Source organism: Hyperolius riggenbachi, chromosome 7, assembly GCF_040937935.1.
Source record: "Hyperolius riggenbachi isolate aHypRig1 chromosome 7, aHypRig1.pri, whole genome shotgun sequence".
Lineage (NCBI taxonomy): Eukaryota > Metazoa > Chordata > Amphibia > Anura > Hyperoliidae > Hyperolius > Hyperolius riggenbachi.
In genome coordinates, this window is record NC_090652.1 from 124,928,279 (window position 1) to 125,072,457 (window position 144,179).

The window sequence follows — 144,179 nt, forward strand, 5'->3', positions numbered from 1 at the left end:
GTTGTGAAATCTAGTCTGATCTTCAGCAGCTGAAATGAAAGAGCAGAGCTGAATACTATTTTTATGCTCTACATACGATGCCTTTTGTCAAATTAGAAGTCAATGGAGGTTCATATTGTGACAGTCAATTACTGTATGTTTATATCTCCATTTTCATTGTATTACTCACAGCATACTCCGCAGGTTTTGATTAAGTAGCAAGACAAGCTTAGTTGATCTTACATATAGACATAGAACGTACATAACCTCAAATAGGAACAGTGTTTGTGGATCCTGTGAAATCATACACTTCATTTGGCTGAAGCCTGATCATTCGTTACATTACATAAGGGCTTCATTTGAACAGGGGTTGAAGGAAAACCCTATCTGTAACATCTTTTGAACACCTACAAGTAGAATTACTAGGTTTCATGCCATCGCTTTCAGTACAAATAAGTGTAAAAACAAGTGCGTAAGTTTCACGATTCTTATGTTTGATGATCATGCCAACAGAGACAGCATCAAATGAAATGAAAACATTTTACTATTAACGTGTCTGTCTAGATGAAAAAAACATGAAAGCACACTTATAATAGTATTCAGATTTTAGCATTGAGTGGTGATGGCTTAGAACTAGGGATGGTCAGAAATGCCCATTTCTGATTCCGTGGAAACTCCAATTTTCCCCAGTACCCCAATTTCCAATTTTCCGGTTTCTGAATTTCCATTTTTCTGATTTCCAATTTTCGAGGAGTATTTTATTTTTCATTTATTACATCAAAGAATGCAAAAATGACAACAACAACAAAAAACAGAAATATGAAAATCAGAAAAATGGAATCTTGTGATTAGTCTAAAATGACAGCGGTAGTCCAACGTTTGCAGAAAAAGTCTGCATTCTCTGATTGGTCCAATGTGCCTGATTTTTGTGATTGGGCTAAAATTATCGAGTTGCAATAAATCGGATTTTAGTGGAATTCCAATTCCCATTTTTAAAGTTCTGATAGGAAATGCAGATTTCCCATCAGAAATGTGGAAATTTCACTTCTGCAGAATCAGATGAGCATCCCTAATTAGAGAAGCATTATAAACATAAAGTACAACACTACCTCGCTAAACTTCATGCACTGTTGAAAATTTCTGGTAAGTGACTGTATCAAATTCAGCCTTCCACCATCTTAAAAAATGTAAACAACCTCAAAAAAATGCAAAACGCACATGAAGACCAAGGGTGCTCAAATGTACCCAAATTTGATTCGAGTACATTCCAATTCGGGTCCAGGTCAAATTCGGATTCGGCCGTGAATTCAATGCAAATTCGAATTTGAGGTGTGATCGGTAATAGAATTCGGGTAATAGTCGTGATCACGAATTCAGATGGCCTTAAAGCATTTTTTTTAAAGGGAAATCACAATTAAATAGGTGTAATTTAAAAAAAATGTTTTGATGGAAAAGTTTTTTCTGCATTTCTTCTTCACCATCTTCACCTTCTTCTTTTTCTTCTTTCCATCTTTTTCTTCACCGTCTTCTTTTTCTGTTTGACCATCTTCTTTCTCATCACCATCATCATCTTCATCATCTTCTTCTTCACTGGCACCTGGTTCTTCTTCTTCTTCTTTTTCTGGTTCATCCTCACTTGTTTTTTCATCTTCTTCTTCACCTGGTTCTTCTTCTTCTTTTTGTCCTGGTTATTCTTATTCTTCTTCTTTGCCACCATTTTTTTTGTGTTCATATTCTTCCTCTTGTACCCAACTTAACGTTTTTTCCCTTACAGAACTCAACTGTTGTAAAATGTTTACTTCAACAGCATAGCTAAATTTGTGGCATAATAGCTAGTGGCGCATGGCAGCAGCGCAAAATTCTGTGGACCCTGATGGTGGGAACACAGACAGCAGGAGGTTAAATACAGCAGCAGCAGGAGGAGGAGTGACGCTTGGCAGCAGGCAATGTAACGGGCCATGGTCCCTAGTGTTGGTACCAGTGCATAATTGTGTTGGCAGCAGTGCATAATTCTGTGGACCCTGGCGGCGGGAACAGCGAGAGGTTAAATGCAGCGGCAGGAGGAGGAGTGACGTGTGGCAGCAGGCAATGTAACAGGCCATGGCACCTAGCGTTGGTACCACGGCTGTAATAATAAACATCATACAACAGGAGGTTCCGGACAGCAGTCGTGATCCCTCATTGTGTTCAATACACAAGTGATACAGCACAGTTTTCAACCCAGACACCTCAGAAATATATATATATTTTTACAACAAAATGTAGCTATTATAGTGGCGTAATACCTAGTGGCGCATGGCAGCAGTGCATAATTCTCACAGTATGTAAGAACACAGACAGCAGGAGGTTAACTACAGCAGCAGCAGCAGGAGGAGGAGTGACGTGTGGCAGCAGACAATGTAACGGGCCATAGCACCTAGCGTTGCTACCACAGCTGTAAATAAACACCAACAGCAGGAGGTTCCAAACAACAGTCGTTAAGCCCACATTATGTCCAATACACAACTAGGACAGCACAGTTTTCAACCCAGACACATCAGAAATATATATATATATTTTTTAACATAAAATGTAGCTATTGTAGTGGCGTAATAGCTAGTGGCGCATGGCAGCAGCGCAAAATTCTGTGGACCCTGATGGTGGGAACACAGACAGCAGGAGGTTAAATACAGCAGCAGCAGGAGGAGGAGTGACGCTTGGCAGCAGGCAATGTAATGGGCCATGGTCCCTAGTGTTGGTACCACGGCTGTAATAATAAATGCCAACAGCAGGAGGTTCCGGAGAGCAGTAGTAAAGCCCACTTTGTATCCAATACACAACTGGGACAGCACAGTTTTCAACCCAGACACCTCAGAAATATATATATTTTTTACAACAAAATATAGCTATTGGGCTGGTGAGGGTCCATGGAGTAGAGACATAGGCTGGTGGGCTGGTGAGGGTCCAGGGAGTTGAGACAGAGGCCGGTGGGCTGGTGAGGGTCCAAGGAGTAGAGACAGAAGCTGGTGGGCTGGTGAGGGTCCAGGGGTAGAGACGGAGGCTAGTGGGCTGGTGAGGGTCCAGGGGGTGGAGACCGAGGCTAGTGGGCTGGTGAGGGTCCAGGGAGTAGAGAGAGGCTAGTGGGCTGGTGAGGGTCCAGGGGGTAGAGACTAGGGATGAGCAGAAACTACGCCAGTGCGAATTAATGCATCGTAGTTCGCATCTACTTATCGTAGTTCGTACGCGAAGTTTCAAAACTACGCTTATGAATTTACGAGTAGCGAAGTACGCCCGCTACGCATAGTTAACGTGTATTGCAAAGTAAACTACGAATGCGATATTCGCATCTATTTTTCCACGTACGATTGTATGCTTACAAAATTACGCATTGGAAAGGGAAATGTACGCATGGAAGAGTGCCTGTTAAAAGCATTTAAAGATGAATTAATGTGGACATTTTTCCGCATAAGGGCATAAGCGTTTGCCTACACTACGCTTCGCACTACGCGTAATTGCATATTTGAACACATAATCTATGAAAAGCATACGAAACGAATATTTAATTTTGAAGCAGTAGTTTGGCAAAGCGTAGTTGTGTAAAACTACACGTAGTTCCAGCGTAGTGAAGTTGGCTGACTATGACCATCCCTGGTAGAGACGGAGGCTAGTAGGCTGGTGAGGGTCCAGGGGGTAGAGACAGAGGCTGGTGGGCTGGTGAGGGTCCAGTGGGTAGAGACGGAGCCTAGTGGGCTGGTGAGGGTCCATGGAGTAGAGACAGGGGCTGGTGGGCTGGTGAGGGGTCAGGGGGTAGAGACGGAGGCTGGTGGGCTGGTGAGGGTCCAGGGGGTAGAGCCGAGGCTAGTGGGCTGGTTAGGGTCCAGGGAGTAGAGACATAGGCTGGTGGGCTGATGAGGGTCCAGGGGGTAGAGACGGAGGCTATTGGGCTGGTGAAGGTCCAGGGGGTAGAGACGGAGGCTGGTGGGCTGGTGAGGGTCCCGTGGGTAGAGACAGAGACTAATGGGCTGGGGAGGGTCCAGGGAGTATAGACGGAGGCTGGTGGGCTGGTGAGAGTCCAGGGGGTAGAGACGGATGCTAGTGGGCTGGTGAGGGTCCAGGCAGGGGGGTACATACAGAGGCTAGTGGGCTGGTGAGGGTCCAGGCAGGGGGGTACATACAGAGGCTAGTGGGCTGGTGAGGGTGCAGGGAAGGACAAGTGTACATCTAGGTTGCAAGGCAGGGAGAAAGTGAGAGCACAATAAACACCCCGTGTTGCAGTCCAGGGGGACGTGCCACCACCTTATAGGGATCAGGTGTTACCCCCCTTCCTTAGAGTGCACTCACCAGACAATTACTTGTCATCTAGCATATCACAAGTGTTACTATAAGTTCATCAGATGACTCCTGGCTCATAGAGAATAAAAGGATTGTTTATTACCACAATAGGCAGCTTCACATAGACTCTTCTCCCTGGCCGCGGAACTCAGGGAAACACGTCCACTCTCAGCTCGCCTTTACCTCCCACAGCGTCAGCGTGTACTCCGGCTCCGCCCAACGCGTTTCGTCATATGCGACTCATTCAGGGGCTCCGCAGATGCAGAGGCAGAAAATGGCGGTGGATGTTCGGCGGGTGTGCGCATGTGTGGGGAGCGAGGGCGTGGTGCTGAAGGACAGCACCACAGAGTTTTTTTAACACCCTGCCTAGAGCTAAATGCAATTGGATCAGACAACTTTATCGTCACCTGATTATCGGACTCAAAAGCGTTTAACTCTGGCGAGCCTGACAATTGCATCAGGCCCTATGACACTTATCTGTATGACTACAATATGTGTTGGTTAAGCACTGGATAGAAACATATTGTAAGTAATATGGGATTTGGAGAGTTCTCTTCTCTCTTCCCCTTCTACCTTATCCCTATTTTTGTACTGAGTATTTCATAATTGTAACTTGTTAAAAACTTTTCAATAAAATGTACCTGTTAAAGGATACCACAACTGACATGTGGCATAATGAGATAGACATGGGTATGTACAGTGCCTAGCACACAAATAACTATGCTGTGTTCCTTTTTTTCTTTCTCTGCCTGAAAGAGGTAAATATCAGGTATGTAAGCGGCTGACTCAGTCCTGACTCAGACAGTAGGTGACTACAGTGTGACCCTCACTGATAAGAATTTCCCCCTTTTTTATCTCTTTCTTGCTCTCAGAAGCCATTTTCTTCTAGGAAAGTGTTTTATAGTTGGAATTTCTTATCAGTGAAGGTCACACTGTAGTCACTTCCTGTCGGAGTCAGGACTGAGTCAGCCACTTACATACCTGATATTTACCTATTTCAGGCAGAGAAAGAAAAAAAGGAACACAGCATAGTTATTTGTGTGCTAGGCACTGTACATACACATGTCTATCTCATTATGCCACATGTCAGTTGTGGTATCCTTTAAAAAAAGGCAAGCCATGCTGTGCTGGGTCTGGTCATTGTAATTTCATTGGTATTCTAGCCAACAACAAAAAGCCTTCACAAACAATTGTAATTTACTACTTTAAAAGTTTTACTCATCCATGTTAAAAAGTTTAGATACCCAGTAAGGCTGTTGCCACAAGGACTCACAGGGACTGGTATTTGACAGCTGTTGTCTGGGTGCACATATAATGGGTTTTGTGGGAGGGAGTTAAGGTTTCTACAAAGTAAAGAGCAATATTTTTGCTGTTTAGATTTAGGGTAAACTCAATTTTTTTTTTACAAATATTGGTCCAAGACGGTGGGTTGATATAGTGACATCATCATGCTCTTCTTGCCTACATAAATAAATAAGGAGCAATATGACACTTGACTTCACTTGAAGTGCATAACAGCAGTGAAATCAACAAAAGTCGTAAGCGAGTTTTTCCAGCACTGTATCCTGCACTCACTTTTACAATATTACAGCTATACCCGGTGTAAAATCATACATCATACTACAGAAATGGAAGTTTTGTTTAAAATGTGATTCATTATGAGATTCATTATTCCTGCCTAGAGTTCCACATAAAAGAGGAAAAAAACACTGCACTCCAGCCTGATATATATATATATATATATATATATATATATATATATATATATATATATATATACACAGTATGTGTGTGTACAGTATATTTTTTCCTTATTTGAAATATAGCTTAGATCCATCACAAAGCAATATATTCCACTAGACATTTTTATACCTTGCATTATTGCTTTTTTGTCATCCACTGTAATTCTGGAAAGTAGTGATTTTGGAATCACAATAATTACTAGTTATCATGGCAGATATAAGTGAGAGTTTGAAGACATAAGTACAGTATTTAGGAGGCAGTTACATAACTTCACTAAAGTGCAAATTTACTCTCAGTGACAGGAAACAGGCAGATCTGACACACTTTGCAGTAGAAAAAAAATACTCAAATATAGAAGATAAGTTAAAGCTGTGTAACATTACCAGGATTATATAAATTTCTTGACACGTAAATTGTCAGTCATCTGTTTATTATATGCATAGGGTGGGTGTCTTTAAAATCGAAAAGTAAAAATATGCTTCTTCTACATCTTTCTAAAGAGAATCTGCTTTATTTTTTTCCACCTGTAAATACTACTCTGGAATCTGTATGTTTCCATTACATGTTTTTATTGTTTCTAACAATGATCAAGGTTGATAGTGTAATAAATCAATCAAAAGTTAGGGCTTTGGTAACCATACACTATTACGTCTGATCCTTTCCCCTTTGACTTGATCCCCATGTGCTGATTTACACATATCAGCCGAAATATTAATTTGAGAGTGATTTGGAGGGATGGTCGGAAATGCCCATTACCTATTCCACAGGAATTCTGATTTCTGCCAATGCCAATTTCTGTTTAACTGTTTTCCGATTTTTCATTTTCAGAGTGTTTTATTAGTCATTTTTTTCCATCAGAGAATGAAAATAAAATTGGAGAATCAGTAAAAAACGTAATTCAGAAAAACAGAAATTGAAAAAAATGGAAAATATGATTTTTGCTGAAAAATTCTACATTCTCTACTGCTTCAGAGTTTTGTGGTTAGGCTAAAAATACAGTTGTATTAAATTGGATTTCTGCGGAATTCCAATTCCCGTTATCCGATCGGAAATTAAGATTTCCAACTGTAATTGTAATTTCAATTCCGCAGAATCTGGATGAGCACCCCTAGTGAGTAACTGTTTTAATTATTGTTTAGAATATAGCCAACTTTTAACACTTTTAATAGACACCATATTAGTTTCAGGTTGGGACCATAGTTGCATCTGGGTAAAATGGCCGCTGTTTTTACCGGAGATGTTTTTGCGCATTTAGTTCGTGTTTTAATGCTTGCTCACCCATCATAGACCTCTAGCACTTTTCATCAGTCTGAACATCATGAATTATAGCAGAAATATTGCAAAGTCCAAACTAACACACGCCTCACCATTGAATAGCATTACATGTGATTTTGCATTAAACTGTTAAATAAATTATGTTAGATTCAGCCTGGGATCACACTTACATCCGCTGAAAATGGCTGCGTTTTTTCTCGCGGATGGTTTTGTGCATTTAGTGCATGTTTTAATGCACGCTCACCCATCATAGGGGTTGATTCACTAAGAACAGCATTCGTAATTAAGTTTGTTTAGAGGAGCACTTACTATGCTGTGCATATTGAGCGCTAGTAACTTATGTCGGCTACATCCCAATAACAGGCACTCTGCTCGTCCTGCCCTGAGCCCCTTCGGGTACAGTGGTTTTAAAGGATGAGATTGCTGCCTTCTGATTGGCCCAATAGGTTGCCTGTCAAGCTACAAGCAGCCTATTGGGCCAATCTGAGTGCAGGGATCTTGTCCAGAGTGCAGCGATATAGCCAACGTAAGTTACTAGCGTTTGCTATTCAAAGCATAGCGAGCATTACTCTAACCAAACTTAACTACACTCGTTATGCTGTCATTAGCTCACGTAGCATGCAGAGAGGCAGAATTAAGGCACACAGAATGAACCTTCTGTTACTCGCGCTATTGTTCTTAGTGAATCAACCCCATAGACCTCCGTCACTTTCTGGCAGTCTATGGAAGTCGCCCATGATTTTATGTGGTGGGACCTTGTTTTTTAAATGAATGCAAATTGTGCTAGAAAAATCACAAAGTTCTGTATGAACACACTCATCACCATTGGAAAGCATTACATGCAAAATTGAACTTGATTTTAAACAAGTGTGTTCCTAGCATCAATTAAAAAAAACACTGACTAACACAAACCCATTAAAAATGAAGACCTTCTTGATCAATGTTTATGAATTCAGAGTGCTGAAAGGCTGCATGTGGAGAAGATTGCAAACTGGGCTGCTGCGTACAAAGCAAGATCAGACCTCTTCCTAAATCTGATGTAAAGTCTAGAGTACTGGGACAATAAATGATTAACATTAGGTTGTTGTCATCGATCGCTTCATCTGAAAATGTATGCCTACTTTAACCATTTCAGCCCGCAGGGATTTTTCACCTTATGCATCAGAGCAATTTTCACCTCCCATTCATTCGCTAATAACTTCATCACTACTTATCACAAGTTATTGATCTATATCTTGTTTTTTTTGCCACTAATTAAGCTGTCTTTGGGTGGTACATTTTGCTAAGAATTATTTTTTTATAAATGCATTTTAACAGGATTAATAAGAAAAAAATGGAAAAAAATCATTATTTCTCAATTTTCGTCCATTATAGCTTTAAAATAATCCATGCTACGTTAATTAAAACCTATGTATTTTATTTGCCCGTTTGTCTCGGTTATTACACTATTTAAATTTTGTCCCTATCACAATGTATGGCGCCAATATTTTATTTGGAAATAAAGGTGCATTTTTTCTGTTTTGCATCCATCACTATTTACAAGCTTATAATTTAAAAAATGTTCATAGTATACCCCCTTCACATGCATATTTAAAAAGTTCAGACCCTTAGGTAACTATTTATGTTTTTTTTTTTTTTTTTATTGTAATTTTTTTTTCCATTAAAAATTGTATTTGGTTGGGAAATAAACTGTTAATTTTAAATGTGTGTGAATTCACTTCAAAAATGTTTGCAGAGGTAGTTTTACTATCTGGCCACAAGATGGCCACCTTGAGTTTTTTCTTTTATCTTGTGCTTCTCGCTAACCGGAAGCACAAGGAGGATGGGGAAACTTTTTTTTTTTGCAGAAAGACTGCGGCCTCTGGTAAGAGACCATCGTTTTTTCTGCTGGGGATTTTGATCGGTGATCGGGAACCATGTTCCCGTTCACTGATCACAGGGCTACCGAAGAACAGCACAGGGGCATGGGGGCGCAATCGCGCGCGGGTGCGAGCCAAAGCACGGCACCGCAACAGAGCAGCCGCCTGGACGTGAGGATCACGTCTGGGCAGCTGAAATGGTTAAGCAGATTTTCATTAAATGTACTGTATTCAATTTACAAAACATCTCTTTTCCCACTCTATTTATTAACTAAGATTTATTAATTAAGATGTATTTCTTCTTATCTGTTTTAACTTACAATTCATTTTTCCTTTGAGTTGATGCACTAACTGCCAGTAATATTGCTGTGCACAGGCTGCACATTGGAATATACCATTACTACTGCCAGGCTGCCAGCAATGTACTGTGTGTTATGCAACATGCATGATTAGCATGTGTGTTACTATAGCAATGGGCATTACACAAATAGTGTAACATATGTTACCGTGGTAATGCTCACGTTAATCATCTACCACGGGTTAGGCAGTACACTGCTGATGGGATTCACGGTAATATTGACAGGTGCTTACTGCACACAGCAATATTACCGGTGGTTAGTGCATCAACCCCTTGACCCATATGCAAATCAGGAATTAACTTTGCCTGAGCCTCATAGGAGTTATAGCGCTTTATTTTTCTGGACCACATAATTACTGGAACCATTTGTTGTGATTAAGAATTCTTAATGTTTGAATCATATTGGATTGCCATTCCTCCAATATGGTTGTCATACCGACTTATCGCATGTTGGCCAAATAAATCCTAAAAATAGTTTTGTTGACTGTAGCATACTGTTTTTTACCAACAATTAGCAACTAATACATGAGTCTACAGAAGATCTTATATATAACATATGATTGTAATGCATATGGTAGATCTTAAAATACAATCTTGTGATTGTAATGTTTTGGTTTCAAGCCAATATTTATGAGCACAGGTGTTTTCTTTCTGTCTGTACAGTGATTTTAAGTAGGTATTACACAGGTATTACACAGTATTTTTATATGAAAAATATGATGATAAATACAATGTTAATGATTTAAAATTATATGGACTGTTTCTAGTGCATTCTAATCAGGCTTGTACACACCTAATATTGAATTATTTTTCCCATTTGTGTGTGTAATTTCATATCACAATGGTGTATGTTATCTACAGCTTAATCTGAGCATTGCAGTGAGTTGTTACCACCACCTATACTGGCTGCATAACTAAGGATGGTACTGAATGCCAGCATGAGACTAATGCCAGTATTTCAGTCATGCAGGTTCCTAGATTGCTATAGTGATTTCGATGACTTGAGTGTGGATGCCAACTGTTGGACAACAGTTTGCTTCTATTGCAATAATAGTTATTTTTGCTACCTGTATCCTTAAAGAGAAACTCCGACCAAGAATTGAACTTAATCCCAATCAGTAGCTGATACCTCCTTTTACATGAGAAATCTATTCCTTTTCACAAACAGGCCATCAGGGGGCACTGTATGGCTGATATTGTGGTGAAACCCTTCCCATAAAGAAATTCTAAGTACGTACTCTTGGCAGTTTCCTGTCTGTGAACCTTGCTGCATTGTGGGAAATAGCTGTTTACAGCTGTTTCTAACTGCCAAAAAAGCATACAGCAGCTACATCACCTGCCAACAGTAAAAATGGCACCATTTAATAAATGTCAGAATGTAAATCAGGCATTTAAAAGATTTTACAATGGGCAAACACTGACTAAATCCTTTATACATAATTATTGTAAAAATGAAGCACTTTTTTTTATTACATTATTCTCACTGGATTTTCTCTTTAAAGCATACCTGAAGTGACATGTGACATGATGAGTCATAAACATAAACACATACTACCACTACTAATAAATTACTAATAAATTACCAGAAGTTGCTTTCTATTTTCCAGCATAGTAAGAGTTAAAAGTTGTTATCTATGCAAAAGAGCTTGTCAACAGCTTATTGAATTCAGTTCAGTCTGGGTTCCAGGACAGTGCATAGAAGACAAATCATCTGAGAAACAGTGACATGAGGATTATAATAAGGTTTTACTGCAGGAAAAATCAAAGGGTTAAAAAAAATCAATGCAGAGTGTATTCTGAATAGCAGCAGTGACAGTCTGATGCAATCTTAAAGAGAATCTGTACTGTCCAATTTGTACAATAAAAAACATACCAATCGAGTCACTGTGATCTCCTGGGTCCCTCTTTGCCATTTCCGGCGCTCCTCACCGTGATCCTGGCTTTTAATCACCAGTTTTAGGAAGTGTGTGTGTGTGTGTATATATATATATATATATATATATATATATATATATATATATATATATATATATATATATATATATATATATATATATATATATCATGTTACAGTATACTACAAGTTTTTTATTACATAGTGAACTCCAGTCAGGGAATCTAAGTTTCGCTGCATGGGAATCTCCCTTCCCCCTCAGGCAAGCTGAAATTGAGAGCAGAGAGCTGTCTGTGACTAATAAGCAAAGCACATACACAGAGCCTTCAGGGGCGTGGAGGGGGTGTGCATAACCTCTCCCTATCACAGCAGAGGCAATGCATTCCTCTCTGCCTCGACAAAGCTTGACAAAGAAAAGAAGATTAGATATATTACAGAGTCAGTTCAACTAGAAAAGGCTGCAGTAACCCAGACCACATTAGAACAGGTATAGGAACTTATAGGATAAAATAAATAAGGATGAGGATTGGGTTACAGAGTCTCTTTAAAAATAAAAATAAAGTTAATAAAAAATGTTCTATTTATCATCCATTGTACACATCCGATTCATTATATCAAGTTTATTTTTATTCCAGGTTAACTTTAAACATATGTATCTAATTAAAGAGTAACACAAGCATATTTTTTTCATTCACCCCTCCCTTGATGTATGCATAGTTTAATTAGTGGCCACAGGCCTTGGGGGAATATTTGCATTTTTTTTTCTTATATGATTTTGTGGCCTGTTGATATTCAATATTCATTAAAAAATGCTTTATTCCAATAGCACTTTAAAATGTACACACACAGCCTCACTAAACTGGCGACAGCCACCACTTGTTCACAATAGTCTGACACAAGTTTCTAGCATTGCATAAATTTCAAATTAGTTAAATCTAGCATAACTATGCCAGATGTTCATGAGGACAGATTCCAGCCTCGAGGGTCCGCCCTGGTGTGTTTCATGGTCAATGATACACTTCATCAGAGGACAAGGGAACTGTATTATTGAATCAGATGAGAAAAATGCAAGGCAAAGGACATCATCCAAGTCTCATAATTATGAAGGCTGCAATAAAAAAAAGAAGGAAAATGGTTTCAATAGAATAGATGAATATGACTGTATATGAAGATACATTTTTTTGTAGGAACAAGGTTCCCCATTGATGTGCTCACTCAGTCATCACTGCTCAAACTGGGCAAATATCTGATATCTGTTTGGGTATTCTCAGTTCAGTACTCTTGGTCCAAAGCTGACCATGCACGTGTTGATTATGGTTCAATTAAAGGTATCTATGTTCTGAAATTCAGAATCTGAATCTGTCATCCAAAATAAAGGTCCATGTAGTTCTACAATTTAAATAGGATGGACCCATTTGGACTAAATTTAGATCTAGGTTTTAGTCTGGGATCACCATGAGCTTGCTGGTTAGTCTGTTAGTCTGGGATAGGGATGGTAAATGTAATTAACCACTTGAGGACCGTGGGCTTTAACCCCCTTAAGGACCAGGCACTTTTTTCCATTCAGACCACTGCAGCTTTCACGGTTTATTGCTCGCTAATACAACCTACCACCTAAATGAATTTTGGCTCCTTTTCTTGTCACTAATAAAGCTTTCTTTTGGTGCTATTTGATTGCTGCTGCGATTTTTACTTTTTATTATATTCATCAAAAAAGACATGAATTTTGGCAAAAAAATGTTTTTTTTTACTTTCTGTGCTGACATTTTTCAAATAAAGTAAAATTTCTGTATACATGCAGCGCGAAAAATGTGGACAAACATGTTTTTGATTAAAAAAAACCATTCAGCATATATTTATTGGTTTAGGTAAAAGTTATAGCGTTTACAAACTATGGTGCAAAAAGTGAATTTTCCCATTTTCAAGCATCTCTGACTTTTCTGCCCACCTGACATGTTTCATGAGGGGCTAGAATTCCAGGATAGTATAAATACCCCCCAAATGACCCCATTTTGGAAAGAAGACATCCCAAAGTATTCACTGAGAGGCATAGTGAGTTCATAGAAGATATTATTTTTTGTCACAAGTAAGCGGAAAATGACACTTTGTGACAAAAGAAAAAAAAAATTCCATTTCTTCTAACTTGCGACAAAAAAAAATGAAATCTGCCACGGACTTACCATGCCCCTCTCTGAATACCCTGAAGTGTATTCTTTCCAAAATGGGGTCATTTGTGGGGTGTGTTTACTGTCATTTTGGGGGGTGCTAAATTGTAAGCACCCCTGTAAAGCCTAAAGGTGCTCATTGGACCCCTTAGCACAGTTAGGCTGCAAAAAAGTGCCACACATGTGGTATTGCCGTACTCAGTAGAAGTAGTATAATGTGTTTTGGGGTGTATTTTTACACATACCCATGCTGGGTGGGAGAAATATCTCTGTAAATGACAATTTTTTCATTTTTGTACACACAATTGTCCATTTACAGAGTTATCTCTCCCACCCAGCATGGGTATGTGTAAAAATACACCCCAAAACACATTATACTACTTCTCCTGAGTACGGCAATACCACATGTGTGGCACTTTTTTGCACCCTAACTGCGCTAAGGGGCCCAAAGTCCAATGAGTACCTTTAGGATTTCACAGGTCATTTTGAGATATTTTGTTTCAAGACTACTCCTTACGGTTTAGGGCCCCTAAAATGCCAGGACAGTATAGGAACCCCACAAATGACCCCATTTTAGAAAGGAGACACCCCAAGGTATTCCGTTAGGAGTATGGTGAGTTCATAGATGATTTTATTTTTTGTCACAAGTTAGCGGAAAATGACACTTTGGGAAAAAAAACAATAAAAATAAATTTCCGCTAACTTGTGACAAAAAATAAAATCTTCTATGTACTCACCGTACTACTAACGGAATACCTTGGGGTGTCTTCTTTCTAAAATGGAGTCATTTGTGGGGTTCCTATACTGTCCTGGCATTTTAGGGGCCCTAAACCGTGAGTAGTCTTGAAACAAAATTTCTCAAAATGACCTGTGAAATCCTAAAGGTACTCATTGGACTTTGGGCCCCTTAGCGCAGTTAGGGTGCAAAAAAGTGCCACACATGTGGTATTGCCGTACTCGGGAGAAGTAGTACAATGTATTTTGGGGTGTATTTTTACACATACCCGTCAGTACGCAAGGCGGCCCTCTGCCCCCGTTCAAGTCTGGTGGTAACGAGCCGTTGGGGGAAGCCCTGGCGACTAGGCCGCGCAGTGCCACAGCATCGGATTCCTTCTAACTTTAAGTGCTTAAAGAGGGCCAAACTTGTGTAATAATTGTCCACAAAAAGATGGTACCCCTTCTGGAACAAGGGTGACACCAAGTCCCACACAACCTTTCCACTGCTCCCCATCCGACCGGCTCCAATTTGGAGTCTTTTCCCTCATAGACCCTAAAACGACATGTATAGCCTGTGGCCCTTTCACAGAGCTTATACAGTTTCACCCCATACCGGGCGCGCTTGCTTGGGATGTACTGTTTGATGCCAAGGCGCCCGGTAAAGCGTAAGAGGGACTCGTCTACGCAGATGTTCTGTTCAGGGATATAAGCATCTGCAAATGTTGATGACAGGTGGTCTATGAGGGGCTGAATTTTGTGGAGCCGGTCATAAGCAGGATGGCCCTTTTCATGACAGATTTCGTCGTCGTTGAAGTGCAGGAAGCGCAGGATGGACTCAAATCGTGTCCTGGACATGGCAGCAGGGTACAAGGGAACATGATGTACTGGGTTTGTAGACCAATACGACCGCAATACATTCTGTTTCATTAGTCCCAAGTGAAGGATAAGGGCCAAAAAGATTTTAATGTCGGAAACTTGGACTGGTTTCCATCGGAAAGGCTGGGCATAGATGCTCTCCGGGTGCTCGGTTATGAATTGTGTGGCTTTACGGTTGGTCTCAACCACAATTAAGTCCAAGAGAACCTGGGTGATGAACAGCTGCAAAAAGTCTAGTGCCGTTCCTAGATGAGATGTCGCCACCTGGACTCCAGACTGGGCGGTGAAAGGGGGCACTACGGGTGCGGCGGGAATCAGGGGATTGCCAATCTGGATGTGCCAGCACCTCTGGGAGTCTATGGGTACTACGGGCCCATCTTCTTCTTGGTGGCTGCGACGGGGGTACTACTGCACTTGCCACCATACCAGTTTCAACTTCCATGCTGGCGCTCACCACTTCACCAGGGTCTACAGAAGTACTGGTACCAAGTCCAGGAGATGCTGCGCTGCTGGTGCCTGCCTCACCAAGAAAACTATCAGCGCTAGCACCACCCTGCTGCCCTTGAGGCGGATCCTGCGCCACCTGCGGTCTAACGACATGGGGTCTGGTACGCCTGGCTCTAGCCGGGACCAAAGCCTCGTCATCACTTTCGGTCAGGGAACCACTGCTTTCCACAGGTTCAAATTCGGACCCGGATGATTCGACAGATGATTCTTCCCAAAATAACTCATCCGACTGGTCCATATACCTGTATACCTCCTCATCGGAAAGCCCCCTTCTTGCCATTGTGGACTGCTAAATTTATGGGGTTTTCCTCCGAGACTACCCAGAAAAAAAGAGCACCTACCTAGCAAAAGGGAGTATTTGAGAGGTATTGGGGTTGGTGGGAAGTGAGGTCTCAGAGGCAATCAAACAATCACGGGACAATCAAATACAATTACAGCACAATCGACTCCAATCACAGCACAAGCAAATCTGATGCACTCGGAAGGTGGTGGTTGGAGGTGGTGGGGGGGAGGGTGGGGTTGGGTGTGGTTTTGGGTGTGGCGGGAAGTGGGGTCTCAGAGGCAATCAAACAATCACGGGACAATCGAAGCAGATCACGGGACAATCAAATACAATTACAGCACAATCGAATCCAATCACCGCACAATCAAATCTGATGCACTCGGAAGGTGATGGGGGGTGGGGGTGGTGGTGGGGTGGGGGTTGTTGGGAAGTGGGGTCTCAGAGGCAATCAAACAATCACGGGACAATCGAAGCCGATCACGGGACAATCAAATACAATTACAGCACAATCGAATACAATCGCAGCACAAGCAAATCTGATGCACTCGGAAGGTGGTGGTTGGAGGTGGTGGGGGGGTGGGTGGGGTTGGGTGTGGCGGGAAGTGGGGTCTTAGAGGCAATCAAACAATCACGGGGCAATCGAAGCCGATCACGGGACAATCAAATACAATTACAGTACAATCGAATCCAATCACCGCACAATCAACTCTGATGCACTCGGAAGGTGATGGGGGGTGGGGGTGGTGGTGGGGTGGGGGTTGTTGGGAAGTGGGGTCTCAGAGGCAATCAAAAAATCACGGGACAATCGAAGCAGATCACGGGACAATCAAATACAATCGCAGCACAATCGAATACAATCTCAGCACAATCGAATACAATCGCAGCACAGTCAAATACAATGCACTCGGATGGTGATTAGGGGGGGTCTGAGGGCGATTTGAGGGGGTGGGGGGTTGATCAGGAGCCCGCACGGGGCAGACTGAGTCCTGATCTGATGAGAGGCAGACACAGGGGGGTACTGATCGCAGATCAGTTAGTGATTGCTGGGGAGGACAGATGTAAACAAAGAGCAGGGGATGTAATCAGGAGGGGGGTCTGAGGGCAATCGAGGGTCTGGGCAGGTGATCGGTTACCCCCGCGGGGCAGTTAGGGTCTGCTCTGATGGGTGGGGGTGCTGAGGGATGATGGACAGGTGATAGACAGGTGATCAGAGAGGGATCAGAGGGGGATCAGGGGGTAAGGTAGCTGTATACAGATGTATACAGTATACAGGGGGGTAGTCTGGGATGGGGTCTGGGGGTGATCTAAAGGTAGGGGGGGGATCAGGGGTGACTAGGAGGCAGTTAGGGACCTAAACTAAGGGACAGCGTCGCTAGTTAGTGGCAGGTGGGGGGGGGGGGGTGGGGGTTTTATAGGGGTGCAAGGGTGCTGGGCAGTGGTCTGCTGGGGTGATCAGGGGGGGTATGAAGCCTGGGGTGGGAGATCAGGGGGGCTGTGGGCAAAATAAAACTGCGTGCAATGAAACTTACAAGTGCTTCCTCCTCGCTGGTGGTCTCTGGAACAATAAGACCACGAGGCGAGGAGGAAGCACGTATAAGGCACTTTGTTTACCTAACAAAGTGCCTTATACTCTTTGATTGGCTGCTTCTGCGGATTCCTCCGCTCGCCGACGGTGCTAAGTGGCCGGCGAGCAGAGACTAAATGCCGGGCCATCGATCCCGGGCGGAGGATCGCGTCACGGATGACGCGATCGCTCCGCCCATGCTCTTACAAGGACCGCCGCCTCTGTGGGTGAGCTGGTCCTTGCGGGCTCCACTTCCCGGCCGCCGCTGTGCATTAGGCGGTCGGGAAGTGGTTAATGTGTACTGTCTGCACAATAAGAGGTCCCCATAGAAATATGGTATAGAGATGCCATTATAATGTATCACTCTGAGATGTGTTTGTTATAATTGCTCACTACTATGTGGTACCTAATGATTTTATTATTTAATTGGCTATTGTAAATAACAGCCTACCTTAATGACATAAAGAAGCTCTTTTCCCTGTCCTCTCCTTTCTGAGAAGATTATATATAAAGACTAGTAGACCCAAGCCCGTTTAAAAACGGGCTCTAGGTCTTTTTCCGGCCGCCGCCGTCAGTGTGCATGCGCGTGCCTGTTACGCACGCAACCGCCGCGTGTGCGTCCACACCCACCCACCTCGCTCGCCCGCACCCGCCCACCTCGCTCCCTGGTCCCGCCCAGCTGTCCGTTACTGCGCACATGCGCAGTAACAAAAAACCTGGGACACAGGGACAGCTGCTGGATGCAGCGACAGTTAGGGTTTTATTATAGAGGTTTAGGGCCTTACTCTGAGACATATCCAAGGACTTCCCCCTTTATATGCAAATGTGGACAGAGGTCAGCAACCATAGAGCCTGTCTTAAAGAGAATCTGTACTGTGTAAATCGTACATAAATAAAAGTACCAGCCTGTTTATTGTCTTCTCCCCTCTGTGACATATTGGGCGCTCCCCGCTGCTTTCCTGGTGATAAAATCACTGTTTTATTCATTGTTTTTGTAAACAATGAAAATGGACGCCAAACAGGAAATACATCATCAGAGCAGGTGCCCATTTGCAGAGGCTCCTCTCAAACGTGACTTGACTGCTGGAATGTTTATCTCACTTGTTGTCTTAGCTGCTTGTCTGAGCTTTGAACTGATCTTTCTGCATTCACAGCTGTTCACAAGGTCACAGAAAGGCTGGCTGTGAGCAGAGACCTTGCTTGTGACTCATACATACAGCACACACACAGAGCCTGCAGGGGGCGTGGAGGGGGTGTGCATAACCTCTCCCTATCACAGCAGAGGCAGTGCATTCCTCCCTGGCTCCACAAGGCTTGACAAAGAAAAGAAGATTAGATATATTACAGAGACAGTGCAACTAGAAAAGGCTGCAGTAATCCAGACCACATTAGAACAGGTATAAGAACTTATAGGATACAAGAAATAAGGCTGAAAAATTGGTTACAGAGTCTCTTTAACCTCCCTGGCGGTGAATTTCTGTCAGGAATTATGAGTCAAAAGCTGTACATTTTTTCAAGAATTTTAGCCCTCCAAGTCATAGCTCACCAAAATATATCAGAATAAAAGCCTGGTAGACATTCTGCACATAGATGAAAGACTAGAACCCACATTTTTTGAAATAATAAAATTTATGAAAAAACTTAAAAAAATATGAAACTGTGTAAATAAGGCAGGCAGAGAGTAGTTAAAATCCAGGCAGAGGTCTGTGCAGGCGGCAGGTAAAGAGTAGTCAAAATTCAGACAGACGTCGGTGCAGGCGGCAGGCAGAGAGCAGTCAAAATTCTGGCAGAGGTCGGTGCATATGGTGGGCAGTGAGTAGTCAAAGTCCAGGCAAAAATTGGTAACAGTAAGGCAGAAGCACTTAGCTCAAAAGCAGTTGGGAACCAAATGGCTACATTGTTAACAGCCTGTGCTTTTGAATAAGCGTATCTGCCATCTATGCCATGGCAGTCATCTGCCATCTATGCCATGCGTAATTATTCAGCCCCCTGAGTCAATACTTTGTAGAACCACCTTTTGCTGCAATTGCAGCTGCCAGTCTTTTAGGGTATGTCTCTACCAGCTTTGCACATCTAGAGACGGAAATCCATGCCCATTCTTCTTTGCAAAACAGCTCCAGCTCAGTCAGATTAGATGGACAGCGTTTGTGAACAGCAGTTTTCGGATCTTGCCACAGATTCTCGATTGGATTTAGATCTGGACTTTGACTGGGCCATTCTAACACATGGATATGTTTTTTTTTAAAAACATTCCATTGTTGCCCTGGCTTTATGTTTAGGGTCGTTGTCCTGCTGGAAGGTGAACCTCCGCCCCAGTCTCAAGTCTTTTGCAGACTCCAAGAGGTTTTCTTCCAAGATTGCCCTGTATTTGGCTGCATCCATCTTCCCATCAACTCTGACCAGCTTCCCTGTCCCTGCTGAAGAGATGCACCCCCAGAGCATGATGCTGCCACCACCATATTTGACAGTGGGGTTGGTGTGTTCAGAGTGATTTGCACTTGTGCAGTATTAGTTTTCCGCAACGCATAGCATTTTGCATTTTGGCCAAAAAGTTCCATTTTAGTCTCATCTGACTAGAGCATCTTCTTCCACATGTTTGCTGTGTCCCCCACATGGCTTTTGGCAAACTGCAAACGGGACTTCTTATGCTTTTCTGGTAACAATGGCTTTCTTCTTGCCACTCTTCTATAAAGGCCAACTTTATGCAGTGCACAACTAATAGTTGTCCTATGGACAGATTCCCCCATCTGAGCTGTAGATCTCTGCAGCTCATCCAGAGTTGCCATGGGCCTCTTGACTGCATTTCTGATCAGCGCTCTCCTTGTTCGGCCTGTGAGTTTAGGTGGACGGCCTTGTCTTGGTAGGTTTACCGTTGTGCCATACTCCTTCCATTTCTAAATGATCGCTTGAACAGTGCTTTGTGGGATGTTCAAGGCTTTGGAAATCTTTTTGTAGCCTAAGCCTGGTTTAGATTTCTCAATAACTTTATCCCTGACCTATCTGGTGTGTTCTTTGGACTTCATGGTGTTATTGCTCCCACTATTCTCTTAGACAACCTCTGAGGCCGTCACAGAGCAGCTGTATGTGTACTGACATTAGATTACACACAGGTGCACTCTATTTAGTCATTAGCACTCATCAGGCAATGCCTATGGGCAACTGACTGCACTCAGACCAAAGGGGGCTGAATAATTACACACACCCCACTTTGCAGTTATTTATTTGTAAAAAAATGTTTGGAATCATGTATGATTTTCGTTCCACTTTTCACGTGTACACCACTTTGCATTGGTCTTTCACGTGGAATTCCAATAAAATTGATTCATGTTTGTGGCAGTAATATGACAAAATGTGGAGGACTTCAAGGGGCCGATACTTTTGCAAACCACTGTAATATATATATATATATATATATATATATATATATATATATATTATACATACTGTATATCAGTAGCTTGCCCCCTTTCTGTAGATTTGAAGGAGTGGCTGTAGTCTTTATATATGTGATCCACTGTCAAGAAAGCCACACTCTGATGAAGTGGCATTTGCCACAAAACATGTTGGTGGGTGAAGCTTTGCGTACTGAGTTCTGTGGGTGTATGGAGAAGGGTCTTGTGACCTCCTAGTGGTGATTTAGTGGTTTCAATCCTTTGCAGTGACTGACAGTCTTTCTAGCATGGTCTGCACTTGTAGTGGATGACCCAGTGCAGGGGCGTAGCTAGGGGTGGGCGGGGTAGGACATGTGCCCCCGGGCGCTGGGGCCCTAGGGGCGCCCAGCTGTGACCTGAGGTGTTTGTTTTATATATATTTATTTATTTAATTATAGCGGAAGTACAGAGAAGAGGGAGAGCAGTGGGCACAGCGGTGGGGAAGGGCAGACCCCCCCCCCTTACCTCACCTTGGGGCTCCCCTCTCTCTTGCTCCCCCCTCCAGATATGAGTGGCGGGCGACAGAACACTTACCCTATTCACGGCGCATAGAAACATCTGTGCTCCGCTACTCTGGTCTAGTCTAGATCAGAGTAGCGGAGCACAGATCGGTCTACTCCTCCGGGAATAGGGTAAGTGTTCTGTCGCCCACCGCACATACCTAGAGGGGGAACCGAGAGAGAGGGGGAGCCCCAAGGTGAGGTAAGGGGGGGGGGGGCGTCCGCCCTTCCCCAACGCTGTGCCCACTGCTCTCCCTCTTCTCTGCGTACCCACTGGGGGGGACACCTGGCTACCTATTCTGGGGATTACTATACCCCTGGCTACATATACTGGGCACATATACCCCTGGCTACATATACTGGGCACATATACCCCTGGCTTCATATACTGGGCACATATACCCCTGGATACATATACTGGGGATTACTATACCCCTGGCTACATATACTGGGACATATACCCCTGGCTACATATACTGGGACATATACCTCTGGCTACATATACTGGGGATTACTATACCCCTGGCTACATATACTGGGACATATACCCCTGGCTACATATACTGGGCACATATACCCCTGGCTACATATACTGAGCACATATACCCCTGGCTACATATACTGGGCACATATACCCCTGGCTACATATACTGGGCACATATACCCCTGGCTACATATACTGGGCACATATACCCCTGGCTACATATACTGGGACATATACCCCTGGCTACATATACTGGACACATATACCCCTAGCTACATATACTGGGCATGTATACCCCTGGCTACATATACTGGGCTACATATACTGGGCACGTATACCCCTGGCTACATATACTGGGCACACTCGTAAGACTATTCAACCTCATCCTGAGTGCTGGCTCCTTTCCTCAGGCCTGGAGCGAAGGCCTCATAACACCCATCTACAAGAATGGGGACAGATATTATCCAGCAAACTACATAGGAATCTGTGTCAGCAGCACACTGGGGAAACTGTTTAACAGCATCATCAATAAAAGGATCCTCTCCTTCCTCACACAGCAGGACGTACTCAGCAAAAGCCAAGCTGGGTTCATGCTGGGCACATATACCCCTGCCTACATATACTGGGCACATATACCCCTGGCTACATATACTGGGGACATATACCCCGGCTACATATACTGGGGTTATATACACCTGGCTACATATACTGGGGGAACATATACACCTGGTTACCTATTCCGAGGACACCTATAGGCCTGGTTACTTCCACTGGGGACACCTATAGACCTGGTTACCTATACTGGGGGGCACCTATTTTGGGGGAACTGCTGCCAGATTAATTGTATTTTTGGGGAACCGCTGCTGCCAGATTAAGTGTATTTTGGGGAACAGCTGCCAGTTTATATGTATGTTGGGGTAACCACTGCTGCCAGATTATGTCTATTTTGGGGGAACCATTGCCATATTATCTGTATTCTGGAGGAACCTCTGCCTAATTACATGTATTTTTGGTGAATGCTGTCAGATTACATGTATTTTGGGGAGAAACACTATGGCAGAGCTTAAACTTCCCTGGCAGACCTTTTACACCACTGCTAAGGTCATGTATATTTGGCTCCACCCATTACCACACCTACATTCTGTTGCGTGGTCACGCCCCTTTTTTGGCGCGGTAGTTCCCCCCTTAGAGGGCGCATTAATAGTCTTTGTCACCGGGCGCTGAAAGATCTAGCTACGCCTCTGACCCAGTGTCCAAAAGGGGGAGGTTATGTACGGGAAATCCGCTAGGCCAAAGTGTAACTACTCTAACATTCGCATACTACTCTACCATCATTGGGCCTGGACTGGCGTTTTCCAAGTAAGTAGATGGACTTCAGATTGATTACATCCATTGATGTGCAGCATCATATCATGATTAAAAGATTAACTTGTTCATCTCTTTAAGTAATGCAGCGTCCTCATTACCCAATCAACTATAGTATAATGGAACTCCAGGAGTCAGGACCCGCTATAGCCAAATTTTACCCACTGTCCAAATTTCCTCTCCGCCAGTGCAGTAGCTGTAATTGCTACAGTGACCTTTGTTAACTGATTTGATTATGCAGAAAGCAAGTGAGGAACTTTCATTTCATTGGAGACTTAACCTCCCTGGCAGTAAGCCCGAGCTGAGCTCGGGCTATGCCGCGCAGGAGGATTTCTCAGGCTCTGTTGGGGCGATTCGCCCCATTCAAAGTGCTGTGCGCGCAGCCAGCACTTTGCTAGCCGCGCGCACAGCTCGATCGCCGCCGCTCTGCGGCGATCGCCCGCATGCAGCGGCGGAAGAGGGCCCCAGCCAGAGCCCTGCGCTGCCAGGACCAATGAGTTCCGGGCAGCGCTATGGGCTGGATCGAGTGCCCCTGACATCAGGACGTCGGCTGACGTCCATGACGTCATGCCGATCGTCGCCATGGCGACAGGAGAAGCCAAACAGGGGAACGCGTTATATACGCGCTCCCCTGTTTGCTATTGATGCTGGCGACGATCGCACTAGAGGGCCACATGCGCCTCTAGTGGTGTTTCATGTAGCTACCACTCTGGTAGCTTTACATGAAACAAAAACAAAAAATTAAAAAAAAAAAGGATTTTTGCCCATTTGGCAAAATAAATTAACCGCCAGGGAGGTTAAGCAACTAGGGGTGCTAATTTGAATTCTGCAGAAATGAAATTTCCGCATTTCCGATCGGAAATCTGACTTACTGCAACTTGGTAATTTTATCCCAATCATAGAACTTGGAAGCATTGCACCTATCAGAGAATGCAGAATTTTTCTGTGAAAGTCGGATTACTGAGGTAATTTTAGACCAATTTTAAAATCTCTGTGGTACTCCAATTACGTAACTTCACACATGCACCATGTGCTACATGCCCGTTGGTGTGTGTAGCGCAAATGGCAGAGCAGAATTCCGAAGACAGATGGGCACAGATTGGTGGGCAACATAGGACAGGATGTGTATACATTCACACACAGTGTACATTATCAAATGGTCAGTCGGCTTCAGGGACGGATTTGTACTTTCCAGTGCCCTAGGCCTGCTGTCACCAACCACCCCCCCCCTCCCCCACCACCACCACCACCAAAAAACATTCTGTTCAACTCTATGACTAGCGATCACTGGTTTCAATGTGCTCATTTCAGTGCTACTCTGCCCCCCATTCAACAAATAATTCCTGTAATTTGCGCTCCTGCACCGAATGTGCACAGCAGCCGACAGTGTTCTGGGCATGCATACTTGAGAAATGACGCTGATGTATGACCGGTACTTGTCAAGTATGCATAACACTGTAATGGCCTTGGTTGCTGTGCACATCTGGGCAGGAGCGAGAAATTGCAGGGAGCGTGAGTGACCAGACCTTGCGCTGCTTCTTTGTCCTCTGTGTGACTGGCTGCATTCAGAGCCACAAACAGGTGGCAGGGCAGTGCAATGGAGAGAAGCCCATCCAAAACAAAGAACAGGTAAGCAGTAAACATCCTGTCAGGACCCACTTTGGATGTTCTGTTATAATTGGAGTGGACCTGAACTCAAAACTAACTCTCTGCTCTAAAATATATGCAACAACATAACCTTTAAAGAAAAAACATTTCTTTGTTACAGCTGATATAAATCCTGCAATAAATCTGCAGTTTGTCTACTTCCGGCTTTCATGGAAGCAGATATATTGTTAACATCCTGTGCTTTCAAATAAGCTTTCTAATGAGCTTAGATGTTGTGGCAGTCAGGTGACACAGTGTAGAGATACATTACAACTTGTGATTAGACACAGAGGAGGGGTATTAGACAGGCTCTCTAAATACATACATGGTACATTTCTCTGTTTTCCTTCTGTCCTGTGCAAGAGTTCAGCTCCACTTTAAAGCATCTGAATGACATTTATTTATATTTGCCGAAAAATCTATGTATCTCTTTTGAATGCTGAATGTACATATGGTGGTGTGCTCTAACATATTGACAGTATACAGGGACAAAGTCTGAAGAAGGCTTATTAGCAGAAAGATTACTCTTTTTCTTTTAAGCTAATCAATGGTATCATCCTGATTCAAAACTTTCTGCTTTCGCTGATGACTAAGATGGTACAATGCTCTGCTGCTACAGGAAAGTAGGATGCCAAACCATACACACTAGCATAGAGGTAGTAACAGCTCAGGTGACAGTGACAGTGTAGCAATGAAAGGGAAGCAAACAGCATTTTTATTCCTGCAGTTCTCAAAGATGGTAGGAGCTGGAGGACAGAAAATGAGTCGGAAAAGAGTTAACTGAGACCACTGCTGGCTAGGAAGAAAAAAACAAAAGAGAAACAGTCATAAATTAGGGTTAGAAGATAAGAGTGTAATTAACTGCTGCTGGGGTCAGTGTCACAGCTGTAAAAGAGAAAGTAAATAAACTAGCAGATCTCACTGATGTTTGTGAATGCCTGCATTAAAACTCAGCGGAACTTAGTTCTATCTGCTTTGTAATATAAATCCCTTTTATTTCTCACATCCACTTGTATGTCCATCACCAGGAATAGATCATCAGGTGGCAGTTATGATTGATCCTGATTATTATAACACATCAAGAAGTGTGAGAGAGAGAGATACAGGGATTGGGGAACTCTGGAATTCAGCTATTAGAGCAGAGAAGGGCGCTGGCTGGCTGCGCTGCAGGACCAGAAGAGATGATTTACTTTGGCATATAACCTCTTCTCTCTCCAAGTTCTGATCCTATCTGATGCTCGCCCTAGGCTGTGGCCTCTGCGGCCTTCCCAGAAATCCGGCCCTGGTCAGCTTCCAAATGGAGTAGCGTATGGCCACCCTTAGCTCCTCTTAAACTGTCAGGTTTGATTAGCCTCCTTAGTGGTAATCCCGAGTCAAGCTCGGGATGGAAATCCACAGCTATGAGTGGTAAGCCTGTGCCTGAATGAGTTATATGCAGGAGGTGCTGCAGATCTCTCTGTGGTATGTTTTTTTGCTTGTTCTTAGGGTCTTATGCTAGGTACACACTATAAGATTTTCTGGCAGATTTACTGTCAAATCGATTATTTACAACATGTACGATCTGATTTCCGGTTGATTTCCGATCATTTTCCAGTTGATTTCTGACTGTTTTCTGTTCACTTCCATCAGAAATCAATCAGAAATCAGATCGGACATGTTGGAAATAATCGATCTGACCGTAAATCTGCCAGAAAATCACATAGTGTGTACCTAGTATAAAAGCTTGTGAAAAAAATTGCATGGCTTTTAAACCCTAAATCTGAAAATAATCAAATCGCCAGGGAGGTTAGAGAAGCAGGATGTGGGGGGTTAATGGATTCTTTGGTCTAACCTCTGAGTGAGCCTATCCTGGAGGTTTAGATTTCGTGTAATTTCACAATGGATTTATTCGCAAAGCTGAATTATATGACCATTGTTAATCTTAATCTCAACATGTAACACATATTATACTAGGCACACGCTGATTAACTTTTGCTTTATAAACTGCCCAAAATAAACCAAAAGTTGACTGATTGGGTGTTTTAAACCTCGTATACTAAAATTAAGACTAGACTAAAGTCGGCCGAGACGGCAGATAACGACCGCCTCAGTCGATAGTCAGGACCCTGACCAGCGACAGCCAACTTTTTTGAAAGTGCCTAAACAGCTGACACCCGTCCTGTATAGGCCAGTCCAGCGATGACGCCCAAGGGGATCGGCTCCTGATTGCCAAGGGGCGACATCAGTTAAGTGTGTGCGCACCTTTAGAGTCAATAGATTTCTGGCAGATTTGATCAAGGTAATTAAATGGCCAGAAGAATAAATAATTGTATGGCCAACTTAACTCAAATCTGACAATACCAATACCTTAAAGCGTAAAACCAAGCTCTCCTCCCTTCACCATTCTAGAACTTCCTAACCTCATACATCAATGCTTGTCTATTAGAATTGAAAGTCAAGTCACAACAATTACTTCAGGTGTTCTTTATGTGCAACCTTCAAGGCGGCATAATTGTTTTGTTGTAAAGTGTCTCCTCAGATGAAAGTTCTGTTTGTGTTCAGAACTCATTATTTCCACCTTGTTCAGCACCAAAGTGTGGAACTATTGACCATGTCATGAATGCTGATTGTATTTCACAGTACTCACTAGTTTGAGTCATGCTTGCTCAACAGACCATGTACTGTCCTGAGGGCTTGATCCAATTGATCTGTGTCAGTCAATATATCAATCAGATTTGCCAATCTGTCAGTAGCATTGACATAACAGGTTAGAGTGTAGAAAAGGTAAATGCAGCTGGTCATGAGCGGGTGAGTTGGTTGACCACACAATACAGGGGAAGTTAGCTGTGATTAGATAAAATTCACTTTCACTTGAAAACCTTTCATAAATAGCCTTGGGCATGCGATGGTTATAATATTCTAAGTATTCGACCATAAATAACGAAATGACAGCTTAAACTTAAATGTATTGGTGTCCAGAATAGATAATGTAAAATAAGTGTCAAATGCATTGTAAAGAAGCATTTCAAGGCCCTGGTGTTCCAAGGGTCATACAGCATGCCTACTAATGTTATTATTCTTTTTGTAGAGGCTTTCTGACAAGTCCTAGGTTGACATTTTAAATATTGTGAGCATTAACTATTCATCTCAGTGTTATATTAACAAAAGGTAATTCCTATTGAAGTGTGTCAGGCTTGGGGGGGCGGGGAGACAATTCAATTATATCTTGTACTCTCCTGCTTGTTCTTTATCTGCTCATTCTTCATATTTCAGATGAAGGCCCTTTGGCAGCTTGAGTCCACATCATAGAAAATGGAGTGTCCCATTGAACTTTATGAGTGGTCAGATCCCTCCCAAAGACATACCACCATAGAAACACATTAACCCATTCAGGTTCCGTGGTTTTCACGAGAGAAATGTTCACCTCCCATTCATTAGCCTATAACTTTATCACTACTTATCACAATGAACTGATCTATATCTTGTTTTTTCCGCCACCAATTAGGCTTTCTTTGGGGGGTACATTTTGCTAAGAGCCACTTTACTGTAAACGCATTTTAACAGGAAGAATAAGAAAAAAATGGAAAAATTCATTATTTCTCAGTGTTCAGTCATTATAGTTTTAAAATAATACATGCCTCCATAATTAAAACTCACGTATTGTATATGCCCATATGTCCCGGTTATTACACCATTAAAATTATGTCCCTATCACAATGTATGGCGACAATATTTTATTTGGAAATAAAGGTGCATTTTTTCCATTTTGCATCCATCACTATTAACAAGTTTAAAATAAAAAAAATATAGAAATATTTCATCTTTACATTGATATTTAAAAAGTTTAGACCCTTAGGTAAATATTTACATGTTTTTTTTTTTTTAATTGTAATGGTTTTTTTTTATTTATAGTAAACATTTTATTTGGGTAGTTTTGGGAGGGTGGGGGGTAAACAATAGATTTATAATGTAAATGTGTGTTGATTTTAATTCATTTTTATTTTCAGGTGTAATATTACTTTTTGGCCACAAGATGGCGGCCATGAGTTTGTTTACATGACGTCACTCTAAGCGTAACACACGCTTAGAGTGGCGCATCAGGAAGTGAATGGCCAGAAAAGGCGCAGCTTCCGAGAGAAGCTGTCGCTTTTTCAGCGGGGGAGAGGAATCAGTGATCGGACTTCATAGTCCGATACATTGATTCCCTGACTACCGAATCCGCAGCCGGGAGTGCGCGTGCACACGCGCGATCGGCCGCGGGGGCGCGCGGTAGCGCACATGGTTTCTGGACGTAGTTTCTACGTCCAGAAACCAAAACACGTTAATGTGAGGTGCTGCAAGGTTGGAACTTTTCAGCATCAGCAATGTCTGCATCAAAATGTTATAGCCCAAGATGCCAGTTCTGATTGAACTGTTTTGTGTCACCACTATGGAGACATAGAACTTACTTATCATAAAGTATAGATCTGTAAAGTGAAAAGCATTCTCTTATACATTTCCACTGTCCCTGAGAAGGATTCCCATTGGTCTGCTAAGGGACCAATGGGGAGCCCTGGCGGCACATTTAAAAATGCTGTGCTGGGGCACATTATTTCCAAATAAAATAATGCTGACATACATTGTACTATTACAAGGGACATATTTTAAATGTTGTAATAACCGGGACAATTGGGCAAATAAAATGTCTAGGTTTTATCCACAGTACAACATTTTATTTTAAGACTATAATCGCCCAAAACTGAGAAATAATGATTTTTTTCCCATTTTTTCTTATTATTCCCATTAAAATGCAGTTAGAAGAAACTAATTCTTAGCAAAATGTATAACCCAAAGAACGCCTTATTGGTGGCATAAAAACAAGATTGTTGTGATTTTGTTGTGACAAGTAGTGATAAAGTTATTGGCAAATGAAAGGGAGGAGCGCTGAAATGTGAAAATTGTTCTGGTCCATAAAAGGAAAAACCCCTCAGTGGTGAAGTGATTAAAAGGAAATAAATATGTAAGCATCCATATCCTAACTTCAGGAATTCAGGTGTCCTTTAAAATTCTACAGTTGACAATGTTTGAAGGCATTTTTTTTCTAATGTCCTAATCCTAAATAGGACCTTGCAGAAATCCCATAGTCTTATATTGATTTTATAGGTGAAAATCTAGGTTTACATTTTTCGAGTGAATTTCAACAGTTTGTTATATGTTTTTCAGCTCTTGCACAGATACATCTTGAACTTTTTCATTTGTTTCCTGTTCTCAGATGTATCTCTCAACAATGCAGGAAAGACTCAAATTCAACCCCATCATTTATGCCAGGTTAGACATGGGCACTTGTTTTATAGATCCAAGCTGCTTCATACTGTAATAAACTTTGATCCCAATTTCCTGCACTTGGGTCAGGATGGACACGGTCAAGGGCACAGAAAAAGATCCCCTCATGTGGCCCATTGTGGGCACCCCAGAAATATTGAGCAACTGGAGACTTGGGTTCATCATTTTTAATATTATTCACATGTTCATACATGCCTGTCTTGTCAACATAATACGCCCCACATGGGCATGTAAGAAGCTAAATATTATCCCCTTAATATCACAGTTGGTGACACGTTTTAATCGTATGCACAAATTTAGATGCGGGAACATAACCAAAGATGTACATTTAATATAAATACTGTAAATTGATTGCATGATGTGCATGAAAATGTACCCCTGGGTCAACATTCACAGGTAGAGGCTCCTCCTCCCATCCCACTGTAATGACTCCTAGTAAGTTTGTTGCCCAAGGTTGGGGCATGATTGAAAGTCAGTTGGGGTAATGTTGGCACATTAGTAGAGCACATTTGATCTAATGCACTTTTGGACATAATTTGGAATTTATTGAATTTATGACATCCAGAGTTTAAACCTTGTAACTTTCTATAGCAAAATTAAGAGCTAACCTGAATAGTATCAATATATCTTTAGTGTAATGTACACATAGAACTGGATAGCAACATCGACTAGCAGATCGACTAGCCAATTAGGTCCCAACTCGCCACCTCGGCTTCTTATAATGCACTTAACATTAGTTGTGTAATTACCCATATTTTTTGGACCATAAGTAGCTCCAGTACATAAGATGCACCTAGGTTTAGAGCGGGGGTCCCCAACCTGTGGTCCGCGGCCCACTGGTGGGCCGCGGGATGTTCCCAGTTGGGCCGCAGGACTGTCCTCTAACCCCCCTCCCCCCGCGCCCCTCCCCGCAGCCGCCGCTATTATTACCTTAGCAGCGGCCACTTCCTTATACTCCTGTACTTTACTTATTCCAGCAGCGTATCTCCTGGCTGTTGTGTGTGATGCGGCAGGAAGCAGGGCTCGGTTCCCATAGTAACGGCGATACAGGAAGCCACTGCCCTGCTTCCTGCCGCATCACAGACAGCACCTGGGAGATAAGCTGCTGGAATAAGTACACGCGCCGGAGAGGGGAGAGCGGACGCTGTTAAGGTAACGGGCGGGCGGGGGGCACCACCTACCCATATTAGGTCACTATACTGGCTTACTGGCTATACTGGGGCAACTAAACTCCCTATACTGGGGCAACTATGCTAGCTATGCCACTGCACCTTAGCGCCCCCCCCCCCCCCCCCCCGTAACCCACTCCACTGTCCACTAGGACGCACACCCAACGTCCACCCACCCTCTTCCCCCTCTTCCCCGGAAAAAAAATTGGTCAGAAAGTGGTCCCCGGGCCGGAAAAGGTTGTGGACCCCTGGTTTAGAGGACAAAAACCAGGAAAGAAAAATAAAATAAACCTGTTTCATCCATAGTGCAGGGGCATCTTGTGGAGCTTTTTCCCTCAATCTTCATGTCTCCCTTGTGCCTCTGGGTGTCCCCCTTGTGCCTCTGTGAACAGATCAGAGTTCAAAAAAATGTGAATTTACTGAAACAAATCAAAAACTGACACTGACTTATGGTCCGGTAAATACAGTAAGTTAAGTATATCAGAGTGCCTGGATAGGACAGCAACCATTTCAACTGATTGGACAGACATGACTAAGTACTTTGGAAAGCCCTGTGAAAAATGTTAGCACTATATAATTATATATAAATACATAATAATAACAGTAATTTTATTTCTGATCCATGTGACTTGTCTGAGATACCATATATATTTCTGTTGCTATATCTTACTACGTAAAAAAATTGCCTTCTGATCTAAGAGGTCTTGTTCAAAAATAATGTATATCCTAGAATGGCAAAGTCTGCGTAAATTCAACCACACTATCTACAAATGATGGATAGATGAGACAGCAGCGGAATGTTGCATTTTAAATGACTGAAGATGCTGCTAAGAGAGAAGCAATTCTCAAGGCACCGTCAGAAAACAAAAGAAGAGCGTTGCACTTAAAGGCTTTTAGAGAAATCATGCCATAAACTGTAAGCCTGCCCCGAGGCTAGGGGAATAATGTCTTGGCCTTAAGCCTAATGTTCCAATGCGAGCTTGAAAAAGACAGATCATAATAAAGCATTCTTCAGATATAGTAAGAGTGAATCGCTGGAGAGAATTTCAAGAGAAACTGCAATATGTAAATGGTGAACTCCTTTCATAAGCAATATAAATGACAAATCCTCACAAATCAATCAAGAGGAGATAGGTTGACCATGGGAGGAGTATAATATGTAAATTACACTAAGTTCTGGGCTCCTGAACTTCAAATAGACAATTTCCGTTCTGGCTGGTTTCACACATGGGGCTTGATTCACTAAACCGTGATAAGACAAATATCACACCTTATCAAAGTTATCACACATTATTAAAAGATATCATACCTTATCAAAGATATCACACCTTATCAAAGTAGCATAGCGAGCACTACGAATTTATGCCTTCTAATTGGCAATGGCACTCGTCCTGCCCTGAGCCCCTGCGGGTTCGTAACGCTCGCTATGCTACTCTGATAAGGCGTGTTAACTTTAATAAAGTGTGATATCTTTGATAAGTTGTGATATCTTTTCATAAGGTGTGATATCTTTTAATAAGGTGTGATATTTGAGTTGTTGTGGTTTAGTGAATCAAGCCCATGGTATGGTGTAATTGTCCTGTGGTAGGCGAGCCCGCCCTAGGACAATCGCACCGCATAATTTCAGGTTTAAATCCCCCTGTGGCAGAGTGCACTGAAAGAGTGATTTTCTTAGCTCCCCCCCCCCCCCCCCCCACTTAGTGATGTATTTTGACCGATTGGTGCATGTGCGCCGCACTGCTATTGCAACAATCTAAATAGAATGTTGTGGTGCCATTAACTCCAGTGCAATTGCATGTCAAGCAGTACCGCTTGTACTGCTTGCCAGCACACTGCCGAGTTTGCATCACCTCGCCTCACACTGTGGGAAGTTTGGCCAGTCTCATAGAGGCTAATGTCCACTGTGATGGGGGAGCGACGGGGAAGCGTACCACAATGTGGTGGCAACGCAACATGTGTGAATGAGGCCTTAGGGTTTGAACTTCCATATCTTTCCACAAAATAACTCACTGAACAGGTGTCTACCTGATTCAAAATTCTGTAATTTACATTACCTGCAAGCTCATCAAAATAGTCCTGTCTGCAAGCCTCTTCTTTTGCTGCACAAGTTAACAGTGTTCACAGGGGGTACCAAAGGCAAAGCAGAAAGCACCAATCAGTGCTGAGTATTACCCTTTAATAGAAGCATTTCCCACTGGTGGGAATTTTCAGCAGGCCCTGAGCTCAAAGGGAACCTGAAGTGAGAGTGATATGGAGGCTGCCGTATTTTTTCCTTTTAAACAATACTAGTTGCCTGCCAATCTATTTGGCTGCAGCAGTGTCTGGATCAAACCGGAAACAAGCATGCACCTAATTTTGTCAGATTTTGAAAGAAATGTCAGAAATGCTTGATCTGCAGCATGCTTGTTCAGGGTCTATGGCTAAAAGTATTAGCGGCAGAGGACCATCAGGATAGCCAGGTAACTGGTATTGCTTAAAAGGAAATAAACATGACAGCTACTAATACTTTTCCATCCATGGAATCCCTTACCTGGTAAATTTGGCTAGGAAAGCTTAGCACCTCGCACTTTTGGTACAAGATGGCACATTACTTTTCGACCTGCAGTTGAATTACAGAAGCGAAAGCTGAAAATGTAAGTTTAGCATTACCTGCCCACTGTTTTATTTACTCGGTACCCCAAATTCCCCACCCACACACACACACAACCACATGCCTCCATCACCCTAGCAACCCCCCTTCCCCCCCCCCCGCCCCTCCGCCCTCCGTGCCCTCTATCCCATACAAACTACCACACATTTGTTTGACATCTAACAAGCAGGGATGACTTTAATTCTATTGTGAGACTGGGGATAGGCTCAGATGCTACAGCTCATAGAGCAGTGCTGACCTGTCACTCCATCGGGTATGAAGCTATTGCTGCTCTACTCTCTTCCACAGGACCCCCTCAGCCCCTTTCCTCTTCCTTCCCACAGCAGAGAGGGCATTAATACACTGTTATCTTGGGGCAGGGGTAGTTAGGTTAAGGGAGGGGTTAAACAGTGGGGCTCCGTCAGCAATTTTTTTCCGGGAAGCTCGACGGGATCACGGTATGCCCCTGACAGTTGTGTGTGTAATGTGTGTCTTCTTGGCATATGTAAAGAATATACTGGCCGTGCTGCCACATGGGAAAATTTGGAGTGACAACTTGGCATTGAGTAGGTTCAGAAAGGTTGGCTCATTAGATAAGCTATATAAGAAAAGCTGTTTAAAATGCAAGCTCCAATGCTTGCTCCTCTTGTAGGCATATGTGTTAGTACTACATCGGTGAGCTGGGCGCAGGGTGAGCCGAATGACAGCTCTCTCTGCTGTGGCTAAACTCCCCGGCAACGTTAAATATTATTCCCCTCCCGACTCGTCTTAACTCGGAGGGAGGAGTAATTTGGGGTCAGGCAATGGGCAGAGCCCCAAATTATTCTTACGCACCTCACGCAGCACAATATTACTGCTATGGGGCGCCTGGTTTCGGCACCCGGCGCTGAGCACCGCTTGCCAAAACCACCTGCTTCTTTCTTGCATCATAATATTATCTTTAGATGACCTTACCCTTTAAAAATACAACTGATTCACGACTGCAGGAAAAAATTAGTTGAACATTCTAAACTATAATTTGAGCTGACCGTGAGTGTGAAGGTTTCTGACATATTTCTGCAGCATCAGTGACCTTTGAAAACAACACAAAGCACAAAAATTACATTAAAGGAAAAAAAAAACATGCCTACCCCAGACATTCAATGAAAGATTAATTGAGCTGCCCTCATACAGTTAAAAATCACATTGTCACTTGTAATTTGCATGCGACTTTAAATTCTTTAATAATTGCTTGTTAAATTGCCATCAGCAAGGAGATGTTAATTTGAAGTAGATTCACTTGTCATATCTTCAAATTGTAATAAAGTGAAGGCAGAAAAGAGATTCTTCTGCTCTTTTTGTAATAGTTGGGAATAGGCACAGCAAGATGAGAACCATAATGTGAATTTTATCAGAAATCAAATGAGACAATGACAAATGAGGAGCAGCGCAGAGAAAATAAGATGTAGTATTTATTATACACTGTAATTTCCTATCATTTTCATTCTTCTCGTGTCTGCTTTAGACTTGGCTTGGTGTAAGAATATATACCATCATAGAATAACACAATCCATCAGTGGTGTGACTAGATCGCCACGGGCAGGGGCATAAGAAAAGGGCCTTGTGGCTCCTGCCATCACGGAGAGGGCTAAGGGGCAGAGCAGGTGGTTTTGGCACACGGCGCTCAGCACCGGAACTGTACATCCTTTACCTAACCTTCTATCTATGCCTTATATGCTATGCCTCGTGTATGCACTGTACCTTCTGCAGGCAAGGCCGTTTCTTGGGCAGTGGGGGCAGGGTGACCACCCTGGGCGCAGAGTCAGACCAGCAATTAGAAGAATAAGGGGGGGTGCAGGCAGAAGGACATAACCGTTAGGGAGCTGGTAACACACGGTGCAGCCAAATAGAAGAAGAAAGAACATTACCAGCGTGATTACCTTCCTTTACTCCTCCTGGGCTGCCTGCATCAGAAGTCAAGTCATCATCACGTCCCCACCGCATGATGACATCTGATGTCCTGTAGTGGTATTGCAGGCTGTCAGTGCGCGGCACCCGATTTTTACACTATCGCCCTGGGTGCAATTAGGCCTAGAAACTGCCTTGACTGTAGCTATCCACTGTATACATCTGTTTGCACTGTATATATCTATTGTGCAGCTACTGAATCTTCTGTATGCTTAATGCACCATTCTGCTACTGTACCGACACCGACCTGTTGTGCCAAAAACAATTCCGGGTACAACCCCTCTTGTACTTGGCGAAATACGGGGTCAGTGAATTTGGGCCGGTAAGATGTACCTTTGCGTACACTTTACAAACTTATTTTGAGAAACAGCACTTCTATGTAAACTATCAATTTCTTATTGGTACCGACAAAACTAATTGATGTAGTTTCTTATCTTTATGTTTATTAGATTGAGGTAGAGAGATAAAAGGTGCCTCGCTTGGGGGCGCCAAAATAGCTGGAAACAGCCCTGTTTCCTATTGAAGGATTGAGAGGGTGGAGATGTGCTCAAGGCAAGAGGCCTCTCCTAAAGTTAAACCTTGAGGGCTGGAACCCACTAGAGCGATATCACTAGCGCTTTCCCTAAACGTTCTGCCAATGTAAATCAATGTAACAAATTCCACAGTAGCAATTGAGATTAGCAAAATCGCAATCGCAGAACATGCAGCATTCTGGGAGCATTTGCGCTTCACTGTAAAGTATACCAGCGCTGGCAAATCGCTCATGAATCGCTACACATAGAGATTTGAGTGCGATTTTAAATTACTGTAAGCTGTAAAAAAAAAATATGATTCATTGAAAGGACCAATCAGAATTGAATTCGCTAATCGCAAATCACTACACAATCGCTGGAAAAAAGCTTACACTCTTTAAAATTGCTCCCAAAAGCGTTGGAAAACGCTCATGAAATAGTTTACAAAACGCTAATTAAAAACCCTAGAGATTGCGCTAGCGATTTGCGATTTGTAGTGGGTTCCAGCCTTAATGCATGAATTTAAAGGGATTTTTGAAGTTATAGGTGCCTTCAGTAATGGACAAGCAAGAAACTGAGCAGCATCGCACCGCAGGTGTCCTGAAACACATGCACAGCAATGGAAGAGTTTCCACTGCGTGCATGTTATGCGGAACGGTCGCATCTGCCCGCAGCCGCGTCCCATCTCTTCAATACAATACATGCGGAAGTGACGCGGGCGGTGGCGGAAGTGATGCGATGCGGCTAGGTAGCCGCATTCGCATCACTTTGCAGTGGAAACGTGCCCTAAATAAGGCACACTTGACACTCCCTATAAAAACTAGTAAACTGTGAAACCATATTTGGTATGCAACAGACTACTGATTAATGCAGATGGCACTTCAGTTTAAAACATACAGCCATTGAACTTAAAAATGTAGGGACATCCATGTGAAACACCATCCTTTTTAAAGAGGAACTGTAGTGCAAATAAAATAATTGGTTGGTTGCTTTTTTACAAAATTCATTTTAAAATTTAGCCATTGTAAATTCTTTCCTCTCCCTCATTTACATTCTAAAATTGATCATAGGTGGAAACATTTCTAGTTCTGCCAGGTGATCTCAGGGGAATGTGTTTACTGAGAGCTCTATGAACAGATTGACATATGCCTTGCTTTGCAGTTGGAAACAGCCGTTATTTCCCACAATGCAATGAGGTTTACAGACAAACTGTAAGGACCATGGTCCTGACATCATGCAGTAGGAGGGATTTCAGCACAATATCAGCCATATAGACTCCTCTGATGATCTATGTGAGAAAAGGTAAAGATTTCTTGTGGGTAGAGTAAAGTTCAATCCTTGGTTACATTTCCTCTTTAAAATAGGCCTGTGGAGAGAGGTTATGGATCCAGATTGGCAATTGGACAGCTAGGTTTCCAGCAGTTTGGCATAGGGTTAAATGTAGTTTTAAAGGAAACCTGAGATGCCAAGAGAAAGATTTGATACTTACCCGGGGCTTCCTCCAGCCCCATAAGCACGTGGGAATCAGCCCCGGTAACTGGCTCAGTCACGTCAGTCGGGGTCTTCTGTGGATGCAAAGACTTCTGCACATGCGCAGAAGACTCCGACTGACGCAACTGAGCCAGTTATCAGGGCTGATTGCAACTGAACGGATGCCCGTAGGAGGATGGCGAGAGACTCAGCGGTGCTTATAGGGCTGGAAGAAGCCCCAGGTAAGTATCAAATAATTCTTTCTTCAGGTATACTTTAAGTAGTGTTTGGAGGCAAGGATCCCAATTATCAGTGAGACAGGACAGTAGGGGGGGGGGGGTGGAAGCAACAGTAGCAGCTACAAGAAAAGGCTCCAGTCCTAAAAAAGATTTTACAGAATTCAGTGAAGAGAAAGAAGAAACCGGAAGAAGCCTAAGCGGCTATATCTACTCTTAGAACATCTCTAAGCTGAATAGTTTTCATTCACAGTAAGCAGCATCTCTTCATACCTAGAACAGCATCTAATTGTGAATGAAATACTTTTATAATTTCATGCACATTAAAGCCCATTTAATTTAGACTGTATACCACTATAATTGAAATTGCATATCATGGTGAGAGTGTATAATCTAGTAAGGAGTAATGATTAAACCATAGAAGCTTTATAGACTGGCTGAGACAATTAGCACACATGATTTTAATGAATGTATATATCAATCATATATTTGAAGACTACCAGGAGAGTCTAAATGTATCTGATGTGCAGTAAGCAATTCCCTCTTCAAAGCAATTAAAAATATATATGAAAAAGTGTTTTTTTGTTTTTGTTTTGTTTGTTTCTTTCACTGCTAATGTCTTTTAAGGAAAATGTTAGAGTGGAACTCCAGGCAATCAGAAGAAGTATATACATATTTAGTTTTACCTTTGAAAATATTCAGAATTCTTTCAAACCTTCGAACCTTAACCATTTGAGGACCTAGGGCTTTACCCCCCTTAAGGACCGGCCACTTTTTTTCCATTCAGACCACTGCAGCTTTCACGGTTTATTGCTCGCTCATACAACCTACCACCTAAATGAATTTTGGCTGCTTTTCTTGTCACTAATAAAGCTTTCTTTTTCTGCTATTTGATTGCTCCTGCGATTTTTACTTTTTATTATATTAATCAAAAAAGACATGAATTTTGGCAAAAAAAATTATTTTTTTTAACTTTCTGTGCTGACATTTTTCAAATAAAGTAAAATTTCTGTATACATGCAGCGCGAAAAATGTGGAAAAACATGTTTTTGATTACAAAAAACCCATTCAGTGTATATTTATTGGTTTGGGTAAAAGTTATAGCGTTTACAAACTATGGTGCAAAAAGTGAATTTTCCCATTTTCAAGCATCTATGACTTTTCTGACCACCTGACATGTTTCATGAGGGGCTAGAATTCCAGGATAGTATAAATACCCCCCAAATGACCCCATTTTGGAAAGAAGACATACCAAAGTATTCACTGAGAGGCATAGTGAGTTCATAGAAGCTATTAATTTTTGTCACAAGTAAGCGGAAAATGACACTTTGTGACAAAAAAAAAAGTTTCCATTTCTTCTAACTTGCGACAAAAAATAAATGAAATCTGCCACGGAATCACCATGCCCCTCTCTGAATAGCTTGAAGTGTCTACTTTCCAAAATGGGGTCATTTGTGGGGTGTGTTTACTGTCCTCGCGTTTTGGGGGGTGCTAATTGTAAGCACCCCTGTAAAGCCTAAAGGTGCTCATTGGACTTTGGGCCCCTTAGCGCAGTTAGGCTGCAAAAAAGTGCCACACATGTGGTATTTCCGTACTCAGGAGAAGTAGTATAATGTGTTTTGGGGTGTATTTTTACACATACCGATGCTGGGTGGGAGAAATATCTCTGTAAATGACAATTTTTTAATTTTTTTTACACACAATTGTCCATTTACAGAGATCTTTCTCCCACTCAGCATGGGTATGTGTAAAAATACACCCCAAAACACATTGTACTACTTCTCCGGAGTACGGCGATACCACATGTGTGGCACTTTTTTGCACCCTAACTGCGCTAAGGGGCCCAAAGTCCAATGAGTACCTTTAGGATTTCACAGGTCATTTTGAGAAAATTCGTTTCAAGACTACTCCTCACGGTTTAGGGCCCCTAAAATGCCAGGACAGTATAGGAACACCACAAATGACTCCATTTTAGAAAGAAGACACCCCAATGTATTCTGTTAGTAGTACGGTGAGTTCATAGAAGATTTTATTTTTAATCACAAGTTAGCGGAAATTGATTTTTATTGTTTTTTTTCACAAAGTGTCATTTTCCGCTAACTTGTGACAAAAAATAAAATCTTCTATGAACTCACTGTACTACTAACAGAATACCTTGGGGTGTCTTCTTTCTAAAATGGAGTCATTTGTGGTGTTCCTATACTGTCCTGGCATTTTAGGGGCCCTAAACCGTGAGGAGTAGTCTTGAAACAAAATTTCTCAAAATGACCTGTGAAATCCTAAAGGTACTCATTGGACTTTGGGCCCCTTAGCGCAGTTAGGGTGCAAAAAAGTGCCACACATGTAGTATCTCCGTACTCGGGAGAAGTAGTATAATGTGTTTTGGGGTGTATTTTTACACATACCCATGCTGGGTGGGAGAAATATCTCTGTAAATGACAATTTTTTAATTTTTTTTACACACAATTGTCCATTTACAGAGATCTTTCTCCCACTCAGCATGGGCATGTGTACAAATACAACCCAAAACACATTATACTACTTCTCCTGAGTACGGCGATACCCCATGTGTGGCACTTTTTTGCACCCTAACTGCGCTAAGGGGCCCAAAGTCCAATGAGTACCTTTAGGATTTCACAGGTCATTTTGAGAAATTTCGTTTCAAGACTACTCCTCACGGTTTAGGGCCCCTAAAATGCCAGGACAGTATAGGAACCCCACAAATGACCCCATTTTAGAAAGAAGACACCCCAAGGTATTCCGTTAGTAGTACGGTGAGTTCATAGAAGATTTTATTTTTTGTCACAAGTTAGCGGAAAATGACACTTTGTGAAAAAAAACAATAAAAATCAATTTCCGCTAACTTGTGACAAAAAATAAAATCTTCTATGAACTCACCGTACTACTAACAGAATACCTTGGGGTGTCTTCTTTCTAAAATGGAGTCATTTGTGGGGTTCCTATACTGTCCTGGCATTTTAGGGGCCCTAAACCGTGAGGAGTAGTCTTGAAACAAAATTTCTCAAAATTACCTGTGAAATTCTAAAGGTACTCATTGGACTTTGGGTCCCCTAGCGCAGTTAGGGTGCAAAAAAGTGCCACACATGTGGTATCGCCGTACTCAGGAGAAGTAGTACAATGTGTTTTGGGGTATATTTTTACACATACCCATGCTGGGTGGGAGAAATAACTCGGTAAATGGACAATTGTGTGTAAAAAAATCAAAAGATTGTCATTTACAGAGGTATTTCTCCCACCCAGCATGGGTATGTGTAAAAATATACCCCAAAACACATTATACTACTTCTCCCGAGTACGGCGATACCACATGTGTGGCACTTTTTTGCACCCTAACTGCGCTAAGGGGCCCAATGTCCAATGAGTACCTTTAGGATTTCACAGGTCATTTTTGTTTCAAGACTACTCCTCACGGTTTAGGGCCCCTAAAATGCCAGGGCAGTATAGGAACCCCACTAATGACCCCATTTTAGAAAGAAGACACCCCAAGGTATTCCGTTAGGAGTATGGTGAGTTCATAGACGTTTTTATTTTTTTGTCACAAGTTAGCGGAAATTGATTTTAATTGTTTTTTTCACAAAGTGTCATTTTCCGCTAACTTGTGACAAAAAATAAAATCTTCTATGAACTCACCGTACTCCTAACGGAATACCTTTGGGTGTCTTCTTTCTAGAATGAGGTCATTTGTGGGGTTCCTATACTGCCCTGGCATTTTAGGGTCCCTAAACCGTCAGGAGTAGTCTTGAAACCAACAATGTCGCAAAATGACCTGTGAAATCCTAAAGGTACTCATTGGACTTTGGGCCCCTTAGCGTACTTAGGGTGTAAAAAAGTGCCACATATGTGGTACCGCCGTACTCAGGAGAAGTAGTATAATGTGTTTTGGGGTGTATTTTTACACATACCCATGCTGGGTGGGAGAAATATCTCTGTAAATGACAATTGTTTGATTTTTTTTACACACAATTGTCCATTTACAGAGAGATTTCTCCCACCCAGCATGGGTATGTGTAAAAATACACCCCAAAACACATTATACTACTTCTCCTGAGTACGGCGATACCACATGTGTGACACTTTTTTGCAGCCTAGGTGCGCTAAGGGGCCCAACGTCCTAATCACAGGTCATTTTGAGGCATTTGGTTTCTAGACTACTCCTCACGGTTTAGGGCCTCTAAAATGCCAGGGCAGTATAGGAACCCCACAAGTGACCCCATTTTAGAAAGAAGACACCCCAAGGTATTCCGTTAGGTGTATGGCGAGTTCATAGAAGATTTTATTTTTTGTCACAAGTTAGTGAAAAATGACACTTTGTGAAAAAAAAATAAAAAATCAATTTCCGCTAACTTTTGACAAAAAATAAAATCTTCTATGAACTCGTCATACACCTAACAGAATACATTGGGGTGTCTTTTTTCTAAAATGGGGTCAGTTTGTGGGGTTCCTATACCACCCTGGCATTTTACGGGCCCAAAACCGTAAGTAGTCTGGAAACCAAATGTCTCAAAATGACTGTTCAGGGGTATAAGCATCTGCAAATTTTGATGACAGGTGGTCTATGAGGGGGCGAAGTTTGTGGAACCGGTCATAAGCAGGGTGGCCTTTTAGATGACAGGTTGTATTGGGCCTGATCTGATGGATAGGAGTGCTAGGGGGTGACAGGAGGTGATTGATGGGTGTCTCAGGGGGTGGTTAGAGGGGAAAATAGATGCAATCAATGCACTGGGGAGGTGATCGAAAGGGGGTCTGAGGGGGATCTGAGGGTTTGGCCGAGTGATCAGGAGCCCACACGGGGCAAATTAGGGCCTGATCTGATGGGTAGGTGTGCTAGGGGGTGACAGGAGGTGATTGATGGGTGTCTCAAGGTGTGATTAGAGGGGGGAATAGATGCAAGCAATGCACTGGCGAGGTGATCAGGGCTGGGGCCTGAGGGCATTCTGAGGGTGTGGGCGGGTGATTGAGTGCCCTAGGGGCAGATAGGGGTCTAATCTGATAGGTAGCAGTGATAGGGGGTGATTGATGGGTAATTAGTGGGTGTTTAGGGTAGAGAACAGATATAAACACTGCACTTGGGAGGTGATCTGACGTCGGATCTGCGGGCGAACTATTGGTGTGGGTGGGTGATCAGATTGCCCGCAAGGGGCAGGTTAGGGGCTGATTGATGAGTGGCAGTGACAGGGGGTGATTGATGGGTGGCAGTGACAGGGGGTGATTGATGGGTTATCAGTGGTTTATTACAGGGAAGGACAGATGTAAATAATGCCCTGGCGAATTGATAAGGGTCTAATCTGATAGGTAGCAGTGATAGGGGGTGATTGATGGGTAATTAGTGGGTGTTTAGAGGAGACAATAGATGTAAACACTGCGCTTGGGTGGTGATCTGATGTCGGATCTGCGGGCGATCTATTGGTGTGGGTGGGTGATCAGATTGCCCGCAAGGGGCAGGTTAGCGGCTGATTGATGGGTGGCAGTGACAGGGGGTGATTGATGGGTGGCAGTGACAGGGGGTGATTGATGGGTGATTGACAGGTGATTGACAGGTGATCAGTGGGTTATTACAGGGAAGCACAGATGTAAATATTGCACTGGCGAATTGATAAGGGGGGGGTCTGAGGGCAATCTGAGCGTGTAGGCGGGTGATTGGGTGCCCGCAAGGGGCAGATTAGGGTCTGATCTGATGGGTAACAGTGACAGGTGGTGATAGGGGATGATTGATGGGTGATTGATGGGTAATTAGTGGGTGTTTAGAGGAGAGAATAGATGTAAACACTGCGCTTGGGTGGTGATCTGATGTCGGATCTGCGGGCGATCTATTGGTGTGGGTGGGTGATCAGATTGCCCGCAAGGGGCAGGTTAGGGGCTGATTGATGGGTGGCAGTGACAGGGGGTGATTGATGGGTGGCAGTGACAGGGGGTGCATGATGGGTGATTGACAGGTGATCAGTGGGTTATTACAGGGAAGGACAGATGTAAATAATGCCCTGGCGAATTGATAAGGGGGGGGTCTGAGGGCAATCTGAGCGTGTAGGCGGGTGATTGGGTGCCCGCAAGGGGCAGATTAGGGTCTGATCTGATGGGTAACAGTGACAGGTGGTGATAGGGGGTGATTGATGGGTGATTGATGGGTAATTAGTGGGTGTTTAGAGGAGAGAATAGATGTAAACACTGCGCTTGGATGGTGATCTGATGTCGGATCTGCGGGCGATCTATCGGTGTGGGTGGGTGATCAGATTGCCCGCAAGGGACAAGTTAGAGGCTGATTGATGGGTGGTAGTGACAGGGGGTGATTGATGGGTGATTGACAGGTGATTAATAGGTGATTGACAGGTGATCAGGGGGGATAGATGCATACAGTACACAGGGGGGGGGGTCTGGGGGGGGGGGGTCTGGGAAGAATCTGAGGGGTGGGGGGTGATCTGGAGGGGGCAGGGGGGGATGTTAACCCGACAATCGCTGCATACAAAGTGTATTGACAAATGGCGGCCAGGAAGTGGACCCTGTAAGGACCGCCGTATAGACAAATGGCGGCGGTCCTTGTAGGGGCATGGGCGGAGCGTTCGCGTCATCCGTGACGCGATCCTCCGCCGGCGCCTGTCTCCGCATACCCGCCGCAACATCCCGCCGGCCATACGGAAGCGCCGGCGGGATGTTAACCCGACGATCGCCGCATACAAAGTGTATAATACACTTTGTAATGTTTACAAAGTGTATTATACAGGCTGCCTCCTGCCCTGGTGGTCCCAGTGTCCGAGGGACCACCAGGGCAGGCTGCAGCCACCCTATGTCGCACCCAAGCACACTGATTTCTCCCCCCCCCCTGCCCCAGATCGCCCACAGCACCCCTCAGACCCCCCCTGCCCACCCCCCAGACCCCTGTTTGCACCCAATCACCCCCCTAATCACCCATCAATCACTCCCTGTCACTATCTGTCAACGCTATTTTTTTTTACCCCCCCCCCCCCTGCCCCCTGCCCCCTCCTGATCACCCCCCCACCCATCAGATTCGACCCCAGACCCCCCCCCCAGACCCCCCCCCCCTGTGTACTGTATGCATCTATCCCCCCTGATCACCTGTCAATCACCTGTCAATCACCTGTTAATCACCCGTCAATCACCCCCTGTCACTGACACCCATCAATCAGCCCCTAGCCCCAGGCAATCTGATCACCCACCCACACCGATAGATCGCTCGCAGATCCGACATCAGATCACCACCCAAGCGCAGTGTTTACATCTATTCTCTCCTCTAAACACCCACTAATTATTCATCAATCACCCATCAATCACCCCCTATCACCACCTGTCACTGTTACCCATCAGATGAGACCCTAATCTGCCCCGCGCGGGCACCCAATCACCCGCCTACACGCTCAGATTGCCCTCAGACCCCCCCTTATCAATTCTCCAGTGCAATATTTACATCTGTGCTTCCCTGTAATAACCCACTGATCACCTGTCAATCACCCATCAATCACCCCCTGTCACTGCCACCCATCAATAACCCCCTGTCACGGCCACCCATCAATCAGCCCCTAACCTGCCCCTTGCGGGCAATCTGATCACCCACCCACACCAATAGATCGCCCGCAGATCCGACATCAGATCACCACCCAAGCGCAGTGTTTACATCTATTCTCTCCTCTAAACACCCACTAATTACCCATCAATCACCCCCTATCACCACCTGTCACTGTTACCCATCAGATCAGACCCTAATCTGCCCCTTGCAGGCACCCAATCACCCGCCTACACGCTCAGATTGCCCTCAGACCCCCCCTTTATCAATTCGCCAGTGCAATATTTACATCTGTGCTTCCCTGTAATAACCCACTGATCACCTGTCAATCACCCATCAATCACCCCCTGTCACTGCCACCCATCAATCACCCCCTGTCACTGCCGCCCATCAATCACCCCCTGTCACTGCCACCCATCAATCAGCCCCTAACCTGCCCCTTGCGGGCAATCTGATCACCCACCCACACCAATAGATCGCCCGCAGATCCGACATCAGATCACCACCCAAGCGCAGTGTTTACATCTATTCTCTCCTCTAAACACCCACTAATTACCCATCAATCACCCCCTATCACCACCTGTCACTGTTACCCATCAGATCAGACCCTAATCTGCCCCTTGCAGGCACCCAATCACCCGCCTACACGCTCAGATTGCCCTCAGACCCCCCCCCCCTTATCAATTCGCCAGTGCAATATTTACATCTGTGCTTCCCTGTAATAACCCACTGATCACCAATCAATCACCCCCTGTCACTGCCACCCATCAATCACCCCGTCACTGCCACCCATCAATCAGCCCCTAACCTGCCCCTTGCGGGCAATCTGATCACCCACCCACACCAATAGATCGCCCGCAGATCCGACATCAGATCACCTCCCAAGTGCAGTGTTTACATCTGTTCTCTCCTCCAAACACCCACTAATTACCCATCAATCACCCCCTGTCACTGCTACCCATCAGATTAGACCCCTATCTGCCCCTAGGGCACTCAATCACCCGCCCATACCCTCAGAACGCCCTCAGACCCCAGCCCTGATCACCTCGCCAGTGCATTGCTTGCATCTATTCCCCCCTCTAATCACACCTTGCTAGTGTTGGGCGAACAGTGTTCGCCACTGTTCGGGTTCTGCAGAACATCACCCTGTTCGGGTGATGTTCGAGTTTGGCCGAACACCTCATGGTGTTCGGCCTTTTTAGTTCGGGTTCGCCCGAACAGCTCAATGCCCAGCCGAACAGGCCGAACAGGGCCCCTGTTCGGCCGAACAGGGCCCTGTTCGGCCGAATATTGCCCCCCTATGGGGTCGCAGGCATAAGGGGGGAGCATGCCCCGGTCGCAGGGGGGGTCGGAAATTCCCCCCACCCCCTCTGCTAGCGCTCCCCCCTCTGCCCGCTTCCCCATACAAAAATTTTCCGTAAAGTTCAATAGTACCTTCAGTGGCTGGCTGGCACTGTGGTGTGAGTGAGTAGGAGGAGTCCGAGTAGGACGCGTTGAGGCCGGGCAGCGGGCGGTTCAGCGGTAGTACCCTTGTGGTACTTCCGCCCTTTCTCTGACCTCACGTCCTCTACGTGATGACGCATACGAGGGTACGCGTGTCGCGTACCATCGTATGCAGAGGACGTGAGGTCAGAGAAAGGGCGGAAGTACCACAAGGGTACTACCGCTGAACCGCCCGCTGCCCGGCCTCAACGCGTCCTACTCGGACTCCTCCTCCTCACTCACACCACAGTGCCAGCCAGCCACTGAAGGTACTATTGAACTTTACGGAAAATTTTTGTATGGGGAAGCGGGCAGAGGGGGGAGCACTAGCGGAGGGGGTGGGGGGAATTTCCGACCCCCCCCGCAACCGGGGCATGTTCCCCCCTTATGCCTGCGACCCCATAGGGCCCCCAAAAGCGGGATGTTCGGGGGAGTTCGGGGTTCGGGCCGAACATGCCGAACATCTGGCCCATTTTCGGCGAACGGACCCGAACCCGAACATCCAGGTGTTCGCCCAACACTACACCTTGCGACACCCATCAATCACCTCCTGTCACCCCCTAGCACACCTACCCATCAGATCAGGCCCTAATTTGCCCCGTGTGGGCTTCTGACCACTTGGCCAAACCCTCAGATCCCCCTCAGACCCCCTTCCGATCACCTCCCCAGTGCATTGATTGCATCTATTTTCCCCTTTAACCACCCCCTGAGACACCCATCAATCACCTCCTGTCACCCCCTAGCACTCCTATCCATCAGATCAGGCCCAATACAACCTGTCATCTAAAAGGCCACCCTGCTTATGACCGGTTCCACAAAATTCGCCCCCTCATAGACCACCAGTCATCAAAATTTGCAGATGCTTATACCCCTGAACAGTCATTTTGAGACATTTGGTTTCCAGACTACTCACGGTTTTGGGCCCGTAAAATGCCAGGGTGGTATAGGAACCCCACAAACTGACCCCATTTTAGAAAAATGACACCCCAATGTATTCTGTTAGGTGTATGACGAGTTCATAGAAGATTTTATTTTTTGTCAAAAGTTAGCGGAAATTGATTTTTGTTTTTTTTTTCACAAAGTGTCATTTTTCACTAACTTGTGACAAAAAATAAAATCTTCTATGAACTCGCCATACACCTAACGGAATACCTTGGGGTGTCTTCTTTCTAAAATGGGGTCACTTGTGGGGTTCCTATACTCCCCTGGCATTTTAGGGGCCCCAAACCGTGAGGAGTAGTCTAGAAAACAAATGCCTCAAAATGACCTGTGATTAGTAAGTTGGGCCCCTTAGCGCACCTAGGCTGCAAAAAAGTGTCACACAAGTGGTATCTCCGTACTCAGGAGAAGTAGTATAATGTGTTTTGGGGTGTATTTTTACACATACCCATGCTGGGTGGGAGAAATCTCTCTGTAAATGGACAATTGTGTGTAAAAAAAAATCAAACAATTGTCATTTACAGAGATATTTCTCCCACCCAGCATGGGTATGTGTAAAAATACACCCCAAAACACATGATACTACTTCTCCTGAGTACGGCGGTACCATATATGTGGCACTTTTTTACACCCTAAGTACGCTAAGGGGCCCAAAGTCCAATGAGTACCTTTAGGATTTCACAGGTGATTTTACAACATTGTTGGTTTCAAGACTACTCCTCACGGTTTAGGGCCCCTAAAATGCCAGGGCAGTATAGGAACCCCACAAATGACCCCATTCTAGAAAGAGGACACCCAAAGGTATTCCGTTAGGAGTATGGTGAGTTCATAGAAGATTTTATTTTTTGTCACAAGTTAGCGGAAAATGACACTTTGTGAAAAAAACAATTAAAATCAATTTCCGCTAACTTGTGACAAAAAAATAAAAACGTCTATGAACTCACCATACTCCTAACGGAATACCTTGGGGTGTCTTCTTTCTAAAATGGGGTCATTAGTGGGGTTCCTATACTGCCCTGGCATTTTAGGGGCCCTAAACCGTGAGGAGTAGTCTTGAAACAAAAATGACCTGTGAAATCCTAAAGGTACTCATTGGACTTTGGGCCCCTTAGCGCAGTTAGGCTGCAAAAAAGTGCCAATCATGTGGTATCGCCGTACTCAGGAGAAGTAGTATAATGTGTTTTGGGGTGTATTTTTACACATACCCATGCTGGGTGGGAGAAATACCTCTGTAAATGACAATCTTTTGATTTTTTTACACACAATTGTCCATTTACAGAGTTATTTCTCCCACCCAGCATGGGTATGTGTAAAAATACACCCCAAAACACATTGTACTACTTCTCCCGAGTACGGCGATACCACATGTGTGGCACTTTTTTGCACCCTAACTGTGCTAAGGGGCCCAAAGTCCAATGAGTACCTTTAGGATTTCACAGGTCATTTTGAGAAATTTTGTTTCAAGACTACTCCTCACGGTTTAGGGCCCCTAAAATGCCAGGACAGTATAGGAACCCCACAAATGACTCCATTTTAGAAAGAAGACACCCCAATGTATTCTGTTAGTAGTACGGTGAGTTCATAGAAGATTTTATTTTTTGTCACAAGTTAGCGGAAATTGATTTTTATTGTTTTTTTTCACAAAGTGTCATTTTCCGCTAACTTGTGACAAAAAATAAAATCTTCTATGAACTCACCGTACTACTAACGGAATACCTTGGGGTGTCTTCTTTCTAAAATGAGGTCATTTGTGGGGTTCATATACTGTCCTGGCATTTTAGGGGCCCTAAACCGTGAGGAGTAGTCTTGAAACGAATTTTCTCAAAATGACCTGTGAAATCCTAAATGTACTCATTGGACTTTGGGCCCCTTAGCGCAGTTAGGGTGCAAAAAAGTGCCACACATGTGGTATCGCCGTACTCGGGAGAAGTAGTACAATGTGTTTTGGGGTGTATTTTTACACATACCCATGCTGAGTGGGAGAAAGATCTCTGTAAATGGACAATTGTGTGTAAAAAAAATTAAAAAATTGTCATTTACAGAGATATTTCTCCCACCCAGCATTGGTATGTGTAAAAATACACCCCAAAACACATTATACTACTTCTCCTGAGTACAGAAATACCACATGTGTGGCACTTTTTTGCAGCCTAACTGCGCTAAGGGGCCCAAAGTCCAATGAGCACCTTTAGGCTTTACAGGGGTGCTTACAAATTAGCACCCCCCAAAATGCGAGGACAGTAAACACACCCCACAAATGACCCCATTTTGGAAAGTAGACACTTCAAGGTATTCAGAGAGGGGCATGGTGAGTCCGTGGCAGATTTCATTTTTTTTTGTCACAAGTTAGAAGAAATGGAAACTTTTTTTTTTTCTTTTTTTTGTCACAAAGTGTCATTTTCCGCTTACTTGTGACAAAAATTAATATCTTCTATGAACTCACTATGCCTCTCAGTGAATACTTTGGGATGTCTTCTTTCCAAAATGGGGTCATTTAGGGGGTATTTATACTATCCTGGAATTCTAGCCCCTCATGAAACATGTCAGGTGGTCAGAAAAGTCATAGATGCTTGAAAATGGGAAAATTCACTTTTTGCACCATAGTTTGTAAACGCTATAACTTTTACCCAAACCAATAAATATACACTGAATGTTTTTTTTTTAATCAAAAACATGTTTGTCCACATTTTTCGCGCTGCATGTATACAGAAATTTTACTTTATTTGAAAAATGTCAGCACAGAAAGTTAAAAAAATCATTTTTTTGCCAAAATTCATGTCTTTTTTGATGAATATAATAAAAAGTAAAAATCGCAGGAGCAATCAAAGAGCAGCAAAAGAAAACTTTATTAGTGACAAGAAAAGGAGCCTAAATTGATTTAGGTGGTAGGTTGTATGAGCGAGCAATAAACCGTGAAAGCTGCAGTGGTCTGAATGGAAAAAAAGTGGCCGGTCCTTAAGGGGGGTAAAGCCCACGGTCCTCAAGTGGTTAATTTGCATATATTCAGCAGTGATGCACTGGGGGACATCTCAAGCTCATTCCAACCTGAATTATCACAAATTCTTTCTATTTTAAGAAAGCAAACTTTTGTTGTTTTTGAGATAAGAAAGAGTGACACTTAAGCCACACCCCTAATCATGCACCCGTCATCGCCCTAGTCACGCATATCATACTGTTTTCATAAGAAAAATATGTTATTTTATAATTCAAACCACACCAGACCTTTCTATCCTGGTTCATTTGCCTTCATATTAACATTTGAATATAAGAAATATACTCATTTAAAGGATGGGAATAACGTTTAGAGTCAATGAAACACATTTTTTCAGGAGAAAAATACACATACGGGTATATACATAGATCTGTACATCACTGTCTTGAAAGAGGGACAAATGAGAAAGAAAGAAAGAAAGAGAAACAGAGAGACTGGGCTCCCAAAGAGGGACTGTCCTTCCAAAAGCGGGACAGTTGGGAGTTATGGAAATGCCAAACTGGGCCTTCTGACTGAGCAGCAAATGTGTGTGAATCCTAAAACTGGATGAGCAAACATGCATATACTGTATATATACTTTCGCTGTGTTCTTTGTTAGAAACATCTATACACTGTTTATTTGTGCACTTAACCATGTTCAGTCATTTTTCCTGATGACCCATGTTCCCCCAGCTCTTAATTTTACATGGCTGTGCAGGGGGATGTAAGTGATCTCTGTTTTCCTTTATAGGGGAACCTGTAGGGTCTCTGCCTCCTAACACTAGTACAATGAGGAAAGCATCCATCAGCAAAGAGGTGGGGCCAGCCCACATGCAAGTGCACCAGCATAATACATAGTTGTGCGGCGCAGCATGGTGCCGATAGGAATCAAAATGTCAGACTTAGATCCGGTGGTGGTGCAGGCAGACCAAATGGGCCCATGTAATATTTATATTATGCATTTATATAATGTGGCGCAGCTCAGGGCCGGTGGTGATCAAAGTGTCGGACATACTGCTCCTTGTCAGACATAATCCGACATCAGGAGCTGGGGATACGGTGTACTTGGAATAAGTATCAAAGTGGATTGGAATGGGTTAACTTCTTTATAAGAAAATGTTAAAACAGCATGCAAATTGCAGGGGCTTGTGCGCATGCGTGGAGGTACTCACAGACAGTAGGCAGTCTACTCTGCTTCTCCCAGTGCACTCTGAGGGACCAGTTGGTGGGTCTGCTTACTTCAAAACAATCAAATAATCCATAGTGATGCCCCTTACCAGTAGTAAAGATGTCACCATCTATGATAAACTGATAAGTTGAATGCAATTCAGGGTGAGGAAAGAGCTTACAATGGTCAAATATTTACAAAATAATGTACAAATGAATGTTGTATAAAATAAACAATTTTATTCATTAACCTATTTTGGTTTCTGGACGTAGTTTCTACGTCCAGGAACCATGCGCGCTACCGCGCACTCCCACGGCCGATTGCGCGCGTGCACGCGCACTCCCGGCCGCAGATTCGGTAGCCAGGGAATCAATGTATCGGGCTACGGTGCCCGATCATTGATTCCTCTCCCCCGCTGAAAAAGCGACAGCTTCTCTCAGAAGCTACGCCTTTTCTGGCCGTTCCCTTCCCGATGCGTCACTGTAAGCGTATGTTACGCTTAGAGTGACGTCATGTAAACAAACTCATGGCCGCCATCTTGTGGCCAAAAAGTAATACTACACCTGTAAAAAAAAAAAAATTTAAAATTAACACACATTTACATTATAAATCTATTGTTTACCTCCCACCCTCCCAAAACTACCCAAATAAAATGTTTACAATAAAAAAAAAAAAAACATTACAATAAAAAAAAAAAAACATGTAAATATTTACCTAAGGGTCTAAACTTTTTAAATATCAATGTAAAGATGAAATATTTCTATATTTTTTTTATTTTAAACTTGTAAATAGTGATAGATGCAAAACGGAAAAAATGCACCTTTATTTCCAAATAAAATATTGTCGCCATACATTGTGATAGGGACATAATTTTAACAGTGTTATAACCGGGACATATGGGCAAATACAATACGTGAGTTTTAATTATGGAGGCATGTATTATTTTAAAACTATAATGGCTGAAAACTGAGAAATAATGATTTTTTTCCGTTTTTTCTTATTCTTCCTGTTAAAATGCATTTACAGTAAAGTGGCTCTTAGCAAAATGTACCCCCCAAAGAAAGCCTAATTGGTGGCGGAGAAAACAAGATATAGATCAGTGCATTGTGATAAGTAGTGATAAAGTTATAGGCTAATGAATGGGAGGTGAACATTTCTCACGTGAAAACGACGGAACCTGAATGGGTTAACCACTTAAGGGCCACTGGCTTTAACCCCCCTAGTGACCAGCCATTTTTTACAAAATAGTCCACTGCAGCTTTAAAGAGAGTCTGAAGTCACCCTAAAATGAGGTTTTTATTTGAAAAACCTCATTAACATTATTGCCTCTCTTAAAATGCCGCAGGCCCGCGGCTGCAAACCCCCTCGATCACCCCAAACTCAAGGGGGTACACGGCAGGCAAAATCTACGACTTGGTCGGGGATTTTGCTGCCGCCTCTATGCGCATCAATCAGCGTGTATCTCCGCCTCTCCCCCACCCCTCTCAGTGAGGGAAGACTGAGAGGGGCGGGAAGAGGCGGTGATCAGCGCTGATTGGATCGCCGCCTATAGAGGCAGAGCTGCGCTGCCTCTATGTGGAAGTTGCTTGCCGTGTACCCCAGTTTGGCGTGATCAAGGTGATCTAGGGAGTTTTCAGCCGCGGTTCTGCTGCGTTTTAGGTGGGACAATAATGGTAATGAGGTTTTTAAACTAAAAACCTCATTTTAGGGAGACTTCAGAGTCTCTTTAAGGCCTCGCTGCAGGGCCATACAACTAAGCACACAAGTGAACCCCCCCATTTTTTTCTGTCTACCAACAGAGCTTTCTGTTGGTGGGCTGTGATCCCTGCTGGGGAGTTTATTTATTTTTATATAAATATTTTTGTTTTATTTTTAAATAAAAATGGCTATTTCGTTTTTATAATCCCCGCCCTCTTTCCCCCCGCCAGCCAATCAGCACGATCGCCTGTCATAGGCTTTAGCTGATCGCTTCCCTGCCTCCAGAGGGGACAGCCATGTCACACAGCTGTCCCTAGTACAGTGCTGCCGTAGATCGCAGCGCTGTACTATGTAAATAGACGTCGGTTTTGCCGTCTAACAGTCTCCTGGGACAGCCACTAGGAGACTGATGGAGCGGAGCTCCATCATTCAAGCAGGGATGTGCACGCATTAGTGCATGCAATCCCCAGCAAATCACGCCCCAGGATTGCACGACGATCGTTGTTAGGTGGTCCTGGGGCTGCCGCTCCGCTCACCCCCATTGGCGTGAGGCGGACATATAGTAGTCAAGCTATATTTAGTAAAACTGCTCTATAAGTACAGTTTGGCCAGGGTGGCCAAGTTTCAGTCCTCTCACAATAGAGACTTGATTATTTGCATGATTTATTTGAGGAAAGTAACAGGTTTCACAAACCTATAGTATTAATTTTTAACCACTTAATCACTACAGGCTGTGTTCCCCTAAAGGTACATACACACGGATTTGGGCAAACAACCCATCATTTGGACGTCCAAACGACCGGTCGTTCGGACGTCAAATCAGGCGTGTGTACAATCTGTCTTTCAGCTAATAAGAGCGGACTTGAGCGATCCGCTTGGCGTGATTTGCTGGGTATTGCGCGCACTAATGCATGCGCATCCCCGCTTGAATGATCGAGCTCCGCTCTCTCATTAGTCTCCTAGTGGCTGTCCCAGGAGACTGTTAGACGGCAAAACCGGCGTCTATTTACATAGTACAGCGCTGCGATCTACGGCTGAAAACTCCCTTGATCACCTCAATCACCCCAAACTGGGGCACACGGCAGGCAACTTCCACATAGAGGCAGCGCCCGATTTGACGTCCGAATGACCGGTCATTTGGATGTCCAAACGATGGGTTGTTTGCACAAATTTTTGCTTTTTGTTAACTAGATGACCCCACACTTTATTCCTATATACGGTGAACAGTACACAGGAAGTGTTGTGTATGGTTTTTTACTTTCATTTTCTAATTGACCGCAGGCATCTTGTTGATGTCGGTGATCATTTATTACAGACACTTAGATCAACTTTGGAAACACACGTTCCCATTCACCGATCAGTGTACTAATGGGCGGTGACAGGGAGCGTGTGCGGCAGAGTATGTATATCTAAGCCCCTAGAGCTAAGATGAGGCCTCAAGGGGCGTAGATATACTGTAGTAATTTGAGAAAGGCAGTGTAGAACAGCTTCAAAATCTGACTGTCAGTAAAAGATACAGCAGAGAGGGATGAATGATATTTAGCTTAAAGGCACTGTTATTTGGTTTCATTGTCATAAACTTTTGTACATCCAGTCATAATAAAAGTTGAGCTGCTGAATTCTATGGTGTCTCGACACTAACACAGTGGTAGACTAATTGGCGTTTTCAACCTGGTCTTAGGTCCTGATTATGATCTACTTTTTAGGACAGACTTTGACACAACCCACTGAGTATATTTTGCTTAGCACCATATAAATGCATACTAATATTTTTTATTATCATCATGGGCTACTTCAGAGTTTTTTAAAGCAGTGAGATATGAACAACATATTTGAAAACAATTACAGTATGTATATCATGATCATGGTGCTGTCATTTCTTCTAATTTGACCATAAGTCAGCCATCACCCAAGTATCTATTACTACCCAACAGGGGCCCATATGCAATTATTTTTTTCTCCTGAGTTATCTCCTGGGCAATAATTTTCATTTTCTCTTTAAAATAACTTTTCAGCATTTTCACAGTTGATTTCAATGAAGCAATATGAACATCGATAAATTAAGCAACAGACAAGAACAAAAAGTTAGGACTGGCTTCAAAAGGAGCTCCAAAAATCCTGTTAAAACTACTAAACCAATTGGTGGTAGTGATTATCGGAATGTGCTAATTTCGCTCACATGAAATTTTGCAATTACAATTACACATAATTACTGTTTAAAATTGAATTGATTTTGTGTAGTGCATTCATAAATTCCATGTGAAATCATGACCAACTTTCTCCAAAGAGACCGGCACCACTCAAGCAGGGTAGTCTTTAAGCTCTTTTATTGCATAGAAAGTGGCAATACAATGACAGTCGCTGTTTCGGGCCTAGCCCTTTATCAAATTGCAGTAGCCATAACAAACACCCATGTGCAAAGTCCTTAAATATCCCACCCCCAATAAAACCACCAATAGGTGTCCTAATGGGCGGGGTTAACGGCGGACCTGATGGGGAACATGTAAAAAACACACATGTAAGCACACAAACCTTTACCTGGGCAAAGTCTCCATATGTTGCTAAAACGCCGCTCAGCGCCGCTTCCATGCGTGTCATCTGAAATACGCGCATCAGCAAGCCCCTCCTCCACCATTTCAGAAGGACCAATGGGGCTGCTGCACGCTGTGGCAAGGAGACCGTCCTGTCTCGTGACCACCTGCGTTCCACCAACCGACTTCCTGTCGGAAAACCGGATGTGACGCTACGGGACCCAGATGATCACCGTAGCAACCATACACACAGAGCAGCGGGCTGTAATAGGCTGGAATCCGTCCCCCTCTTCGCTGCATTTGTGCGGAGATGGGGAGGCAGAATAATAAACTCCCAATCCCTCCAAAAAATGACAATATAGATGGATCATCAAGAAAAATAATACACCAAGACCTAATTCTCCTCCCCGCGTCAGCACACACCAGAACAGCCAACAGGGGACATCCCACCCAAAAATGTTAGCAAACATATATAAAGAGACAGGCAAAAGGTTTCTATACTTCACCCAATACAGGTCAGCCGGACCACCGTCCAGGGAATCTAAAAACAAAGCAGAAATAAAAAGCAATAAGGCTCATTATCAAATACATACATACGATAATAATATTCAAGTAGTGACAAGGTAGCAAGCAGAAGGAGACAAAAATTAGGGACAATAGCTCAACGTGCATGAATACAAAAACCCAGGTCGTACTCCCGATTTAGACCGCCCGGTTCAAGAGTACCGAGCCGTCTAATCCAGAACGCCTCCCTCCTACGTAGCTCAATCTCTCTATTACCACCCCTCCAATCAGGCGGGACAGAATCAATAACTGTAACTTTTAATTGAGATAAGGAGTGTCTAAGAGCTGAGAAATGTTCGGAGACCGATAGGCCCTGCGTTTTATGACGTATCGCCGATTTGTGCGACGAAATACGGTCTTTAAGCCGTTGCGTCGTCATCCCGACGTATGCCAGGCCACATGGGCACTTCAGCATATAAACAACATAGGTCGAGTCACAAGTATATAAACGATCCAGGTTAAACTAATTTCCACGTGAGGGATGGGTAAACTTGTTACCCTTCAAGACCATACCACACATGTGACATCCCAAACAAGGAAACATGCCAATACGTCTACCCTCAGGTCGTGGCCGTCTCTTGGGTGTCACCTTATCACGTATGGTCGGAGCCCTCTTAAAGGCCATCATTGGTGGGTACCGGAATTCCAAAACCTGCGGAAAACCATCCGTGAGAACCCGCCAGTGCCTGCGGATCACCCGTGACACCATGTCACTGCCGGCACTGAAGGTCGACACGAATGGCATACGCGGTCCAGCTGGAATCCTCTTTCTTTTACCTGTGCGGGGCAACAGAACCCGTGACGGATAACCCCTCCTCCGAAATTTCTCAGACATCTCTTCTCTCCTAAGTCTACGACTAGACTCATTACTCACTATCCTGTCAATTCTTCCAAATTGGCTCAAAGGAATGCTTTCTTTCGTAGCCACAGGATGAAAGCTCCTGTAATGCAGCACTGAGTTGCGGTCGGTGTCCTTGACATCATGAAATCATGACTGCAGCAGTTCTAAAGGATTTTTTGCATGCATTACAAAAAAAAAATGTTTGCACAAACTGGAATGGTTAGGGAAAATAATGGAGAATAGCAGTAATTGTGGTAATAGTGGGAATAAGAAAAAAAAATATTTTCAAAAAGACCTTGCATTTTTGAGAACATTTTAAAACATCTGAAGAAAAAATGATTTTTAAACTCAGTAAAATTACATTTTGCTGCAATACACTTCAATATACACTGAGTTCCAAGTTCTGTATATTTATTTTTTACAGGGCACCAGAGTTTAAAAAACAATTTTTCTATGAAGTTCTTAAAATCAATTTTCTCAAAAAGTACAAGGTCTTTTTGAAAAAGAAAATGTTTTTGACTTCCTAAAGAATGAAATGTGGCATGTTCGAAATAGCGGAACATAAATATGGTTACACATACATTTGTTTATGAATACGCTGGAAAATTCACATTGTGATTTTGCATGGTAATTGTGAATTTTGATGTGAAATTACTATTATTCTTTTCAAATCTTAACACCTGTTAAATCTATGATAGCAATAATAGTTTTCTTTGAAAAATGCAGACTCAAAACAAAGTAATAACCAGTGAATTAGGCTGTGTAATGCTCACACGGATGCATATGAGGGTGAAATCATGAAACTAAATACATTTTCCCACCCTTCATGTAGTGACCGATGGCAAAGGCAACTAGGCAAGTACAATTCTAATGCTCTCAAACTCACAGTCAGGCATGGGATCCACTAACAGTGCATTTCTAAGCATATGTGATTTGAAAAGCTCTTGCTAATGGGGATTTGAAAAAAGAATCACAACCCTCAAAGTTGGACCTCATGCATGACATTACATTAGCAAGAGCTTTTCAAATCACAAGCACTTGCAAAAGCGCTGCTAGTGGGTCCCAGGCCTAGAAGTGTTTATAAGAAAAACTGAAGAAGGGTCATTTAAAATTGAACATGTCTGACTGCATTTTCTATTGCTGATCCAGTGCTGATCTGATTATGAATTTTCTTCCCCCAAATTTAGGGTCCACTTTACATAAAAATACCCTCATATACAAATAAATTACAAAGTCAGTTTCTTCTGTTCGACTATCTTATCTTTTGCAAAAAAAAAAGAAAAAAAAAAAAAGCTGACATGAATGTATTCACTTCTCAGTTCTCTCACATAAAACAGTTATAAACCCAGGTGGAGCTGTATGATGCCTGTTAAGCTGGCCATCCATCACTCAATGTTGGCCAGATGGACCATTAGACAGAGATGAGCAAAAAAGCTAATATTCTTTTCACACAAATTTTCATGAAAATTATGTTAAATTTGATTTTCAAGTGAAAATTTTCGTGAAAAAGTTTACATATTTTTACAATTTTTTGCTGCCATTAAAAATATTGTTTTATGCATTTTAGATTAGATTTTTTGTGCAGCAGGACCACTAAAACTATGAATTTTAGAAAAGCAAAGTTCAATCAACTTAGGCAGGCACTAATTTTGGTGAACTGGGATAATGTACTACAAGGGGAGGACACTGAAGGGAAATGGCAAGCTTTTAAACTTATTCTCAATCAATATTGTAGTATGTATATCCCATATGGAAACAAAATGTCTAGGAATAAAAAAAGGCCTCTATGGATGAATAGAAAGGTTACAGATAAAATGAAGAGGAAAAAGAATGCCTATAAGGTCCTAAAACAGGAGGGGACCGAGGCTGCATTAAGCAATTATTAGGAGTGCAATAAAAATTGTAAAAAAGAAATTAGGCTGGCAAAGATCGAAGCTGAAAATCAAATCGCTAGGGATATCAAATCTAACCCAAAAAAGTTTTACAAGTACATCAACTCTAAAAAAAGAAAGGTTGACTGTATAGGACTCCTAGAGGATGAGGGTGGGAACTCAACGGTGGATGACCAAGGTAAAGCAGAGTTATTACATGCTTTCTTTGCTTCTGTCTTCACAAAGGAAACAGCACTGTTGCAAATTGCAGATGCAGAAGAGTCTCAATCTTCCAACTGTAATATTAAATACTTAAGGCAGGAAGAAGTGAAGGCAAGACTAAATAAATTAAAAATAGACAAGGCACCTGGCCAGGATTGCATGCATCCTCGGGTCCTAAGGGAATTAAGTTCAGTTATAGATAAACCCCTTTATCTTATCTTTTGTGACTCTCTTTCAACTGGCAGAATCCCAGTGGATTGGCATACAGCCCACGTTTTCCCATTATTTAAGAAGGGCAAAAAATCAGATCCAGGAAATTATAGACCTGTAAGCTTAACATCGGTTGTATGCAAATTATTTGAGGGGTTACTAAGAGATACTATACATGACTTCATAGTAGAAAATAATCTTATTTCTCAGCATCAACATGGGTTTACCACAGACAGGTCCTGTTTGACTAACATGCTCAGCTTTTATGAGGTAGTGAACGCTAATGTGGATATTGGGAATGTTGTAGATGTGATATACTTGGACTTTGCAAAGGCCTTCGACACTGTTCCACACAAAAGTCTGGTGCAAAAGTTGAGGATGCAAGGACTGGGGAAGAGTCTGTGTGCATGGATAGGGAACTGGCTAATGGACAGAAAACAAAAAGTTGTGGTCAATGGATCATACTAAAAATGGGAGACTGTTAGCAGTGGGGTCCCACAGGGGTCTGTACTGGGTCCAGTGCTCTTCAATTTATTTATTAATGACCTAGTAGATGCAGTAGTGAGCAATGTTGCTATTTTTGCAGATGATACAAAATTGGGCAGAATCATCAACTCTCAGGAAGATAGTGTCATATTGCAACAGGATCTGGATAGGATGGCTATATGGGCACATACATGGCAGATGAAATTCAATGTTGATGTAAAAAATGTAAAGTCATGCATTTTGGTCGTACCAATGGTCTAGCACCATACAAAATAAATGGGATACAGTTGGGGACATCAAACTTGGAGAAGGACTTTCGGAGTACTCATCGACAACTAATTAAATAATCATACTCAATGCCAAGCCGCTGCAGCTAAAGCTAACAAAATTTTGGGATGCATTAAAAGGGAAATAAAAACTCGAGATGCTAGCATAATATTGACCCTGTTTAACTCTCTAGTAAGGCCACATATGGAATATGGAATTCAGTTCTGGGCACCACATTACAAAAAAGATATTGCAGTTTTAGAGCAGGTGCAGAGACGAGCAACAAAATTGATACATGGGATGGAAGGTCTCGCTTACCAAGAAAGGTTAGATAAACTGGGTTTATTTAGTCTAGAGAAAAGACGCCTTAGAGGGGATCTAATTAACATGTATAAATACATCAGAGGGCAATATAATAGCTTGGCGGATGAGCTTTTTGTCCCTAGGCCTTCTCAGAGGACTAGAGGACATGATCTGCGCATGGAGGAAAAACGTTTTAGCCATTTATTTAGGAAAGGGTTCTTTACAGTAAGAGTGATTAAGATGTGGAATGCATTGCCACAGGAAGTCGTTATGGCACACTCTATAACTGCATTTAAAAGGGACTTAGATGCTTTCCTTGCGTTGAAAGACATCCATGGCTACAATTACTAGGTAATGCCCAATGATGTTGATCCAGGGATGTTATCTGATTGCCATCTGGAGTCGGGAAGGATTTTTTTTTCCCTTTTTTGGGCTAATTGGACCATGCCTTGTAAGGGTTTTTTCGCCTTCCTCTGGATCAACAGGGATTTGTGAGGGAGTAGGCTGGTGTTGTACTTTGTTCTCTGGTTGAACTCGATGGACGTATGTCTTTTTTCAACCAAAAAAACTATGTAACTATGTAACACTTTATGCGATAAACGATTTAAGATATTTTTCGTAAAAATTTCTTTAATCAAAAATAGCCTTGGGATAAAATTTGCAAGCAACACTGCCATTAGATAGATCCCTCTCCAATCAAATCGGATCAGAGTGGGATCGATTTCCTGGCCACACACTGCACAGTGATTACCAATTTTAGCATAGAATCTACTGGTAATTGTCCTCGTGCTGCTGCCTGCCAGGCCCCCCAAATGTAAAATGTAACCCTCTCCCCGTGCCCATGGTCTGAGCTTTAAAGTCTCACCTCTCTGTCATCGCAACTCCTGGCTTGCTCCAGTGTTTGCTGTCACCGAGAGAGCCAATACAATGTAACTTGCCATATGTTGTGATGTCACATGTGCGCCAATGCCATGTGGTATAAGCGCTCATGGTGACGGTGGACATTGGAGAAGGTCAGGAGTCATGAGGTGAGACTTAAAAACACAGAGCACGGAGGTACACTTAACAGTAGGGGGACACTGGCCAGGGGTCTATAACTATATTGAATGCAGTTACCAAGAGGCATAACTATAGTTTGCCAGGCCCCGCTACACAGATCAGCTGGTGGGCTCCCTCCCCCCAAAGGGTGGCGCTGGACAGAAGCTAGGGGGGCCTGGTCTTGTGCCCAATGTAATAATGCAGAAAGCACAGCAGAAACCTGATACATTACCTGTTCCCAGGGTTCATGTCTACTCTGCTCCTGGATTGTTAGCAAATTGCTGGCAGCCAGCCAGTCACCATGCTGCTTCAGTCCCGACATGGTGATTGGCTGGCTGCTTGTCACATGCTAACCAACAAGGAATTAAAAAAGATGCAATTATTGGGAGCAGCTTATGTATAATAATAAGGCTTCCGCTACGCATTCAGCATACTTGCATTAGGTACAAGACCGCCCCAGCACCGCCCTTCCCCCCTCCCCCAGTTGCTGTCCCCCCTGCGTGGGCTATACTTATGCCACTGCAGTTACCACCTCCCACTCAATCGAGCCTTTTGTTACAGAGATTTTCCAACATTCCTGATACATTCATTCGACCAATTTTGGACAGAAATCAAGTGAAAGATTAGACAGCCCTGTTGCAGCACCAATTACCTTACAATTTGATAAGATCAGATGGTCAATCAGCCACAATATCAAGTGTTGTATGGGCACTATTAATTTATCAATATTTAATTTTTTTCTAGCAGAATCTCAGAAAGATATTTCTCTTGACCAATTGTTTGTAGTGAAAAACAGTAAAGTTGAATCTTTTTTATTTTATTCTGTGTGACCATCTATAGATTATAGTGTTACATATGAAGATACTTTTTTCTGTGATAAGAAAAGGCTATTTATTTGTCTGGGCCTGAATTACTTAACACTCCGGGTGATTAAAAAAAGGTTGCCGTGGAGGCTCTTGTTAGAAGATTAGAAGTGCAGCTAAAAAGTTTTCGGTGAAAATCCAGTGGTAAGCGAAGAAAACAGAGCTTGTGACATTCTAATGAATTGACTAAACAAGCCATTTACTGCATCTAAAAGGTAATTTATCGACCCCAAAATTCAGAAAGTGTTGTTTCCATAGCAACTGCTCTATTAAATGGACAGAGGGGGAAACAGTAAAACTTTGTGGTAATTACCATGAAAAACAGTAAATTCCTCATGCAGTGCAGATTAATGAGTGCTGTTCAGTGTAAGCGAAAGCTAAGCTGATTCTGATTAACGTGTTGGTCCTTCAGCCCTTGTGCCCAACACATTCCAGAATTCAACTGGAGGCTTGAATGAAGCAAATAAAGTAGGGAAAGATGAAATGACATCACGATTGTCTCCAGTGAGAGGTGATAAAAATGGAAAATGCCTGAAACTGTTATCTCTTTATTTACTGTATGAAATTCACTGAAATCAAAATGTGGACAGTACACTACATATGTTAAGAAAGTTGAACAAGTATTTATCTACTTATATAAGTGTTGTTGTTTTTCCTGTGATAGTATGGCTGTCCCTCCTGCTTTAAGGGTGTCACACAGACAGGAAGTGAGAAGAAATATCACTGAAATAACATTAAAGATGTTCGTTTCTTGTAAAGGATTTATTGAGTTTTTTTATACAGTATATATATCTGTTGCAATTTTCTCATTACTTGCTCAACTGTCAAATGTCACAAGTGAAAGTTACTATAACTACAAGTCGAATAACAAACCAACCACAATTATAAACCTTCCCAACTCTATCTAACAGGTAAAATAAAGAATTTCTGGGAAATGTTGGCCTTTAAACCACTTGTAGACAGCACTAAAGTATACTGACATACTCTTTGCCCCCAGTTTTGGCAGAAGGACGTAATGATGAATTTGTAGCCCAAATAAGCACTGAGCATGTGCTAGCATGTGTATATGCTTATCATCCCATGGGACATCTGTGGCACTAACCAGGGTATCCCACCCTGATGCCCATTCTACACACACACACACATACACACACGCACACACACTTTTTGCGAAGATAGGTAGCAGGAAAGTTGGTAAGTATAATCTCCTTGCTTGTGGTTCCTGGCATGATCACGGCTCTCTTGTGGCTTGTGCTGCAGCTGGCCTCCTACACTTGCATGCACCAAGTCCTGGCTTGATAACATCATCAAGCTGGGGCCAAGCCATGGGAGTGCCACAATCTTCTCACAAAGGGAGAGAAGTGAGATCACTTTTTTGCTGCTGATCTCTGCAAGGGAAGAGGGTGGAATTAGACTATCAAAAGAAAGGTATAGGAAGGGTGAGGGGCTACTAGACCCAAGGGAAAGATAAAAGATAATAAAAATAGGAGGGAACCACTATACCATTAGGAAAACTTATAAGAAGGAGGAGGGAACCAGTAGGCCACCAGAGCAAACTGTAAGGGGTGTGAAGTTATGATTAGACCACCATGTAATGCTATAAAGTAAGGGGGACTACTAGACACTCTCCCCCACCACCAACACCAACTGGACAAACTATTAGTGTGAAAAGGAACCACTAGACCACCAGGGTAAATAAGGGGGCCCAGCACAGGGCTAATATAAGAGAAGATGCATAGCACAGGGGCCACTGTAATGCAGCACAACATAGGGGGACACTTTAGGGGATGCTAACAATAGAAGCACACTTTAATGGGCGTATGTAAAAGAGACCCATGGAATGGAGACACATAATGCACCATAATATAGAGAATGCAACAGGAAAACAAAATACTGTTTACTCACCACCTGCAACCTTATGTGAGACCACACCCCCTGTATAATAAAGCAACCAAATCATTACACTCTCTATAAACCATTCATTCCATCTGTAGAAATGCTCTTATTATCATATTATTATTGCGGTGGTGAAAGAAAAAAGTACATAATGCAGAAAAATATAACTTTAGTCTAAAACTGAACATTGTTGCCAAAGAAAGTCTAGTTTGTTAGAAAAAACAACAACAATGTTGATATCACTAAAGGTGCGTACACACCTTTGACAGATGTGCCCGTCAGGGATCAGGACTTTGGCAATATCGCTGGGTCAGGCTGCACACACGCAGTTCAGCTGTGTAGCTGACGATGTGCTGTATTGCTATGCGGGTGGACAGATGGATAACAAGCTGCGTGTACATGATGTCGGACGGGGAGAGGCGCGAACATGGATCGGTGTCACTTGGGGTAGGTAGATGCGCCAGGGGGATCGCTTGCAATTGGGGAATGGGGGTATGGGGGCTGCAATACAAATGTCCAATTATCAGCTGAGGTGGTCTTTAACGACCACCTCAGCCAACTTAAATCAAACCGCCAACTTAAGTTAGTTACACAACTTGCCAGCTTTAGGTAAAATTAGAAGCATAATTCCTCCTCCTTTCCCAAAAATCCCCGCCCATGTCAACCAAGAGGTGATTATTGCAACCTCTGTGTTGATGGAGGCAACTACTGCCACACCTATCCAGAGTCATTATAGCTAGTATTGCAGTTACAGCAAATATTCATAAATATAAGAATCTGCTGTAGTTGCAGACAGTGCTGGCCACAAAGAGTTACTCTGAGCAGCAGATAGAAAAAAAAGTGGATGGGGAGGAGGTAGTCTCAGCACACACCCACTTTTCTTGCAGTAATAAGCCTTTGTGAATGGATCCTAGGTCACAAGACTGGCTTTTCCAAAGGGAACTTCTCTGCAGTGGCTTTTGTTTTGTAGTCTGGAAGCAATGTCTTTATTTTCCATAGCAGGGTACTACTTGTTTTTACTGTCCGCACTGCATAAAACACAAGCTCTCCTCTACTTGCCTGCTATTTTCGCAGGCTGATCTTTGCTCCAAAAATAATTTTAATAAATGATGATGGCATTTGAAGAACAAGTAATAAGGAGAAGCATGTAATTTTACACTTCTGTGAGCTTGCCTTTTTACAAAAATAGTCATGTTTAATACATGTCGCTATCCTATAAATAATACATTGGCCTACATAGGTGTATATATAGCAATATTTATTAACACACTATGCTCTGAAGGAACTAAGAATCACACTGCCCTGTAAAATGTGACAGGGAGGAAGGATCCTAACACATTTTGAGGGTTTTCAGCTCTGTGTTTTCCAAAAATAATATTTGTATATTTTGAAGGATGTCAGAATTTTAGTGGGGAAAAAAAGAGGCAGACAAGGTGACAGAGCACCTGAACAGAAATGGTAACAAGGTGTGTCTGTAAATGACAATGGACTGCACAGAGTCTGCAAGGGGACATCTGGGTGTGATGTTCACCAGACAATGGGTCATATTCACAAAAATGTTAGTAAAGTTGCTGTGCACAGGAAGTGCATGTCAATTTTACCATAACTTATGCTGACAATTTAGCGCACTTGTGCAATTAGGACAATCCATATTACCTAGGTAATGCGAGCGTCATTAGGGTAAGGCTTGTTACACTAGTCATGTAGCGAATGTTACTCTAAACAATCAAGTTACCTTGGTAGCATGGGCCATGCTAATTGCACAATTGTTCCCCTTCCCCAATCGTGGATCCCCATGTCCCGACAGGTATGAGCGGCAGGCAGGTGCACGCGCGTGCACGGCAGCGGTGAGGGTGAGCAATGCATTAAAACATGCTGGAGCCATTAAGAGGCTCCAAAAGGATGTTTTAATGTGGCAGCTTGCCGCTAAGTGGTTAATCTAAAATTAAGGGCAACGGCATGGACTAAAATACATGTATCGTGGGTATGGGGGTCAGTAACTTAACCATCCCCCATACATCGGTCAGTGTGCCTTAACAGGTACTAAGCACTGAAACAGATGTACAAAAGGAGCGCAATTATACCATAGCAGGTGAGCCTCAAAGGTAGGTCGAAAGTGGATATAAATGGACAGGGGTAAAAATAGTAGTAAGAGAGTATAATCACTCCTGAGTACACCCCCAAATAGATATATCTTAAGAGATACCCAACTACTAAGGCCTCCTCAGCTCAGTACCACTATATGACACAGGTAACAGACAGTGATGAGGACGTGAATCACCCCACAAAAACACACATTAAACAACCCAACAGAGGGCTTTGTCAGGAGTACACATATTATATACAGTGCAAGGTGTAGAATACGAAATCATAATAACCCCCACCAACAAATAAAAAAAATGACAGCAAATAGGCAAGTCTTTCCCCCTATAGAATATATGCCTATTGCTAAATCCCCTTACCTACCTAAGCTTGTTTGCCCGCTGCTGCACCGATAACGATAACCTGGTTTCTAAATGTCTAAATTTCTGTAGCGATATAACATTTTCAGAAGTGATATACGAATCATCTCACATCTGATTATTGATCTTTGAATTGACTTAATAAATATGATCAATATACCCTCAATATACATTTCACAGTCTAGAACAGCAGTTGAAAAAAAAGAAATAAACAAAATAAAAATCTTAGAGCCATGTAGCAATGAAGAGAAATGTCAAATGAACTAAAAAAAAACTACTGGCCCCTCGCAGAAATCTCAATTCCCTTCCTAGACAACTCATCATGATTCCGCACTGTAGAGTCTAAAGGTAGCGCCATACATCACAGTTTTATTAAGTGCGGCCAATTATGCAGATCCTTCCAAATTCATTTTGAAAGAAAAGGAAGATTGATTGCCAAGACAAATTATTTACATAGGCAGCGATTCTTCCCCATCTCCAAATTACCAATCCGAATGGCAGGGACAGCCAGGCATGTTTGCAAACTTTGTACCTGCTGAATGAGGCGCTTTGTCAATAACAGAAAATGACTGCATCTCAGCAAAGCAAATGTGAAGTTAAACAAATGTTTGGACATCATTCAAGTAAGAAATACTTAATAGCAGCATTTTGTACAAATGGTGGAGAATGATTTAGTGCATCAATATCAGCTATGGCTGGGGTAAAAAAAAGAAAAGACATTTGCATGTATTTTTAGCAAGGCAAGCTCTGATGAATAGGGCATTGCTTATTAGAGTATATCCAAGTGGAATACATCAGGCTGTGCTAAACAAGTATTGTCTCATGGTGGATATAGAAGGGGAATATAGGGATAGGTGGTAAACTGTGACTGACTCAAGGCAGCAACTTTTTATGAGTAACTGTTAGGCTTTGTTCACATCTAAAAACTAAATTGCTGACAGCAGCGATTTTCACATTTTTTGCACATTTCCCTACGCCCCCCCCCCCCCCCCATACACCGTTACGCGCTACGATTTTGTGCAAAGCGCTTTCGTAAGCGTTTTTGTAGAGCGATTCTGTTTTTTTACTTCCTGACATCAGTCAGGAAGTGAGTTCTTTGATCCAAAAAAGGATAAATACAACATATTTATTCTTAAAATCGTGAACGCAATTTTGTGAGCGTTTAGCACTCTTCCTATACCTTCCATTAGATTAAAATTGCACCAACAATGGCAAAGCAAACGAACGCGTGGATCGCTTCCCTGCCTTCCAGGGAGGCAGCCGTGTCACACGGCTGTCCCCAGTACAGCACTGCTGTAGATCGCAGCGCTGTACTAAGTAAATAGACGGCTTCACCGTCTAACAGTCTCCTAGCGGTGATCACAGCTGGGAGACTGATGACGGAACAGAGCTCCGTCATTCAAGCGGAGATGTGCGCGCATCGGCACACACAATCTCCTCGAAAACACGCCCCAGGACTGCACGTGGAGCGGCCTTTAGGTAGTTAAACAAGACATTAATAATCATAAGTTATGTATGTTACCCTACCTTAGGCCACTTCCCTTTGTCCTAAGACCAAATTGCACTCCTACTAGGTATCCTAAAACACACTGCCTTTATATATTTTATCGTATACTACCCCTCCTCGTGTTTCCCCCCATTCCCTTTAGATTGTAAGCTCGCAAGGGCAGGGCTCTCTCCCCCTTTTGTGTTTTGGAAATCATTATACATTTTATCCGTGTTACTTTTATCACTGTCATTACCACTTCTGTATTTTGTATTCTGTATGCTGTATCATTTTTGTATTTTGTCACTAATTATGTATCTTGTATATTAGTGTACACCATTGTCTGTATTATGTACCCCATGTTTGTTTCTTACTTTGTACAGCGCCACGGAATATGTTGGCGCTTTATAAATCAATAATAATAATAATAATAATATGTTGATGAGAAAAATGCTTCCCATAAGTAATACAAATGCCCAACTAATACGTCTAAGAAATACATTAAATATATTATTGTAATAAATTATATTACACAAATGTCTTAATGCCTCGAGCATAAAAAAAAAAAATCACACCAACAATTCAAATGAGCTTATTGTAATATAATCAGATAGTACCATGAAAACCCAGGGTTGGGACTACTATAGCTTTTGTAAAGCCATATGTGCTGAACTAAGAATTCAGCACTAGGGGAGTAAATTTATCACAGTGTTTCATCTACTCGGTATCCAAAACAGGCTCCCGGTGGCCGACCCGACCTGGCCAGGCCGGCAGCCAGGTCGGGCCTCTTCTGCGCTCCATTGTACTGGAGCGCAGAACTGCGCAGGCTCAGTAGTTCTGAGCCTGCGCAGTACAGCCCGGAGGACGTCCGATTACGTCAGCGCGCCGGCGTGGAACGCACAATGGAGCACAGAAGAGGCTCGACCTGGCCGCCGGCATGGCCAGGTCGGGTCGGCCACCGGAGACAACCGGGAGCCTGCGGAGTAGCGCAGAGGGCACCTCCTGCCTGCCACGGGCTGGAGGAAGCCCCAGGTAAGTGGATAAGGATTTTTATTTTTTTTTCATAGTCCCTGAACCTTCCCTTTAAGATGACGCTGATATTCTTAATAAAAATATTTACTGTGACAAATTTACTTTGACTACTCTAGGACTGCGTCACGCCGATGGGCGTGGCCAGGGTGGCAGCCCCAGGACCGCCTAACGCCAATTGGCGTAAAGTCCTGGGGCAGGCTTTTGCAGGACAATGCGTGCACGCTGCGCGCGCATCTCCTGCTTGGTAGACGATCGCCGCTAGGAGACTGTTAGAGGGCGAAACTGCCGTCTATTTAGTACGTACAGCGCTGCAATCTAAGGCAGCACTGTAAAGGGGACAGCCGTGTTACTTGTCTGTCCCCTCCAGAGGGATAAAAGCGATCCACTGTGATAGGCTGGTGGAGGGAGGCAGGGAGGGGGGGGCGTCGAAGAGGGAAAAAAAAGGTAGAAAATATTACAAAGAGAAATTACAGAGAGCTCTGTTGGTGGGGAGAAATGACTTGTGTGCTTAGTTGTGCGGCCCTGTAACGAGCCCTTAAAGCTACAGTGGCCATTTTTGTGAAAAATAGCGTGGTCATTATGGGGGGTAAAACCTGTGGCCCTGAAGAGGTTAAAGCAGCATTTAAAGCAGCAGATATGAATTAAAAACTGTCCATGCTTTGCACAATAAGTAGCATTACATTTTAAAATGCAATCCTGAATGTTTTTTCCTTTTTTTTCAAATTATGAACATTCATCACTATTTTGGCAGGCAAACTTCTAAAGCCTTCGGGGCATCTCTGCAGCCAATTTTTTTTAAGCTGTACAAAGTGTCTAAAAACCCGGACAGTGGCATGGTAGGGGGGAATAAATGACAAAACAGTTGCCAAAAAAATACGTATTTTTCGTGAACACTTTAAAACTTTTTTTTTTTTTTTACAGCCGATCACTTCTGTCTCCCCCAGAGGTACAGTCGTGTCACATGGCTGTCCCCAGTACAGCACTGCTGTAGATTGCAGCACTGTACACTGTTATTTCACCGTCTAACAGTCTCCTCCACTGGGAGGCTGATGATGGAGCTGGGGCTGGCACCGCGGTCGCCAAGAGATTAAAGAGAATAGTGGCAGCAAGAGGAAGACCTTGTCCAATCCATGGAGAAGGCGTGCTTACCCACTTCTGGTGCCCAGGAGGAGGTGGGGGCCGTGGACGCCCAGGGGGGTTCATGTTGGCATCTAGGAGACCCTTTTAAGAAGGGGGTCTCCAGATGCCCACACCCTCCCCAGGTGAAATGAGTATAGGGGTACTGACGTACCCCTTATCCATTTCACAAAGAGTTGAGATGAAATTAAAATCTTAATTAACCATAAATACTTACCTTTCGTTACTCCCACGACAGGATCTTCAGAAATAGTGCACCACCAATCATATCCTCTCGATATCAGACAAAGGACAGAGAGCTTCCCATGTCCTTCTCGACCTCACCGCTACCGCACAGAACCTCTGAACACGAGAGCTTACTGGACATGTTCCCATGGCTATGCTCCATGCCATGTATGAATGCAGTCCTACTGCTAATGCGCAAGTATGATCATGTCAGCAGGGCCGGTTCAAGTAACAAAATTAGCCTGGGGGCCCCCCAACAGACACCCCCCGACCAAAAAGCGCCATTAGAGGCCCTTTGTTGCAACCAAATTTCCCTCCTGGGCCCCTAAGCTGGCTGCTGACCCTCCCCCAATCACCTCCCAACTTAACAGCAGAGTCCCTGGGGAGCAACAGTTAAGATGGGGGAGGGACACCTTGGGGGCCCCTACAGGCTCTGGGGCCCTGGGGCAATTGCCCATTTTTTTCCTATGGTAGCTCCGGCCTTGCATGTCAGTGCAGTAAACCGAAGTAATAAGCTGCTTCCTGCTACTACTCTTGCCAAAATACAGTTGACACAGTAGCTTGACTGTGCAAGTGGGGGATCATGGATACAAACTAAAAGAGGGTGCTGGCTAGTAGTAATAGGCTTCAGCAGGAAAAGGGAAGCCTCTGGACCATCTAAAGCAGAGGTCCCCAACCTGGGGTCTGCGGCCCCCAGGTGGTCCGCAGGACATTTCATGGGGGGCCGCAGCTTCAGCCTCACTTCTAAGCCTCACTGACGTCACTGACCATGTTTACACCGCGCTGGGACAGCCGCAGCAGCGGTCGCGTGCATCATCGCTCTCCAGCCCCGCCCCCATAATCCGTGCGGCCAATCACCCCCTTCCTCATGCAGCGGCGGCGACGATGATATGAATATCGGAGGCGCAGTTCCACCTCCTGCATCAGTGGGGCCATGCTGTGTATCTCGGAGGCCTTCGTCAAGCTCGTATATCGGAGGTGCCAGTGACCCGTCGGCCAATCATCATTCCCCCTCCTAAAAGTGCCAACCTCCTGTGCCACCCCCTCTATTATACTAGCCAATGAATGGCTACATTTATTGCATCACTGCGACGACTGTTGTGTCGCAGTGTAGTCAGAGCAGCGTCTGGGCGCCATTAGAGAGCGGAGGGTGACGCTGAGAGCCTGCACTTAGAGCTTACAGCGAGAGCCTGCACTGAGAGTCTGACAGCGAGAGGCTGACAACAAGTATGTAACATCCTCACACACACACATATATATATATATATATATATATATATATATATATATATATATATATATATGTGGTAACTGTACTTGCTATACTGTGGTAACTGTACTTGCTATACTGGGCTAACTGTACTTGCTATACTGTGGTAACCACACCCATCTCTAGCACAGTTTTCCCCTGTGAGCGTGCATAACCACACCCATCTCTAGCACAGTTAAGCATATAAATGAGCGGTGCTCATAGTTCAGTTAGTAGCTAGTAGAAGGTGAGGTGTTTTTAATTTCATTTCTCCCATTTAGCTGACCCCTGGGCTTTTGGCATGGTTCCCACTAGAACGCTGATAAAAACTAGCATTTTTGCCTGGTTAGAGTAGGACTCACCAGATCGGGGACACTTTGGCGCAGTTGGTGAGCTTAAACGCGTTAAAGCGTAACCAAGAGCCCCTGTCACTATTTTCCTGTTGTGTGCTGCAGCACCCTCTGTATTTATATATTTCTTATGGAGATTGGGGTTCTCCAGTGCTGCGTGCATGCTTTGCATAGTATTGCATAAAATTCGGTTTGTGCTGCTCATCCCTTGGCTTATATATATATATATATATATATATATATATATATATATATATATATATATATATATATATATATATATATATATATATATGTGTGGTAACTGTACTTGCTATACTGTGGTAACTGTACTTGCTATACTGGGCTAACTGTACTTGCTATACTGTGGTAACTGTACTTGCTATACTGGGCTAACTGTACTTGCTATACTGGACTAACTGTACTTGCTATACTGGGCTAACTGTACTTGCTATACTGGGCTAACTGCACTTGCTATACTGGGCTAACTGCACCTGCTATACTGGGCTAACTATACTTGCTATACTGGGCTAACTGCCGCCGCCACTAGCCACGCCCCTCCAAAAACCCCGAGAAAATTTTGGTCGGTATAGTGGGCCCCAGGCTCAAAAAGGCTGGGGACCCCTGATTCCTTCTTCTTAGATAAGTATCTATTTATGTTTTTTAGGTAAGCTTGATGTTGCTTTAACCACAAAAGTCAGCATCATACGTTTAATGTTGAATTCATGTGGCGAGTTTTGGCCTTGGATTTACAGAATCCGTAATATAGTCTGACTTTGAAAAACTTGGTAGTATTGGACCAATCAGAGAACACAAAACTTTACCGCAGAAATCAGAATACCACAGAAATATTAAACCACTCACAAGACTTAGAAAAACTCAATAGTATCCGAGTCTAGTGATTGGTCCAAAATTTCAGCAGGAAACTGATTTCCACTTAAAAATTTGCATTATCTGATTGGTCCAATGCTCCAGAGGTCTGTGGTTGGCCTAAAATGTCCATGTTGCGGTAATGTGGCATTCCAAAAGGTTTCCGATTTCCAAGTGCCAATTTCTGATTACCGCTGCGCAAAGCCAATTTCCGAACGGTGACTCTGAAATCAGCAGAATTTTCCAACCATCTCTAGCAAGCAACACAAGCTGTGGATGAGCTGCACAGTGTCCAATCAGAATTCTCACAAGAATACACTTCTCTGGCTCCTTCTCATAATAAACAAAATGATGACCTGAAGTTATGTAGCTACCTAATTCGGATATTTGGGGGCACAGTGCTTCCTAGTTCCTATATTTGGGGGCACGTGGCTGGCTAATTTGAAGCATCTTACTACTGTAGCCTAACCAGAACTGCATTAAATAACCGTTATGAAATCAGTATTGCACAAGTTGTTTTCAGTGTGCTTTTGTGAAGGTTGTCACATATAAATACATAATTGGCATTTACTGAGAGATGTGTTTTCAGGAAGGTAAAACAGAGGGGGCGTCATTTCCATTGTGAAATGATTCTGTGAGTCAGTTGTGTGTAGTACAAACTGTTCCGGGGTAAATACCAGACAACTCAGGCAATCGCAAATACAATGGAGTCATGAATTATTAAAGTGACGTTTAGCTACAATACGCCTAAAGTCTTTCTGCTTTTCAAGCTGGTCCCTGGAGGTGTGCAGAATGGAAACCATTTCCATAATACACACTTTCCATAGATTGCCTATAACTGCAACATTACTTCTAATGCTTTCCTTGCATGCAAACTTAGAAAGTAACGTCTAATGTTATTTTCCATTTAGCACAAAAATATTGGTGTCTGGGAAATAAGGCATAATAGTCTGCTGCAGTAAAGGTATTAAAATGTGATTCCTGTTAGATCCACAAATAATGAGAGTCATAGAAAGGAGGTAATTATGAAACAATATCTGGAGGGAAGTCGAAGCAGACCTCTAACTTACATTTCTAGCGTTCATTTGTAAAATGCATTAACTTCACTGTATACATTATTTTACCAAGGGAGCTGTGCTTACATCGGTAAAAACAACTCTCGAGCTTCCAGCTAGTGATGACCACGAATTTCTCATAATTCGGAATTTTGCATCATAATTCACAATTAGGACGCAAAATAGTAATGCGAAATTTCGGGAGAAATTGCCAATATTCTTTGTGCATTCATTTTTGCAAAAATAATGTGAAATTATTTTTGAGCAAATATGCCATAGAAACTATTTTTTCTTTTTGCGAATTTTCGCAGTAAAAATTTTAGCTGTAAAATACTGTTTTTCCGCATCGTTATACTTTTTGTGGTAAAATTTTAATTTCTCTCTCTCTCTCTCATACATGATTCCAAACATTTTTTACAAATAAATAACTGCAAAGTGGTTTGTGCATAATTATTCGGCCCCCTTTGTTCTGAGTGCAGTGAGTTGCCTATAGATATTGCCTGATGAGTGCTAATGACTAAACAGAGTGCACCTGTGTGTAATCTAATGTCAGTACAAATACAGCTGCTCTGTGAGGGCCTCAGAGGTTGTCGAAGAGAATATTGGGAGCAACAACACCTTGAAGTCCAAAGAACACACAACAAAGGTCCAAGACAGGTCAGGGATCAAGTTATTGAGAAATTTATAGCAGGCTTAGGCTACAAAAAGATTTCCAAAGCCTTGAACATCCCAAGGAGCACTGTTCAAGTGATCATTCAGAAATGGAAGGATTATGGCACAACTGTAAACCTACCAAGACAAGGCCATCCACCTAAACTCACAGGCCGAACAAGGAAAGCACTGATCAGAAATGCAGTCAAGAGGCCCATGGTGACTCTGGATGAGCTGCAGAGATCTACAGCTCAGGTGGGGGAATCTGTCCATAGGACAACTATTAGTCATGCACTGTACAAAGTTGGCCTTTATGGAAGAGTGGCAAGAAGAAAGGCATTGTTAACAGAAAGCATAAGAAGTCCCGTTTGCAGTTTGACACAAGCCATGTGGGGGACACAGCAACCATGTGGAAGAAGGTGCTCTGGTCAGATGAGACCAAAATGGAACTTTTTGGCCAAAATGCAAAATGCTATGTGTGGCGGAAAACTAACACGGCACATCACTCTGAACACACCATCCCCACTGTCAAATATGGTGGTGGCAGCATCGTGCTCAGGGGGTGCATCTCTTCAGCAGGGACAGGGAAGCTGGTCAGAGTTGATGGGAAGATGGATGGAGCCAAATACAGGGCAAACTTGGAAGAAAACCTCTTGGAGACTGCAAAAGACTTGAGACTGGGGCGGAGGTTCACCTTCCAGCAGGACAATGACTAAATAGAGTGCACCTGTGTGTAATCTAATGTCAGTACAAATACAGCTGCTCTGTGAGGGCCTCAGAGGTTGTCTAAGAGAATATTGGGAGCAACAAAACCGTGAAGTCCAAAGAACACACAAGACAGGTCAGGGATCAAGTTATTGAGAAATTTAAAGCAGTCTTAGGCTACAAAAAGATTTCCAAAGCCTTGAACATCTTACGGAGCACTGTTCAAGCGATCATTCAGAAATGGAAGGAGTATGGCACAACTGTAAACCTACCAAGACAAGGCCATCCACCTAAACTCACAGACCGAACAAGGAGAGCGCTGATCAGAAATGCAGTCAAGAGGCCCATGGTGACTCTGGACAAGCTGCAGAGATCTACAGCTCAGGTGGGAGACTCTGTCCATAGGACAACTATTAGTCATGCACTGTACAAAGTTGGCCTTTATGTAAGAGTGGCAAGCAGAAAGGCATTGTTAACAGAAAGCATAAGAAGTCCCGTTTGCAGTTTTCCACAAGCCATGTGGGGGACACAGCAACCATGTGGAAGAAGGTGCTCTGGTCAGATGAGACCAAAATGGAACTTTTTGGCCAAAATGAAAAACGCTGTGTGGTAGAAAACTAACACTGCACATCACTCTGAACACACCATCCCCACTGTCAAATATGGTGGAGGCAGCATCATGCTCAGGGGGTGCATCTCTTCAGCAGGGACAGGGAAGCTGGTCAGAGTTTATGGGAAGATGGATGGAGCCAAATACATTGCAAACTTGGAAGAAAACCTCTTGGAGACTGCAAAAGACTTGAGACTTGGGCGGAGGTTCACCTTCCAGCAGGACAATGACCCTAAACATAAAGCTAGGGCAACAATGGAATGGTTTAAAACAAAACATATCTATGTATTAGAATGGCCCAGTCAAAGTCCAGATCTAAATCCAATCGAGAATCTGTGGCAAGATCTGAAAACTGCTGTTCACAAAAGCTGTCCATCTAATCTGACTGAGCTGGAGCTGTTTTGCAAAGAAGAATGGGCAAGAATTTCAGTCTCTAGATGTGCAAAGCTGGTAGAGACATACCCTAAAAGACTGGCAGCTGTAATTGCAGCAAAAGGTGGTTCTACAAAGTATTGACTCAGGGGGCAGAATAATTACGCACACCCCACTTTGCAGTTATTTATTTGTAAAAAATGTTTGGAATGATGTATGATTTTCAATCCACTTCTCACATGTACACCATTTTGTATTGGTCTGTCACATGGAATTCCAATAAAATTGATGCATGTTTGTGGCAGTAATGTGACAAAATGGGGAAAACTTCAAGGGGGCCGAATACTTTTGCAACCCACTGTATACCTGTATATTAATTGATGTAGAGCACCAAAATCTACACCATTGTTAGGTTTATGCAGGGAAGAGGAAAGGTTAATTATTGATTACCAGCATAGCACCAATGGAAAACTAATTCAGTGGTTGAAGAGGGGTACTTGGTAGGCCTCTCTGGACCAGGGGCCCCAGTGCAGTTGCAATCTCTGCATTTCTATTGCTATGCCACTGACTTGTCATAGCTGCCATAGCATTATGCCATATCAGACAAAAAAGAAACTCCTAATTATCGTCATTTTTATAAATTCTTAATTGCTGTCAAATCGAAAATATATATTTTATAACATTAAATCAAATAATGGTTTAGGCAGCACTATTGGTGTTTATTTACACAAATACTATGATGAAAGTGGAGTTTTCTACTGGTTAGCCAGTGATGTTGATGTCAGAAATGCTACACATGCAAAGACCTAAAAGTTCATACCTTGCATTAATGGAGGCCATGTGTATAAAGTAACTGCATAAAGGAAGGAAGCAGGGGGGGGAGGGGGAGTGCTGCATAGCAGTGGTTCTGAATGCATCTATGGCATTAAACACAATATGGATGCAAAGTAAGTATGGATAGGAATGCTTTGTATTTTATCAGCATTGATGCATACGTGATAGTCCATAAGAAGTGTAGCCCAGTACAGAACAACTGTGGCTCAGGCACAACTGAAAATAGCCGAACCACTTGTGCACACATAGTCTTAAAGAGAACCTGTACTGAGTAAAATTATTGAAAACAAACACATGAGGTAACTTCAAATGAACATTACATAGTTACCTTGCCATCAGTTCCTCTCAGAAACGCACCATTTTCTTCTGACGATAATCCCTTCCAGTTCTGACAACATTTTGTCAGAACTGAAATATACCAGTTGCTGTCCGTTTTATACCAGTTGCTGTCAGTTACAGCTGAGAGGAGAACTGATGTGTCCATGTTTCCCTATGGCTCAAGTGGGCGATGTTACAGTTTAACTGTGTGCTGAGCAGAAAGCCGTTATGGTGTAATGGCCATTTTCAAAATGGAGGACGGAGAAATCCACTGATCACAGTGGACAAACAGGACGCAGGAAAGGAGAAAGAGATTGAGGAGTAGACTACACAGGAGGTAAGTATGACTTGTGTATGGTTATTTTGACTTTTAATTTTCAATTCAGGTTTTCTTTAAGCTGAATACTCACTTGACGATGCAGGAAGATGGTCTCAGTGACGTCCGCTGACAACAAGCATTCCCCGATCTATCTTCCTGCTAATGGGTACATGCGACATCACGTGACAGCACATGACAGGTGCGAACGAGAGTTTAAACGATCACAGCATTTTTCGTGGGAGTCATCGGTGATGTTAAATATTTGCTGTGACAGTAGTTACCGCCCCATGCAGCCAAATATTGTTCGCTGAATCGTGCACCTGTACCTACGTTGCGAGATCACGGAAACGGTCATGCGTCACTCAATCGTTGTTCATCTGAAAAATCATTGTAGAAACCGCATAGTGGGTATGGGCAGTGTCAGACTGGAAGCTGGAAAAAGCTGAGGGAATCCACTTGCTGGGCAAGCAGCAGTAATCAGGTGTTGCTGCTCACAGTGAATACTTGCTGCAGGTTTCTATTGGGAGTAATAACACAGGCAGGGCCGGCCCGCCCATGAGGCGGGGTGAAACTTTTGCCTCAGGCGGCACTTCTGGAGGGGCGGCAGCCACCCGTCTGTGTGTGTGAGGGGCCGCCCGAGCTGGAGGGGATAGCGGGCAGGAAGGGGGTATTGGGCCTAGCGGCGGGGAGGGGGGTCGGACCCCCCCCTCCCTCGCCTGGGTCCCCCGTCCTCCGCTCCCCTCCAGCTTTAGAAGTGAGCTCCCCTCCAGCTCGGGCGGCCCCCCACACACACACGGCTTGGGGGGGGGGGAGGGGCGGCGATTTTTTTGAATTTTGCCTCAGGCGGCAAAAAGTCTAGGGCCGGGCCTGAACACAGGTTACTGCTACTTGGTCAGCAGGTGGATTTCTTCAGTTTTTCCACCTCCCAGTCCGGCACTGGGTAAAGGCCTTTACGCCTAGAGTGCCTACACTGCAGTTCTGCTGTCAGTTTAGTATAAATTTAAAGCAGATCAACTGCAGTTTAAATTCTATCTAAAGGTTAAAGGGGAAGAAAAGAGAGCAGGGCTAGTGCTTACTAGCTCAGCATTATTCTGCCAAAGGCCTATTTTCCACACTGTAACGTATTTGTAACCTCTGTCAGTTGTTCATTTTTTTCATTTGTACATCGATATCTTTCTTTAATTGCAGCTCCGGTTGATAGCAGAAAATGAATTGAACTCTGTGTTCTGTGTACACAAGCCCATAAGAAGGTGATAATACAGCAGAAGGAGCTATACATCTCTCTCAAATTGTAGTGCAAATGTTCTGCAAGCACAATGTATTAGCGCAATGTGTTTATTCTGCGGTTGTGCATTGACAAAAATACCAAAGTGCATTTGTGGCTTTTCTGCTGCTATTCAGACAGTTTGATGTAGACATTGAAATCCTTACTAAAATACTTCTAAGTTCTCTGATTTATGATCTGACTTCTAAGTTCTCTGATTTATGATCTGTCTCAGTAAATGAAGAACTCACATTCAAATAAAAATAAGTAGTAAGGACTTGTTCACATCAGGGCTGTGTGGAGCCCATGCATCATGCCATACCATACAGCTGCAAGTATTGCTATCCAGTCATTTACACCAATAGCACTGACTAGGGAAAGTGCTGGACACACAGTATGCACTGCCAGTGGCGTAGCTAATGAGCTACGGGCCCCGATGCAAGTTTTACAATGGGGCCCCCCAAGCACTCTATACGTAACAATTGATACGGCGGGACAAAACCTGCCAATGGCAACCACAGTGTCAGAGGTGCAAGAAGGGAATGGGGAACAGTTTGTTAGTGATTACCACTATTCAAAGTATCTATAAAAGTGATTATTATGAGCACAGGACCAATAGAAAGCTAAAACTGCAACTGAGGGAGGGCCCCTTGGGGCCCCTCTAGCCCAAGGGCCCCGATGCGGTCGCTACCTCTGCACCCCCTATTGCTACGCCCCTGTGCACTGCTGTGTGATAGCACATCAGACAACAGTGCTCTCTGTGATATGTTTCATGTATTTCCAGACTACAAGCCATGGGCAGTACCCAGGGCTGAATTTACATAACAGGAGCCTGTAGGCAGTAGGCACAGATGTCCTGGCACCCTAGACCTCGCCCTCCATGAACCTACATTGCTACATTGCGATTCCAGGGAATTGAAATTCATTTCAATTGGATTTCCGATCGGAATGATTTACCACAATCTGTAATTTTAGCCCAATCACAGAACTCTGAAACATTGGCATATTTTTTTCACTTTTTGCATTCTCTGAAAATCTGAAAAACTTATCAAAAATCTGAAAAACGGAAATTGTATGTTGGCATTGGCAGAAATCAGAATTTCCACATAATTGGATAACATTTTAGACCATCTCTACTTCCCTTGCCCGTCATAGGTAGCTACAGGTGCCCCTCAGTATTAGGTAGCTAAAAGTACCTCAATATTAAGTAGCTACAGGTGCCCCCAAGTATAAGGTAGCTAGAGTAACCTCAGTATTAAGTAGCTAGAGGACGTCCATTTGAAAAGGGCACCTGGAAAAAGGGGCACCTAGTGTAGTCCATATATGCCAAATTCGACTACAAAAAGGGCGCCTGGTTTAGCCCATATGCCAACTTTGGCTACAAAGGGCACCCAGTGTAGCCTATATATGCCAAATTCGGCGACGAAGAGTGCCTGGTGTAGCGCATATATGTCAACTTTGGCTACAAAGGGTGCCTGGTGTAGCCCATATATGTAAAATTTGGCTACAAAGGGCACCTGTTGTAGCCCATATATGCTAAATTCGGCTACAAAGGGCACCTGTTGTAGACCATATATGCCAAATTCGGCTACAAAGGGCGCCTATTGTTGCCCATATATGCCAAATTCGGCTACAAAGGGTACCTGGTGTAGTCCATATATGCCAAATTCAGCTACAAAGGGCCCCTGGTGTAGCCCATGTATGTCAAATTCGGCTACAAAGGGCGCCTGTTGTAGCCCATATATGCCATATTCTGCTACAAAGGGCACCCAGTGTAGCCCATATGCCAAATTCAGCTACAAAGGGCACCTGGTGTAGCCGAAAGAGCTAGTTTTAGTTTATTAAAAAATATGCTGTTATAGGCAAAATTTGTTGGGCTATAAAAGGGCTCTAGACATAGCTGAGAAAAGTGATTAAGATTACCTAACTTCTCCCTACTCTCACACAGACAGAACCCTCCCCTAATCCTACCCCCCCCCTCCCCAGGTGGTGCCTGGCCCTAAGACTCCCCTGGTGGTGCCTAACCCTAAGACTTCCCTGGTGGTGCCTAACCCTAAGACCCCCCAGGTGGTGCCTAACTCTAACCCCTCCCTTGTGGTGCCTAACCCTAAGACAGCCCCTAGTGATTACTATGGCCTAACTTCTCCCTACTCTCACACAGAACCTTCCCCTAACCCAAACCCCCCTGGTGCTGCCTAACCCTAAGACCCCCCTGGTGGTGCCTAACCCTAAGACTCCCCTGGTGGTGTCTAACCCTAAGACTCCCCTGGTGGTGCCTAACCCTAAGACCCCCCCTGGTGGTGCCTAACCCTAAGGGCCCTTTTCCACCAGCGCGTTTGCGCTGGCTGAATCGCAAAAACGTAAACCGCTAGCGATTTTACAATCGCTACGGTTTGCTTTTTAACATAGGAATCGCGGTAGGTCATTTCCACTACCGCGATTCGTTTTTGTCGGGAACGCGAACGCGCGGCGGAGCGATATTTGCCGCGATTTGCTATGCAGTGCATAGCATAGCAAAATCGCTGCCGCGAACATCGGGGAATCGCCGGTAATTGCGATTCAGCAATCGCTAGCGTTCAGCGTGAACGCTAGCGATTGCTAGTGGAAAAGGGCCCTAAGACTCCCCTGGAGGTGCCTAACCCTAACCCCCTTTTGTAGCAGAATCAAAAACCTTGTAGCTGAATAAAAAATATTGGCTACAAAGGGGCGCCCTTTTGTAGCAGAATCAAAAACCTTGTAGCTGAAAACCTTGTAGCTGAATCAAAAATATGGGCTACAAAGGGGCACCCTTTTGTAGCAGAATCGAAAAAACTTGTAGCGGAAAACCTTGTAGCCAAATACAAAATATGGGCTACAGTAGGGCGACCTTTTGTAGCCGACAACCTAGTAGCCGAACAAGAAATATGGGATACAAAAAGACACCCTACTGTACCCGAAAACCTTTTAGCCGAAAAAAAAATATGGGCTACAAAGGGGCGCCCTTTTGTAGCTGAAAACCTTGTAAAAAAATATGGGCTACAACGGGGTGCCCTACTGTAGCCGAAAGTAGCCAAATAAAATACTACCAAGGGGCGCCCGCTTGTAGCCTATATCAAATCTCGGACACCCTTTTCCCCACCTTGTAGCCAATATTTGCTGAAATAACACTGATGTCTATGGAGGCGCCATTTTCATACAGGCAGCTCAGGCGCCCTTTTCAACTGATCCCGCTAGAGGTGCCCCTGACTGAAGGAAGATCTGGTTAGAGGAATGCAGACAATTGGGTGAGTAACCTTCTCAGTTATTCTCCGCTTGGGACTCTGCACAGGGAAGAAGGGACCCAGGCACTCCGGGAGAAGATTGAGACGCCTTTCCATCATTAGGCACCTATAGGCTCGTGCCTACAGTGCCTTATGGTAAATCTGGCCTGGCAGTACCTGAGATAGCAAATTACAATTTCATTTTTTGATATTAGTATATAAAGGGGGAATCAGATACATGTGTTTTAGGTGCCAGAACGCAGAGGTTTAAAGCAAACCTAGTAGCGTAGAATCCAGAGTTGCAGCAGCCAAAATTGCGACCACACCCATGCTCCTATAGGGGCCCATCCCCATGCTCCTGAAAGGGCCTGCTTTGTTCCTTCCACTGGGGGATCTTTCGTCCTCCTACTGCCTCCCTAATGCTTCCTGAGGCTGCTAGCTGCCATAGAAGATACAGGGCCCCACTGCATACTCACTACAGATCTCCATACAGTGGGCTCCATCTGTAGTATTCTGTGCAGCCAGCCCTGCCCACAGACCTCTGTGTAGGTAATCCCACCCTCAGACCTCTATGCAACTGGCCCCACTCCCGTATTTCGATGCAGAATCTTCTTTCTCCCTGTTTGCCTTGGCACATTCTCCTGCTCCTCCACAGTATCTAACAGCACAGTGGGCAGCAGGGAAAGGGCTACATTTAAGCCCTGCTCTCAACACAGGCGAGAGAGGAGCAGTGTGGTAGATTTGAGAGGTAAGTGGTGCTGTCCTCCTATGGACCACTTTTTCACTGATCACTACCCACCCTCAGCCAGCCTTAACTCACTCCTCTCTCACTCCAGATCCTCAATGAACCCCACTCACTTACCAGCACCATGCCTACGTCTCTCCCCACCTTCCCCAGCTCCCTAAATCTCTCCCCATCTCCTGAGGATCCTCAGTCAGTACTACCTCTCTCTTCAACCCCCACCCCCATCCCAAGCATGCTAAGTCAGCTTTGTCTCTCTCTCTCTCTCGCTCTCTGGTCTCTCTCCCTCTCCTCAACCCCCAGGCACCCTCACTGATTATTTATTGCTCTCTCATTACTTTCATTCAGCACTACTTCATCCACCCAACCTTCAAACAGCCTCAATGAGAATTTTTGAGCTCCTGTGCCTTTTTATTTGCTGATTGTGTCATGTTGTAGGAGGAAACATAATGTGCTCTGAGCTATGTTATGAGTGTTCTGAGGAGGTGGGGAGCAAAGTTCGAGGGGGGGGGGGGGGGTAGGCCTAAATTCTACATTGCAATCCACAAATTTATAGCTATGCCAATGAGCAAACCTGAACTGAAAGTGGCTCGTGTGTGACGTCACACACTGACACGCACGCAACATCAGCCATGTGGGATGCGAATCTGGAGGAAGGATCAGCTAGACACAGTGGCCAGACAGCTGATAGATTTTAATGCAGGAGCATTGGGAGGGGGCATGGGAGCACATTAACATGCGAGGGGACAGCGATGGAGGCGGCAGATGCCGCGTCACAAGGCTGATTAATTCCTACTGAAATTGATCGGGAATCAGCCTGCAGTGCAGTAGCATAGCTAGACATAATGGAGCCCCATAGCAACATTTTTGTGGGACCATCATATCTAGACACTCTTGAGCAAGGCTACCTGGCTCTACCCTATGCATAGGATTTGATTGGCCAATTTACATTCTCATGCAATGTACACTGTGTATAGTCCATGAGGACTGGGACAAAATCAGAGGGTGGAGCAAGAAAGAAAAGTTAATAGTGAACACATCAAGTACCACTACCATCTGGGCCCCCTCTTCTCCAGGGTCCCATAGCAGTTGCTATGGCTATTGTTACGCCCCTGCTGCAGTGTATGGGCAGCCAACAGATGTCTCTCTGATCATATTTGGTCAGAGAGACATCTGTCTCTTGGTCGATCTGCTCATACATTACTAGATCTATGGACACCTTAAGACTTACTAGTATGTCCCTTTAGTTTTGTGTGCACCTTTAGTTTTGTGCATTCCACTTCCTGTCTAAACAGGAAGTGATGAAAATTCTCAAAACATGGAGAGAAACAAAACTCAGACCATCGGTTTTTTGATCAGTGTAACGTAACACAACATTTAAGCCTAAGCCAAGCTGCGGGAGGGGTAAGGAGGGGAATAATGCACTTGGCAATAACTTAAAGAGAACCTGAACTGAAAATAAAAAGTCAAAATAACCATACATAGGTCATACTTACCTCCTGTGTAGTCTAGTCCTCAATCTCTCCTGCGTTCCATTTGTCCACTGTGATCAATGGAATTCTCTGTCCTCCATTTTAAAAATGGCCATTACCTCATAACAGCTTCCTGGTTAGCACACTATTAAACTGTAATATCACCCACTTGAGCCATAGGGAAACATGGACATTACCTTGCGCATTCAGTTGTAACTGACAGCTGCTGATATATCACTGACAGCAACTGGTGTATTTCAGTTCTGACAAAATATTGTCAGAACTGGAAGGGATCACTGTAAGAAGAAAATGGTGAGCTTCTGAGAGGAACTGATGGTGAGGTTAGTATGGAATAATCATTTGCAGCTATGTCATGTGTTTATTTTAAATAGTTTTCCTCGCTTCAGGTTCCCTTTAAAGATCTGGTGTGCCGAGTTCCACCTTGCATGTGTATGAGGTTTCACACTGACGTAACACTTATGCCTCTTTTAAAGGACACCCGAGGCGAAAATAAACTAATGAAATAAACAATTGTATCTATCTTCCTTCTCCTAAAAACTACTTTTTAAGATATTACACATTTTTATTTTATGTTCAAATCTACGTTTCAAGTTTTAACTGTTTTATTGTTTTTGCTCAATGACACATTCATTGAAGTATGCCGGAGCTAAAATCTATGAACTATTGACCCTTTTTTTATCTCTTTCCTGCTCTTGAAAGCCATTTTCTGCTAGGAAAGTGTTTTATACTTGTAATTTCTTATCAGTGAAGGTCACACTGTAGTCACTTCCTGTCTGAGTCAGGTCTGAGTCAGGACTGAGTCAGCCACTTACATACCTGACATTTAACTCTTTCAGGCAAAGAAAGAAAAAAAGGAACACAGCATAGTTATTAGTGTGCTTGGCACTGTACATACCCATGTCTAGATCATCATGTCACATGTCACCTTGGGTATCCTTTAAGCCTAAACTTTCCTGACCTTCCTGACCTCCAATACTAATGATATTTATGTGGATGATGAGATAAGGTAATGGCTTTGACCATGCTCTGTGTCCCGTTTAACTGCATCACATTTAACAGCTTTGACTGGATAAACCTGTCTTTTAGCAGTAAATGGAAAAGCGAGGATCAGTGGTCCATATCAGAACAGAGTCTGACTATTTTTCTTGGCTACAGTGTAGGAAAATGTTTTGTCAGCTATGTTATGACTTGAATGTACTGTAGGCAGCTGCTGGGCTGGCCATCAAAATGAGTACTTTTCCCATCACAACAAGCTGTGTGATTCCATTGTGACGCTTACCTGGGTATTAGTTTTACAAAGAACAGATGGAAACTCTGTTCCTCTTTTTTGTAGATCAAATGTAATTAAAATTCAGCCCTGCTGGCTTGACCTAAAACTGAAGCCTTAATAAAGAAGGTTCACTGACTAACTAATTATGAGGTAACAGGTTGAGTTTCTTCAAAATAAAAGTGGCACCCATTGTACACGCTGGCACTTTGGAGGAAGTGTGGGAAAATGTCAGTAATCTGGGAGCCCAGCATGGCACTACCATCTGTCACCGTCTCACATGCCTCACCACTTCAGGCTTACGGAGCTTTCCTTCCAAAAACCAAAAGACGTTTTAAAGGTGATAAGTATCTGTACCAAAAATATAGTTGTGTCTGTTGTTATTGTCATAGCTGGCTTGATGCTTGAAAGCACATGGCAATTACCGTGAAGCTTAATTTAAAGTGAACTTGTTTTCAAATCTTGCAAAATAAATACATGAAAACATTATGCATGCTGCTGCTTAACAATAATTTCATGAGTATCTTCCAAGTGATTCTACTTTGTTCTATAATTGTCTTTTTTAAACAGCTTGTGCCCTCCCCTTTCTCCCTCATGATGATGCTCCCATTGGCCACCGTCATGTGATACTGGTGGCAGCAAAGGTGGATCCCATATTACTGTATTCCTATTGGACAGACCTAGAGTTTTGTGATTGGAGTGTTTACCCTGCATCTAGGGGTCTTCCTCCAGGTTCCAAACATTCTGGAGGTTTTTAGACTAGAGTCTGATTACTCGAATACCTGTTACAGTCACCTACCTGGTTGAGTCCAGCTGCTGGCATTTACACATGTCGACAAGCATTCCAGCATGCCTAGATGTGACTTTATGCGAGGAGTCATGGATGGATGTGCGTATGCGTGCATATTCATGTGTGTCATCCATTGCGGCTAATGTATTGTTTGCAGTTACATGCATTAAGTGCTCAAATAAGGTTCTGTAAATTGGGGAAACAAAGTAGATACTACAGATGGGCAAAGGGAGAAGGGAAAAAGGAACTACAGAAAAGATTAATTGGACCTGATGCACTACATTGCATTAACGCTGCAGTGCACAGGGAGCGCATGGCAATTTTACTATTGTTAATGCTGAGGGAGCACCGCACATTGGGGTTGAGTCATTAAAGGAAATAGGGCAAGCAACCTCCTGTTACCTTAATGTTAGTTCCCTGCATACTACATGTGCTAGTGGCAGCATATTGTAAGTAAGTAAGCAACAGCCGCTGCTTATAATAGATGCGCGGTAGTGATGTACCTCTAAACCGCGATACTTCACAAGCGTGGCCGCTACTATGTTAATTAACCCGGTCTGTTCTGTAGCTCTAGTGGCTTTACGCCGTCCTCTGTGTATGACCCACATTGGGTCACGTGACACCTCGGGAGCCTCGAATGGACGCCGGAAAGCTGCTAGGAGCTACAGGAAGGTTAGAATACACCACCCAGAGGCTTGGTACGTATTTTATGCCCTGCAACCCCTCCAAAAACAACCCCCAAAGCACTGTCCCCGTTTTCCTCTCAGACATGCCGGTTAGTTGAGACTTCCAGATTTTCGGATAAAAGGTACTTTGCTGTACATAGTTTAGGCACTTTAGAGGGTATTTAAACACTAAAATCAGTGAGAAAAAGGCTATGAAAGAAATTAAATCAGTGTCAGCTTACTGATGATAGCTACAGAACAATTCTGTGGCCTGCCTGCTGCTTCATATATATATATATACATATAAATGTGACTCCTACTGGAGAAAAGTGCTTTACAAATGTTTTTTTTTTCTGATAAATATGTGTGATTCTGATCCAGTTCTGTATCATGGCAATCAAATAAAATATCAACAAAATTGCACGTAGATAGCACTACTGTTATTTATTTGATGATGTGCCCAGGGCCGCCATCAGAAATTTTGGGGCCCCTCACGCATCATCAGGGCTGCGCCCCCCCCCCCCCCCCCTTCCTGGGCCGACCCACTAGTTGCTGTGCCCGCCCACTAGCCACCCCACCCCCGAAGTGCCCTGCAGCAAAAAATATGCATGGCTCCAACACTGAAGAAAGCTGCATGCACATCGTGATTCGGCAAAAACTGGCTGTGACCATGGCATGTTGTGGGTGGAGCCAAATACTAGCAAAGTACAGGTAGGTACTAGGAACTTGGAGATAGGAACTTGTAGGTCCGTTCTTATCCTTTATCCATTCTATTTTGTCCCCCTCTTTTCTTCCTGTGCCTCTTTTGCCCCCTCTGTCTCACCTCAATTTGTGCCTCTTTTGTGTCCCTCTGTGTGACATCATGTTCCCGTCTCATCTCTTTTCTCCCTGTGCGTCTGTTGTCCACCTCTGTTCCCCCTGTGCCTCTTTATCCCCCTGTGTTACCTCTTGTCCCCTTCTGCCTCAGCTCGTCTCCCTGCCGTAGCTAGGTGTAGGTGCCTCCAGAATAGGTATCCAGGCATAGGTGGTGCCCCAGTATAGGTAGCCTGGTGTAGATGCCCCCAGTATAGGTAGCCTGGTATATCTGGTGCCCCAGAATAGGCCAGCAAGATACAGGTGCCCCAGTAAAGGTATTCAACTATAGTTGGTGCCGTGGTATAGGTAGCCTGGTATGGGTGGTGCGCCAGTATAGGTTAGCCAGGTACAGGTGTCCCCAGTACTGGTAGCAAAGTATAGGTGGTGCACCAGTATAGGCCCTTCCAGTGCTTTGGGAAGGCCCAGGGCCCCCAGAAGCCCTGGGCCCCTCATTGCAGTGTCAGTTGTCCCCCCCTGATGGCTGTCCTGGATGTGTCTAGGTCTGCGGGTCAGACAGCACTTCAGACCCAGGGCCATATGCAATTCTCTTTTTTACCTGCGTTTTCTCCTAGAAGATGATTTTTCATCTTCGATTTTAAATCACTTTACAGCATTTTTCAACTAAAAAAGTACCAAAAAGTAGGTGAAAAAGTACTATCAAAATGATTCTGAGCATTATCTTGCTTTCTGGAAACTTAAAAGGCATATGGCCTCCAGTTTCATCTAGAAGAAAGTGAACACCGGCACCATCAAACAGTAATCAAGCTCTTTTACTTTATTTACACATAGACATATTGCAGCAGCATAAAGCAATGTTTTTGAGGAAGCTCCTCCTTTCTCTAGCCTATGTCAGTGTCTCGCTTTATGCTGCTGCAATATGTCTATGTATCTTAAACAAATGAAAAGAGCTTGATTACTATTTGATGGTGCCAGTCTTCACTTTCTTCTTTCAAAAAACGGCGTACGTACAAAAAGGGCGTTGGGAAAAAAGGGCGCGGGGTGTAAACGATAATATTGTTTTGTATTTAGTGTACAAATAATGTTTTACAAATGTATAAATCATTAAATAATGTGTATGAAATCTGCAATAGTGAAAACGTTAATCTTCTCTGTTTCAAAAGTGAAACTTAAAATAGCGTTTATTAAAAAAACTATAATATATGTTTAATCGTTATAATTGTATATTATTGTGATTAACCTCTATTTATGGTTTCTTCTTATAATAAAATCTGAAAATATTGTTTATAACGATGATATAAATATAACTACGTTCGTAATAAGTGCTGTAAAACATTAGTAAGTATTACTAAAATGTTACTAAAACTATACCTAACCCTAATCTCACACAGAACCCTCCCTGTACCTATCCCTAACTAGAGATGTCGCGAACCTCCGATTTTCGGTTCGCGGACCGGGTTCGCGAACTTCCGCAGAAGGTTCGGTTCGCGGAAAAATTCGCGAACCGCAATACACTTCAATGGGGAGGCGAACTTTGAAAAATAGAAAAAATTATGCTGGCCACAAAAGTGATGGAAAAGATGTTTCAAGGGGTCTAACACCTGGAGGGGGGCATGGCGGAGTGGGATACATGCCAAAAGTCCCGGTGAAAAATCTGGATGTGACGCAAAGCAGCGTTTTAAGGGCAGAAATCACATTGAATGCTAAATTGCAGGCCTAACGTGCTTTCAAACATCTTGCATGTGTATACATCAAACAGGGAGTGTAATTAGAGTACTGCTTCACACTGACACACCAAACTCACTGTGTAATGCACCGCAAACAGCTGTTTGTGTAGTGATGGCCATGCTGGACTACTGCGCAACATGGCGTGATTGCTCTTCCTCACTCAGTGATGTCAGGTAATGTGTGACTTCCTTCTCAACTTTCCATGGCATTGTTAAAAAGCTTACGTTTTGTTTTTAATTTACATTTTCTACTTGCTGTGTACTTGTTCAGTACCGCTACAATGAGAATCCTGTGGAGGCGGGCAAGTCTGCCATTGTGACCCCGGGTAATGGCCGGGGAATGAGAGGTTTGAATCCGGTGTGGAGCCTGAGCAACGGCTACCACTACACATCCAAGGAGGGCAGCGGGCAGGCATGCACGCCCGCCCGCCCCGAGGTAGTGATCAAAAATAACAATACAGGAGGAGGACTTTCGAGGCCCTGCTGTGTATTTGAAATGAATGTACTTTAAATCCTTTAACGAGAACCAGTTATGGCGGGCAAAGATGACACCACATTCCTTTCACGAGAATCATATGGAGGCGGGCAAGTCTGTCATTTGTGACCCCGGGTAATGGCCGGGGAATGAGGGATGGAATCCGGTGTGGAGCCTGAGAAACGGCTACCACCACACATCCAAGGAGGGCAGCAGGTAGGCATGCACGCCCGCCCTGAGGTAGTGACCAAAAATAACAATACAGGAGGCGGACTTTCGAGGCCCTGCTGTGTATTTGAAATGAATGTACTTTAAATCCTTTAACGAGAACCAGTTATGGCGGGCAAAGATGACACCACATTCCTTTCACGAGAATCATATAGAGGCGGGCAGGTCTGTCATTTGTGACCCCGGGTAATGGCCGGGAAATGAGGGATGGAATCCGGTGTGGAGCCTGAGAAACGGCTACCACTACACATCCAAGGAGGGCAGCAGGTAGGCATGCACGCCCGCCCCCGAGGTAGTGACCAAAAATAACAATACAGGAGGCGGACTTTCGAGGCCCTGCTGTGTATTTGAAATGAATTAACTTTAAATCCTTTAACGGGAATCCGTTATGGAGGGCAAGTCTGCCATTGTCACCGCGGGGAATGAAGGTTGGATTGCGGCCCGAAGTGGGAGCCTGCTGAGACCCATGCTGTAGCTGCCCTGACCGTGCTTTGCAGACCAGGCATCTGTGGTCAGATGGACCCTTGAGCCAGCGGAAGACAAACCAAGTTGAAAGCATTTGCCAAGAATGTTTTACGGAGGGCAAGTTTTTTTGCCCTTTTTTTTAAATTTTTTGAAAATGATAGATGGTTGTATTTTTAAATTGTTTGAAAGTTTAGATGGTTGTATTTTTAAATTGTTTGAAAGTTTAGATGGTTGTATTTTTAAATTGTTTGAAAGTTTAGATGGTTGTATTTTTAAATTGTTTAAAAGTGTATCCATTCTTCCTCCCCCCAGCCACGAACAATACCATGGGAACGTGGAGCAGCAGAAGCCCCCTGTGACGGCTGCCACGGTTGTTCTCCGCTGCTTGTCTTTTGAGGGGTGCTTCTTTTCCTCAGGTGTTCTTGCCATAGCTGTTTGTGCCTTCTCTCCAGGTGCCTTCGTAAAGCACTTGTCCCTACGTGACAGTTGGCCTTTCCACGGCTCAATTTTTGCTGGCAGAGACAACAGATGGCTTTGCTCCGATCTGAGACACACACGTGAAAAAATTTCCAAACCGCTGAGCCCCCCTGGGCTGATGGCGCTACGGTGGCATCAGCAGCTGACGTTGAAGGGCATGTGTGCTCCCTGGCCACAGCTGGCGATACATGGCACCAGACACTGCCCCCAGCTGTTTCTGAGGAAGAGCTCCCTCTGCTTCTATCATGGAGTCGTCTCCTCCTACTCCTCTCTGACTCCTCCTCTGAACTGTCCCCCTGGTCATCTCCTCTACCGGGAACATATGTGGTATCCGTATAATCGTCATCATAATCCTCCTGGCCAGCTGCGCTTTCCTCAGACACCTCCTCAAGTGCACCAACTTCAGGTGGTCCACCATCATCCCCATCCATACACGTTACGTCCATACTATCGCCACCTAACTCAGACGTATGAGGTGGTGTACCTGCGCCTTCTTGTTGTTGTTGCAGTAGTGGCTGGGAATCATTGATTTCACCACCACCACCAAATAACTCCTGCGAAGTGTCAAATGCAGCGGATGTGGTGCTTGTTGTAGCGCTGGTGGCTGCGGGAGATGAGGTGTTCTGTGTTAAATACTCAATCACCTCCTCACGATTTTGGGAAGTGATGGCACGTGCCTTCTTCTGAGCACTGTATTTTGGGGCAGGTCCGCATGAAATCACAGCAACACCACCTCGCACAGCCACAGACCTGCCGGTGCCTGGTGGCCTTCCTCTGGGTCTGCCTCTACCTCTTCCTCTACCTGGTTTGTCCATTTTGTCCATCTCGGGGGTATGCTAGCTATATGCAGTGAGGTGGGTTCTCACTCAACACAACAGGTAGTTAGATGCAGTGAGCTGGGTTCACTCAACAGTAAAGGTACTTAAGATGCAGTGAGGTGGGTTCTCACTCAACACAACAGGTAGTTAGATGCAGTGAGGTGGCCAGGTGGGTTCACACTCAACACAACAGGTAATTAGATGCAGTGAGCTGGGTTCACTCAACACAAGGCTAGGTATATGCAGTGATGAGGTGGGTTAAGTAAACACAACAGGTACTGGGTAGTTAGATGCAGTGAGCTGGGTTCACTCAACAGTAAAGGTACTTAAGATGCAGTGAGGTGGGTTCTCACTCAACACAACAGGTAGTTAGATGCAGTGAGGTGGCCAGGTGGGTTCACACTCAACACAACAGGTAGTTAGATGCAGTGAGCTGGGTTCACTCAACAGTAAAGGTACTTAAGATGCAGTGAGGTGGGTTCTCACTCAACACAACAGGTAGTTAGATGCAGTGAGGTGGCCAGGTAGGTTCACACTCAACACAACAGGTAATTAGATGCAGTGAGCTGGGTTCACTCAACACAAGGCTAGGTATATGCAGTGATGAGGTGGGTTAAGTAAACACAACAGGTACTGGGTAGTTAGATGCAGTGAGCTGGGTTCACTCAACAGTAAAGGTACTTAAGATGCAGTGAGGTGGGTTCTCACTCAACACAACAGGTAGTTAGATGCAGTGAGGTGGCCAGGTGGGTTCACACTCAACACAACAGGTAGTTAGATGCAGTGAGCTGGGTTCACTGAACAGTATACAGTAAAGGTACTTAAGATGCAGTGAGGTGGGTTCTCACTCAACACAACAGGTAGTTAGACTTAGATGCAGTGAGCTGGGTTCACTCAACACAACGCTAGGTATATGCAGTGGTGAGGTGGGTTAAGTAAACACAACAGGTACTGGGTAGTTAGATGCAGTGATCTGGGTTCACTCAACACAAAGCTAGGTATATGCAGTGATGAGGTGGGTTAAGTAAACACAACAGGTACTGGGGTATATGCAGTACTGGGTAGTACAATGTGCAGCTCCCTGTCACACACACAGGCAGTCAGTCACTGAATGTGCTGGGCTGCTGGCAGTGGCACACACACTATCAATTAGCAAGGCTGTGCATGCAACAAAAGTGTCAGAAAAAAAAATGTGCAGGTTGAGCTCTGAAAAGAGCTGTTGCTGGGTGCTTTAAAAGCAATATTAATCAGTCAGGAACAAGCAAAGCAGCCTAGAACCTAACTAATCTGTCCCTAAGAGAAAAAGTCTGCAGCAGCTGTCCCTTTCCTCTCTGTAGCAGGCACACGAGTGACTGTAATGGCCGCCGGAGGCTGCCTTATATAAGGGGGGGTGGGGCTCCAGGGCTTACTGTAGCCTGAATGGCTACAATGTGCCTGCTGACTGTTATGCAGAGGGTCAAAGTTGACCCTCATAGTGCATTATGGGGCGAATCGAACTTCCGGAAAAGTTCGCCTGGCGCAGGCGAACGCGAACCCCCAATGTTCGCCTGGAACCGTTCACGGGCGAACCGTTCGGTACACCTCTATCCCTAACCCCTAGACCCCCCTGGTGGTGCCTAAAACTAAGACTCCCCTGATGGTGCCTAAACCTAAGACCCCCCTGGTGGTGCCTAAACCTAAGACCCCCCTGGTGGTGCCTAAACCTAAGACTCCCCTGGTGGTGCCTAAATCTAAGACCCCCCTGGTTGTGCCTAAACCTAAGACCCCCCTGGTGGTGCCTAAACCTAAGACCCCCCTGGTGGTGCCTAAACCTAAGACTCCCCTGGTGGTGCCTAAACCTAAGACCCCCTGGTGGTGTCTAAACCTAAGACCCTCCTGGTGGTGCCTAAACCTAAGACCCCCCTGGTGGTGCCTAAACCTAAGACCCCCCTGGTGGTGCCTAAACCTAAGACCCCCCTAGTGGTGCCTAAACCTAAGACCCCCCCTGGTGGTGCCTAACCCTAACCACCCCCCTTAGTGTTCGTTTTATTATGTGGATAATAATGTTTTACAAATAGTGACCATACTGATTCCTTTATTTTGTGAATAATAATGTTTTACAAATAGTAAGGGATAAAATTTTAAATAACTTTTTAGTTAAATAGGATAAATATGTTTAGTATTTTTATAAACGTTATTTGTCACGGGTGCATTTTCTAAACGTAGATCACCACAAGCACAGTTATAGCTCCGGGTGCCGTTTATAAAATGTTATTTATCTCCTGCGCCCTTTTTTCCTGCTCAGCGCCCATTAACCACTTGCCGACCGCGCACTCATACCGCGCGTCGGCAAAGTGGCAGCTGCAGGACCAGCGACGCAGTATTGCGTCGCCAGCTGCAGGCTGATTAATCAGGAAGCAGCCGCTCGTGCGAGCGGCTGCTTCCTGTCAATTCACGGCGGGGGGCTCCGTGAATAGCCTGCGGGCCGCCGATGGCGGCTCGCAGGCTAAATGTAAACACAAGCGGAAATAATCCGCTTTGTTTACATTGTACGGCGCTGCTGCGCAGCAGCGCCGTAAGGCAGATCGGCGATCCCCGGCCAATCAGCGGCCGGGGATCGCCGCCATGTGACAGGGGACGTCCTGTCACTGGCTGCACAGGACGGATAGCGTCCTGTGCAGCCCTGATCTCCGGGGGGGAGCAGGTAGGAGAGGGAGGGGGGAATTTCGCCGCGGAGGGGGGCTTTGAGGTGCCCCCCCCCACCAGCCACATGCAGGCAGGAGAGATCGGACCCCCCCAGCACATCATCCCCCTAGTGGGGAAAAAAGGGGGGTGATCTGATCTCTCTGCCTGCTACATGATCTGTGCTGGGGGCTGCAGAGCCCACCCAGCACAGATCACTCAACAAAGCGCTGGTCCTTAAGGGGGGGTAAAGGGTGGGTCCTCAAGTGGTTAAAGAGACACTGAAGCGAAAAAAAATTTATGATATTATGATTTGTATGTGTAGTACAGCTAAGAAATAAAACATTAAGATCAGATACATCAGTCTAATTGTTTCCAGTACAGGAAGAGTTAAGAAACTCCAGTTGTTATCTCTATGCAAAAAAGCAATTAAGCTCAATGACTTTCAAAGTCATGGAGAGGGCTGTTATCTGACTTTTATTATCTCAACTGTTCCTGAACTATTCACTTTTTCTCTGCCAGGAGAGAGGTCATTAGTTCACAGACTGCTCTAAAAGAATCATTTTGAATGCTGAGTGTTGTGTAATCTGCACATATTATAGAATGATGCAATGTTAGAAAAAACACTATATACCTGAAAATAAAAATATGAGAATATTTTCTTTGCTGCTAAACTTCTAGTAATTATTCATAGTACACAACCAATTCATTATATCACTTTTTTTTTTGTTTCAGTGTCTCTTTAAACGTTATTTATTATGGGAGTGAATGGCTGCACCCTTTTTGTCCACTAGCTGCCTGCGCTCTTTTTTCCCGTTCCCCAAAAAATGACCTACAGATAGTCATTAACTGGTTCCGGGCCAGCGCAGTATGAATCTACGTCCAGCAGGTGGTGCTGCGGCTCTGACTGGACGTAGATTCAACGTAGCACTGAATCACGCACCCTGCCGTTACCGCCGATCTCACCGCTCTGCACCCGCCGCAATTTGCTCGCTCTGCCATCTATAAGAAGGCAGAGCTCTGTAAGCAGGTTAGGAGCTGCTTTCATTTGCTCCTGACCGCGTGACCATGGAGAGCCAATCACATTGGCTCCCACTGATAGACAGCATCAGGAGCCAATGAAAGCGGCTCCTGAGTGGCTGACAGTGCTCTGTCGGCATAGAGATGGCAGAGAGAGGAGCCTGCGGTGATGGGGTAGCGAGAGCAGCGGGTATGTACGGCGATTCATCGGGAGGCAGCATTTTACCATACCAGCAGTCTCTGGTCCTGAAGGGAGCAGAGACCAGGGTTGCCAACCGTCCGTAAAAGTACGGGCAGTCCGTACTACAGACAGGGAATTTCCCCTGTCCGTACTTGTCCGTACTTCTAAGAAGGCGTCCGTCTAAAATGTAAACAGCCGCGATAACTGCAGCTACACACAGCACATGGGCAGCTCAGTAAGAAGCCCCAGGTTTCTATTTCCTTCCCCCCCGCCCTCCAATCAGCAGTGCTTTTGTGGTGCTTCTGCCTCTCTCCAGCCAATGAGAGAGAGAGCCAGAGAAAAGAAGCCAAGAGAGCCCGCCCCCCACAATCCCGTCCAGAACAGTGTGCACCACGTGAGTCCAGGACTTCAGGAGTGATCAATCATGGTCCCAGTCAGGCAGGCCCGCCATCAGGGGGGGACATCCGTGACGGGCCCCGGCCCTGCAGGGGGGCCCCATCCTCGCCGTGGCCCTGCCGGGTGCCGCCCGGCCACCGCTCAACACCCCCTGGCTGCTCCCTCCCTCCATCCCTCTAGCCGCCGCCTCCGCCGCGTCAGACCCTGATCAGGCGGCGACAATAGTGCGGGCGCTAGGACCCAGCACTGACGCAGGGCAGCACTGGCAAGGTAGGGGAAGCAGCGGCAGCGGCTGGGGAGGGGGGCTGCCTGTCACTCGCTCACTAGCTAAAGGGCCTCCCTGTCACTCACTCACTACTTAAAGGGCCTCCCTGTCACTCACTCACTACTTAAAGGGCCTCCCTGTCACTCACTCACTACCTAAAGGGCCTCCCTGTCACTCACTCCCTAAAGGGCCTCCCTGTCACTCACTCACTACCTAAAGGGCGTCCCTGTCACTCACTCACTACCTAAAGGGCCTCCCTGTCACTCACTTACTAACTAAAGGGCCTCCCTGTCACTCACTCACTACCTAAAGGGCCTCCCTGTCACTCACTCACTGCCTAAAGGGCCTCCCTGTCACTCACTCACTACCTAAAGGGCCTCCCTGTCACTCACTCCCTAAAGGGCCTCCCTGTCACTCACTCACTAGCTAAAGGGTCTCCCTGTCACTCACTCACTAGCTAAAGGGCCTCCCTGTCACTCACTCACTAGCTAAAGGGGCTCCCTGGCACTCACTCACTGCCTAAAGGGGCTCCCTGTCACTCACTCACTCCCTAAAGGGGCTCCCTGTCACTCACTCACTGCCTAAAGGGGCTCCCTGTCACTCACTCACTCCCTAAAGGGGCTCCCTGTCACTCACTCACTAGCTAAAGGGGCAACCTGTCACTCACTCACTACTTAAAGGGCCTCCCTGTCACTCACTCCCTAAAGGGCGTCCCTGTCACTCACTCACTAGCTAAAGGGCCTCCCTGTCACTCACTCACTAGTTAAAGGGGCTCCCTGTCACTCACTCACTAGCTAAAGGGGCTCCCTGTCACTCACTCACTCCCTAAAGGGGCTCCCTGTCACTCACTCACTACCTAAAAGGGCTCCCTGTCACTCACTGCCTAAAGGGTTCCATGTCACTCACTACCTAACCTAGGGGTCCCTGTCAGAATCCAGGTGAGAGGTGTCTACCATAATAAGGGGGCATTCTGCCTATTTATGTGAAATGCTGTCTATTTATGTGCCTCATGACTGCTGAATTTGTCTTGTTGGGGGCCTAATGATTGAATTTTTACTTGTTGGGGGCCTCATGATTTGTTGGGAGCCTCAAGATTGCTGAATTTGTCTTGTTGGGGGCCTCATGATTTGTTGGGGGCCTCATGATTTGTTGGGGGCCTCATGATTGCTGAATTTGTCTTGTTGGGGGTCTCACAATTGCTGAATTTGTCTTGTTGGGGGCCTCATGATTGCTGAATTTGTCTTGTTGGGGGCCTCATGATTGCTGAATTTGTCTTGTTGGGGGCCTCATGATTGCTGAATTTGTCTTGTTGGGGGCCTCATGGTTTGTTGGGGGCCTCATGATTGCTGAATTTGTCTTGTTGGGGGTCACATGATTGCTAACTGCGAGACTATGGGAAAAGCTGAATCATTACCATATGAGACAATAGCATTAAACCTACTTTTTTAGCTTTTTTAAACAGAAAATAAAACTGGGAGGTTCTAAAAAAATGATGGAGCACTTCCTCCTTCCGGCTTGAAGGAGGAAGTGATCGATATCGAGGCTGGCAACGCGTCCATTCAGACACTTGCACCTCGTTGAAACGCTGGGCGGAGAGCGGCGTTCTGGGTAATTAATCCCGCCGCATCTAGCCGCTCAGCTGTGGCAATTAGAGCTAACTTGAATCACAAGTATCCACCGTGGTTATTTGTGATTAATTTGTGGACAGCAAGCCTCCAACTAGCTCTGCCAACATGTAATGGCTACGCACATTTCTCAGTTTGGGGGGGCGGGGGCCGGACGGATGATTTGTGAGGGGCCCCAAAATTTCTGATGGCGGCCCTGCAGTCAGGTCAGAGATGCTGATTAATGGCTGATTCACCCTCTGTCCTCCTCAGTTGCTCTCCCCCAGACAGCAGCAGCAGGTAACCAGCAGCACCACTCTATATTATAAAGACTACAGAAAACTAGCTCCTTGCAACATTCCAGATGGGTAGAGGAACGGACAGACAACAGGAGAGGTGATAGAGCTCAGCTATGCACAGATGTTTACATTCAGATCGGCAGCAGCTGAGAGACAAGCAGTGCAGGCTCAGTGACATGCTGTATCTGAAGCAGCATGCTGTGTCTCTGAACTTAAAAGTGCAGAGCTGTGCAGTCACATCACCTCTCCTTCTGCTGTGTCTTTCTCCCCCCAGCTAGATGTGGCAAGCAGTTACCCTCTATGTGCTGCAAAGGCTGGGATTTGAGTGCCTGTATCTGATCCTCTGATCATAGTGCTGTGGTCTTCCTACAATCAGAACCACACTACTGAAAATAGTGGGACATTATTGAATCCACCTGTCTTAGTTTCTGCAGTTGTCTCACCGTTTGTGCCCTATTCCAATGCAAAATCCTCCTCCCTTACTATATGTTTCTCGCTTTTCCTCCAGGAGTGGCCTCGCCTCTCTGTCCCATGTGCTATCATCCACCCCTCCTCTCACCCTCCATATAGCTTCTTGTGGTCACTTGTGGTTGTGTGTGGCAGACCTTTTGCAGGGCAGCATTGTGTGTCACAGACCACTGCAGGGCAGCATTGTGTAAGTGGCAGACCTCTGCAGGGCAGCACGGTGTGTGGCAGACCTCTGCAGGGCAGCACTGTGTGTGGCAGACCTCTGCAGGGCAGCACGGTGTGTGGCAGACCTCTGCAGGGCAGCACGGTGTGTGGCAGACCTCTGCAGGGCAGCAAGGTGTGTGGAAAACCTCTGCAGGGCAGCACTGTGAGTGGCAGACCTCTGCGGGGCAGCATTGTGTGTGGCAGACCTCTGCGGGGCAGCATTGTGTGTGGCAGACCTCTGCGGGGCAGCATTGTGTGTGGCAGACCTCTGAGGGGCAGCATTGTGTGTGGCAGACCTCTGCGGGGCAGCACTGTGAGTGGCAGACCTCTGCGGGGCAGCATTGTGTGTGGCAGACCTCTGCGGGGCAGCATTGTGTGTGGCAGACCTCTGCGGGGCAGCATTGTGTGTGGCAGACCTCTGCAGGACAGCACTGTGTGTGGCAGACCTCTGCGGGGCAGCATTGTGTGTGGCAGACCTCTGCAGGACAGCACTGTGTGTGGCAGACCTCTGCAGGACAGCATTGTGTGTGGCAGACCTCTGCAGGACAGCACTGTGTGTGGCAGACCTCTGCGGGGCAGCATTGTGTGTGGCAGACCTCTGCAGGGCAGCATTGTGTGTGGCAGACCTCTGCAGGACAGCATTGTGTGTGGCAGACCTCTGCAGGACAGCACTGTGTGTGGCAGACCTCTGCGGGGCAGCATTGTGTGTGGCAGACCTCTGCAGGACAGCATTGTGTGTGGCAGACCTCTGCAGGACAGCACTGTGTGTGGCAGACCTCTGCGGGGCAGCATTGTGTGTGGCAGACCTCTGCAGGGCAGCATTGTGTGTGGCAGACCTCTGCAGGACAGCATTGTGTGTGGCAGACCTCTGCAGGACAGCACTGTGTGTGGCAGACCTCTGCGGGGCAGCATTGTGTGTGGCAGACCTCTGCACGACAGCACTGTGAGTGGCAGACCTCTGCAGGACAGCATTGTGTGTGGCAGACCTCTGCAGGACAGCATTGTGTGTCACAGACCACTGCAGGGCAGCATTGTGTAAGTGGCAGACCTCTGAGGGACGGCACTGTGTGTCAGTTCAGTAGGACTGTTTCACATGAGCCTTATGCAGTCATCACCTGCTTCAGCTATGTTTCCCTCGTCTCAAAATTAACAAGTTTCCTAAAAAAAGCCCGCTAATGACTCCGCCCCTGACTCCACCCCCTGTCCGTCCAAACCTTGGGGTGTCCAGATTTTTTGACCATTTTGTCCAGGAAAAATAAGAAATTGGGTTGGCAACCCTGGCAGAGACTGCTGGTACGGAAGAGGTTAAAGCTTTTACCCAAAGAGACTTTTGGTATTTTGAAAAAAAATATGCTTTTGGATCGTCTCCATGACTAACAATGGACCACGCCTTGCTTACCGTATATCCATGCAGTTATCTTGTTAAGTAAATCTTTCAAACAGGTTCTCTTTACACAAATTTTAAGGCATGAGATTGCACATAACAGAAACTCATATTTTTAGATGGAGCTTAGCACTAGCATTTTTGGTACCTCTCCCATGACAGGTTAACATTATTACTATTATTATTATTCCATTGTAGATAAAAGTACACCCATGACCTTACCTTATGACAGTGTCTATCATAAACAAAGTCATCTTTTGAGACTTTTAATGAGGTTTTTAATTTCCAGATATTTGCATGAATCTGGTAAAAGGCTTGCATTTATTTCTTGTGCACCCTGCTATCAAGCAGCACTGGAATACATCTTCTCCCCAAACAAACATATAATTTAGTGCATCGTATTCAGCAGAGGAATCAAGCACATGCACAAACAACTGGCTAATTTTGGGAGATAATTAGCACTGGTTCCAAGGCTCTCTTCAAGTGTTCAATAATTTACATTTTCTCTCTAGTGGTGTTGTCATGCCATTCAGTTGCCATGACAGATAATGAAATATAATGTACAGCCAAAAAAAACAAATGCCCAGAGACTGCAGCACACGCTGATACTGTTGTTAATAGGAGCCAGCCAGAGTGATCTAGGTGAATTTATCCAATTACACTTGACAGACAACAGGCAGGATATTAACTAGATGTTTACAGAGTGCTATTCTAGGATACTTGGACCACGCACTGCCTGGTATGATTAATCAGCGCTGACTCGAGATGATATTGATCGGAGTTAGAATATACAGGGTTGGGAACATTTTACATGCCAAAACTTTCTGATATAAGTAAAATAACGGACCATGCTGTTGTATATGACTGCTTAAAGCATGGAGAGTTAGGGCACCCAGAGCCGGTGCTACTATAGAGGCAAAGGGGGCAATTGCCCAGTGCCCCCGAGCACTGCCGGGTCACCCTAGGTCTCCCCCTGGACTTTTTCTCCCTGGGACCCATGCAAAGTTTTCTTAGCATTGCGACTCACCTGTCCCAGTGTGCTACTTAGTCCGAGCTCCTCATCTTTATCTTCATTGGCTACCTCTTCTCCTTGGCCTGTCACATAATGCCATTATACAATAACATGCACCAGGTCACTGAGAAAAGTCAGCCAGCAGGCATGAAGAGAGTGCATGGCAGGGCCGGGCCGAGGCATAGGCTGGAGAGGCTCCAGCCTCAGGACGCAGTGTAGGAGGGCGCACAATTCATTCAGCTGTCATTCCTAATTGTGTATAAAGCAGAAAGAAATAAGAAAAGGGGATACATAGCAGTGACTGAAAGCCAGATAACTCAGTGTGTGACAGCTGGGGTGGGAGGGAGGGGCGCACTTTGGAGTCTCAGCCATGGGTGCTGGAGGACCTTGTCCCTGCTCTGGTGCATGTACTGCGCATGGATTGGAGCAGTGTGTCAGTGTGCCAGACAGGTGAGCTGCTATGCTGACAAAAATAGTGCAGAGACCCCAGGGAGCACAGTAAAGATGCGGGGGGGGGGACAGATGGCTTGGGGGCCTTAGGGGGCAGGTTAATTTTGCAGCAGGGCTCCATTGTAGCTTAAACAAACCCTGAGGGCACAGGGAACTCAGAGTCTGCAGGTTGGCAGACTCCATGACACATCCTCCTGCCTGCTCTTTGTACTCGGAGATTGTGGGTTGCTTAGAACATACTAGAAGCACACAGGAACACCAGTTCATTATACAGACGGTCCCCTACTAAAAAACAGGTTCTGTTTGGGGAACATGTTTGTAAGTTGAATTTGTTTATAAGTTGAGTCCTGTGTTAAATATGGTGAATCCTGGATAAATGATTTACTTTCAGTCAACTGTTTTTTTTGTTTACCCAACACAAAGATAGTGCCCCCTGTGCACACTCTAACTCTAGAAATCTATAGACAGTCAATTAAAATTCTCTTGGAGGGAATAATCTCTCCCTCGGGTGGGTTGGAGGCCTGAGTATCCTGTTGGCCTAATGTCAGTTGCGGTTTCCGTGTTGTCGGTGGGGGGGGGGGAGGGGTCTGGCTCCATCTCCCGTCACATGACTCAGTGTCTTCCAGCACAGCTTTCTGTCTATGGTCGAAGGAACAATAGGCCAATAGTGAAGACTCCGCCCAAATATGAAACCTGCACAAATAAAGTCGCACTCACATACTGTATGTCAATCTTGTTTATTAGCATATCAAAATTGATGTTGTGTTGGATATACTGAACTAGTGAGTTCAGTGATTGGCCCAATGACGGTGCCTTGGTCCTGCCCACGAGACTATTGGCACCAGTAATTAAAGAAAACCTGAACTGAAAATTTAAAGTCAAAATAAGCATACAGAAGTCATACTTACTTCCTGTGTAGTCTACTCCTCAATCTCTTTTTCCTCTCCTGCGTCCTGTTTGTCCACTGTGATCAATGGAATTCTCCGTCCTCCATTTTGAAAATGGCCATTACACCATAACCGCTTTCTGGTCAGCACACAGTTAAACTGTAACATCGCCCACTTGAGCCATAGGGAAACATGGACACATCAGTTCTCCTCTCAGCTGTAACTGACAGCAACTGATATATAACTGAGAGCAACTGATATATTTCAGTTCTGACAAAATGTTGTCAGAACTGGAAGGGATCATTGTCAGAAGAAAATGGTGAGCTTCTGAGAAGAACTGATGGCAAGGTAACTATGTAATGTTCATTTGAAGTTACCTCGAGTGTTTATTTTAAATAATTTTACTCAGTACAGGTTCTCTTTAAGCCGTGGTTGACAGGTCTGCACACCGCTCAACAACAACCATTTTGGGAGCCTCTCTCCTGTGGAGATCTGCAGCGTGCTCAATCCATAGCCTGCCCGATGCAGCCCTCAGCCTGGTCAGCTGCCAGATTGCAATAGTAGCGACTGGTGGCAGCAGACCTCTGCAGGTATGTGTCGGTTCTCCATATCTGGGAGACAGAGGGGGATACATAGGGCAGAGGAGGACACAGGAGGAGGACACAAAGGGACATAGGAGGACACAAATGGACAGGGGAGGAAACAAAGGGACAGAAGAGAACACAGAGGGAAAAAGGAGGACAAAGGAGGAGGATTCAGGCAAACATAGGAGGACACAGAGGGACAGAGAAGAACATAGGGGCAGAGGAGGAAACAGAGGGGCAGAAGACGACACAGAAGGTCGACACAGGAGGGGAACAGAGGAGGGGACATGGGGACAGAGGAGGAGACACAGGGACAGAGGAGGACACGGGGGGACATGAGGTACAAGGAGGACATAATAATTGGGGGGATAAGATCCACAAGATTCCCCTGCACCATGGACGTACCAGGTTTGATAATTTTTTCCCCCTGATTTTTGTCCTCTAAATCTAGGTGCATCTTATGGTCCAAAAATATGGTACATCACATTCTCCACAGTGAGGGCAACTTGGCTGTCACAGAAAGAGCTATTCCAATAGCAGCTTTGAGCTTGGTATAGTTTTGAGGTGTGGCTCAGAACCATAATATACATCCAAACCACTGTGGAGAGCCTGATAACTGCAGGAGGGACTTGGCCATGCAGCACATTCAACCACTATGGTTCTAGGTGAAACACGGCATAAGTCAATACCTGCACTGAACTTCTTTCCCTGTCATTGCCTATATGAGTAAGCTTTTATTACCAAATAGTAACGAGAGGACAGCACTGTTTTGTGATGTTAGGTTTTTTTTTTTACTTTTTTTTATTTCATCCATCTTCACATAACTAAGCAGATAATATTTTTTTGTAATTATCTTAGTTTAGAATATTGTAGTAAGGGACTACACCTTACCTTGCGTTGGACTTTATTGCTGTTCTACATCTCCATCTGAGGTAGCAAAGCAAGGGAAATCTCTCCAATGAGAACACAGACAGCAATAAGCCCCTTCTGCCCACTCTCCACTCCTAAGAAAGCTTCCAAGCCCTTTGCATACTAGTGAAAACAAGAATGAAATATCCTGGTATCAGGCATGCTGGAAAAGGCTCACTCCCAATTATTACAATATGTATGAAAAGTGGTGTATACTAAGGATCCCCAGTATGGCTTTCCTCATGCAGCCACGTGCAGTCATTTATTACCAGCATGCCTAACCATGTTCAAAGGCTATCCAAACATTCCTCTATGCTTCAAACCTGAACCTGAAGTGAGAAGTATATGGAGGCTGCCTGACATAATTATTTGCTTTTAAACAATGCCAGTTGCTTGGCAGTCCTGCTGATCTATTTGGCTACAGTAGTGTCTGAATCACATGCAGCTAATTTTGTAAGATTTGACAGAAATGTCAGAAATACCTGACCTGCTGCATGCTTGTTCAGGGTCTATGGCTAAAAGTATTAGAGGCAGAGGATCAGCAGGATAGCCAGGCAACTCATATTGCTTAACAGGAAATAATATGGCTGCCTCCATATACCTGTTTCAGGTTCCCTTTAACTAATTAAAATGTAAACAAATCTGAATAATAAACCAGCATTTTCTTTGCTATCACTTTCCAAATCTCAAATGTGTTGTAATGAATTGGCAATGACAAACACAAGTACCGCTTGTAAGTATCATCACAGAAGCTGTGCGTTAACCTCGGTCTCTTAAATATTTAATTTAAAAAAAATAAAAAGATCCTAATTTGCCTTTAAATTCTCCAACGTCCTGTGGCTTTCGATTACACCTGTCTTCTTATCCTGTATCTACTGCTATGTGTTGTACTTGTATGCGTTTGTTGTGAATTTTCCCTGTTCACGTTATGCGTATTGCTCCATGTCCCTTAGCTGCGCTCGCTGGCACTTAGTGAATAAGGCATATTGACAATAACTCCTCCCTGGAGGAAGACGGCTGCCAAAATGAATTCATAAATTCTTCTACCTTTCACATTGTGAATTTTCTACAGCCCCGTATAGCGGCCCCTCTGTGCACATAGCCCATATTATTGTTACTATTTTACTGCAGCTGAGAGTCCTTTTGTAAAGCGAGAGGCCGGCAGCAATTACAGCAGTGACCTTAAAGGCTGCACACTAAAGAAATCACTATATACCCAGGCAGCTAATGTGACTTTTTAGAACACAAACGGAGGGCGGTATAAATTGAAGTAGGTGTCATACACTTGGTAAAATGTTCATTTTAATGTACAGTCACTTCTTTATTTTAAGACTTACCTGCTAATTAAGCTAAGTGGTGATGGGGAACACTACTTTTCCAAGCAGGAAACCACAGGAGATTATATATAAAGAGAAAATGCCTTTTCCACACAGCTAAGTACCTTAAACCATAGTCATCAAGGAAAATTCAGTTCTGTTAACTGAAGTTAAAGTGAACCTCCAGACTAAAAATCTACTCAGCAGCACTGAAAAGGCTTGGTGTTTCTTTAACAGTTTCACAGCATCAGAACTTTGTTTTTCTTACCCAAGCCTCATTTGTAGCTGCACAGAAGAAAACTGCCCAGGCATTTTTCCTCTGATGCTTTGCAAAGCATGATGGGATTTCTGATGTTGTTGTTCTCATTCTGCTGTTTTGGTGCAATTTTTTTTATTTTTAAATGTTGAATTTGAGATTTGAAGCCTAGTGCGTGCAGCTTTGGTGATCAGGAAAAAGGGGACTTGGAACGGTCTCTCATGCTCCCTGTCACCTCCTTTCAACCAAAAAGATGGCTGCCCACATGAAAAAGATGGCTGCACCCATGAAATCACAAACATTTGCCTGTTCTTTTAAAACAGGGTGGGTAAGAAATTATATTACCTTTCTATTTTAGTTAACATAACTAATGTAACTTAATGACAGTATGTTTGTTTAGGCTGAAGTTCCCCTTTAAGCAATACATAACGGTTTCCTACCATAGATGGTCAACGAGATGCTAATAATATTACACTCATGCAAATTTCATACTAATGCCATGCAGATTCCTTTGCGTAAGGATGCTCCACCTCTACAAAGTTTTAAATACAATTTTACATAAAAGTTAGACACTTCCCAGTAGAAGGAAGCCTCTGGATAGTCTTAAAGCTTCCACATCATCCTCCACTTAACTGATCTGTTCCAGGCACTGGGACTCTGTAAGCAAATTTGACCAGAGCTTGTGGAATTTGCTCTTGCGGCTGCACTCCCTTATGTGTATGAGTGTGGCCACACTGCTCTGACGCAAGTCCTGCCTGCGCAATAGCATGAAGCCACTCCTACACAGCTTTTCCCTTCATGTACAAGAAGCTATGAGCTACTGCGTGGACATAGACACGTAGGCTCGTGTAGGCTCAGGGCAGCCAGGCTCATGCATGGAAGAAAGCACACTACAGCTGCAAATCAGAGGTCCCAGTGAGCAGTGGTGGGATCAAGGATGACATGGGAAGCCTCAGAGGCTTTCCTCTAACTTGGTAGAGCATTAATTTATAATAATTCCAGTATAGTGCTTTTCTCCTGACGGACTAAAGGCGTTTGCAAAACAGCCACTTCAGCTCACTCAGTAGGCAGTAGCAGTGTTATGTAGTTTTTTGCCCAAGAACTCCTTACTGAATAGATGCTGGCTTAGGGCTCAAACCGACTAGCAGCCTTTTCTAAGCACTAGTGATTTGAAAAAGCTCTCGCTAATATAATGCTATGGGGGATTTTTTAAAAATCACATTGCTCAAGTGGGATCACACCCATAGCATTACATTAGCAAGAGCTTTTCAAATCAAAAAGTGCTCAGAAAAGCGGGTTCCAGGCCTTACTGAATAGGAAGAGCTGAGATTTGAGCCCATATCTCCTATGTCAGTCAGATGCAGAGCCAGGGCTGGATTTGTGGGAAGGCCGCAAAGGCTTTGGCCTTGGGCGGATGCAGTGAAAACAGGCGGCTGGATGTGGAAGAAGGGTTGCTACATACAGTGGGTTGCAAAAGTATTCGGCCCCCTTGAAGTTTTCCACATTTTGTCACATTACTGCCACAAACATGCATCAATTTTATTGGAATTCCAGGGATAAGACCAATACAAACTGATGTACATGTGAGAAGTGGATCGAAAATCATACATCATTCCAAACATTTTTTACAAATAAATAACTGCAAAGTGGGGTGTGCGTAATTATTCAGCCCCATGAGTCAATACTTTGTAGAACCACCTTTTGCTGCAATTACAGCTGCCAGTCTTTTAGGGTATGTCTCTACCAGCTTTGCACATCTAGAGACTGAAATACTTGCCCATTCTTCTTTGCAAAACAGCTCCAGCTCAGTCAGATTAGATGGACAACGTTTGTGAACAGCAGTTTTCAGATCTTGCCACAGATTCTCGATTGGATTTAGATCTGGACTTTGACAGGGCCATTCTAACACATAGATATGTTTTGGTTTAAACCATTCCATTGCCCTAGCTGTATGTTTAGGGTCATTGTCCTGCTGGAAGATGAACCTTCTGCCCCAGTCTCAAGTCTTTTACAGTCTCCAAGAGGTTTTCTTCCACGTTTGCCCTGTATTTGGCTCCATCCATCTTCCCACCAACTCTGACCAGCTTCCCTGTCCCTGCTGAAGAGATGCACCCCCCGAGCATGATGCTGCCACCACCATATTTGACAGTGGGGATGGTGTGTTCAGAGTGATGTGCAGTGTTAGTTTTCCGCCACACATAGCATTTTGCATTTTGGCCAAAAAGTTCCATTTTGGTCTCATCTGACCAGAGCACCGTTTGCTGTGTCCAGCACATGGCTTGTGGCAAACTGCAAACGGGACTTCTTATGCTTTCTGTTAACAATGCCTTTCTTCTTGCCACTCTTCCATAAGAGCCAACTTTGTACAGTGCATGACTAATAGTTGTCCTATGGACAGAGTCTCCCACCTGAGCTGTAGATCTCTGCAGCTCATCCAGAGTCACCATGGGCCTCTTGACTGCATTTCTGATCAGCGCTCTCCTTGTTCGGCCTGTGAGTTTAGGTGGACGGCCTTGTCTTGGTAGGTTTACAGTTGTGCCATACTCCTTCCATTTCTGAATGATCGCTTGAACAGTGCTCCGTGGGATGTTCAAGGCTTTGGAAATCTTTTTGTAGCCTAAGCTTGCTTTAAATTTCTCAATAACTTTATCCCTGACCTGTCTGGTGTGTTCTTTGGACTTCATGGTGTTGTTGCTCCTAATATTCTCTTAGACAACCTCTGAGGTTGTCACAGAGCAGCTGTATTTATACTGACATTAGATTACACACAGGTGCACTCTATTTAGTCATTAGCACTCATCAGGCAATGTCTATGGGCAATTGACTGCACTCAGACCAAAGGAGGCTGAATAATTACACACATCCCACTTTGCAGTTATTGATTTGTAAAAAACGTTTGGAATCATGTATGATTTTCGTTCCACTTCTCACATGTACACCACTTTGTATTGGTCTTTCATGTGGAATTCCAATAAAACTGATTCATGGTTGTGGCAGTAATGTGACAAAATGTGGAAAACTTCAAGGGGGCCAAATACTTTTGCAAGCCACTGTATATGAAGCAGGAGGCAGGCCACAGAATTGATCTGTAGCTATCAGAAGTTACTTGGTCCTTGACCTGTCTTGTGTGTTCTTTGGACTTCACGGTGTTGTTGCTCCCAATATTCTCTTAGACAACCTCTGAGGCCCTCACAGAGCAGCTGTATTTGTACTGACATTAGATTACACACAGGTGCACTCTATTTAGTCATTAGCACTCATCAGACAATGTCTATAGGCAACTGACTGCACTCAGATCAAAGGGGGCCGAATAACCATGCACACAGCACTTTGCAGTTATTTATTTGTAAAAAATGTTTGGAATCATGTATGATTTTCGTTCCACTTCTCATGTGTACACCACTTTGTGTTGGTCTTTCATGTGGAATTCCAATCAAATTGATTCATGTTTGTGGCAGTAATATGACAAAATGGGGAAAACTTCAAGGGGGCTGAATACTTTTGCAACCCACTGTATGAAGAAGGAGGCTGCAAATTGAAAAGTGGGGCTGCAAATGGGAAACAACACATAGAAGAGGGGTCTAAATGTGAAAATAAGCAAAGAACACCGGCACAAGTATGCAGCAGGGACAAATCAACCGATGCTGGCCCAAAGCTGCGTGCTCTCATGCAGCAGCAGACATCAGGAAAAAAAAGGGAGAGAGCAAGGCACTGCTGCTATATAAGCCCTTTATTCAAATGGGCAGACACAGTGGTTACAAGCAGTGGGTGATAGGCCTATAACTTCCACTGCTTGTAACCACTGTGTCTGCCCAACCAAAAACAGGGTATAACGATCGGTGTCAGCACGCAGAGAGAATCTGATTATTGGTGATCTGCAGTATCACCAAGCATTCAGATATATAACTGATTATGGATGATCTGCAGAATCACCAATAATACAGATATAGTACTAACCTTTGGACACCTGTATGTAATCGTGAGTGTTTGGTGTAACAGTATGACTTTGAGTAACGCACCTGCAGAGCAGGTGATATTAGGCAGTATGGGCAATACTGCTCTTAGAGAGTACAGAAACCTTCCAGCAGCCTGAGACTCTCCAAGGGGTGGAGTCAGGCTGAAGGTAGGAAGGACCAGAGAGTGAGTGACACCTGAAGGTGGATGTCACTGACTGATCTTGGATACTATCTCTTAAATGGAGAGAGATAGCTCTGGAGGTCGAGCAAGCCAGGTCGGCAACACACAGACAGACAGAGTACAAATACAGAAGGCTGATTCGGTATCCAAGACAAGCAGGGTTTGGCAACGTGATATCAGATATGCGTGGTACCGAATCAGAAAGCAGAGGGATAGTCAGGAAAGCAACAGGTCATAACAAATATCAAACAATGCCTAGTCTTGGGTGTGAGGTCTGTGGTCTCTACACCCTGGAACTAGTCTGATGTATAACAGAATAATAATACAAGTCCCTAGTCTTAGGTGTGAGTTCCGTGGTCTCGACACCCTGGAACTAGTCTGAAGTATAACAGAATGATAACACAAGTTCCCTAGTCTTGGGTGTGAGGTCCGTGGTCTCTACACCCTGGAACTAGTCTGAAGTATAACAGAGTAATAACACAAGTAATCTGGCTTAGTGTGAATTCCCAGGTCCTCCCGGTTTAAACACACTGTTGGATCTGACTAAGGTCTGAGTGCTTCCACGTAGTGATCGCAACGGCAGACAATTTGAGAGTGGCCAGCAGTAACCATATATAGAGCAGTGCTCACTGGCGCCACCCTAAAGTGATCAACTAATGGTTACCAGCTCTGAGGTCAGCTGACCGGCCTGGTCAGCTGTTCCCCCTTTGACCATCATAAAAGTTCTGCCTTTCAGCGCGCGCGCGCGCGCGTATTCCTAAACCTGTGTGAACTAACAGGCTCAGCCACACCAGCTGCACGCTGCTGCGTGCAAACCGCCACGCTGGACGCGGAACCAGCCGCCTTGCTGTCAGTACATGCGGCGGCTTTTCCGCGTTCTGCCATGTCACTAGATGCACGCTTCCGCGTGCAGACCACCGTGTTGGACGCGGAATCAGCCGCCTTGCTGTCAGTACACGCAGCGGCTTTTCCGCGTTCTCTCACAAAGGGCTTGTATAGCAGCAGTGCCTTGCTCTCTGTCATTTTTTTCCTGACATAAAAGAAGGGTGCTGCTGTCCAAGAGAGCTGTACATGAAAGAGAGGGGCTGTTGTACTCCGGCTTTGGGCAGAGCCCATGACCATTACACTATCCAGCCACTAAATACTCGTTGGTCCGCAGCCAGGTTACCCACCCTTGTGCTAAGCTGAAGAATTCACTGAAAAGTGTCCTTAGGAGTGTCGGCAAGGATATTTATCCTTGCTGACACTCGACACTCCTAAGGGCACTTTTCAGTGAATTCTTCAGCTTAGCACAGGGCTGGACAAACTGAGTGCGGACTACAAGCCACATTCCTATCCTCTTTTCCTCCCTCCCTGCACAGTACAAGCTAATGGCGTGTCGCATTACGCCATTGTGGCCATAAATACCCAACGCTGAAGCGGTGATTAGGTGAGTAAGTGCTCTCACTTGAGCCCTCTCACAGCTCTTCAGGGTGGGAGGGAGGAGATGAATCTGGCTGCCGGATTTACATTGCATGTGGGCCGTAGTTTGCCCAGTGCTGGCTTAGGACCTCAAGCCTTTATTTCTTGTTGATCTACTCTGCAAAGCTCTAGCATACAAACTGTATGAATCCAATTTTTTACATATGAACCACGCTAGTCACTCTCCTCGAGTTGGTAAGTACCAATGTAAACATTAGGGAAAGATATTTACCTAGAGAATTGTATTTTATAGCATTTGAATAGTAAATGAGTTTCCAGATTATTGGCTGTTGCTGCGATGATTGGTATAGAGCTTCCCAATGTTTCATATGCCACATAGCATCTCTTATTCATGTACTGTATATACTCACATATAACCCTAATTTTTCAGCACAAAAAAAATGTGCTGAAAAGTTGCCCCCTCGGCTTATATGCGAGTCAGTGGAGCAGAACAGATGGTGGAGCAGGTTTTGTTATTGGCAGAGGAGCATAAGGATCGTGCACTAGTTATCCTGCTCTTGCCAGCTGGCTCCCTACTGTGACGGAGCCCCACATTCCCTGAAACATTCTCAAGACTACCTGTGTCCCCTGGCTTGTGGAGCAGAGCATGTAAGCAACGTGTCAGTGGTGCAATGATCTGGTATTCTTCCTGTGTGGCATATCTATGACGCTATCTGGTGGCGTCTTAAGACACAGCTGTATCATCCTTGGGGCACATCTGGCTATGGGGAGGGGAGCTGACTTGCACTGGGGGCACATCAGGCTACTGTGGAGGGGGCTATATTGGGGAGGGAGCTTATACACGAGGTAATCACTTTTCCCTGGTTTATGAGGGAAAAGGTACCTCAACTTATACACGGGTCTGCTTATATGCGAGTATGTACGGTATATTGTAATACAATCTTAGACAGTTTACAAATAAAATTGGATAATTTTTTAGACCCGGCTCCTTTTTTTCTGTCTGCTAATTTGTCTGCTAATTTGAGACCTATTTTTTTTTTTGTCTGCTAATTTGGGATCTGAGGATTAAAATCTTATTTCTTTATTTCATGTGAATAAAATCTTCTACGACACGTAGATAAATATTCAGCGTGTAGTCTCAGTTTATGGTGCAATCCAGCAATAATTAACTCTAGACATGTGCGCTTAGTTTGAGCTATAATTACCTTTGATATTTGAACTCTGCTATTGCTGCATTGCACCTTATACAGAGCTATAATTACTCTTGAATGGCTGCGTATACTGTGACTATCTGCTGAATATTTATCTACATGTCATTTTGGAGAAAAGTTTATTTAAGCAGCATACAGAAATTAGATTGTAACCCCTTCATGACGTGGATATTTATAAACATCCATACTGCAGGAAGGGGTTCATTTGATAAGCCAGATGCTGGCTGTAGAATAACTGTACACTGTGTAAGAATTTATGTAGCATGAAATGTAACCAATCATATGCAATTGTCAATGATTTTTACCAGCCCAATTCCAAGTTAAAAACATTTGTATAAAACTAGTAAATTATTGACATTAGCTCAAAATTATCTGCATTTCACTGACCATGCATTGCATTACCACTAAATGCGTTAAGAGTAAAGGTGAAGCATACTTTCATTGATTGTATGCTTCACTGTATGTAACACATCTTGTGGATAACATGCGGATAACGTTGTGTTGCATTTCCTGCTTTTACAGGAAACGCAACACCCACTTTGAATCTGGCCTTAAAGTGAACCCAAGGTGAGAGTGATATGGAGACTGCCATATCTATTTCCTTTTAAGCAATACCAGTTCCCTGGCTGTCCTACTGATCCTCTGCTTCTAATACTTTCAGCCATATACCTGGACAAATAACATGCCAGTCAGGTGTTTGATATTATTGATTGTCAGAACTGACAAGATTAGCTGCAGGCTCATTCCTGGTGTTATTCAGACACTACTACAGCCAACTAGAGCAGCAGGGCTGCCAGGCAACTGGCATTGGTTAAAAGGAAATACATATGGCAGCCTCCAAATCACTCACCTTGGGTTCACTTTAATGTCAAAGTAGAAGGCTCTTAGAAAAAGTAAAGTGTAGCCTAGAAGTAATGTTTACTTGTAAAATGGCATCCTATATAATAAAACCCCATGTGTCCCTGCGTCATCCTCTTGTCCCTGTGTCCATGTGTTTTGGCTACTGCGCATGTGTAGCCGTTGGGACAGGAGGAGGACTGGGCCAGGGGAGGGGCAAGCGTGTGCGTGCGATGAGCTGCCGGCGGTGTGCACGGACGTGCGCGCTCACGTCCGCGCAGCTCACGGCTTATGCCGCAAGAGCCTATCGCCCATTTTTAAATGGACCTTAGGCCTAGGACATTTAAAGGTGCAGAAAACAGCTGATAGCAGAATATCGGTAATTTTACCAATATTTTACTATGATTTAATCTAACCCTACTCTCACACAAAGCTCTCTCTCCACCGATGCCTAAGGCAAAGTTCATAATGTTGCAGTGAAATGGGTGCTTTGTAACATGGCTTACCGCACTGCACCCCTGGTGGTGCCCAACCTTAACTCCCCCCCTTTCTAACACTAAGGACCCCTCCCAACTCCTAACAATAAAAACCTTCCCCCGCTCAGACCTAAAACAAAAGACCTCCCCCCCCCCTTCCCTGCCGGTCCCTAACCCTATCCGCCGGCAGGCTTCGTGCCTGCTATTTGTAGCCACAGTTTGAATAGCGGACAGGTTGTTTTATCAGGTGCCCTTTTCAATGGGTCCCATCTCACAACCATGAAAATTACCATTGGAAACTATTAAAAATGAATATAAAACATTGGTTTACAACTGATTGCAAACTTAAAAAAACTAAAAAATCACCAAAAACTGCAGTAATTTTCTTTTGCTAAAGACCAGATTCTAAAACCAACACATACAGAGGGTTTACATTGTACCTACCATGAATACCTAGCATGGAATGAGTGCAGAAAAGATATGGAAATTCTTTACCCAACTGGAGAGAATTAAGGGCTCTTTCCCACTAGCAACTTTTTGCAATGCGATTATTATCGCAATCAGAATGGAAAATGATGGATACATTGAAACTAATGGAAATCGCGAGGGAATGCTTTCATTAGGGCACTGCATTTGCAATGGGATTTGTCCCGATCACAATCGTTGTGCCTGCTGCATTTTTTATACAATTGGCCTCCTACACAGAGTATAGGAGCACAGGAGAAATTTCCATGATTCAGTAATTCAAAATTTCATCCCATTACATTTCCTGTTGCAATCACGCTGTACACTCAATGGATCTGGTCAGAACCTTGACGCAATTGCAGAAGTGGAAAATAGAAGAAACATGTTTCTTAGTGGAAAACAGCCCTCAGTAATTAAACTCTCCAGCATCAAACAAGCTTAAAAAGGACACCTGAGGTGAGGAAAACTTTTAGGCAGAGGTCACACTTGTCAAGCTTGCACACATTTCTACCAATGATGCAAAACGCATGTTATCCTTCCCCATGGAGATCTGCAGATTTGGAGGCTGCAACACAGAGCCATTCAGGAGCAGGATCATGCCCAAGGCAATCTTAGCAGGTGCCTGGGGCCTAGTGGGTGTCATGGGGCCCACCAGCCACCTTCTCTGACTTCTTTCCACTTCAGCTTTCCAAAAAGATTACAAGGAGAAAGTATGGTAAGCTGGTAAGCATAACTTTGAAAGTTATCCTCGTATACTTATACTTTATCAAATCAGTTTGGGGACAGGAAGGTTGACCCTTACAAAGTCATATTCCTACATTCAGCACTATTTCTGTTAACCACAATGGACAGGGAAAAAAATAGCCTTTTATATACCTAAAAACCATAGGATCCTTAATACATTCAGAACAGTGTGGAAGAGCCCAGCATGGACTGCCATAAAATATAAGGTATAAAAATGAAATATATCGAATTCTGCTGGTGTCTGTCATTTCTTTCATTTTAGAAGCCTTTGTGTAGTCTGACATGGCATAAAGTGTGCTGATTTACAGCATACATGGTATGCAAGCCACTGGCTTCAAAAAGCTCTAGCATTTTGCTTTGATTGAGCAAAAATAATTGAGCTGGGTAGCTGGTGATGCTCCTTTTGTTATGCACATTGCTTAGAATATTTAAAGTAGAAATTGAAGGAATAGATGTGTGCATGGGGATTTTGCTAGGAGCAACATTTCCAGCTTAAATCAACAAACTGCCTTTGACTAATGCTAGGTATACACAAACTGATTTAAAGTGATCCTAAGGGCTGGTTCACACGGACATCTGCCAAGCTTTTGCTCGGTGCCACGTTCAAACGCCGGCCATTAAACGGCAGTATTTAGACACTAGCTTTTGAAGGCTTTTGAGAAGCCTTCAAGGCTACCGGTGCGGGTCCCTACACTGGTTTCGTTTACCACCTCTGAAAGCAACATGTTGCTTTCGAGACGAGATGCGACGCAGGAATCAACCGCCAGGCTGTCATGGAAGCCTGCAAAAACCAGCCCTGGCCTGAACCCTCCCATTTACTTGAATAGGACAGCAGTAGATCCCAAAAAACGCTGCATCCGAAATGCTGCGCTTAACTTTGCAAAAGAGTCTGCAAAAGCCATAACGCAGAAATAAACAGTTGTATTTATCCTCCTACTTCTAAAAATGACCTTTTTTTTAGATATCCCACAGATATATGTTTATTGCAGTAATGGAGGTAATCCGCACAACCAGTCTCTATAGTTATGGAATGTACCAGGAAATGGATTCGAAAGCTACCAATTCCAGTCTTTAAGTAGATATAGTTGAGTCCGGCACCATCCACTTGAATGCTCTTTCACTTTATTTAAAAGATAACTGACATATCACGACGTTTCGGAGGACAAACCTCCTTTCTCAAGTAGTCAGCATCTACCATATAACACATACATCACACTTTATATACTACATAATTTCAAGAATTGACCAATCAGCATTAGCTGTCGCACCATGGCGACCAATTCCCTTACGTCCGCCGCACGGAACTGATGGGGAACTTCTCATGAATATGCATACCTGCTGTATCTCCAATCGTAGAGACTGTGGGAGCGGCTAGCGTGCACGGAAAGTGCGCAGTCCCGCAATGCCGCCTTCCATAGCGCCGACCTATTGGGAAGCAGCCTCCAGATGACGTAGCGTCAGGCCTCACCCACTGTGCGAGCGGACCTGACGGGAGACTGCATCCCCGAAGGCGGAGCTCCGCCTTCCGCCAGCGCCACACCACGGGGAAGCAGAGCAGACGTATCATCATCTGCCCGCCCCCCGTTGCCAGGCGACACTGCGGACGCCTCAATCCAGCACGCCACGCTCTAAACAAACCCAGAAGCAATAAGAGAACTATGTAATAGATATTAAATAGCATAATCACCACTGGGAAGACAGCATGTCCTTAGGGACTTCTTAAGACATCACACGCAGCAACAGGCTATCTAAAGAGAAAAAGAATGAAAATATACTGAATTAACAGTTATATAAATGGAAGCATGTCATAGTCCCTTTTCATGCCCCTTGGTTCTAAAGTGTCCAATCTGCGTATCCACACTGCCTCTCTATAAAGTAGTCTCTTTACTCTGTCTCCTCCACGTCTTAAAGGGGGAACCTGCTCCAAGATTTGAAATCTCAATTGGCTTACTGTATGATTAACTGCTGAAAAATGATTGGGCACTGATAATTCTTTTGCATTATTTCTAATAGTACTTTTATGCGCTGACAATCTCACTTTGAAACCCTGTATTAATCTGAGACACAGCTATGCGCTTTGAGTCCTATGGGAGAAAAGCGCTTTACAAATGTTATTGTATTGTTTTGTATTGCACTTTCATAGGTTGTGTGGTTTGCCCTATATATAGTAAACCACTTTCCGTGCATGCTAGCCGCTCCCACAGTCTCTATGATTGGAGATACAGCAGGTATGCATATTCATGAGAAGTTCCCCATCAGGTCCATGCGGCGGACGTAAGGGGATTGGTCGCCATATTGGGACAGCTAATGCTGATTGGTCAATTCTTGAAATGATGTAGAATATAAAGTGTGATGTATGTGTTATATGGTAGATGCTGACACTACTTGAGAAAGGAGGTTTGTCCTCCGAAACGTCGTGATATGTCAGTTATCTTTTAAATAAAGTGAAATAGCATTCAAGTGGATGGTGCCGGACTCAACTTTATCTACAGATATATGTTTAAAAACTTTTCAAAAGTAGATGCAGTGTATTGTCAGAGAGTCAGAGTCTCAGAGAGCTCAAATATAGAAAATTATATATATATTATATATATATTATATATATTATATATATATATGGCTTTATATCTATCCCCTGCACTCAGGAACCAAGTTGTCTGCCAGGAAAGTGTTTTATGGTTGTAATTCCTTATCAGTGAGGGACGCTTCAGGCTAGGAGCACACTAGGCCGAATCATTAGCATTGCGGAAAATATTGCAGCTTCCTCCCAATGAAATACTGGGTGGCGTTAAATACTATTACCCTTCCGAGTTGTAGCAACTCGGAGGGAGAAGTAATTCGGGCCAGTTAATCATGCTGCGTTGCTATAGACCTATGGTGGCACCCAGGTCAGACAGATCGCAGCAGTGAGCTTGTGCCCAAATGTTCTGCCTTACTACCATTCGATCCGGTATTGAAACTCCAATTTTCGATGATCCAAAGTTTGATCCTGGGGTTAAGGCATGGTACATTCTAGGCTGGCACTGAAGGGGTTGCCCTAGTTTTGGAGACATTGTAAAGAGGAAATCCCTCCTAAAGCCCTGGATAATAAAAATTGGGTGGCCCATCATCAGTTTCATTGTTTTTTAAAATCTACCTTTTCTCAAGGGTTTTTCCAGAGGGATCTAACTAAATTTGAGTTATTGTATAATGCTATAGATAACCCTTACCGTTTACTTGAGAGTGTACTGTTTGCTGAGAGAGAGCGCATACCAGGCCCCCTACCACTACTCATTGGTAGTCATCGCTAAATAAAATTCTCTCTGGAGGAGTGGAATAAATATTTTCAATTTACTCACTACCTTTCTAGGAGCTATTCTCTACAAGACATTTTAGGATAATAGGCTAGCCTTATTGTAAAGGTGTCCAACAACCCTAAATAGAAATGTGCCAGATACTTGAAACCAGAAAAGAGGGGCACAGACAGGAGCCCTAACAGAAATAACCACGCTGCCATAGGCACCTATTATAAAAGCCGCAATTTGTGGCAAAGGAAGGACATTTGGCTGCACAGCAGCGCCCACTATCCTCCCAGCGCCGAAATGTACCTACTTTGCCGCAAATTGCGGTTTTTGTAATGGCCACAATATGCGGCAAGGATGGTACATTTCGGTGTCAGGAGGCGCAAGATTAGCGGCAGAGACAGTAATGCTTGTGGCATTGCATAACAGGCACGAAGCCGCATTTCCGCAAGCCCCAGGCACCCGCGTAACACGTTACTGTCACTGCTGCTAATTAGGTGCCCACCAGCACCAGAATTTACCTTTAATGCCACATATTGTGGCTTCGTGGCTGGGGGTTGTAAAGGTTTAGTAGGGGGGGTAGGTTTAGTAGGGGGGGTAGGTTTAGGGGCCCCCAGGGAGGGGGGTTAGGGTTCTTAATTTTAGGCACCACCAGGTTGAGATGTGTTTGGGTTAGGCATGGGGGGGCTCTTAGTTTTAGGCACCACCAGGGGGGTGGTCTTAGGGTTAGATACCGCAAGGGGGCAGTTAGGGTTAGGCATCCATAGAGGGAGAGCTCTGTGCGAGAGTAGGGTTAAGTTTAGCTATAGTAAAATCTTGGTAAGCACTACCGATATTTTAATATCAGAATCCAGCAGTAGAATATTGTTTATTGTAGCAATATTCCACTGGTGGCAATCCCCGCACCCTTTTTTCCAGGTGCCCTTTTTTCATGGATGCCCAGATACTGGTGTACTTGCTGGTGTGGTTCAAATGAGAGGGGCTCCCTGTTTCATATTGGTAGGAATGTGAAATGATTAAACCTTTTTGGGATAAGATATTTTTGATGAGTAATTGGATGTCTGGAAGCTTGGGTTATGGAACACCTGAAATTGCTTTATTATGAATGATTTCCGAATATGGTTCCAAAGTAAACACAAATATATTAAGGCACTATCTCACAGCAGCTAGATCTACAATAGCTATGGCCTGGAAGTCTAATCTTCTTTTCTCTTTGTTATATGGAGGAAATGACCGTCAGAGACGACAATGAGTTAAGATAGGTACACACATGCAAGAACAGTCATCCATCTCTCGAGTGAAAATTTAGGGATTGGTGCTGCACAGATACATCCCTGGCCTTAAAGAGAACCTAAAGCGGGGCTTCCACATTTATTTCCTTTTAAACAATACCAGATGCCTGGCTATCCTGCTGATCTGTTTGGCTGCAATAGTGTCTGAATCACTCGCCTGAAACAAGCATGCAGCTTATCCAGTCAGACTTCAGTCAGAGCACCTTATCTGCATGCTTGTTCAGGGTCTATGGCTAAAAGTAAAAGTCAAGGCAAAGAATCATCCCTTTAAGGCTAATGATGTGTTCTGTTACTATAGAGGAGGGGGGGGGGGGGGGGTGGAAGGACGCAAACGGTTTTGCGCGGGTGATTTTACTGCGATTAACGCTGTCAAATCAATGAACACTCCTCCGATTCCCAACGATCGTGATCAGTGCTTGTTTAACCCATTCGCGTTCCGTCGTTTTAACTTGAGCAATGTTTACCTCCCATTGATTAGCCTATAACTTTATCACTACTTATCACAATGAACTGATCTATATCTTGTTTTTTCCGCCACCAATTAGGCTTTCTTTGGGGGGTACATTTTGCTAAGAGCCACTTTACTGTAAATGCATTTTAACAGGAAGAATAAGAAAAAAACGGAAAAAAATCATTATTTCTCAGTTTTCAGCCATTACAGTTTTAAAATAATACATGCCTCCATAATTAAAACTCACCTATTGTATTTGCCCATATGTCCCAGTTATTACACCGTTAAAATTATATCCCTATCACAATGTATGGCGACAATATTTTATTTGGAAATAAAGGTGCATTTTTTCCGTTTTGCATCTATCACTATTTACACGTTTAAGATTAAAAAAATATAAAAATATTTCATCTTTACATTGATATTTAAAAAGTTTAGACCCTTAGGTAAATATTTACATTTTTTTTTATTGTAATTTTTTTTTTTTTTTTTATTTCAAACATTTTATTTAAGTATTTTTGGGAGGGTGGGATGTAAACAATAGTTTTATAATGTAAATGTGTGTTTGGTTTTATTTTTTTTACTTTTAGTTGTAGCTTTTCTTTTTGGCCACAAGATGGCGGCCATGAGTTTGTTTACATGACGTCACTCTAAGCGTAACATACGCTTAGAGAGACGCATGTGGGAGGCAACAGCCAGAAAAAGCTAAGCTTCCGAGAGAAGCTGTCGCTTTTTCAGCGGGGGAGAGGAATCAGTGATCGGGCACCATAGCCCGATTCACTGATTGCCTGGCTAACGAACCGCACGCGATCGGCCGCGGGAGCGTGCATGGTTCCTAGACGTAGTTTCTACGTCCAGGAACTAAAATAGGTTAAGCACTGTGCCGTGATCACTCGAGAATTGCAGCAAAATGCTGCAGGTAACACGTTTTGCGATTGGCATTAATCGCGAAATGCCCATGATCGGCGGCAATCATGGCAATGAGATCACTGCCATTAGGTTTCTATTGCGCCAGGGCTTCAGCAATTAGCGGGAATCACGCACTAATCGCCCTGGTAAGAACGGGCCCTTCATAGTTGCATAGTTACATAGTTACATCGTTATTTTGGTTGAAAAAAGACATACGTCCATCGAGTTCAACCAGTACAAAAGTACAACACCAGCCTGAGGAACGTGATGACGTCACAGTAAGGGAGTGAGGAATGCTTGAAAAAGGTTGATCGGCGGCTGCTGTACACTCATAACGATTGGCGGCTGAAACAGTTATAACACGTGTGTATGTACCTTAGAGTAAGTCATGATCCATAGTTCTAGCAAGGTCTTGACTTCAAAATAATTTTTTGCTCTACTCGGGTGGATCAGGATATAAGAGGAGTAGGACACTTAGCATGTATGGTATTTTTAGGCCTGTTCATGGATTTTATTTTTTTGTTTTTTATGGGGGGGGGGGGGTGATTCTATGTACTGTTTGCTATTTTTTCTTTTAATATTATAAAAATGAATAAAAATAGATTTAACAAGAAATCACTCCGCAGTAATGTGTGAGGATCAGATTAAATGTAGATGACACTTATCAAAGTTCTTTTTCAGTCCTTGTGGAGTTTTTGAAATATGCACAAATGGTTATTTGATATCCCCATATTTAAGCTTTCCTGGATCTTTAATTATAAAAAGCTATATTTAATAAAACCCACTTGTTATGTATCTCCTTGATTCTGCTGCAGTGAAGCTGCAATCAGTGTTCTCTCCTACCACTCCATAAGCATTGTTCTCCGTGTTTGATGTAAATCAGTAATTTTGTCCTTAAGGCTTAAATGCTAACCTGTTCATTTATAAACAAGAACACACACCTAATTTACAAATTAATAGGATATCATCTGCAACTGTTGAGACTGAAGCCGGGGGGAAACAAGGATACAAACGCTTTCTGCAATTTAACTTTAACACAGGGAACTAGGTATCATTTTCTGAACATTTCTCAGCAAAGAATATTAATACACTGAAAATGATTTGGTATTAATTTGGTATTAATGGGCTGGCTGTGGAGGAGAGTAAGAAAGACAATGTTCTTCAACATACCAACCAATATATGTTATATAGATTATGCCTATTTAGATTATGCACATACTTTCAGTATCTGAAATTATTGAAAAAAATAGATCAAATTAGGTTGTCTGTGAAGTACCAGAAATATCAGCAGGTAACCTTACCAGAGGTCTTAGGCCCCGTTTACACTTAATTAGTTGGTATGCGTTAGTACACGTTATTTTTTTCCATAGCAGTGCATTGGGAAGAAGATTTCAGTTAAAACGCATTAAGGGCCTATTTACACTTAACCTGCTGGGCGTTTCAACTAGTTAGCGCTAGGCTAGCTACATGATAAGAAAAAAAAATCGGGCGAAAAAAAACCTCCCGCGGCCATGAGGAAGAGGAGGAAGTGTTGTTTGGGGAAGAGGAGTCAGATGATGAGGAATGTGTTGTTTTGGAGGAGGAGGATGAGGCGGAAGAAAAACCGCAGCAGGTGTCGCAGGGGGCTTGTGCTGCTCAACTTTCCCGTGGTATTGTTCGTGGCTGGGAGGAGGAGGAGAACTTAGCTGATATCACTGAGGAAGAGCAAGAAGCGATGGATAGTACGTCTGCATCCAACTTTGTGCAGATTGCGTCCTTCATGCTGTGCAGCCTGTTGAGGGACCCCCGTATAAAAAACTCAAAGGGAATGAGCTTTACTGGGTGGCCACGCTACTAGACCCTCGGTATAGGCACAAAGTGGCGGAGATGTTTCCAAATCACCAGAAGACAGAAAGGATGCAGCACTTGCAGAACAAGCTGGCAACTATGCTTTACAATGCGTTTAACCTCCTTGCCGTTCTAAAAAAATCCGGCAAGGAGGCAGCGCTGCACTTTTTTTTATTTATTGATTTTTTTTAAATCATGTAGCGAGCCCAGGGCTCGCTACATGATAGCCGCTGAGCGGCGGCATCCCCCCACCCACTCCGATCGCCTTCGGCGATCAGAGTATGCAGGGAATCCCGTTGAGAACAGGATTTCCTGCAGGGCTTCCCCGGTCGCCATGGCGACCGGGTGGGATGACGTCACCAACGTCATGGACATCGTGACGTCAGAGGGAATCCCGATACGCCCCTTAGCGCTGCCTGGCACTGATTGGCCAGGCTGCGCAGGGGTCTGGGGCGGGGGGGGGGGGGGGCTCGGCGCGGCGGGTAGTGGCGAATCGGCGGCGAGCGGCGGCGATCGCGTACTTCACGCAGCTAGCAAAGTGCTAGCTGCGTGTAGGAAAAAAAATTATGCATATCGGCCCAGCGGGGCCTGAGAAATCCTCCTGCGCAGGTTACCCCGAACTGTGTTCGGGATAACCGGCAAGGAGGTTAAGGGTGATGTCACAGCACAACGCAATAAAGGTACCACTGCCAGTAATTCTTCCCTCACGTCCACGCAGGCAAGGACAGGATGCTCCAGTGATCTCATGGTGATGTCGGACATGCAGACATTCTTTAGTCCAACGCCTCGCCTTAGCGCTTCCGGATCCGCCCTCCACCAACGCCTCGACTGGCAAGTAGCCGACTACCTGGCAAGTAGCCGACTGACTGGCAAGTAGCCGACTACCTGGCCTTAAGTGTGGATGTAGACACTGTGAGCAGCGATGAACCCTTGGACTACTGGGTGCGCAGGCTTGACCTGTGGCCAGAGCTGTCCCAATTTGCCATCCAACTTCTGTCTTGCCCTGCCTCAAGCATCCTGTCAGAAAGGACATTCAGCATCTCTGCCTGCAGGCCACTTGACTGCCTTCTCCGCCACCACCAACAGGGACCAGGACTCCAGGCAGATTCCTGAATTTTTAAGGCCGCTGCCAGCAGCAGCCGCTATAATAATTTTTCTGGTGCGTGTACATGCCTGCCTAATTTTTCTGGCTGCACTGCGGCTGCAACAACAAAACAAAAGGCATGTACATGTGTCAATTCCCCTTCATGATCGTTACTTTGCCGTGGTGAAGGGGCTTGCGTATCACAATGAAGCAATGACCGACGGCTATATGAGTGTCTCGGGGGGACACACCAAAGATAATAAGGTTGTTGCCTCATTGTGGACAGACCAAATTTGATCAGCTGGACAATCACTGTTGTTCTGTCATTGAGCTACCTCAGACTGGCGACCATATGGGCTTGAAAACCACTATCACCTGCACTCTCGCCATGGTGCGCACCAGTCCAGCACAGCCGTTACAACACAAACAGCTGTTTGCGGTGCGTTACACGGTGAGTTTGGTGTGTCAGTGTGAAGCAGTACTCTAATTACACTCCCTGAATGATGTATAGACATGCAAGATGTTTTAAAGCACTTTAGGCCTCCAATTTAGCATTCAATATGATTTCTGCCCTTAAAACGCTGCTTTGCATCAAATCCAGATTTTTCCCCGGGACTTTTGGCATTTATCCCACTCATCCATGCAAAAATTCAGATGTTAGACCCCTTGAAACATCTTTTCCCATTACTTTTGTGGGCAGAATAAATGTTTCTAGTTTTGAAAGTTCACCTCCCCATTGAAGTCTTTTGCGGTTCGCAAAAGTTCGCAAGTTTGCAAACGTTTGGGGAAGTTCGCGAACCTAAAATCTGAGGTTCGGGCCATCTCTACCGGTGATTACTATGACCTAACTTCTCCCTTCTTTCACACATAACCCTCCCCTAACCCCCCTAGTGGTGCTTAACACTAAGACCCCCTCAGGTGGTGCCTAACCCTAAGACTCCCCAGGTGGTGCCTAACCCTAAGACTCCCCTGGTGGTGCCTAACCCTAAGACCCCCCAGATGGTGCCTGAACCTAAGACTCCCCTGGTGGTGCCTAACCCTATGTCCCCCCAGGTGAAGCCTAACCCTACCAACCCCCCGTGGTGCCTAGCCCTAGGAGGATAAAAAATCTTGTAGCCGAAAACCTTGTAGCTGAATAAAAAGTATGGGCTACAAAGGGGTGCCCTTTTGTAGCCAAAAGCCTTGTAGCCGAATAAAATATATGGGCTACAAAGGGGCGCCCTCCTGTAGCAGAAAACATTGTAGTCAAATAAAAGATATGGGCTACAAAGGGGCGCCCTACTGTATCCGAAAGTAGCCAAATAAAATATGGGCTACCAAGGGTGCCCGCTTGCAGCCTATATCAAAACTTGGGCGCCCTTTCTACCACCTTGTAGCTGATATTTGCAGAAATAACATTGATGACTATGGAGGAGCCCTTTTCATACAGACAGCTCAGGCACTCTTTTCAACTGATCCCACTGAAGGAGCCCTGTCACTAAACTGGGGGGTCCCTGTCACTAAACTAGGGGGTCCATGTCACTACCCAAACTGGAGGGTACCTGTCACTACCTAAACTTGGGGGGTTCCTTTCACTAAACTGGGGGTCCCTGTGACTACAATAACTGGGGGGGTCCCTGTCACTACCTAAACTGGAGAGGGGGCTGTCACTAAACTGGGGGGTCCATGTCACTACCTAAACTGTGGGGGGGACCTTCACTACCTAAACTGGGGAGGTCCCTGTCACTAAACCGGGGGGTTCTTTCACTAACTAAACTGGGGGGCCCAATGCTACCTAAACTGGGGGGATGTCACTACCTAAACTGGGGGGCACCTACTGTCACTGCCTAAACTGGGTTGGGGCTACTTACACTGGCGGAATCTTTAACTGCCGAACCTTGGTGGGGGGGGAGGGCTTTTTACACTGGGAGCAATTGTCACTTTCTAAACTAGGAAAGGGAGCTGTTTACACTGGGGACACCTCTCAATGCCTAAACTGGGGGTCTGCCTTTTTTGGGGACACCTCTCATTAACTAAATGGGGGAACTAAATGGGGGGGGGGGCTACTGGGGGCACCTCTTGCTACATAATACTGGGGGATCATGAGGGCGTAATTGGCTACTTATGTGATGACACCATGTGACACCATGTGATGAATGTCAGAATGTAAATCAGGGAGAGGAAAGATTTTACAATGGGCAAACAATGACTAAATAATTTATACATAATTATTGTAAAAATGAAGCACTTTTTTATTACATTATTTTCATTGGAGTTTCTCTTCAATAAACCTCTGGACATCTCATACACACCTTGTTTAACCTCCTTGGCGGTAATCCCGAGCTGAGCTCTGGCTATGCCGCCGCGGAGGATTGCTCAGGCCCTGGTGGGCCGATTTGCATAATTTTTTTTTCAAACATGCAGCTAGCACTTTGTTAGCTGCGTGTTTGTTCCGATCACCGCCGCTTACCGCCGATCCCCCGCTACCCGCCACGAAAGAGGGCCCCCCCCTGCAGACCCCTTGCGCAGCCTGGCCAATTACGGCCAGGCTGCGCTATGGGGTGGACCGGGACTCCCCCTGACTTCACGACGTCAATGACGTCGGCATTGCGACCATTGCCATGGTGACGGGGGAAGCCCATACAGGAAATCCCGTTCAGAACGGGATTCCTGTTGGGATTATGCGCCAGTGGGTGATCGGAGGGGCTGGGCGGACGCCGCAGGGAGGGGGGAAGCATGTAGTTAGCACTAGGCTAGCTACATGTTAAAAAAAAATTAGGCAAAAAAAACCCTCCCGCGGCCGTGCGCCGCAAATAATCATAACACCAGGGAGGTTAATGAACAGTTGTCTGCATATCCAACTGGATAGATTTGAGAGACAAATATCCATGGAGGTCTCTTGTAAACATTTTTCCAAAAATTATCTGCTAATTGGTCTTTGATCTTCCAGTGTCCTCTGTGCCCTCTGAGGTTCTTAATCTCTTGGGTGAGATCACCATCTGTCACATGATAGCAGACATAGTTCTCACCAAAATGATAAAGTCCACATTTTTAGGACATTGTAAGTGCATTTACGTTAAAACACATTTACACTATAATATGAAATGTACTGTATATAAATCCTCTACCTCTAAAATCCCCAATAATCTCCCAGCACAGAGTTACAGTTTTAGTAATGTTTTTGTTTTGTTTCTGCTACAGTTCGTTTATATTCCATATTCAAACCTGGCATTGGACTTACACTCATCATTAGGTAAAATCACATGATAATCGTATATATTTAGATTGTCACAGCCTCTTTAATTCTTACTTTGTTGCAGTGGATCACTTTAGTCAGGCCAGAATAATTGCCCTGTATTGTTATGTTCCAGATGACAATCCAGGAATCTCAGCCATGCGCCAACAGAGCTGTCAGTTAATACACTTAATTTGCAAATAATGTAGATTGTGTGACAAAATTGGCTTGGCACAGGAATGTGAATGGCTTGCTATCTGCCCATCCATTCCATTTGTTTATAGATTTACACAGTGGCGTAGCTAACGAACTATGGGCCCTGGTGCGAGTTTCACATGGGCCCCCCCAAGCACTCTATACATAACAATTGATACGGCGCACCAAAACCTGCTAATGGCAACTACAGTGTCAGAGGTGCAAGAAGGGAATGGGGAGCAGCTTCTTAATGATTACCACTATTCCAAGTATCTATAGAAGTGATTATTATGAGCATAGGACCAGTAGAGAGCTAATACTGTAGTTGAGGGATGGCTCTTCAGGGCCCCTCTGGCCCAAGGGCCCCGATGCGGTCGCAACCTCTGCAACCCCTATTGCTACGCCCCTGGATTTACACAAATAAGCCATTCAAGAAAGGCGGTGAATGAATATTTTACTGTATCCCCAGCAGAAGTCAATAACTAAGGAACTTTCCTTCAGAGATTATTATCGTTAGTAATGTAGCATGGTGACACCTGCTGAAATGTTCAATAATAAATACCTCTCTTACAGCTAGCATAGAGGCGAGTAGTGATATATTATATTCAGGGAGAAACTGCATAAATGAGCTCATTAAACAAGTGTTTTATATGATGACCCCATTTAATGAATTGTGCATGTGATTTAGTTTATAGGGATGAAAATTGTATTGATTAGCTCTGGTGCTCACTGCTCAGCTTTAATATAACAGATTTAATTTAGTAAGGTGGTGTAGAGATAGGATCAGGGGTGCAACGTCAGTCACCGCCGCTATCCTCGCTGTCATGGGGAGTGGACCAAAGGGAGAGAGGGGTCGTCAATGCAGAGTAATATGCTGGCATCCATCTCATGACCTTACAGCAGGGATCCATGAAAAAACCGCAGCACTCAACCTCAGGGTCAAACAAGGAACTACACCATTCGGATTACTATGACTGATCGAATTTGAGCACGTTCCTATGAAAGTACATTACACTTGATTATGGTTTTTTGTTGACATGGTCGCACATCCTCAATCAATTTAATCCACCTAATCTATTAACCATTTCCACTTGTATGTCCCGCATAGCGGGACATCGCTAATTTCCCGTTGCACTCGTATGTCCTTCAGAGCGGGACATAAATATAGCGGCGGTTTGCAGGCACATCGGTCCCCCAACAATGCCCGACCTCTCTCCCCTAGTGTGCCCCAGCATGTAGACTACATGCCCACACCATTAGTACCCCCCTGCCTGAAACCGGAAGTGCGCGATCAGCGCTATCAGGAAGTGACCAATGCATTGAATTTTCCTTGCATTTTCCTTGCATTTTCCTTGCAGATTCCTTACTGATTCCTTGCTGATTCCTTCTTGCAGATTCCTTTCTGCAGATTCCATTGCAGATTCTGTACAGATTGCTTGCAAAGTTGCATAGAGGAGCAATGGCATCCTATGCAATGGACTTGGAGGAGCGTCTAAATAGTAGCCAGCATTTCATTGCTCTAATTCCAAATCGAAATACCAAAGATTACATCGTATGTAGTGACATGAAGACAGTGGGTGGCAGGCATAAAACCACCTATTATTGTGAAACTTGCTCACACAAGCCAGGATTACACCCAGGAAATTGCTGTAAAATTTACCATACCTTGGCTTACTTCTCTGCTACCAGCTAATAGAAGATGCCAAACTGTCCAAATAAGGTATTATATTAAACATTATAATGTGTTCTTTAAAATAAGATATACCATGTTACTATATTACGTTCCATGTTAAAATGGGAGAGAGAGTAAAAGGGAGAGTGCATTTCTGTAAAAAAAAAAAACTCAGAGCAGAAACGACTCCCTTTAGGAAAAAAAACTCTGAGTGGCAAGGGTTAAGCAGTAACCCTAACAAGATTTAATTTTATCCCTTTTCCCATAACCCTATTCCTAAATTACTAGCCTCACCCTAAATTGCCAAAAGGTCTAGCCTCTTATCTCCCCCAACCACCTTTTTTCCATAAATTCCTAATGCTGATATCCTGATCTATCAGAATTGCTAACCTCCCCCCTTTCCTATGTTTGATAACCCTATCTTTGAGGTTGTCAACTGGCCATTAACAATACAATTTTCTAGATGATTAATCATCCAATTGTATTGTAATATTGATCAAAAAGTATAATATCGGACCACTATCGGAAGGCAAGCAGCAATCCAATTCGATCAGATTAATGGAATCAATTCCATTTTCGGATCAATTTGATCAATCTAATTGAATTAGATAGCAGCTTTCCTTCCATTAGTGGTCCTGAATATGAATCAGACCATCATTTGTCCAGAGAATTGTATATATTGTTAACGGGCACTTTAACCTCACTGTTGTAATGGGGCGGCTGAAGGGAGAGGGCCTTGGGTGGTTAAAAGTACAAATCTGGCCCTGGCTCAGATACAACATAAATTGTAAACGAAAGGCATACCAATTGCTAGGGATGTCATGCGCTACCAGATAAGGCTCCAAATTCATTGAAGCAGGTACATGCATTTAACCATCTTAGCGGTATGGACGAGCTCAGCTCGTCCATCACCGCCGATGGCTGCCGCTCAGGCCCTGCTGGGCCGATTTTGCTCAAATAAAGAGCAGCACACGCAGCCGGCACTTTGCCAGCCGCGTGTGCTGCCCGATCGCCGCCGCTCTGCGGCGATCCGCCGCGAGCAGCGGCGAAAGAGGGTCCCCCCAGCCGCCTGAGCCCTGCGCAGCCGGAACAAATAGTTCCGGCCAGCGCTAAGGGCTGGATCGGAGGCGTCTGACGTCAGGACGTCGGCTGACGTCCATGACGTCACTCCGCTCGTCGCCATGGCGACAGGAGAAGACAAACACGGAAGGCTGCTCATTGTGGCCTTCCGTGTTACTTCTGGCTGCCGGAGGCGATCGGAAGAATGCCTCCGGAGCGCCATCTAGTGGGCTTTCATGCAGCCAACTTTCAGTTGGCTGCATGAAATAGTTTTTTTTTTATTTAAAAAAAACCCTCCCGCAGCCGCCCTGGCGATCTTAATAGAACGCCAGGGTGGTTAAATATCTTGGAGCTATAATTAGTAGAACTGGGCACATTGAAGGGGAATAAAATTAAAGAAAAAAATAGTCACTAGACATTGATTGATTGCCATCAAAGTTGGCTTCCTTTGTAGAGTAGACAGAGTTACAAAGAGGTCCAGACTTGCAGTTTGTAATTCAACTTATAACCCATGTTTAACATACAACAACAAGTTATGACTCCTAAATAAAAGGGACAAATAAAGACTTCAAACAATGAACGTCTTGAGAAAAATGTAAGGAAAGAACAGAAAGGAATAAAAATCAGAAGAGTGAAAGCATTATCCTAAGACAAAATTGAATGGACAACTTGTTGGAAAATCCTCAGAACCAACAGGTACAAGGAAAATGACTATGGAAGCAAGTTAAAAAGGTGTGAAAGTTATTTTTCTTAGAATTGGCTCATAACAAGTTGAGTTGATGAGAAGCAGAAGATAATGCAGAAGTTTCATGTCTTTGTCCAATTTCCCCATCACACTGATTAGATGGCGGTGATATTGCCTGTGACCATATTGAAACCATACACCTTATCTATCAGTTATATAATTGCGCCAGTGTCCATAGAGCAATGTCCACCTTAAATGCTTATCACCACAGGGAACACTGCAACACTTTCCAATGTTCATACATTTTCAATAATAACTGCTGCGCTCTCCACAGGTATCTAAAACAGAACAAAAAGAACTGCACATAGGGTAATAACATTCAAACACTAGATTGCAACACCCGAGTGATTAAAAGTGCCCAGTGCCACTTCAAACGGTGGTTCACACCCTCTTATGTCTAGCTCCTCACCAGATGTAAACCACCTCTGCTCTTAGATTGATTTCAAGCTTGTTAGCCACAGTGGCCTTCTTTGCAGCACTCTCTGTTATGCTCCACTCTATCTGCAATATAAATGCTCTCCACATAGGGTGATATTGTAAATAACACTTGTCCTAAAAAGCCAGTGATTCCTGTGAAATTGTTTAGCTAAACCCCATTATAGTGGCTAAGTATATACAAATTGAAACATGATAGAATTACACTGGAGGAACAGCACTGACATAGACCTGAGAATATAATACCTTTGTTGAATCCTCAGCCTCGAGTAATAAGATCACTTAAAATTGTGTGAGATTGTACTTCTCAATTAAAAAAATGGAAAATATTTGGGCAACAATATTTGTTATCATTAATGATCAGAATGTTTCTTTAAAATTAAGGATTTGAAAGAAAAGTTAGATACAGTAGAGTCCCTTTGAATCGGAACTCAGGTATCTGGCAGTCTCAACTAACCAGCATGTCCGGCAGGGGGGGGGGGAGTCCTGTAGCCCCCAGCTGCTTTGCTGCCTACTCCTACAGTTCCATGGTGTGTCACTTGACCCGTTTCGGGTTACAAGACGCATCACAGTCATGCAGAGGGGACACAAGACTGCCGCCTGGAGGATTGTACCCCTGTTGCTTCACTTCTCAAGCTACCGGAAAGAACATATATCCGGCATCAGGTAATCCTCATCTGTGCCAGATAAATGAGACTCTACTGTACTTACCTCAGTACTTACCATAATTCTCATCAAGACCAACAATCCAACATTGGGTAACTCCAAGCATATCAAATGAGAACTTGTTAGATATGCTTTTATGGCCATACTCCCGTACATACAAACTGTTGTTTTAAGTAACACAATTAGGCTTTAAGAAAAAAAACAACAACTGTAAATGGGCTATACAAGCAATCAAAACCTCCTGGATTCAGATGTTAGATGCAAATAACCCCTGTTTTGCTGGGATAACTGTACTCGTACGAATGGATTACTTTCAGCGTGGCTCTGTTTTAGCAAAGTGTATACATGTTGCAGCCTGACCTTAAGGAAAATTAGAGGTTGGCACTCTTCTGTTTCTACAGATGGGGAAACAAGTTGGTATGCTTCTTTTGACTGAAAGACAGACTCTTATCAAGGAACAGGAAATCCCAAGTATGTAAAATAAATATGAATAGTCCTAAATGCTTAGCATGAATAATATAGTTCAATGTATTCCTTTTGATTCCAATGTATTGGACACAGAAGGCACATTTATGCCAGTAAAAGATGAATGGGGGGAGGCGCATGCGCGAGCTTCCTAAGATGGCCGCATAGGAAGAGAGCTCCGTCCGCCGCCGCTACTCACCGCTACATTGCTCGCTACTACAGCCACACAAACGAGCGGTTCCGGAGCAGATCACCTCCGCACACACCCCAGCGCCATATGACCGGCAAAGGAGCCCAGAAAAACGTCTCCACAGCGGGCACAATGGACAGATACCTGCGTCCTCCCCTCAGCCAAGATGGCGCCGACCACGCAGTACAGCCAGACCTATCTTCAGTGGATCAGGCGAGTACAGGGGGAATTACACAGCCCCTCACGGCTGCACTTTTAGAACAGACACTGGAGAAACATTACCACACCTTGCATAACTCTCTGCAGAACATTATCTTAGCTGCAGTACAGGAACTTCGCTCTGATATATCAGGGCTGGGGGAGCGAACACAGGCCTTAGAAGACAAGGTGGAAGCTATAGCCATTAAGCAAGCTGACTTAGCTGAAGAACAACAGCTTATGCAAACCGATATAAAGGCAATGCGTACAGCACAAGAAGATATGGAAAACAGGGAAAGGAGGCAGAATGTGCGTATCAAGGGGGTATCCATGTCACTAAAGAACGAGCACATAGAAGCCCATCTTAAGGAACTGTTTCACACAATACTCCCTGACATGACAGAGGAAATGTGGAGGCTTGATAGGGCTCACAGATCCTTAGGGGAGCAGCGACCTGGTTCTCAGAGGCCAAAGGACATTATTGCAAGACTGCATTACTATGAAGCCAAAGAAGCACTACTCAAAGCCCTCAGGAATAAATCCTCTATCTCATTTAAAGGAGATGACATTGCAATATATAATGACTTATCCCTGATAACATTAGCGAAATGCAGGGCTCTCAGACCTGTCACACAACTGCTTAGAGAGGCTGGCATCCTCTATAAGTGGGGCTTCCCGTTCCGGCTGATAGTGAACAAACAAGGCCTAACTTTCTCTCTTTCTGACTTTGATGACGCCCCCCTATTCCTCAAGCAGATGGGCCTTAAGCTTCCTGACAACTCCATCCCCCTGTCTCGTTCATCACCTGTATCCTCCCCACCAAGAAAGGTGCGTCACATAACAGAATGGACTAAAAAACGCTCCATTCGTAGCATCACCTACCCAGACAAACCAGATGACATGGAGGACCAACCGTCTGGGGTATGATCTGGGGCTCACGATATTTTATATCGGCATCAAGATTTCCCTGGGAATTACCTGAACTTTATGTGGGGACACTCAACTACAACCAGTGGACTCACTGTACTCATCTTAGTGGCCGCCCTTTAATTACACACCTACACTATTCTGTTTCTAAACGGAAATTATAAATAATGGCAACATGTACTTTTATCCGGAACTCTCTCTTCATGTTGATAATAAGCCTCTGAAGAAGGCGGCGGATCTTAGTTCTCTTCAATATATTTAGATATCATCACCTATGTGGACTGTTAAGTGGTTCATCTCGGGACTCCTCATGTACCTCGGGGGCTCTTCCCTCAACTTTTCTGTGTGGCTCGACAGACAGTTAACCTGAGGCGATCCCCACATAGGCAGCAGTTTTATGCTGCCCCTACATTCAACCACCGGCTTACTGGTGGCTTAATATCTCGAAACTTTGAGTATGCTATAGTTTATGAATCGTATGTTTATGTTTTTCTTAGTTTATATCTCTATGTTCTATCTGATTTCTCTAGGTATGCTGGGTCTGTCCTCTCTTTATATATGCATAACCAACCAATATTAGATCATGGTTAATTTTATGACTTTAAACACTAAAGGCTTAAACACACCTCAGAAACGATTTTCCCTCTTCAGAGATTTAAAACGATTAAACATCGATCTGGCCTTCTTACAGGAGACTCATTTTTGTAAAAAGGATCAATCTCGACTATATGATAGACTCTTCTCTGAGGTGTGTTTAGCCTCAGGCCCCAAGAAAAAAGCAGGGGTAGCTATAGTCTATAGAAAGACTCTCCCTTTACAAATTTCTAAAACTATCTCTGACCCTAAAGGTCACTACCTGATCATTATAGGTACCCTTTTAAATAGGCCTATCACTCTGGCCAATGTTTATGTTCCTAATCAAGACCAAATCTCGTTCTTAACAGCCTTCCTCAAAAAGCTATCCGAAGTATCCATAGGCACCCTGATAATAGGAGGAGATTTTAATGTGGCATTTTCAGATATTAAAGATAGATACACCCCCCTAGTAGGGCTAAGAAATCCCCCCATAGCCGCAACTCTCGTAAATTTAGAATCCTTCTAAGAAAGCACAGATTATTAGATCTATGGAGAATCTCAAACCCCACTTCCACAGAGTACACTTTTTTCTCCCCTCCTCATGCATCCCACTCCCGCCTTGACTATCTACTGGCTACAGCCCCTACCCTATCTCAATTGAGAGGAGCTGAAATACACCCAATCGCATGGTCAGATCACCAAGCAGTAGTAGCGGAAATTGACTTATTTTTCTGCCCACACAAGCCACACTTCTGGAGACTAAACGAAAGCCTGTTACAGGACAAAGACCTCTTATCTAAACTTACAGAAGAACTGCAGTTCTATTTTAATACTAATCAAGGCTCTGTCACATCCTTTGGAACTATTTGGGAGGCTCACAAAGCGTTCATTAGAGGGTTTTTTATCTCAGAAGCCACTAAACGTAAAAAAAGAACGTCATCTAAACTCTTAACTCTTCATTTAAAACTTAAACATGCGCAAACCGTATATAGAAATGACCCCTCCCAATCGCATTACTCAACTATACAGACTATTAAACATGAAATACAAAAGATCCATTCCATACAGTTAGAGAAAAACCTGAGATGGACCAGACAACTCTTTTTTGAACGGGGCAATAAACCACACACCATCCTCCCACGTAAACTAAACCCAAATTCATCCCAACAACATATATATTCTATTAAAGACCCTCAGGGGACCACACACTACCACCCTCAAAAAATTGCCCAAATCTTTACAAATTTTTACCAACAACTTTATAATCTCCCTCAGACCCTCTCTCCATCCACACACCTATCTAAGATAGATGAGTTCCTAGACCAACTAACTTTACCGAAATTAACGGAAGACAACATTAAACTGCTGAACTCTCCGATAACAGAGGAAGAAATTCTAGAAGTGATTAAACTCTTACCCTACTCCAAAGCTCCTGGACCAGATGGTCTTCCATATTCCTACTATAAGAAGCTCAGATTTATCCTCTCTCCCTACCTCACTCTTCTTGCCAACGCCTTAATGAATAACGAACAAGCTCCAAATTCATTTTTAAACTCCTTTATCACAATGATACCCAAAGAGGGAAAGGACCCGCAACTCCCACAAAGTTTTCGCCCAATCTCTCTCCTAAATGCAGATCTCAAAATCATCACAAAAGTCCTAGCCAATCGCTTGAACCCTATCTTAACATCTCTGATTAACAACGACCAGGTAGGCTTCATAATGGGTCGCCAAGCTGGTGACAACACTAGAAAAGCGATCAACCTCATAGAACTGATGAATAGATCTAATCAACCTTCTCTGCTCCTGAGTTTGGACGCAGAGAAGGCTTTTGATAGACTCTCTTGGCCATTTCTGTTTAGAGTCCTCGAACGCCAGGGATTTGCGGGCCCTTTCCTATCCATCCTACATTTTCTCTACTCCTCCCCATCCACCTCAGTTAAACTTCCGTTCGCATCTCCAACTCCCATCCCAATTCTTAATGGCACGCGTCAGGGGTGTCCTCTTTCTCCTCTTCTATTTGCCCTTAGTATTGAACCCCTGGCGTGTGCCATTAGACAAAATCCAGACATAATAGGAATTAAACAAAGATCTCAAGAATACAAAATCTCGCTCTTTGCGGACGACATTCTCCTCACCCTGACCCAGCCCCTCACCTCGCTCCCCATACTACACTCACTATTAAAAGAATTTGAATCCATCTCAGGTTTTAAACTCAACCAAGAAAAGACGGAAGCCCTCTCCATTAAAATCCCGCAAACTTTACTCACTACTCTTCAACAATCTTTTCACTACAACTGGAAAAAAACTTCTATTAAATACTTAGGTATTCACCTAACTCATACCTATTCCACCTTATATAAAGCAAATTTCCCATCCTTAATTCAATCCATATTGCAGGATCTCCACAAATGGACAGCCTATAAAATATCCTGGATAGGACGGATCTACTCTCTCAAGATGAATATACTACCTCGCATATCATATTTATTTGAGACCTTGCCAATCCGAGTACCACCCATACAATTTAAAATACTACAGCGTGCTTTTCTAAAATTTATTTGGAATAACTCTCGTCCCAGAGTCAGTGCCTCAATCTTAATGACATCCCGAGAACAAGGAGGACTGGGACTACCTAACATAAAATTATACTACCAGGCAGCCCATCTCAGACAACTACCAGAATGGTCTGATTTAAAAATACGTACTAAATGGGGTCTCATCGAAGCAATGAGTATATATCCTATTTCTCTGCCAGCTCTGATCTGGCCTCGGACCCCCCCCCCCCCTAGGATCCCCGCGACTCAACTTCTTCCTACCATGAAATTTACCTTGCAAATTTGGAGGTCCACAGTACAATCAGCTAACCTCAGATCTCAAATCCCTCCACTATACCCCATCCTGGGTAACCCGGCTTTCGTCCCTGGGATGTCGGAGGAATTTATGGGCAGGTGGTATAGTCTCAAATACACTAATATTAGTGAGTGGATAGATCTGTCCTCAGGAAAAATCCTTACTAAAGAATCCTTAAGAGATAAGATCCAGTTCACCCCTAAACCCCTCATGGAATACAATCAAATGTATCACCTCTTAAGGACTCTACTGACAGGAACAAAACCCCCATACACATACACTCCCTTTGAACGCCTATGTGACATCAGAGGACACCAAAAGGGCCTTATTTCCTCAATTTACCTACTACTTCTCGACAAATCTGGCTCCACTAAACCTAATCATGCATATATGACCAAATGGGAACGAGCCTTGAGCCAAACCATAAGTCTAGAAGATTGGAGCTCTATATGGGAAAATGCTAAACTCACGTCCATGTGTACACACGTAAAGGAGAATATTTACAAAATACTTTTCCGATGGTATAGAACTCCTGACATACTATCTAAGATCTATCCTGAAGTCACCGATAGATGCTGGAGGGGATGCAACCAAATAGGTACTCTAGAACATATCTTTTGGTATTGCGCTAAAGTACAACCCCTATGGGCTAACATCCAAACGATGATTTTGAACATAACAGGAACATCAGTTCCCATGGACCCCATATATATGTTACTGGGCAAACCTATCCCCAAAACTAAAAAAACGTCTATGAGACTAATCACACACATATTGACAGCCACTAGACTCTCCCTAGCTTCTTGTTGGCGCAATCCATCTGCTCCTAGGATTTCTGAAATTTATGCTAAAATTAATTGGACCAAACTGATGGAATCTTTAACGGCTGTTCTCAGAGATACAGAATCCAGACACAGTAAAATATGGGATCCATGGGAAACCTATTTCCTGAACTATGACCCCCCTTGAACAAATGGAATATACTGTCAGCTATAGGCTCACTATCTGTGTTTCAGGAAGGCGACAACATTTCTGATACAATCCTAACCATTCAGAAGAACCCGAGCTATACTTTACCTCTTGGGACCTGTTGCTGTTGCTCTTACTCTTGCTTACTACAGCACACTGGGCTATTCGAGGACAGACCTGGTTTATTGTTTTTCTTTCTCTATGTTTCATACCTTCTTCTTTTCCTTTATCCAGCAACTCTTCTTATCCCACAGTCCCTCTTATTATTCTTTTCTAGTTTTCTCACCTTCACCGTTATAATATAAGTGGTTAATTGAACAGTGTGCCAATAACCTGAAAATAAGATATTAGCCGTCCCATATCTTATGCTGTGTAACCTATTATCATATTTGTCGAGATTAGTATATAAGTATACACAGATTGTTCAAATATGGATGCTTTTTCAGATGCTATTGGTATGCAACTTTATTTTCAAAAAATCAATAAAATTTGTGTTGAAAAAAAAAAAAAGATGAATGGGGACCTGTATTGATAGCCATATGGCATGGTGACTGTGACATATTTAGCAATGACAATATTCTTGGCTGGCATACTCATCCAATGACATCAGTAATTAGTGAGTCACTAATTCCAAACAGGCATCAAGATAGGGACGTCCTACATACTTGATCTGGACACTGTCAGTGATTGATGAGATTAGCAATGATCAAAAAGAGATCAGAAATGTGCAATGATAATGCCTGGTACACACCATTCAGTTTCTTGTCAGATCAAATCGATAGTTTCCAACTGGTCTGATCTGATTTCCGATTGTATTTCTGATTTTGTACAGAAGTGATCAGAAAATCGATTGGAAGAACAATTGTAAATCAGATGGAATCTGTCAAATGATTGATTCAACCCATCTATCTGACGGGAAATTGCATGGTGTATACCAGGCATTAGATTTGCTTTGTTTTTATTGTTGGTCATCTCGACAAAGCCTTCTTCCTTCAGCTATCTGGCCACCTCTTCCTCCTGTGCAATGTACTGATCAGGCACCTGAATCTTACGATATTGCACCATTTGGCTCCTGGTCTCTCCTGTCACATAGGCAACCGTGGTTTCCCCACAGTGACCGGTAATATTTCAGGTTCTGTGGGTGCGGCTGCTATTTATAACTGTGCTTTGTTATATCAACTGTTGAGACTGAAGAGGTGTGAATCTGTCTGAGAAGACTGCAGTCTATAGTACAGCCTTGAATGATTCAAGTCTCTGATGCACATTTAGAGAAGACATTCTGACAAAGCAACAAGCTCCCATTCTTAGAAGTTTAGAGGGCAGCAGGTTGTCATGTAACAATTCTGTACACTGCTATAGAAAATTATTTCTGCGCTATAAGAGTTGTGTTATTCTGTACAGATGCAGTTTGCAGACATAAATAACTATCAGATTCTTTGCTTAACATCAATAAAGAAAACATGGCTACAGAATGACAGGAAACAGAAGGTCAGCTTGAGATGTGCCACACAGCTTTGGTTATATAACCTTTGCACATCCTTGAATTATTAAAAAGTTAGAAGTGTGATTCAAAATTGAATCTTTAACAAATTCATTAGTTTTGCCAACGTTCCTTAGCGGAAAATAAATTATTTACTGGGGGGTTACCGAGGTGATACGAATACAAAAAAGGAAGAAAAGAAAGACACTGTCTACCAAGATTGAGCCTGGGAGTTAAAGCAGAATTGGCTAAAAATATTGACCTAGCTTTCAAACATGAATTTGATATGTAATAAAAAAAATGGCAGTCCCAGGCAGGTGCATCGCTAGGGGCATAGATTCAGGGCCCATGCTCTGAATCTGTGGGAACTGTGCCCCAATTGTCATGGACATCAGTGTCCCATTAGAGATACCCAAACGAAGCTGGACTAACCCCACACGCAATCTCCCCTGTCCCTGTTCCAGTCTTGCTTCTTTGCTTCCTCTTCAGAGTCCTGTCTCCATGGCTCACTTGGTAATTTGGTGCCGATAAATTAGCAGGCCCTGGGACCACTGGCTATGCAAATTACGGCTATAGTGTGTGGCCAATCACGGCGATTAACATTGCTGCCTGTGGTGGCGAAAATTTGGGCGGATAGGGTTGAGCAGCGTGTAGGGGTCTTTAGGGTTGGGCACCGGTTGTGGGGATCCTAACAGACAAGCGGGGGTTAAGGATAGGCATGCCAGGTGATTTTAGAGTTAGGCAGTGCCAGGGGGGGGTCTTTAGTGTTAGGCACAACCAGGGGGTTAGGCAACGCCTGGTAAGGATCCTTAGTGTTAGGCACCACCTAGGAGGTTTTAGGATTAGGTAATAGGCACCACCAGGTGGGATCAGTTAGTGTTAGACATCAAGAGGGAGGGCTAGTTTAAAATAAGGTTAGATTATAGTAAAACATTGGTAAAGATTTCAGATTTCACTATCAGAATTAACTAGTAGACTATAGGTTATTTTATCAATATTCTACTAGCAGCTATCTCCGTCGCCCTTTTACTCAGGTCCCTTTTTACTTCTACACTTTCATGGCATATAAACATATTTCAGTAAATTATCTCGCTGTAGATCATACACCACTTACACTTGTTCCACATTTTGGATACAAGTGTAATGTGGATATGATTGCTTGGGGTGCATGATATATAGCCAACATTTTGAGACTGACCTTTTCTTCTGCAGCACATATAAACATATTACAGTAAAGGATCTCTCCGTAGATCATTAAATGCACCACCTCCACTCATATCCACATCCACACACTCGTGGACATTGAAAGTTTGCAAGAATTTTGGTAAATTTGGTCAATTTCTGAGTGGTTCTTTCCAAGGCCACAACACAATATTTGACCTACGCATGCTAATGAAAGCCTGATTTCACTTCCGATATCAAATCACACACTCTGGGCTACCATGTATTTATAAATGTAATTGTCACATTAAATGCACATTGTCTTTGATGAGATTCAAGCTGTTACTTCAACTGTGTGAAGACAATGTAGCTCTAAAGCCACAGTGATGTCATTAATGCACCTTACTTTGCCACACTTTGTATCTCTGACATTTATTTGTTCAGATTCTGCAGTGTTCAGAAACAAATGATTTTCTATCAAACATTTTATTCTGTTGAAATCTCCTTAAGACAAAAATGTTTTATTCTTCTGTTCATGGCAAGAAAATAGCACAAAAACACACCCTGCGGTTCCAGACTGCAGGATCTCAATCTGTCAGTTGCTGAACAGATTTCAAGAAGCATATTTCAGAGAATATGATGTCAAGTTTAACAATCCCCAAATTCCCTCATTTTATAAAGCACTGCTTAGATTCTATCTGCATTCAGTTTAACCAGGAGAAATAGACCTATTAAAGAAGAAAGATCAATTTTTTAACCAACATATTCAGTATCTGAAAGCAATTCTCTAACATCCTCTTGATAGGTTAACTGCTACTATTGCATTACAAAGGCAGATGTCTCAGCACAGGTCATGTGCTGTTACAGGTAGTGAATGCCACAGAGCATTAGTGAAGTATGCAATTAACAAAACATTTTCTATGATCTCAATAAAAAGTTTGTTGTTAACTATTTCTTTTTTTTTCTGCAAGGAAGAGCATTAGTATGTTAGTTTGCTATGAATAAAAGTACAATTGTAGCCTTGAAATGTTTCTCAGTGGTGCGGGGTAAGAGGGGGTAAGAGACATCCTGGTGTATATAAAATTTAGTTAAAAAGAACTAAAATGAAATGAAAGGAGGTGGCTTACTTCAATAATAAGCTCATACAAAAATGAAATTTATTATGCACTGATGAGTTTCATGGATCTGAGCCCACTTCCTCGGGGCAATTTTTAGTGTCAAACTGCCAAAAATAGCTGAGCAAAAGAGGCAACTTTTGATTGATTGATGGACCATTTTTGTAAAGCGCTTAGAAGCCAATTAAACAAATGATTGCAATGCAAATTGGATCTTCCATATTATCATATTTGTGTATGGTAAAGGTATGTGAGACCAGTGGGGAGTACTATAAAAAGTCATTATCTGGGGACTGTTTGGGGATATAAACAATGGGCGCTCTAAATGAAAGGAAGGACACTGAGGGTACTACTGTATAAGGGGTTTCTACTTACTGGAGGCACTATAATAGTGGTGGTGAGCACTATAATAGGGACACTATAGCAGGTAATAGGATCATGGCTATACTAAAAAAAAAGGGCACTATGAACTTGTTGTAAGCATCTTTTACCCCATGCACTATGAGAAGAAAAAATACACAAAGCCAAAACTTATACCTACTTTCAAAACCAAACAATGTCACACTACACACATGAAACAGTATCATAGCTTGAGTATTTTAAGCTCACCAGGTTTAGGCAGCCACTTCCATCTTCTTTTTTCACTACTGATGATCAAAAAAAAGAATTATTTTGCCAATTTGCAGGAGGAAGATATTAGGATTAGCAAATTGCAGCAGCTCGTCAAGTTAACTAGCAGCCATTTTAATTGTTCTGTGGTTTGTTATTTAAAACTTACTCCTCTAATCATTGTGAAAGCCACAGGGTGTGTTTCTATGAAACATTAGTCAATTGATGAATATACTGTAGGTCCAGTCCTAATCAGTCATTGAAAGCAGAGGTAAGTAACACACCCATCTTCATGTACCTTCTTCAATTACTAGTCCGTGTACTTGGTCTCCATGGCTCCACTGCAGCTGCATCACTGCCTCATGACCCTTTAG